General features: G+C 40.1%; 1 protein-coding gene across 1 annotated transcript in view; it reads right to left on the bottom strand.

Moving 5' to 3' along the window:
- Positions 1-143,707: 143,707 nt before the first annotated feature.
- Rad51ap2 (RAD51 associated protein 2) overlaps positions 143,708-144,179 on the bottom strand; it is a 7,238-nt gene continuing 6,766 nt past the window's right edge. Inside the window, exon 4 of the mRNA XM_038317912.1 lies at positions 143,708-143,826. Within this exon, the coding sequence (XP_038173840.1) occupies positions 143,708-143,826 (119 nt within the window). The remainder of the gene's footprint in view (positions 143,827-144,179) is intronic.

Raw genomic sequence — 144,179 nt, 5'->3', positions numbered from 1 at the left:
CTAAATCTTTCCCAGCAAGCCACGACCTCATAGTGAACAAAGATTATTAGAAATGGATTAAATCAAGATGTGAGAGTTAGCCAAGAAGAGGCTAGAAATAATGGGCCAGGCAATATTTAAATGAATACAGTTTCTGTGTGATTATTTCGGGTGTAAGCTAGCTGGGTGGCCGAAACAAATGGGGGGCCCTGCAGGTTTGTGTGTGCTGGATAAGCATTCACCAGCTAAACTGCAGCCCCAGCACTATTATTGTCTGTGAAAACATTATATGTGCTCCAAAGAACACTGACTTGGGACCAGACAGACACAAGTGAGTGAAAACTGACTTGACTGCCTATTGACCATACAGGGTTGCCTGATCTCTTGGGGCATCAGGGTTTTACCCAGATTCTCCTCTATGTATATGAGCCTGATGGTAAGCAGAGGGTACAGTGTTCAGCAACAGTTGCTGGTTGAGTAATAACTCAACATATGTTAGCTGCCTCCTTCTGCCTTCACCTTTGCCATTGAACCTCAACATTTTGGGGTTCAAAGAACCTCACCAAGATTTGGAGTCAAGCCTATTCCCTGAAACAAACAAATAATGAACTGAAACCCCCAGAGTGAAATTCACAGTCATTCAAACACAAAATATGACAGATCTTTTAAAACAGCAGTTGACAGATGGAAACACACACGCTCATAGTTAGTTCTGCAGCATCAAAGGAGGACAAACCAGCCTAGGTAGCTCCTCACCAGGAAAGCTCCAATGTGTCCAAGTCTGCACGTCTGGGAGAAATAGGACACATTTTTAGTCATTCATCTAATACTTCCTGTGCCCCGGTGCTGACTATGTATGTGACCTTGGACAAGGTCTTTATCCTCTCTTGTTCTCAGTGCACTCTTTTCTAAAAAGAAGGCATTAAGAGTACTTCTCAGGGGGTGGTGACAACTGGCAATTATGGTAATATATGTACAGCTCTTTCCGAGAATGCCCAGCACATAAACTTCCATGATTGTAAGCATTATTATTGTAGATCATAATACTGCACTATTATTACCACATAATGATTATCATAATCTCCCATGCTCTGTTATTAGGATTTGCATACATACAGCAGAATATGTCACAGCCTTCTCATCCAAAAGCTCACAACTTGGTCATGTGGTAGAAAGTGCTAGTGATTTTGTCTTAAATAATGCAACTCCTAGTCCTGGTTCTTCTATATATCAGATCTATAATACCAGATAAGACACTTAAGGCCCTTCAACACTGTTCTTCATCTATGAATGAGAAATATTTACATGTACACAATGGTTATAACACATATATGTATATAGAGAGAATTATTTGTATACATATATATGTAGAGAGATACATACATTTATATATACACATATCTACATGTGCATATACATATATGTGTGTGTATATATATAGCACATATATGTATGAGACAGGCTATGGGAATGTTCCTTTCTTTCAACTATATGTGTTTTTCAAGTGCTTAGCCACAAACAGGACATCTATATCATACCCTCCTTCTAAGGAAGGCTTGGAGACTAAGAAGAGGAGGAAGAAAGATTTTGAAGAGAAAAACAGTTTCTTTTGTACATGATAGAACTACATCACTCTTGAGTTCATAGCAGGTGTGGTTACCTGCACAAGATGTGTACAGGAACAAGCCAGTCAGTATCCCAGCATAGAGTTGGGAGAGGCTCAAGAGTCTCCATCCTTAGCTGAGGAACTCTTGACAGTTGATGGTTTCTTGGGAAGGGAGACTTGGTTTTCTGTATGAATGTGGTTCCTGGTTAGTTGACCACATCCAAGTGAATGGTCCCAAAGCCAGAGTAGATGGCCTGCACAAACAGGAATTTATGAGTTATTGGGGGATGGGGCTGAAAGTTGAGATGTGGTAGAGACAGAACTTGGAGGTGCTATAGGAAGGAGTGTGGAATGGATGTGATTGAAATACATTGTATGCATATATGAAATTCTCAAAGAATTAATAAAAACACTATATTAAAATTTTCCAAGCCAAAATGACCACCAGGCTTCCGGGAGGTCTGACTTAAGATGGTTTTCCAGGAGGATGTTTGTTCTCTTACCCTCAGACTTCATCCCTGTTCAAAACAAGTAAGGTCTGTAAGAGCACGGCTTATCTACTTCCCTTCCTTCTCTAGAACTGGCACACAATTCTGGCACCTTCTCTAGCTCACTTCCTTCAGCTTTCTTCTAGTTGTTCTTTGGCCCTCAGATGACAGATACTCAGGGGACACTGTGCTTGGGTTCCATTTAAGGAAAGCCTTCTACCACCTGGATCTGTCCACCAGAGGAGAACTGGTGAGCTCATCCTCCCTGGGGGTCTCAGAAGAGTCTGGAGCCCTGGGGGTCTCAGAAGAGAGTCTGGAGCCCTGGAGGTCTCAGAAGAGAGTCTGGAGCCCTGGAGGTCTCAGAAGAGAGTCTGGAGCCCTGGGGGTCTCAGAAGAGAGTCTGGAGCCCTGCGGGTCTCAGAAGAGAGTGGAGCCTGAGCAGAGTCTTCAGAGCTGGTTACCTCATTTGTGCTGCCCAATTCCAAATGAAAAAATCAGAGTTTCAAATCATTCGGAATTTCAGCAGAACATTAATCTATCTGTGAGTCCTTCTGTGTGCAGTGGTCCGAATGGTCACACATCACACACTCCTGAAGCTGGCCCTGACTGAGTTGTCAATACTAGATAGACGGAACAGCTGATGTCCGGAGCATTTCTCATCTGAGCTTCCAAGGTGAGACTACAAGGCTGTGTCATTGCTGCTTCTACAACCAGGGTGAGAAAAGTGCTGGGAATGACGCTTTGGGAGATGTGGCCAGTTGTATGCCTTTTTGTACCTTGTTATGGGGTTCATTCTACTGTTAGTACGTGAAAGGGTGGTTGAATCGGTGGGAAAACCAGAATTCTGAATTGCAATGAAGAGCTGTGGCTGGAACCTAGCCTCATAAGAATCTGGATTCAATAGCCAGCTCTGAAAAGGCAGGAGATTGAGGCAAATGTAGCACAGGTTACCCATACAGCAATGAAAAAACACAAGCCATTACCTTTAACTACCAGAGACATTCTGGTCTGTACCAAGAGCAAAAGGCACAACATTTGGACATCAGTGATTCCTAGGTTGTCCCTTCTTATCACATCAGTACATAGTTCTGTTCCCAGGCCCAGATGTGTCTTCTGCATTTACATTAACTGGGGGCACCTTCTATGTGCAGAACTTTCCAGAATGTATTTGGGAACCATTTGCTGGATCTTTCAAGGTCCTTTCAGTGTAGAAAATCTGGGGAATCATAAGGATTCTGTCTGTGAATTGCTTTCTGAAACAAAACATTTGGGGGAGGAGGGCTTCAGTAAAGCTTTAGACCATCAGAAGTCAGAAGATCTGATCCCCCTTCCTTATCCCACATGGATTTTCCCACTCTGTGTGATATTGCATCTGAGCAAAGCTGTGCTACAATGCCTTTTTGTGAAGGACTGAAGTCTCCTCAGAGGCAGACTGCACAGATCACCTCAGCCTGGTTTGTTTTCCACAGAGGAACGGACTGAATGATAGAATCTGTGCTGTGACACCTTCATTGCCTGCCACAGCAGCAGGATTCTCTCCCTCCCTCCCTCCCTCTCTCTCTCTCTCTCTCTCTCTCTCTCTCTCTCTCTCTCTCTCTCTCTCTCTCTCTCTCCCCTACTCCTACCATGATATACCTGAGGATGCTTCCCAGCATCCCTAGGAGAGAGCTGTGTGTGTGTTTGTGTGTGTGTGTGTGTGAATGTAGAGAATGTGTATGAGGCAGAGGACTTATATTGTTGTGCATGCCAGAGTCAGGAAACCTCTATTTGTGCACCAAAGATAATCCGCAGGGTAATTCATAGGCATATCAAATCCCATATGATAATTCATAAAGCCTTTTTCCAAAGGGTGAGACTCTGGACCAACCTTTCTGAGGAGAGCCAGCATCACTGGCTTAAGGGACACTTATAACAAGAGGTGTGGGTTTATAGGTATCCCCTTTGTCTTCTCCATATTGGTCAGTGGGACATGGGACCCTTCTTGGGCATAAATAGTGATACACTGATGAGAAGTGGAGAACTGTGACTCAGCACTACGTAAAGAACTTTGATGTAATGAGGAGCTGCGGGCTGCATTCCCGCCGCCCGGCTTTCGGCCTCCTGCTAGCTTATGCCCCAAAATAATTACACAGAAACTGTATTCTTTTGAACACTGCCTGGCCCATTCGTTTCAGCCTCTTACTCACATCTTGACTAACCCATATCTAATAATCTGTGTAACACCATGATCGGTGTCTTACCGGGAAAGATTCAGCATGTCTGACCTGACGGCTGGCTTCATCGCATCTGTCTCCCTGAGGAGAGGCACAGCAGTCTGTGCCAGAGAGGAGAGGCGGGGCAATTGTCTGAGCCATCTATCTCACTTCCTTTTTCCTGTTCTGTCTATTCCACCTATCTAAATCTTGCCCTATCAAAAAGCCAAGGCAGTTTGTTTATTAGCCAATGAGAATCCTCCATCACTTTGAAAGCCCAACATCTAACACAGATGTACTACATAGAGTTCTGCAGTAGAACAGAACTGGGGGGGTGGAGGAAAGAGAGAGAGGAGAGAGTATGTAATGCACCGTGTTATGGTGTGTTATAGCATGTAACACAGTATCACACAACTCACATACGCATACCTGCACACTAGAGAATGAGAAGCTGGTAGGCTTTCAGCCCAGAAAGCTAAATGTCTCAGTGGTACTCGCCTAACTGGAGGGCTGAAGCGGGAGGAGGGGGGGATTCCTGATTTTCTCTCTGACTAGGAAGTCGAGGCTGGAGTCTGACACCGGATAACGGTAACAGCAGTAGCAGCAAGCATTGACACTCTTGCTCAGGAAGAAGAGAAGCAGCCAAGGGAGGTTGATTGTCTTCAGACCCACCAGCAGGCACTGTGCACTCTGAAAGAGAATCTTCTGCTCCCTTCATCAGCACCTTCTGGAAACACCTTCACAGACGTGCCCAGACATGCATCTCCTAATTGATTCCAGAATCCATCAAGTTACCCACTAAAGTTATTCAGCACAAGTGATTGAAAAAAATACTTTATCAAAGTTAGACATTCTGAGGCTATGTCTCAGTAATAGATCTTGCCCAGGCCCTGAGTCTAGACCTCAGCATCATACACATAAAGTCACAGGCAGCTCTGGGCTATTTGCCTGGCTGTGGTGGCAAGCACCCCTGACCATCTCAGCCACAAAGAAGAGCGAAGCTGGAGAATTGTGGTTTTGAGAGTAGCCTAGGCTTTACAGCTAATTCGAGCTTGGCTGGATAACCTGGGCAATAGGGGAAAAGCAAACACAGATGGGAGGGAGATCAAATGAAATGTCTGTCCCTACATTCTTCACTCGGGTTGATTCTGCTCATCTGGGTGGCTAGGTGGCTGCTCTTGCCTCGATCACCATCGTGCATCCTCTTCAAAGCTGTGCATTTGCTTGAAGAGGATCGCTTTCTCTGGACAGACGAGGACCAGTCTTTGGTCAAGGATGCACAAATAGCTGTGTTCTTTTGCTAAAACCTGCAAATTTGCTCTCCAATTCAACAAGCAAAGGGGCCCGTGATGAAGCTCCATAGAAGAGTATTTGCCTAGCATATGCAATCTCAAATACAACATAGGAAAAAGTAGCATGTATAACACCACAGTACCCCATCGCTCTTCTCATCTATTTTAAAATTTTCCATGTGTTTTTTTCCACTGGACTCTCCTTAGCCCTCATTTCTTCACTAGTCGTCAAGGGCTTGAAGAGAACAGGACAGTATCTACTAATTATCAAAAAGCTTCAAGGTTGTTCTGCTGCTCCATTTCTGCCTCTATAGGCAGCCTCACTACAGAGCATCAAACAAACAAAACTGATCAAATAAACCAATGCACACAGGGCACTATCAGTAGTACACTCAGTCTGGCCTCAAAGAGAGAGAATTACCAGCTTCCCAGAGCTCAACTTATTTCTTATTTCCCACATTCCATGGCTGATGAACGCCTTTCCGGGGGGCCAGGTTGAACTGTTTTCCACACTATTATTTAACACTGGTGTTCCCACAAATAATCCCTCCTGGGAAGATTTTTTTTTTCTTTGAGAGTCAAGTTGTTCCCTCTCTAATGTTCCTAGCCTATAAGAACCAGAAGCCTTGATTTTAAGGTGAGAGGCTGAGCAGCTAAGACACTGTGCTGTTCCAGGTCTTCAGAGGCAGCATTCAGCCTTTGCCAAAAGCCTGGTCTCTGACTGCCAGTCTGCTCCATTTCCAGGGCATGCATTGAACTCAAAATCCCTAATTGCATCCTGTGGAAATTATGATTCTCCCTATGAGCTCTTGGGACTGGCTCCATTCAATAGAGCCAGCGGGGCTCAAATGCTGACTCTCTAGGAAAGCACTTTCTGATGAATGAAGGAAAAAGAAAGGTGGAGAAATGTTCTTCACTTGGTGTTCAGGCCCATGGGTCTTAGTCACACTTCTGATGTTAGTATATTCAGAGAAATCTACTTATCCACACCTTCTTTTTCAATTTTAAAAGGAAAAACATGGGTATAATATTACCATCATCTCCTCTAGCCAAACAATTACCAAATTAGCCTAAAGGTCATCTTTCTGTGGCTTCTTGAAATGTCTCAAAGGCTAGAAGTCATCAGCCTCAAGACCGAAGCAAGAGGGAGCAAACACTATGATATAAGCTCAGGCCCAAGGGACACAGAGGCAGAGAGCCCAGACTTATGGGATACCATACCACAAAATGTGTTCCGAACATCACCACTTCCCTGGAAAGTATCTAGGTATTGCCACATTTTAAAAAAAAAATAAGACAATACCTGTAGTCTAATAAATCTAGACATTTGGTCCAGAAAATGTCTCCCTTGGCTGCAGATCTTCTCAGGGTGGTTGACACACCAATCAAAGTCCCAGGATCCCCAGGAGTATGCCAAATATGCCTAACATTCCAAAGAGACATTTTGAAAAACACTGTTTTGGAAATACTCACTTAAGAGAAGGTCTAACCATCAACAGAGCCCTCTGCACATGAAGCAGGCCAAGATATCCCTGGTAATTGCACCCCTTAGACTGGCCTGACAAACAGGCTATGGATTGATGCTACTTTGAAAGCTTGCATATTGCTAAGTAGTTTGGGGAGAGCTTCACAAGTACTTCCTAGATCTTTCAAGATATTTAGGCTTCTGCTAGGAAAATGAAATTGTGTTTATAAGGGAGGGAGGGGTGTTTGGGCAAGTGTGATATGTGCTTGTGGCATGTGTGTGTGTGTGTGTGTGTGTGTGTGTGTGTGTGTGCGTGTGCGTATGCGTGTGCGTGTGCGCGTGGGCACTCATATCTATAGGAAATATAACAAAAGAAATTTTGTCCTGAGTTTCATCATCGAGTTAGTGGATCCTGTAAGGCCAGCCTGTCAGGTTGGCAAGCTGAGATTGGGTCAGCTGGAGAGGGAGCAATCAGAGAGAGCTCTGTGGCTAGAAATCCAATTAGTGTGAAGCAGGTGATAACATGTCACAACTGAACATGTAAGATTTATCTCCATTTACAAGTTGAGAGCTGGTAAATATTTCTCAGCACCGGCAGTGAATAATCGGCGGCAGGGCCATAACATGGAGATTGCTTTTCCCTGCCTCGAGCCTATTGCTGTGTGTGGCCATTTCTCACTTTACTCTTCCATATATAATCCTTCATGCTCTCCTTCTGCTCGACACTATCAATCCTTGTACCTGTCCTCTGGTTTTCATTGATTCATGTAAATTAATTTCCGTGGCAAACTCTGCTTTGTTGCCAGTCTCTGCAGAAGTTGAAGAGAAATGCATGCCTCTCGTCTGTTTCTCCGTTTATTTCCATTGTGGGGTTCCTGGCTACAGTGGCTCCATGATCACAGGCAGGATGTTTAAAAGTATTCACTTCCTTTATGGCTGAGTGAAACCCCTAACAAGAAGGATCATATATATGTGGAAAGGAGCTGCAATAATTAATTATTGATTACAATATTACTCTTTCATATTTTCCCGTGTTTCATGCAAAGAGTTCATGCTCTCCAGGGCCCAGTAAACACTGAGTCAAAATTGATAGCATATGGCTTCAGAAGCTACTGCATGAAGAGCCCTATAACTTCTACACTGGTCTCTTGGTACAGTCTCTCTTGAAATGGTCACATCAGATAAAACCAGCATCCACATAAACCATTTGACAACTCTGAATTGGTCACACTGGAGACTTGAGTCACTTGGAGACATCCTAACAATGGCAGATGAATAAGGAGATATCAGGGAGGACCAAGGGGAAGGAGCTGTCTTGAAAGTGTATCTTGTGCCCTATTCTGATGCTACGTAGGTCCAAAAATCAAATGAGTAGATAAGGTCTTTCCCATAGGACTAGGAACAGATCTCTATATAAAGCCCCAGAAGTTGGGAAAAGGTTGGTTCTACAGCAACACATACCTTTTGCACCTTTTGCTCTGAACCAATCTAGGAGTATAAGTCAGACAGAAAGGACACATGAAGTAAGTGTTGGTGGCTGATATAAGAAAGTACATTGGATTTCTGATGGGCTATCTGATAAGGGTAGTATAGCCCCATTTTCCTAGTTATGCAACTGCCAATTCAAAAGCGAAAGGAAACTAGGGGCCTCTGGATTTCTCTTTACAGGCCAATCTGAAGGAGTGAGAAGAAAGACCATGTATATTGAGCACTGCTGCAGAAATGGTGGCCTGTATTCCCCTGTTCGACCTGCATTGTGAGCCTCTTAGCATGGTTACATACTATTTGCTTTATAGATCAAGAAACGGCAGTAGGTAGAGATGAATAGCCTGCCTGGGTAGCAAAGCTGGAATGATTACGCTTGTTCTTACCGAGGCTGGAAGGCAGCCTTCCCGGCTGCCAGGGACGTGTTACTCTCAGCTCTCCTTCAAGGTCGATTTGGTCAATAGAGTTGGTAATGGAGCTGGCAGCCTGTGGGCAAGGCCAGAACTATTCCTAGAAATTCCTAAGGGAACTGATAGGCCAATCCCAGGCCCTATAATGTCCGGTTTCATCCCCCTCAGCCCACTTTGAAGAAATCCCTTTGCATGTGTAATTATTGAGTAGCCTCTATGCTAAGGTTTCAAAGATGAGCAGTAACAACCTTGTTTTGTTTTGATTAAGATCTCCCTATGTGAATATTAAAAGGTAATGACATAGAATTTTCTTTCTATGTCATTTTCTAAATTGATTCCAATCATCTAAGCTGGCCTCGGACTCATGATCCAGCCTGTCCCCGTGCTCGTGCCCAAACCGTGCCCGTGACTGTGCCTGTGTCCCTTTCCCTGCCTCTGCCTCCTGAAAGCTGACAGAGTTCAATGCCCAATTCAGAGGTCTTACAAGAGCAGATTCAGCTTTCAAGGGCTGGCAGCAATTAGCTATGTTAGGGACAGATGTTGTCCTGCCTCGGGGGAGACTCTCCACATACGGCCTCTCCCACTGTTTCTGGAACCCCTGTGCTGAACTCACAGGAGGTTTAGCTGTTCTTTTCTGTCCACTGAAACTGCCATAAGCGTGTCTGACACCTCATAAATCTAGGATGCTCCCGGGATGCCGGAGTGGGGTGACAACAAGGGGTCGTATATTTCCTGTGGTTTTGAAAAGAAAAAAGACTCAAAAGAAAACATTTCAAATATTGCTTCTTCCCCCCAAAAGGCATGCATCACACTCCACGGAGCTAGTTCATAAGTCCAGCTGAAAGTCTTACGCGGTCTACGGCTTAGCTGGAGGGTCTTATTTACCCCCAGGTGTTTTCACCTCCTGACACAAAGCTGCAATTTCCATCCCTCTTTGGATAAGGCTTCTCTGATTCTGAGCTCACTAAGCCCAACAGTGAAGAACTAAAGAGGACAAAGACACCCACATCCGTGCACCAGCCACCTTCATTCCCCCTCTGCTTGTTGATTTTATGTGCATATCTTTCTCTTTCTTCTCTTTGTCCTCCTTCCGCTCTCTCCTCCTCTGAAAGTGCATTATTTGCCACCAACAGATAATAAATAACTTGCCTCAATCTTTTCCTTGCTCCTCCTTTGAAAAATATATTAAACTGCAATGTTAATATTAAAAAATAATGAGAAAATTGTCTTTCCATATCAGTTTCTGAATTCCAAGCATCTTACTGAAATTCCCCTAACATACATTTTCGTGTGCATAGGCACATGCTTACACAAATGTGTGTCCATGATGTCATGTTCTTTGCAAATTTTTCCATTTGTTTTCTTTATCTTCCCAATGCCTTTGGCTCTACGTCCCTTTCAGGCTTTAATGCCTGCAGATCAGCCTCCCCAGGCTTCTAGCCCAGATAGCCCTTGCTTTCCTTGGAGCACTGACAGCATTTAGTTTTTGCATCGTATATGTTGGCACAAAATTAATGATTGTCTGGAATTGTTCTGTCATAATACTTTTATTCCTAAGAAGACAAGATTGTTCTTCCGAACTAAAATACTTCCTCTGTTGCATGGCATACCGCTCCTTTGCTTAAGAATCTTGACTGGCTCCTTGTAGCAAAGGCAGTCTGTCTTAAGCTCATCTGGTGAGGCACTCAGCAACCAAATAAATTTATGCACAGTCTCTAGGATACTAGGGTGTTGTGTAACTATCCCCTCCTAGAAAAATGCCCTTAATATGTCCTGGTTTTAGTTGAGAAATGCAAGCAAATTTTGAATAGTGATTGATTAATAGATTTAATTCAGAAGGATGAAGCCAATCGCATAAGATACACTAAGGTAGGAAGACCTGAGCTAACTAATGCTTTCTGCACAAGGAGCAGAGGTGGGAGAGGAAGCATGGTCTGTGTGCCCCTTTGTGGTACTAGGTATGACTAGATCAACACCATAAAATATTACTCTCCTATGATTCCCCCTGCCTTTGCAACATGAAGACCAAACTGTCTATCATAGTATTAAGTGACTTTAGGCACCTGGCTTCTGGTCACAGCTCCAGACTCTTCTTCCATAACATTTCTCTGTACTCATGCACAATCTAGTCTAGCCATGAGGTGTGGTATGTGATAGCCCATGCAGACCACAATCCCCTCACTTCTGCACACGGTTCTTTCTCTATTTCATGTCATTCCACCCCAGCTCTCATACACACCTCTTAATCAGGGTGTATGTGCTCAACGAACTCTGATCACTACTGTGCGCATTACTCCACCTCTTACAACAGCTTCTTCTATTGCTTCATCCATTCAATTGCAAAGAAAGAAAGAGAAGGAGGAGGAGGAGGAGGAGGAGGAGGAGAAGAAGAAGAAGGAGGAGAAGAAGAAGAAGAAGAAAAAGAAGAAGAAGAAGAAGAAGAAGAAGAAGAAGAAGAAGAAGAAGAAGAAGAAGAAGAAGAAGAAGAAGAAGAAGAAGACGACGACGAACAGGTAGAGCACAAAGCTGATTTATTCCAGTGATAAGGACTTGTTGATTTTTTAACAAAGGTTGACATAAGAAAAAAACTGTACAGATGAAAAAATCATATTTTCATAGAATGAGATTTTTCCCCCTGAAAATGGGAAGCAGGTAACCATTTGGTGGTCTTTAAAAGAATGCTTGGCTGGGGGCAGGCTTGCGCAGAGGTCTCTGTTGTTTGGTCCTGGAAAGGCAAACCTGCCCTCTTTATGTCAGTTCTCAAAATAATTCCACGGGAGAGTAGATCTTTCCCGGTGTTTTCATGCAGCCTGGACCCTGGCACACAGTCTCTGCCTTCCTTCTCACCTCTCCTCTGATTTGGAGCCAGAGAGGAAGAATACAGAAACCCTCAGCAGCTTTCCATAAGTTAAACAGCTGAGTCATGCACATCAACGTTAAAAGCAGGGCAAGAGGTTCCCAAGGGCTCCATAAAGTACCCGGGAGCTACGGTTTCTCCGGGTAGGAAAGGGTACCGCTTGCAAGAGCAGTTGGGAGATGCTTCCTACAGAAAAGCAGAAGCCTTCAAAAATGGAGTTATTTTTCAAGGTCACTTGTTCAAGGTCACTTTAAGGAATTGTGCATGCTAAAGAGCTCCTATCCTGGTTTTTGGGTCTCGCTAGGTTCCCATTAAATGCCATTACCGTCAATAAGACGACCCTTTAGTGTCCTGAGCCTCAGGCAATGAGATATTCATGAAAACTGTCTTAGTTAGGGTTTTCCATTGCTGTGAAGAGACACCCGGACCACAGCAACTCTTATAAAGAAAACATTTAATTGGAGTGGCTCTCTTACAAGTTTTAGATGTTTAGTCCATTGTCATCATGACAGGAAGCATGGCAGCATGCAGGCAGACATGGAACTGGCTACTGCTTGACTAGAAGGCAGCAGGAAGTTAACTGCCTGTCACACTGAGGGAAGCTTAAAGAAAAGAGATCGCAAAGCCCACCCCCACAGTGATACACTTCCTCCAACAAGGACACAGCTCCTAAGAATGTCACTCCCTTTGGGGGCCATTTTCTTTCAAACCACCACAGGCAGTCACCATCTTTGCTTGTATTCTGAAGGAGGAAGAGACCAGCATTTCTTCAATATCTATCCAGTCTCAGCACACACTTGGCACATGCCAACACAGGAAGAATGAATCTTCCCAGAGGCATGTGGAGTAGATGGGTTTGTGAGGGGGTCCCAGCAGGTATCATATGGGGAAGCAAACCATACAAAGAGATAAGAATGACAACCCATGGTGTCATCTGGGCTCAGGTTGCTGCCAAGGACCATGTCTGGGTATGTGGCCCTACAGCAGCCAGGGTCTGAATTGACATATGTGGCTCTTTTTGCCACCAAGAGCCATGAGGATACCTAGGGTCAAGTCAACCAACTGAATCCAGGTTGGTGTCTGAGGACCATGATGCATGCAGATCTGAGAGGCCTGTGCTGCTACCCAATGCCATGATGACATCAGGGCCAGAGCTGAAGCTAAGAGCCCATGTTGATATCCAAGGGCCACACTGCCACGGGGGCCTGTTCCAATCTGAGTGACCTGCATTGCTACCTGGGTCAATGGTAACATCCAGACCTGGCTGCTGCCAAAGGCCATGTCTGGTTTACGGTCCTAACGCAACTGGGGTCTGTGCTGAAGTCTGAGTCCCGCATTGCCACCAAAGGTTACGTAGAAGCCTAGGGTTGGGGCCGCAATCTGAAGCCCTTGGTGGTGTTCAGGACACCATACTGCCACCAGAACCATCCCAACCTGAGTAGCCAGTGCTTCCATCCGATGCCAGGACGTCATCCAACCCAAGTTGCTACCAAGAGCAATGTCTGGCTCTGCAGTCCAGCAGCAGCTGTGGTATGTGTCTCCTCAGGGGGCCTTAGGAACTATGGGAGATGAAATCAGAGAGCCATGCTGAGCCCTGCCCTTTGCTGGCCCAGGGAAACTGGCCTTGCCTCTCTCTGGATACTGCAGCAAGAGAGCCGACCCCTAAATTCAGAAGGTCCCACCCCTCGCCACAGTCAAGGATGAACCAACTCTGAGGGCATAGGCATAAAGGAGCTGACTCTGCCCTCTCACCTGAGGCGGGTCAACCCAATGATCCTGACTGATCAGCTCACCTACCACCTAGGCTCACAGCGGGCCTTGGGTTGACCCGCCCTAACGTCTGCCCTTTCTAGGACCTGCTGGAGCTTATGAAGAGACTGGCCCAGTGGGACAATATCCGCAGGATCTCCACAACTTGGGTGACCATGGATATCCCAGTGGAGTTCTGGTGTTGATCCAGGGATGATGGTGTACCAGAAACCAGAGGCCTTGAACCAGACCAGTGCTGCTCATTGCAATGAACATTTGCTAGTAAAGCTGATAGGACAAAAGGGTCTACCAAATGACTCACTGAGGCCCCCATTGCCACCAGAATGATAAAAGACGTGATGCTGGAAAAGAAGGGTGGGAAAGAGGAAAAAGCAAAGAGGTTTTTTGTTTGTTTGTTTGTAGGATTTTTGGTTTGGTTTGGTTTTTGTTTGCTTGCTTCCTTTGCTTTGTTTTCTTTGGTGGGGGGTGTTGCAGGAGTGAGAGGAGGATATGGGGGGATGGGAGGTGAGAAGAATTGGAGTGCATGTTGTAAAACACCCAAAGAATCAATAAAGAAGTTAAATTTTAAATAAAAGAATGAAAACCTGATGCAGATTGACTTTGTCAACTTGGATCAGACCTGGTGGAGTGAATGCCAAAAAGCTTGTTTTAAAAGTATTTAAGTCCAGTATAATTTGGAGAAAACAGTTGCCTGGTGTAATACAATCCACCCAACTCCCTAACTCCATGGTCCTACCCCATGCACGAGGAACATAATTCCATTGAAAATCAACTGCCATATGTTTCATTTCTTTCAAGAAGTTGGGTTCTAGAGATGGCCCTCTGTACTAGCTTAAGAGCCTAAGGGTCTAGCTTGGTCTGGTGTAGAATTCATTTTGACTATTAGCTACCTCTGGTCCTGGTTGGGAGAGCTTGGGAGAGCCTCTGCTATAAGGACCACTTGGATTAACAGCCTTGATGCAGCCTGGCCCAACAGATAATACAGATCACCAGACTATAAATCACTTCCAATCTTCAGCTCTCTGGACAGACAAACAGGCTTTTTAATCTTTCCCATTGGAAAGACAATCCTGGGTGCTTAGCATTCCATGTTTCTCTGGAGATCTGTGGACACAAGGACCTTCCTGCTATGCTCCCAACAGTCTTGTACAATTGAAGAGTCTCTGAAAGTGTCAAGGTGGGTAACGTCCCATGGTCATCAAACAGAAGCTGCCCTTATCTTAAGCTGATTCCTTATCTTCAAGTACATTTTTTTCTACACTATGAGGAGCTGTGTGGGGACAACCATTATTCTGTGTTCTGTGTGATGAAGGTTGACCCGTACACAGCTCATTATTACACACTAACCACTATTGAAAATGTTTGGTATGAGAGACACAAATTTCTAAAACTCTCTAAGTCTCAGAAACATCTCTACCAACTTTCTCTAGCTTGTCGATCTCCATAACTGCATCATTTCTGGGGTTTGTAAAGGGTGAAACAGATGTATTGTGCCATCTTTCATGGGGCTTCTAGACTTCATCTTACCCAGAGTTCTGCCTGGGTGTCTACCTTATTTTCCAAACGACAGAAATAAAGCCAACTTGCTTTTTGAAATAAAATGAATCTAAAATTGGCAATAATTGTTAACCAAGTACAAAAGTGTGTCCTTCATTCTATAGTCCCCATGGAGCTTGAATCCAGAGCATTATTGTAGGTATGTGGCATTTCCTAATATGTTTGTAAGCATGACATTATTACTCGGAAAACTTCCCATGGTTCCCCTTGGTCAGTCTATTTAAGAACGCTCCTAATTGGTTCTAATGCCTATATCATGAATTCCAAGTCTAATGTTTGATATATTAGTTGTTTTTCTGTTGCTGAGAAAAAAATATCTCAATAAAAGCAGCTTAAGGAAAAGGGGAGCTATTTTGACTTATGATTCCAGAAACATGGAGTCCCAAGTACGAGGAAGGGCATAGCATCACAAGCAGGAAGCAGAAAGATCACATTTATCCACACACCAGAAGCGGGGAGGGGGGAGGTAGATGGAGTGGCAGGCTGTGTCCCGCCACCCGGCTAGCTTTACTCAAAATAATTACATGGAAACTGTATTCTTTTAAACATTGCCTGGCCCATTAGTTTCAGCCTCTTATTGGTTAATTCTCACATCTTCCTTTAACCCATATTTAGTAATCTGTGTAGCACCACAAGGTGGTCACTTACCAGGAGAGATCTTAACTGTGTCTGTCTTGGAGAGGAGAAGCATGGTGACTGCTTATGGTGACTGCCAGAAGCGTCTGCCTTACTGCCTTCTATCCAGCATTCTGTTCTGTTTACTCCACCTACCTGAAGTTCTACAGCTTTCCCACCAACAGTACCACCAACTAGGGACAAACTGCTCAAACACATGAGTTTATTGGGGGTGTTTCTCGTTGAGATGGCCATAAAGAGACCTCATCAGTATAAGCTGGGCACTTGTCTTAGTTAGAGTTTCTATTGCTGTGAAGAGACCCCATGACCATATAAACTCTTACAAAGAAAAACATTTAAATGGGGCTTGCTTACAGTTCAGAGGTTTAGTCCATTATCATTATGGTGTGACATGGTGGCGTGCAGGCAGATACAGTACTGAAATTCTACATCTTTATCCAAAGGCAATAGGAAGTGAACTGAGACACTGGGTGTGGCTTGAACATATATGAGACCTCAAAGCCCACCTCCACAGTGACACACTTCCTCCAACATGGTCCTACCTACTCCAAAAAGCCACACCTCCTAAGAGTACCACTCCCTATGAGTTTATGGGAACCAATTACATTCAAACTACCATAGGTGCCAAAAAGAAGGTGGGATCAAGATAGGAGTCTAGTTCTTGGATCCCCCCAGTATTGCAGAAAAGAGTTGGGCATATGACAATCTACAGACAGAGACTACAATTCAGATGTATCGTGGAAATGTAAAAGGCACCAGGAAGAACCTAGTCAAGGGAAAGACTAGCAGTGGACAACTGAATTCCAATAATGGAGCCCAACATACAATACCCCATACCTGTAGTAAGGAGGCCACTTGTTCATTTCCCAGCCACCCAGACTCACAAAATAATCATATATAGAAACTTTATTAATTAAATGACTGCTTGGCCTATTAGCTCTAGCTTCTTATTGGCTAGCTCTTACATATTAATTTAACGCATTTCTATTAATTTGTGTATCACCACGTGACAGTGGCTTACTGGTAAAGTTTCAGCATATTTATCTCTGGCAGTGGCTCCATGGCTTCTCTCTATGTATCCTAAATAATTTTACTTTTTATGAAGGATAGGATAAGAGGTGACTATGTAGACTACCCTTCTGGTCTCTCTCTCTCTCTCTCTCTCTCTCTCTCTCTCTCTCTCTCTCTCACACACACACAAACTCACACACACACAAACACACACACACACACACACACACACACACAGAGAGAGAGAGAGAGAGAGAGAGAGACCAAACATAGAATCCACTGGGTGTCAGTAAATTCCATGTTCTTATCTAGACATGGAATAGAGATTGGATTATATAAAGACCAAAAATCTGACACATAATACAGTTTATTCTAGTTCGATTTGACCTTACATGTAACATTCTGTCTTTGATGTCAATCCCCTTAGACATTACAAAATGGCATGCAGTTTATTACTTATGATAGAATGTAGCCAACTTTGCAAAATAAATTGTATAGCACAGGGAAACAAGGTTCCTGTATAGCACAAGGTTTTTTAAACAATAACAACAAAATCCAAGACAGAAAAAATGGAAGCAACTACTGGACATGCCTTCAGCAAAGAAGAAAAAAGCCTTCCTTTCCCATGCTTAGGGAAAAACCAGCTAATCTGTCACCTATTGGATCAGTCATTAGGTGTCTGATGCTTTCTCCCTTCCCCAGTACTTTCATGTCTATACTTCTAGGGAACAAAGGCACCAAGCTGTCACTGTTATTGCTTACTTGGTATCATGTCTAACATGAGAACAGTTTTCAAGACAAGGGAAGTCACACTTGATACTTTGCATGCCTCTCTGTCCCATCCTTGCTTTTGAGCATCAAGGGAAATTTGGGAAATTAATAATGAGCCCCATTTACTGCTGTATAGGAAAGGCTGTGTCTCTATCAGGTCAATATGATAATCAGACTGTGATCTTGAAACAGGAACAAGGCAGAGACATGGCTTGGGTTCCTTCCTTACAGGTATGAGACATCTCAGAGGAAGACCTGGCTATCATACGGCAAACACGTCTCCATTCTATGGTGGTCACATGGAAAGCAGTAACCTCAGTGGTATGGAAACTTGGGGAGTGACATCTTAAAAACAGAAACCAATTTAGATGAAAAAATACAAAAAAGGTCCAGATGGCTTTGCTGTGCTCACCATTGTAAACGAGCATGGCTGTCCACAGCAGCCAGAGTGCATCTGTTCGCTATTTTATTCAATTATATAATTAGAGTAATGTTCTCTCTTTAATTGTCACTGTTTTAATAAAACATAAAATCAAAGTAAAGTTGCTATTGGGTATTTTTGAGTAAGTAGAGTTTGAAACTGCATAAAAGAAAATTTGTATTCATGAATACTTACCCATGCATTCCTTCCCCATGAACTTGCTTCTTACAGAGAAATAAACAAGAGCTGCTCTGAAGGAAGAGAGAAATTCGAAATCAGTCTGATCTCTGATGTTATTCCTCTGCTGGATCTATCAGTGGGATGCTGAGGAGAGAAAGTTGGCCACAAAGAGCATGATTAAACATGCTGTTCTTTCTTTACCTCAACTAAAGCAATCTCTCATGCTGGGTAAGAGCTGTCCACTCCTTGGCAGAGCAGGACAGAAATCAGCAAGCCTTGGGGTGCAAATGCCCTGGTAATATCACAGACATCTAGAAAGACAGCACACTGATTTGGAATTAATGAAACTTTTCAGAATAGTACTCTGCACCTTTATATTTAGATGCATGCCTAAGTGTCTGCTCAGAAATGAGCTGTTTCCTTTAAAAATTAAAAGTTCATTATTTAGCACATAAACAAAGTTGATATGGTGGGAAGAGGCTTCTAAAAATGGTTTCAATTTAAGTAAATCTAACACATCTACCATGACTGGATTACTTTCACATCCTAGTTACCTACAAATTCACGGGACCAAAAGAGATTCCAGTTAACTCATGTTAAAAACCTATCAGGTGTGTCTTAAATTATCCCTTAACAGATCACAGAACACCTAGCCAAGCCTGTCCTTGGTCTCGCAATGCCACCCCACACAGTGAAACCTAAATTTTGAGAAAGAAACTTGATGTGGGAGGGTCTTCTGTTTGAGTTGATTTCATTGGTTAATAAAGAAACTGCCTGGTCCATTTGATTGGCCAGCCCTTAGGTGGGCGGGGTAGACAGAACAGAATGCTGGGAAGGGAAGTTAATAAATCACCATGCCTCTGCTCTCTGAGACAGACGTGATGAAGCTCCGGCCCAAGATGGACGTACGCTAGAATCTTCCCGGTAAGGCACCACTTCCTGGTGCTACACAGATTATTAGATATGGGTTAATCAAGATGTGAGTAAGAGGCTGAAACTAATGGGCCAGACAGTGTTTTAAATGAATACAGTTTGTGTGTTGTTATTTTGGGTAAAGCTAGCTGAGTGGGAGCAGGGCAGGACAAAAAGCAGGCCCACAGCTCCTCACTACAGAAACTGGGTACCATAAACAGTCATGAGATCCTACTGTGCTGAAGAATATTTGCTTACATCCAAATGAGGCAAAAGGGAAGTCAGGGAGAATCCAGATAAGCCAATTGCAAAAGAAAAGCATAGGAGTTGCAGATGGTATAGACGGGCATCTGGAATGTCTCCCTATTAAAACCAAGTGCAAGCTGCACACATTTTAAAGGAACCATGCTGGACTGTTGCAAAGGGAAAAATACCACTGACTATAATTTTCATGTCATTTAGAACTGCATAGAGGGAAGTGGCAACACAAAGACTTTAGACTTTACCATCTCTAAGTCAGAAGTTATTGATAAGAAAGCTTTCTCAAGGTCCCAAAGAACCTAGAAAGTGCTGCAAAGATGGTGCACCATTGAAGTCATCTGCATTTGTGATGTACTAAAGGGAAAAGCAAAACAAAACAAAAGTACTAAAATCTTACCCAAGCGCTGCTGTTAGTGCTCAGAACTGGAAAGATAGAGTCTTATTCCCCAGGATGACAGTGTTGAGAGATGAGTTCTAATCAGAGGTTCCTGTGAAACCTTTGCACTCATAGGAAGAGTGACACCGTTATAAAAAGGGGTTGCAGAAGTGGGTTGGCATTCTCTTGCCTTTCTACTTTCGGCCATCTAATGACAAAGGCTCATGCTGGGACTTGTATCCTGAACATCTCAGCCTACAGAACTATGAACCAACACATTTCTGTCCATTTAAAAGGTACCCAGCTCCAGGTAACCTGTTACAGAGACACAAAACAGACTAAGATGCTAGATCACTTTAACTTCCAACCCTGTGTATTAGTTACTTCACTTGTCACTGTGACTTGACAGAAGCAACTGAAGGGATTACGGGTTCAGGAAACACAATTTATCATGGCAGAGTAGGCGTGGTGGAGGGGTAGTTCAGTGTAGAGCAGAGAGATTAGGTCAAAAACAGAGGTGTGGGAATCACTTTCAAGGCTCATTCCTAAGGACTATCAATAGCCAACAAGTCCACGTATCTAAAGATTCCATAACATCCCAACTAATGTCACACACTAGGGACCAAGTGTTCAGCCACATGAGCATGTGGAAAACATATCAGATGCAAGGCATCATACCTTGATCTTCATGTCAAATTTACTTTGTGGCCATTTGGAACTGGTCGCGCGTTGTATGATTTCAAGATTTTATTTCTTTGAGGGAAAGAACACATGAGCAGGTATTGGTGAAGCTAGAGCAGTATGGTTGGATTGGAGATAGAAAAACAAAGACTGAAATGGGAGGATATGAAAAGACTAAGAGAGAGGGCTCATAAGCACATGAGTCAAAGTGGAGTGGAAGATGATATCAGAAATCAATTTTTTTTATTGGGTCCAGAGAGAAAGTGTCATGGTTGTTAAGTTGGAAGATTTGATTTTTGCCTCTCAGCATTCAATTCAGAAATAACATTTCTCCCTTAGACCAACTGTGAATCCAGCACTTTTTCTGATGAGAATTTACAGTTTTCCTCTCATGGTGCTACTCCCTAGAGACTTTCAAGGAGGAAATACAAATAGACCAAGAAGATCCATGAGTAAGTGGCCTAAAAGGAAGTTCCTTGTCTCAGACACCATGCTGAGCTCTTAGCCCAGACTGAAAACTTTTATCTATGTGGCCCTAAGTATGCTCTACAACAGACCACATGTATAAGAAGTCTATGCAGTGTTATCTCTTATCTCTCAACCCAGCAGCAAGAAGATACTAAGCTGTAGAGAAAGGATACCCCAGTAGGTCTGAGGATTTTGTAGAGATAAGAACTAGTGGCTAGCTGCTCTGCTTCTCTGATCTTTAAGCTTTCATCCCCTAATATCTGACTCTGGGTTTTTATTATTAAGACAAATTAGAATTTGAGCTATACCAAGCTTCATCAGGAAGCATGGGACCTAGAGTGCTTCCCAACCATAGACCTATTCATCCAGTGTCTACAATAGGCCAACCTACACACAGCTGGTGAAAATTCCCTCTCTAAAGCTCTGAGAAAAGTGATAGAAATATGTAAACAGAGACTACACATTCATTTTCCAGCCACCAAGACCTGAATAATCACACAGAAAAACTACGTTAATTACAACATTGTTTGGCCTATGGCTCAGGCATTTTTCTAGCTAGATCTTACATCTTAAATTAACCCATTTCTAGTAATGTATCACCACGAAGTTGTGGCCTACAGGTAAGGTTCCAGCATCTTTCTCCTTCAACAGCTACGTGGCCTCTGCCTCAATAAGTCTTCTTCCTCCATGCATTCAGTTTAGTTTTCCTACCTATCTATTTTCTGCCCTGCCATAGGTCAAAGCAGCTTCTTTATCAACCAATGGTAATAAAACATACTCATAGCATACAGAGGGGAATCACACATCACCTCTCCTTTTCTGTATAAATACAGAAAAAGGGTTTAGCTTTAACATAGTAAAATTACATATAACAAAACAGTATCAAGCAAGAATTACAGTTACTATATTTCTCTGAGTCTAAAATTTCACATCTAACTTATCTTTTATCATAACTAAGAAAAACTATAATTATAACTATCTGCCTTCAACTCCATCAAAGACCCCAGAAGGATATAATATTACATAAGTAAATAGGAAGTGCATTGTAAATAACTTCCAAACTGCTAAAATTGACAAAAACATCTTGCTGCCCAGATACTCACCTGAAGTTCCTCTGCAACACTGGGCATCTATCTTTGACCCACAGGCCTAGAATATTCAACAGACTTTTCTGTGAAGCAGAATATTCTGTTTACTGCTTGTCTAATTAGGATAGCACACTGTCAGCAGTTGAGGCAGGGGCATTTTCTTGCCCAGTGGCTTACTTTTGCTAAAGAAAGGAAACTCTATGTTGAGTTTCTTCGATGTTCATGATCTTGTCTGAAGTAGATTGGTCTCATTATCATTAAAAAGATGAACCTAGGTAGACATGTCTCACTATCATTAAAAAGAGGAACCTAGGTTATTAAAACATCTTAAATGCCATATTCTATAGATCTCTGAAGTGTTTGAAGGTGACCTGTCTATATAAAATATATTTTTGTTTGGCTTTGAAAACATACCTAAGTGACTACAAGTTTGATTATACTACTAACCCTGCTTCATAGAAAAGTCTATTGGATATGCTAGGCCTATAGGCTGAAGATAGATGCCCCAACGTTCCAGAGAAACTTTGGGTGACTCTCCCGGCATCCAGCTATTTCCATCATTACTCACATTTTTTGAAACTCACTTCCTTGTACTTCCTGCTTACTCAGTTAATATTATTTCCTTCTTGGGTCTCTGAAGGTGTTGAAGATTAGATATTTATAGTTATAGTTTACCAGATGAAGAAAGCAAGTCATGACAAAAAGTAAATTTGGTATAAAACTTTGGACTCACCAAGATAAGATAGATATGAAATATTTTCTCTGAATTTGTCAAATGCAAATGGACTAGACATTGTCGATGTATTTATTGCCTGTATATATTGTATATAGTCATTGTACTTATTATGTATAGTTTTCTTATATTAGTTATAGCCTTCTTTTTTATTTTAGACAAAAAGGGGAAATGGAGTGGCATTTCAATTGTATTTTAATAAATCAAGCTTTCCCAACTGGTCAGCCTTACAAACCAGGTAATGGTAACACATATCTTTAATCCCAGTAGTCACACTAGTCACCATAGCAACTTGGTGGTACATGCCTTCAATCATGGTGTGCATGCCTTTAATCCCAGTCCTAGAGAAGATTTTAAAATGGGAAGAGACAACTCTTATACACAATCTCATTCTGAGATTCCTGAAGGCAAGATCATCATTTTGGACTGAGGTAAAGTGGCTGGCTGCTTTGCCTTTCAGATCTTCAGGTTGAACCCCAATTTCTCTCTCTGAGCTTTTATTAAGCATGCACCAGAAACAGAGTTATAAAGAATTAGATTTGAGTTTCTGTTCATTATTTATTAGACAAACAGTCTTGATTCAACATTCAACCTTGAATTTTATTCCCTGATTTATTTTTTAAAAATGCCAGTCATGTCAGGTTAATTTTAAAAGTTAGTGTTCAGATAAACCTCATGTAAAACTGAGATGCACGCAGGCAACAATAGCTGTTGTTTTATGGTTATTATTGGTAATTAATGAAGCATTTTGGCTACACGGTATGCATCAGTAAGTGGGAAGTATTAGAACTGCCTCTATAAATAGACTATAGGTTCTCAAATAATAGCTCCTTCATTTACAACACTTGTTACCCATCTTTTCTCTTTATAGGTAGGGACAAAAAAGAGAGAGTGTTGAAAAGCACTCAGCCAGTATGTAGCTGATGAAAGTAAGAAAAAGACCATTCTAGGAAGGAGGCCATGATGGACTGACTTCTCTGTTTCTTCACTTATGAGGAATTCCCTTCAGCTGTCACTGCCACTCCTTCCTGAGAGCAGAGTGCTTTTATATAGAATTCAATTTCTGATTGAAATAGAATATCCACTTTCAGAAAGATTCCCATTTTACTCTGCTAAAGACTGAGAACAAATCTGAGAAAAGATCACTAGAATAATACAATGAAAATCTGACCCCTCCATTTTTGGAACTTGCCAGATAGTATCCATAACCCTAGCAAAGTACCTGGGCCTGCCTAGCCATCACCTATTGAGAGCGTGGGTGAGAGAGATGTGTGCGCACAAGAGTCTCTCATCCTTTCCTCTACTGTGCTTTATAGGTGCTATAGAGCTCAGAAATAGGACCAGTGATCACAATGGTTTGCAAACATCTTCCAAGAAATGAAGAACCCTGTAGAAAGAGAAGAATAAGCGTTTATGTGTTTATACAAATATAAATAATAAACATGTGTGTGTTGATTCTCTTTTTATGCACACTGTTCTTAGATACTTAGGTTGTTTTTGTAATTCCACGTGTCTGAATCTTGCTCAGACTGTATTTTTGATCATTCACGATAAAGAAAAATAACGTGAGGAACAGAACCAGGTGTATGCCTCACTCACAAAGAGAAAGAAGACCCATGACTAAGTTTCTTAGCAGCTACTCTCACTCCCAACCTCTCCCTGTCTGAGCAGATGGTTTCTCAACTATGACAAGCATAGTTTAAGTCATGCCTAAGCTTTTATATGAGAAGCTGCCTACATATAGCCCCTACTGGGAAAAAAACCCAGGTAGCTTATCTTACAGTGTATAGCCATCCATTTTCTAGTCCAGCTAATTGTACCAAGAGGCATGTTTACAATGTAACCATGGAAACCAAATCCATAGGAAGATGAGTGGCTTTTTGATATGACTTGACATGGGGAAATGGAGCAGGGGCCATTATGTTTTCCTTTCAGAAACTAAACTGCTATATCCTGAGAAATAAGGCCAGAGTGGAGGATAAATTGATATGATGTAATATGACAGTTTCATCCTATCAAAAGAAAAAAGTATAAGTAAGCGGAGTTTAAAAGCAAGCAAGGTCAATGCATGTGAAAAGTGTACCTGAGACAAGAACATGAGTAAGATTCTGAGTAGTGGAGATTTATTTGGACAGATATCCACAAAGTATACAGATAAATTAAAAGCACATCAATATCTCTCTCACCTGGAGCCCTACTCTATTAAGGCCAGAACACTCAGTTTTACAAGTCTGCTGTTCACACAGAGACTCATGAATATCATCGCATGACACGTAATAGCTTGAATTTCTATTTCTTACATCTAAGAAAGAACTGTATTGGTCAGGGTTCTCCAATGCAAAAAGCCAATATCATGGCTAGATAGCTAGGTGATGAATAAGATATTTTTAAAATTCACAGGAAATGAGAGAGAGGAAGGAGAGAGGCATGGGAAGGAGGGAATGGGTTCACATAGGGACTGTGAAACTTCAGGATCCACTGATCTTAAATTGACAACTATAGATGGACTTTTCTTTTCTGCCTGCCAGTTCCCAAGGAACCAACACGGAGATTCAATATTAATCATAAACGCTCAGCAGATAGCTCAGTAGATAGGCTTGTTGCTAGCTAACTCTTACTTTTAAGTTAACCGAATTTCTTATCAGCCCTATACCACCTGGTGATACCTTCTTTCAGCACAGCATGTATATCCCCTGCTTTCTCTGAGTATCTCTTCGGACTTCCAAGACTCCATGCTTCTTCTTCCCAGCATTTTGTTAATCAATGAGAGCAATACATATTTACAGTGTACCAAGGTTGTTCCACAGGAGACAATAATAGATACAATAACACTGATGGCATAGTCCAATGTCCAAGATCAATGCCCAAGTTCATGCAATCATAAGGAAGTTCTCTTTTACTCAGGTTTTTTTTTTTTTTGTGTGTGTGTGTGTGTGTGTGTGTGTGTGTGTGTGTGTGTAAATCTACCACATTTTCTTTATCTTTTGTTTCATTACAGGGCATCTAGGTTGTTTCCAGGTTCTGGCTATTGCAAATAACACTGGGTGAACATAGTCAAACAAGCATCCTTGTGGAATAATTAAGCATCCTTTGGGTATATACCCAAGCCTGGTATAGCTTGGCCTTGAGGTAAATGGATTCCCAGTATTCTGAGAAACTGATATATTGATTCCAAAAGTGGCTATACATTTGCAGTCCTACAAGCAGTGGAGGAGTGTTCCCCTTGCTCCAAGCTCTGTTCAGGTTTTTAGTTGACTAAATGAAATCTACCCACATAAAGGAAGACAACTGGCTTCACTCTGTCTACCCATTCAAACGTTAATTTCATAAAAATCACCCTCAGATATATTGAGAATAATGTTAGACCAAAAACTCTAGGTTTCCAGGGTCTAATCGAGTTGAAATGTCAAACTAATGACCAGTGGGTCTAATTAAATCACTTCACCCACCCAGTGTTTCGGCCACTGGAAGGTGACTCACTTGAACTGTCTCTTGCTTTCGCAGGAGGTAGAGTAAATTTACAGACACGTGACTGGTTCCCAGTAATCTGACTTCCTGAGTAGAAAATGTTCAAATCAGCTCGTGGACTGGAGTGGGAACTCCACAGATCTCTCTCACAAATCCACAAAGAGAAGAAAGAAGCCAAATACATTCTGTTTCCTCTTGGCAATTACTTTTCAGTGTCTGAACTCAGCTTATTTCTTCAGTTGATGTTCTCTTCCAGCAGAGAAATGCGAAGGCGATGAGCAGATACCCACCCTCCAGGGTCCCTTACCATAAGAACTGGTTTAGTTTACATCTTTAGTATGTTCTTTAAAACAATGGCTATTATCAAATTCATCTGGATTATTTCTTAGTTGTCATGGTCTCTAAAAGAGGCATAAACACGTCAGAAACTTTTGTAAGAAATACTAGCAGTTACTACAAGCAAGGGGATTTTCTCTGCGAAACAGAATCTATGTAACATTGACTCAGAAACATGCTCTTAAATCAGAGGACTGAAGGTGCTTGCAGCTCAGTAGGGTGGGCAAAATGACTGCTTGACATGCATGAAGCCCTAGATCTATGACCAGCACTGCATAAGCCAAGCATGGAGGCTCAGGCTTATAATCCCAGCTTTAGAGAGTTGGAAACAAAAGATTCAGAGGTTCAAAGTCATTTTCAACTACAAAGCAACTTTGAAGCCAACCTGGACTACACGACACCATAACACAAAGGGAAAAAAGAAAACAACAACAACAACAACAAACTACTGTGCTTTTAAGAGAGTCCAATAAGTCATCCAATCCTAAAATAGTTTCTAGAACACTCCTGACACACATTCACCTGAGGTTTTGATTGACCATGTTCCTTGACTAGAAGACAGTCCTTACCCATGGGGATTTTCAGTTTCACATCTAGCAAGTGAATGGTGACAAAAGCCTAGAAACTGAGGTTAGAGCCAATTTGCCATAAGTGTTGGTCTCTGAGTCTTGAAGGCATTCTATCTGAAATAGTAACAGTGACTTTAGACTCATGAAGTTGTATATCATCTCTGCTGATATTCTACTTGCAGGCAAAAGGTGCCCCTTCTTGCCCTTTATTGTGTCTCCTGAAAACAACCAAGACTTAAGTAAGAATTGCCATATTCTCACATAGCATTCTTTTGGATCCCAGTTGCCTGAACTTCTGAAAGTTTCCTTTGTGATAAAAGTTGTTTAGCTATGGCTGTTAAAATGAGAAAATATGAAACTGCGTGCTTTCAAAATAGTGTGCTTATTTTTTTTTACCATAGACACAACTGATTATGATTTTTGATTATATTTAGCAGGCACTAAGCCCAATATTCCAGACATGATCTCAATCCCAAGAGAAGTAAAGAGCAGTTTCCCAGTACAGCAATTAACGAAGCTCCCTTTGGGCTCATGTGGTAGCAATCACAGCCTCTGTTGATCTTGTGGATAAAGGAAAGAAAAATCCCTTTCTAGAAGTGCTACCAAACCATGCCTCCCTGAGTCAAGCAGAAAAATATTTAACCTTAAAAGCAGTGCTTTACACTCTACCTTCTAAAGGTCAGACTTGCTGATTTCCTCTCGGGGCTCTGGTGTCTCTTTACGTGATTCCAGCTTGGCAGGCTCGTGTCATCTGCAGCGCTGGTGAGTCTTCATCTCTGTTGCAAGCTTCACCTAAGTACCACTAAAAATGTTGACCAGAAGCTCGTCAGCACTTCCTCAGCACATCTTACCGTGCCAGATGTGTTCATTATCTAATACACAGGGAGAAAGAAAATTGTGTCCCTTTGTCAATATGGCACCCTTCCTGAAGACAAATAGAACTTGCCTTTCAGACACTTCCAAAATGAAGTCAGAGATATTTGGGGGTGGGGGACTCTTCCTTCAATAGAATTGGGAAAGGATACCTAAGATAATACTTCTTTGTATTCCTAGAACTTTCTGTTGTGAATGTCAAATAGAATATGCAGTCATCTGCAGGCCTATCTGAAGGAAGTGAATGACCTTATGCCCACAAATAATTTGTGTGCTCATCCATTCAAATGACAAATCAACGAGAATGTAATCAGTCTGTGTTGTATGCAGAAAATGTAGTAGGTTCTGGATGGATTCAAGACTAAAGAAAAGTATTATCCTGCCATTGGGAGCTAAATCACATAAAGACAATAATAGAAACCCAAATAAATAAAAGGAAGGACTTAAAGACCTTCACCACCATATCTTCAGACCTGAGTAAAGTCACATGGTATTGATACAAAAATATATAGTATGCTTGCCTCAATAGACTTAAATTCATATCTACATGTATGTATAAAAGCAACTAACAAAAGTCACAGCATTCTAGTATTTAAATATCTTAACAGATAGTATAAAATATCTTCAAATAAACAATAACAACATGATATGTCTTATATAATAAAATCACAAATTGTTTATTCACCCAAGAGTCAAACCTGGGTCACAAAGGTCCTCAGACTGTGCACTAAAGCATGACATCATATTTCACCTTCCAGAATGTCAGAGATCAGAATGAATGATTGTTCTTGGTAATTCTGAGGAAATGAGAAAACTCCTGAACTGACAGTATGAATGTAAATTACACAGCATCTTGATACACAAACCACTATCCTTGTGTATCAATATGTAAAATATACTTGCTTTTCTATAAAAGATTAATGCATGCAAAGCCATTTATGTCATGACGATCTTTGCAGCTTTATTTATGATTGAAGACAGATTAAAATCTTGATATGTTCATGTAATGATACACAGAAGTCATCTTGTGCCTTTTAAGACAAGTAAAGTACTGCAGGGTAGAAGAGGAGAGAACCCTGGGTCTGCATGGGGCTAGTGTGGGATGGCCACGGACTAAAATAGACACGTTTTAGTCATCATGGGGATATCCTAACACCACTAGGAGTCATTATACAACAGGAAGTATGTTCAGAAATCTCATCAAATTGCATATATAACCTTCATGTTTTGATTATAAGTTGTCAATAGGAGTTATAGGAGAAATATTATAAGGAATTTTCACCCAAATGTTCTGTTGTATTTTATTACACTACAGTTGTGAGTTCTTTTGTCATCAGAAACAAGGTTCTTAAATAATGTCAACTTTAATCAATAAGTATGGGAGGTGGAAAGATAACTCAGCAGTTAAAAGTATGTATGCTCTCACAGAGGACTGGAGTTGTTACCTTCACCCATGTCAGGTGGCTTACAAGTGGCCGTAACTCCAGCTTTAAGGGGTCCACTGCTTCTGTGTTCCACAGCTACCTGTACTTACATATACATGCCCACATAAATACCACATACATAAACACATAAATAAAAATACCAATAAATATAATCTACCATGTAAATAGACTCAAGGACAGAAATCACATGATAATCTCATTAGATACAGAAAAGGCCTTTGACAAAATGCAACAACCTACTGTGGGATAATGTTCTTCTTACCCTGTAAAGATTTGTCATTTGTATTGGTTTAATAAAATGCTGATAGGCCAGTAGCCAGGCAGGAAGTATATGTGGGGTTACCAGACTAGGAGAATTCTAACAAAAGGAAAGGCTCAGTCTGCAGCTGCCACCCAATGCAGAGGAAGCAAGATGAAAACGCCACTCTGAGAAAATGTACCAAGCCACATGGCTAAACATAGATAAGAATTACAAACCAATTCAAATTGTAAGAGCTAATTAATAATAATCCTGAGCTAATAGACCAAATAGTTTAATATAAGCCTCTGTATGTTTCTTTGGGACTGAACTGCTGTAGGACCAGGCAAGACAGAAACTTCCATCTACAAATGGCACCCAATGTGGGGCAACTACATTCACATGAAGCCTGAGAGAGCTTAGGAAAGAATTTTAGACACAAAGAAATAGAGTTAAGCACAGCTTCTTGGTAGCAGCATTGTCTTGTATGGGATCTATCTAATAGAACCTAGCAGAGGCACAGCTCCTTTAAAAGAGGCTTCCTGGCTCACCCTTAGCAGCAAAAATCATGCAGCTCTTTTAAGAGGCTCTGTGACCAAATACTTAAATGGTGTCTATGAGCAGCCTGGTGGCATGCTTCTTGGTAGTGGCATAAATCTAGAAACCCCACAGAGTTGTGGTAAAAAAAAAAAAATACATGGCTCCTGCCAGTACCTCTACCATGAAGCTAGACTCTCAGGAAGCCAAACAGTAGGATGGATCTAGTCACCAAAACAGCTTTAATCCTAGTCATGTCACTTAGCAAATTAAAGACTCATGTGGTCAGAAAAAGAGTAAAGACAAATTCATATAAAAAACCCTAAATGGTTTATAATGTGTTTAAAAATATACATAGGCTTGGGAGAGAAAAGAAAAAGGATAAAGAAAGTCCTTTTTTAAAAAAAAAAAAAAAGAAAGGGAATAATTGGGTGTGGCAGCACACACCTTTAATCCCAGCACTTGGGAGGCAGAGATAGGTGGATCTCTGTGAGTTCAAGGGTAGCATGGTCTATAGAAAGAGTTCCAGAACAGCTGAAGCTACACAGAGAAATCCTGCATCAAAAAAGGAATAAAAAATACAATAAAAAATAAAATTAAAGCCATGTAAAGATGGAAAATACACAGAGAGTCTGGGTACTGTATGTTATTGTGTTGTCTCTGTATTATTTGACTGCTAAGGAAGGAACAACAGCTGCTAAAAGACATTTGATTACAAATGATGCTTGTTTTATCCAACATATATATTTTGAAATGACTTGACTTCAAAATTTAAATTGAAGGATATGTTATTTTGGAGAAGTTTTGCTTTTATTTTCACTGGAAGTGAAAGGCTGTGAACTCATTCTTGGTTAAGAAAAATCAGGTTTGATCGAGGAAGACCCCCTGGAAAAATCTCCAATGGAAACAGATGGCCTAGATGATTCACTGTGTTAGAGCACCTCTGTTGGAGTTTCTTCTGAGTTCTACATTCAGAACAGCTTCAAGACTACGTACTGAGATGATTCAGGCTCACAGACTATTCCAGCCAGGACCTGACTATAATCCTATAAGATTATTGTCTGCACTCTCATCTTCAGGGCCATAAGATAAGATCCCCCAGCTCAGCCTGTTTGGGCACTGGGACTGGTTAGTGAGTGCATCCAGGCAAGAGGGAGTTCCTTTGTTTCAATAGCCTGCCTGTAGCAAGGTAGGCCTTTTGTCTGCAAGCTTCCTGGCCAGCAAGGAGAACTGATCCTGTAAAAAAGATCAATAGGGGAGCATTCAGAGGAAGAGATGGGCAGGCACCAATGCAAGAATTCCTCCAACAATCTGAAAATCAACATGAAAACACCAGAACCCAGCAAACTTACAACAGAAAGACTTGAACACCCTAATCAAGAAGAAGTAGAAAAAAATGACTTCATGAAAGTGATAGAGTCCCTTAAACAGGAGGTGAAAAACTTCCTTAAAGAAATGGATGAGAAGAATAACAAAAAGTTTGAAGAATTGAGTAAATCCATACATGATATCCTAGGAAACCAAGGAAAAAAATATCAAACAGATAATGGAAACAGTTCAAGACTTGAAAACTGAAATGGAGGCAAGGAAGAAAACACAAACCGAGGGTCAGCTGGACATGGAAAATCTAGGTAAATGAACAGAGACTACAGAAACAAGCATAACCAACAGAATGCAAGAGATAGAAGAAAGAATCTCAGATTCTGAAGACAACATAGAGAAAATAAACACACTGATCAAAGAAAACAGCAAATCCAACAAATTCTCATCACAAAACATTCAGGAAATCTGGGACACAATAAAAAGACCAAACCTAAGAATAATAGGGGTAGAAGAAGGAGAAGAATTACAACTCAATGGTCCAGAAAATATATTTAATGAAATTATAGAAGAGAACTTTCCCAACCTAAAGAAAGATATTCTTATAAAGGTTCAAGAAGCATACAGAACACCGAATAGACTGGATCAAAAAAAAAATCCCCTCGCCATATAATAATCAAAACACAAAACATACAGAATAAAGAAAGAATATTAAGAGCTGCAAAGGAAAAAGGTCAAGTAACTTATAAAGATAAACCTATCAGACTTACACCTGACTTTTCTATGGAAGCCATGAAAGCCAGAAGGTCCTGGATAGGTGTACTGCAGAAACTAAGAGAACATGGATGCAAGCCCAGATTACTATACCCAGCCAAGCTTTTGTTCACTATCAATGGAGAAAACAAAATATTCCAGGATAAAAATAAATTTAAACAATACATAGCCACAAATCCAGCCTTACAGAAAGTAATAGAAGGAAATTCACAAACCAAGGAGTCCAACAATGCCCACAATAACTCAGGCATCTAGCGACCCTTCACCAGCACAACTCAAAGAAGGGTAACACACAAACTCTACTACCAAAAGAAAAAATGACCAGAGTTAACATCCACTGGTCATTAATATCACTGAATATCAATGGATTCAATTCACCTATAAAAAGGCACAGGCTAAGAGATTGGATACGAAAACAGGATCCAACATTCTGCTGTTTACAAGAAATACACCTCAACCACAAAGACAGACATCTACTCAGAGTAAAGGGTTGGGAAAAGGTTTATCAAGCGAATGGACCTAAGAAACAAGCCAGTGTGGCCATACTAATTTCTAACAAAGTTGACTTCAAACTAAAATCAATCAGAAGAGATGGAGAGGGACATTTTATACTCATAACAGGAACAACTCATCAGGATGAAGTCTCAATCCTGAATATCTATGCCCCTAATATAAAAGCACCCACTTACATAAAAGAAACATTACTAGAACTCAAGGCAGCCATCAAACCACACACAATAATAGTAGGAGACTTCAACACTCCTCTCTCACCAATGGACAGGTCAATCAGACAGAAACCTAACAGAGAAATAAGAGAATTGATGAAGGTAATGAATCAAATGGACTTAACAGACATCTATAGAACATTCCACCCAAATAGGAAAGAATATACCTTCTTCTCTGCGGCTCATGGAACCTTCTCAACAATTGACCACATACTCGGTAACAAAGCAAACTTCCACATATACAAAAAAATATTAGTAACCACCTGTGTCTTATCAGATCACCACGAAATAAAGTTAGAATTTAACAATAATTCTACCCCCAGAAAGCCTACAAACTCTTGGAAGCTGAACAGTCAACTACTGAACCACCCCTGGATCAGGAAAGAAATAAAGAAAGAAATTAAAGTCTTCCTTGAATTTAATGAAAATAAAGACACAACATACCCAAACCTATGGGACACTATGAAAGCAGTGCTAAGAGGAAAGTTCATAGCTCTAAGTGCCCACATTTAAAAAACAGAGAAAGCTCAAATTGGAGACTTAAAAGCACAGCTTAAAGTTCTAGAAAAAAAGAAGCAGACTCACTCAGGAGGAGTAGAAGATTGGAAATAATCAAACTGAGGGCTGAAATCAACTAAATAGAAACACAGAAAACAATCCAAAGAATCAATGAAACAAAGAGCTGGTTCTTTGAGAAAGTCAACAAGATTGACAAACCCTATCCAAACTAATCAAAAGGCAGAGAGAGAACATGCAAATTAACACGATCAGAAATGAAAAGGGGGACATAACAACAGACACTGAGGAAATTCAGATAATCATTAGGTCTTCTACAAAAGCTTATATGCTACAAAGTTGGAAAATGTAAAAGAAATCAACTTGTTTTAAGATAAGTACCATTTACTAAAATTAAATCAAGACCAGGTGAACAATTTAAATAGACCTATAAGTCGTGAGGAAATAGAAGCTGTCATACAAAAACCTCCCAACCAAAAGAAGCCCAGGACCTGATGGTTTTAATGCAGAATTTTATCAGAACTTCCAGGAAGAGTTGATACCTATACTCCTTAATGTGTTTCACATAATAGAAACAGAAGAGTCATTGCCAAACTCTTTTTATGAAGCTACAGTCACCCTGATTCCAAAACCACACAAAGACCCAACCAAGAAAGAGAATTACAGACCAATCTCACTCATGAACATCGATGCAAATATTCTCAATAAAATTCTGACAAACAGAATTCAAGAACACGTTAAAAAATTATCCATTATGATCAAGTAGGCTTCATCCCAGAGATGCAGGGCTGGTTCAACATATGAAAATCTATCAATGTAATCCATCATATAAATAAACTGAAAGAAAAAAAAACATATGATCATTTCATTAGATGCAGAAAAAGCATTTGACAAAATTCAACACCCCTTTATGATAAAGGTTTTAGAGAGGTTAGGGACACAAGGATCATACCTAAATATAATAAAAGCAATATATAGCAAGCCAACAGCTAATATCAAATTAAATGGAGAGAAACTCAAAGCCATTCCACTAAATTCAGGAACAAGACAAGGCTGTCCACTCTCACCATATCTCTTCAACATAGTTCTTGATGTTCTAGCAATAGCAATAAGACAACATATGGAGATCAAGGGGATTCAAATCGGAAAGGAAAAAACCAAACTTTTGTTATTTGCAGATGATATGATAGTGTATATTAGTGACCCCTAAACCTCTACCAAAGAACTCCTACAGCTGATAAATAACTTCAGTAAAGTGGCAGGCTACAAGATCAACTCAAAAAAATCAGTAGCCTGACTATACACAAAGGATAGAGAAGCACAGAGAGAATTCAGAGAAACATCACCTTTTACGATAGCCACAAATAGCATAAAGTATCTTGGGGTAACTCTAACCAAGGAAGTGAAAGATCTATTTGACAAGAACTTTAAGGCATTGAAGAAAGAAATTGAAGAGGACACCAGAAAATGGAAAGACCTCCCATGCTCTTGGATGGGTAGGATCAACATAGCAAAAATGGCAATTTTACCAAAGGCAATCTATAAATTCAATGCAATTCCCATTAAAATCCCAACAAAATTCTTCACAGAACTTGAGAGAACAATAATCAACTTTATTTGGAAAAACAAAAAACTCAGGATAGCCAAAACAATCTTATACAATAAAGGAACTTCTGGAGGCATTTCCATCCCTGACTTCCAACTCTATTACAGAGCTACAGTAATGAAAACAGCTTGGTACTGGCATAAAAACAAAGAAGTTGACCAATGGAATTGAATAGAAGACCCAGATATTAACCTACAAATTTATGAACACCTGATTTTTGACAAAGGAGCTAAAAGTATACAATGGAAGAAAGAAGGCATCTTCAACAAATGGTGCTGGCAGAACTGGTTGTCAACATGTAGAGGAATGAAAATAGATTCATATCTATCACCATGCACAAAACTCAAGTCCAAATGGATTAAAGATCTTAATATCAATCTGAATACACTGAACCTGATAGAAGAGAAAGTGGGAAATAGTCTACAACATATGGGCACAGGAGACCACTTCCTACGTTTAACTCCTGTAGCACAGACAATAAGGGCAACATTAAATAAATGGGACCTCCTAAAACTGAGAAGCTTTTGTAAAGCAAAGGACACTGTCATTAAGACAAAAAGGCAACCTACTGATTCGGAGAAGATCTTCACCAACCCCACATCATACAAAGATCTGATCTCCAAAATATATAAAGAACTCAAGAAACTAGACTTTAAAATGCTAATTAACCCAATTTAAAAATGGGGTACTGATCTGAACAGAGAATTCTCAACTGAAGAAGTTCAAATGGCCAAAAGACACAATGTCATGCTCAACCTCCTTAGTGATCAGGGAAATGCAAATCAAAACAACTTTGAGATATCATCTTACACCTGTCAGATTGGCTAAAATAAAAAACACCAACAATAGCCTTTGCTGGAGAGGATGTGGAGTAAGGGGAACACTCATCCATTGCTGGTGGGAATGCAAACTTGTGCAACCACTTTGGAAATCAGTGTGGCGGTTTCTCAGGAAATTCGGGATCAGCCTACCCCAGGATCCATCAATACTACTCCTGGGAATATACCCAAGAGATGTCCTACCATACTACAAAAGCATTGGTTCAACTATGTTCATAGCAGCATTATTTGTAATAGCCAGAACCTGGAAACAACCTAGATGCCCCTCAATGGAAGAATGGATAAAGAAAGTGTGGAATATATATGCATTAGAGTACTACTCGGCGGGGGGAAAAAAAAACAATGACATTTTGAATTTTGCATGCAAATGGATGGAAATAGAGAACACTATCCTGAGTGAGGTAACCCAGACCCAAAAAGATGAATATGGTATGTACTTCCTCATTAGTGGATTCTAGCCATAAATAAAGAACATTGAGCCTATAATTCATGATCCTAGAGAAGCTAAATAGGAAGGTGTACCTCCAAAAAAATGTAGTTATCCTCCTGGATATTGGAGGTATACAAGATTTCCAGGAATAAATTGAGAGCTTGGGGTGGGGTGGGATGGGAGTAAGGGGAGATGGGGAGAGAGAAGTGAGAAGGGGAGGATGGGGAGAGCATGGGGGAATGGGACAGTTGGGATGGAGGAAGAGTGGATATGGGAGCAGGGAAGTATATATCTTAATTAAGGGAGCCATTTGAGGGTTGGCAAGAGATTTGACCTTGGAGGGGTTCCCAGGTGTCCAAGGAGATACCCCTAGCCTATTCCTTGAGCAGCTGAGGAGAGGGCACCTGAACTGGCCCTATACTATAGCCACTCTGATGAATATCTTGCCTATCATCATAGAACCTTCGTCTGGCGATGAATGGAGATAGAGACAGAGACCCACATTGTAGCACTGGACTGAGCTCCCAAGGTCCAAATGAGGAGCAGAAGGAGGGAGAACATGAGGAAGGAAGTCATGGCTGCAAGGGGTGCGCCCATCACTGCAATGGTGAGGCCAATCTAATGGGAACTCATCAGGCCAGCTGGACTGGGTCTGATGGAGCATGTGATCAAATCGGACTCTCTGAATGTGGCTGACACGGAGGGCCGACTGAGAAGCCAAGGACAAAGGCACTGGGTCATGATTCTACTCCATATACTGGCTGTGTGGGAACCTAATCTGTTTGGATCCTCAACCTCCTAGACCGGGATGGAGGGGGGAGGACCTTGGACTTCCCACAGGGCAGGGAACCCTGACTGCTCTTTGGACTGGAGAGGGAGAAGGAACAGGAATGGGGGGAGGGGAAGGGAAATGGGAGGAGGGAGGAGGTGAAAATCTGTAATATAATGATGATGATGATGATGATGAAGATGATGATGATGATAAAAAAAGATAAAGTAGATATAAAAAAGATTATTATCCACACCCTCAATCAGGAGGAAGTAGCCTAGAAAACTGTGCCCATATTCCCCAAAATGGATTATGGATGTTTGTTTTTGTTTAAAGTGTTGGTTACAAATTGTTATTGATAATGGTCAGGAAAAAAAGCTAAACAAAGGAGATTAGATTCAGAGTTCTTGTTTTGAAAAGAAAAAAAGGGGAAGTTCTGGGGACCAAAATGGTGCATGATTAATAAAAACTCAGAGAGATAAATTGTGGTTCAACCTGAAGACCCAAAAAGCAAAGCAGTCAGCCACTGACTCTTATCTCCATCTCAGTCTCAAATGGCAATCCTACCTCCAGGAATCTCAGAATGAACTGTGTTTTGAAAGCTGTTTCCTCCCATTTTATTATCCTGTCTAGGGCTGGAATTAATGGCATGCACCATCATGATTAAAGGCATACACCACCTAGTTTCTATGACAACTAGTGTGGCTTCTGGGATTAAATGTGTGTATTACCATTAACTGATCTGTAAGGCTGACCAGTGGGGCTGTTTTACTCTCAGATCTTCAGAGAAACTTTATTTATTAAAGTACAATTGAAAGACCACCACAACAATCCTTCATGATAAGAGTCCTAGAAAATCTATAAAAACATAGCTCAACATAATAAAGGCAATATTAAGGAATCCTACAGCCAACATCTTCCTAAGCAGAGAAAAATTCAAAGCATTTTCACTATAAATAGGAATAGACAAGGATGTCCATTCTCCCTCTCCTAGTCAGTATTATACTACTTGATGGCTTAGCTATAGCACTAAAGCAGGTGAAAGAGAAAAATGGCATACAACAGGAAAAGAAGAAGTCAAAATATTCTTATTTGCAGATGATATGACACTGTAAATAAAAGACCATAAAGACTCTAGCAGAAAATTCATACAGCTGATAAAAATCCATTAAAATACTAGGATACAAAATTAACATGTGAAATCCAGGAGCCTCTCTATACTTAAAATAAACCTTTAAAACAATAATAAAAACATAATGAGTTATGAAAATTTTTCAAAATTTACTATTTTCCATTTCTAATACTCAAAAGACAATATAACAAAAATTACTTTAGGTTAGTTCAATAAGAAATTCTTGGGGCTGGAGAGATGGTGCAGAGGTTAAGAGCATTGCCTGCTCTTCCAAAGGTCCTGAGTTCAATTCCCAGCAACCACATGGTGGCTCACAACCATCTGAAATGGGGTCTGGTGCCCTCTTCTGGCCTGCAGGCATACACACAGACAGAATATTGTATACATAATAAACAAACAAATAAATAAATAAATAAAACCAGCCTAGTCTGTTTAGATGTGCACCTTCCTGGACCTGGATGGAGGGGGAGGACCTTCGTCTTCCCACAGGGCAGGGAATCCTGACTGCTCTTTGGACTGTAGAGGAAGGGAGAGGGGAGTGGGGGGAGGGGGAGGGGAATGGGGGAAGGGGAAGGAAATGGGAGGTGGGGAGGAGGCGGAAAATTTTTAATAATAAAAAAATTTTAAAAAAACATTTAAAAAAAGAAATTCTTTGGACATGTATAAAGAAAAACCATACAAATATATAGTATAAGAAAGTTGACAGAGAAATATAAAGTACTTATTATTTTCATAGACAATATATTTTTAAGGTATATACAAATCAATCTACTAGTATATGTATAATATCAGTAGATGTGTTAAATTTTTATAAATTTAAAAGAAAACTTCATATTAAAAGAAAATTCTTTAAATTACCCCCAAAATAAGACTTTTCTAAAATTGTAACAAATGAGTAATTACATAGTAATTATAATTCATTGTATAGTCAGCATATTCTAAAGAGTAACATAGGCTTTGAAATATGTAACAGATCATATCAAAATAAAATATCATCCTGAAAAGTATATAAGAATAGCAATTAAGTTATTATAAAAGAAGAATTACATAGTAGTACTCAGTTAACTAGTTTAAAAATAGTTTTCTCCTCAGTCTAATCTCCATGACAAATTCTTTATGGCTTTCAATACTCCAAAATTCTAAAGGCAGAGTCTTTTAGATTCATAAATGCAATCCAGTCATAATATTCCTGTGAATATTATGGGTTTGATTTGATTAATCGAACCAGACATGAAAGCAAAAGGTGCAGCTGAATTTGGTAGATCTAACTTGTAGTCTAAGTACTCAGGAGGTTGAGGCATGAAGAGCCACGAATTCAAGGCTACATTAGGTCAGAAAAACACTATCTGAAAACACACACATACACATACACACAGAGACACACACACACTAAAGCAAAAAGAATTAAAATCAGTGTGTTTAAATATCATTGCTTTTATCTTTTTAAGATTTTATTTTATGTATTTGAGTGTTTTGATCATATATATATGTACATATATATATATATATATATATATATATATATATATATATATATACACATATATGCACCACAAGCATGCCTGGTGCCCTCTGAGGTCAGAAGATGGCAGTGGATCCATTGAAACTGGAGTTACAGGCAGTTGTGAGCCACTGTGTGGGTACTAGGAACCAAACCTGCAAGAGCAGCAGGGATTTTAATTGCCAAGCATTATTCCTGAATTTTCTTTCTGAGAAAGCTAGCCAGCATCGTTGAAGTGACTTCTTACCTCCTGAATGCAAGGTTTCTTTCAAAAAGCTAGTCACTAAGAGTTCCCCCATCTGATCTTCCCAGAAGCCCGAGGAGCAAGCAATATCTTCAGAGTTTCATAAAACTGAAGTGAGAAGAGGTCATGCTGCCAATTTCGAGAGGACTTGGTTTACAGAACAGTGTATTTCAGACCCCTGCAGTGCCCCAGGCCCTCGTTTCCAAAGCAAAGTCTGAGCCACACTGTTTCTATTGCAGCACAGAAGGAAGGACAATTCAAAGCAATAATTACTGCATTATTGCCATTGATTGTTTCAGACAAAGGAGCCTGAAGTTCAAATCAGCCAGTGCCCCATGAAAGACGCCACAAGCTGGATCTCAAGTTCATTTATCTAATGCTGCACTCATTTTTTTTTTTGCAAAAATGATGCCTGCTCATAACTAAACATTGTTTTTAATTAAAATGAAACTAAAAAGTCTCTGCCTGTTTTCCCGTATAGCTGAGCCCTGAGCTCTGCTCTCTGCACTGAGGTGTACGTAGACTTGCCAGGTCTTGAGAAAAAAAAAAAAAACAAATAAATACTTAATCCAAATATTCATAAGTAGCCTTTTAAATATATAAGTGGAGTTATCTTCATGTTTCTGTACTGTTATGCATTGGAGAGATTTCAAGAGTCATGAATGCAGCTCTATCTTAGGTTGTTTAAAGAGACAGTTTAAATTTTAAGAGGAAAATATAGGACTCATTTTTCCCAGAGCTAAAAACTACTATGCTTTCTTCCATGCCAGGTAACACTTTTCCACAAAAGATTCAGGAGCCTGATTCTCATTCAGAAGATGTTGGTTCCCATCGCAACAGGATTTAGCAGAAGAATAAGATTCTATCATGTCCAAGCCTTTCTTTTACAAGTAGAAGGTTTACGTTTGTGTTGCTTATGACACAACGTAAGAGAAATAGAGCAATCCCAGACAGTAATCACCCTCTCTTTCCCACGCACAATGCAAATCAAGAGACTCACCCTGGTTGTAGGCGGTATCAACTCAACACCAGCTTCAGACCACATTTGCTAAGCCCTTGAAGTTTAAGAAAACCATCCTCAAGGTCACACCAATAAACAGGAAACATTTTTTCCAATTTCTTCATTGTAAAAGAATCACACGATGTGATGTTTATAATTCTGAGCAGTAATCACCACAAAGTCAGACCTTAGATGTAGCCAGAGAAGAGCACTAATGCTCTTCTTCTGAACTAGATGAGGGCCTTAACATGAAGCTGTGTTAGATTCAAACAGAAGAGAAAAGTAAAGACAGAGAACAGTAAAGACAGACAGAACCCCAGAATGCCCAGAAACATACAATCTCACAAGTTTGCAAGAAGAAACCTTAATTTAGGTTCAAAGATTAAAACTCCTGTTCAATAGACAGTGGCTTTTCTGGGAGAACAAAATCCTAATTAATCATTTCCCATTAACCAAAGGTATAGTGGCATTTCAAATGTATTTTAATAAATAAAGACTCCATGAAAATATGAGAGTAAAACAGTCCCACTGGTCAGCCTTACAGACCAGATTATGGTAACACATATATTTAATCCCAGAAGCCAAAATGATATGCATCTTTAATCCCAGTAGTGCACACCTTTGATCCCAGTCCTAGAGAGGAATATAAGACAGGGCTAGACAGCTCTCAGATGCAGACTCCTTCTGAGATTCTGGGAGGTAGGATCACCATTTCAGACTAAGGTCGAGGTAAGACCCAGTGGCTAATTGTTTTGCTTTTTGAATCTTCAGGTTGAACCCAAATTTCTGACCCGGAGTTTTTACTAATCATGCTCAAGTAATATTATTTCCCTTCTCATGTTCTCAATGGGATTGAAGACTAGATTGTTGTAGTTACTTTTCTCTGATGACTTAGCCAAGCTATTTCTAATACAAGACTTAGACTCCTTAGGAAAGGATAATTATTGAAACATTTAGCATATGTTTCTTGATTGATATTGTTTATGTTGGTTGTAATTCTAATTTTTATACTTGTTATTTGTTCTTATTGTATATGGCTTTGTATTAGGCTAGAACTCTTTTATTTAGACAAAAGGTGAAGGTGCTGTAGGAACTCTTTCAGCCAGTAGCTTTGAAGATACCAGCCCACTTGGGCATGGCCTCTTATACTAAAAATGCCTTTGTAAAGCACATGCTCACTCGCTCTCTCCTGGCTTCTGGATTCAGTTCCTGTTCTCTGTTTGTGCAGAGGACTGTGATCTGTGAGTCTACCCCTAAATAAATAACCTTTTATTATACTCAATTCTGAGCTAGTGTGGGATTATTTTATAACCTCCATCATCTCAAAGGGGTATATTTGTGCTCAGTGGTCAATGAAGATGGATGGACTGTGCAGAGTGGACTATTTCAAAGCCTTTTCAAAGCCAGCAAGCAGCACTGCCCCACATAGTCTTAGAAAGCAGAGATGAAAGAGAAGCCCACCTTCCAGACTCAGGTCTCTGAAGGCCAACCAAGCTCATTAGCTATTTATCTACCTGCACAGAACCATATTCATTACAAAGCAACATCTATAAACTATTCAAGGAGAGATGAACTGGGAAAAAAATCAGATGCCAGACATTCACACTAGGGGCAGGACTGGAGCCAAAAGGAAAAGCAAGTTATTGATCTAACCCATTCTAGTGGCATCTTTTTGTTTTCTGTGTTCTCTAGGCACCTTCCATCCTAAAGATGAAGGTACAAGAAAATGTAGTCTTGGCTTCTGATTTTCTCCCAAGTGAGGGTGGAAGTCATACCTGTAAGGAATTACCATACAAGATTGCACATTTTATGGTAAAGGGCTGTGAGGCATCAGAATAGAGACCTCTGCCCCTGAATGGCATCTACATGAGTGTGAAGAAACCGCCCTAAGGATCAGTTCATTGCTGTCATTTGTTGGGGGGGGGGTGGGGAAGGATAAACAAGCACTGCCATCAGAGACTTGGTGTCAGTGTGGTGTGTGGGCTTCTGCAACACAGGAAGGGAAGGCACACCCTTTATTTACAACACCTGCTCACAGAGTAACTAACTTAAGATGGTAGTTAAAACTGCACAAAGAAATTAATCATTATTTGATGTAGAAAAGCAATTGATTATCTAACTGTGACATTTTTACAGCCAAGGGAAAAAAACTTATTAACACTGCCAAATAATAACCACATGTTTGAATTTTATAAACATGCTTAAATTCAAAACTCTCCCATTTTACAACAGGTCCTCAAGTTTTATTGTAATCAGTTGGTGATTTGAGGCATTCTTGACCAATGAGGAAACCACTGAGAAATAAGTAGTTCAGCTTTATTTAGCAGCACTGAGGATATTCATAATCTTAGGCTCAGATTTATGTCTCCTTACTCTTAGATTTATGTCTAGATGTTTCTCAGTTTTTAATCCTCTTTGGACACATCTGTAAAGCTATTATAATAGAGAGTGGTGAATCCCATCTCCAGAGTCTATGACTGAATACGTTTAAGACAGAACCCAGGAATTTGCATTTTGAATGAGTGTTATTGATGCTGCTGATGCAAAGGTTATGTAGAATCATTATTTTATAGAAATTTATGCACATGTGCACCATAACATAAACAAGGTTGCTAATGGCAATATTTGTCATAACACCCTAAACTAGAAACAACTCAAATATTATCAGTAGGAAACAGATGTATCCCCATACAAGGAAAATGAGCTGGAGCTGCATGCCAAAGCACTAGTGACAGGAAAAACATAGCGTGAAGAATAAAGATAAAAGAAAGAAGGAACATATTCAGTAGGGCTTCATTTGTTTTGTGTTGCCCAACAGGCAAAGTTGAAGTTCATTATTGACATATGCAAACAATGCACAAATAATGATGCATAAACAAATCAAGGGCATGCATATCACAAGCATTACCATGCAAGACAGTTGCTTGACCTAGTGATTATCCTGATGTTGGCTTGACAGTTGCTCTTGTTTCCTGTCTGTTGCTGTTGGGCAAAACAGTCTACGCAAATGCACATTGGCAAGGAAAGGCTTTATTTGACTTATACTTCCAGGTGGTGGACCATAGCTCGGGGAAGTCAGGGAACTCCAACAAGAACTTGAAGCAGAAATCATGGAGGAGCACCGCTTGCTAGCTTGCTCTTAAAGCCATGCTTAGCTACCTGTCTTAACCAGGTTAGGACCACCTGCCCAAGGATACTGCCATCCACAATGGATTATGTCCTCCGGCATTGATTAGAAACCAACATCATGCCCCAAAGATGCGTCCAAAGAACAATTTGATCTAGTTAATCCTAAATTGAGGCTCTTCTCAGATGACTCTGGGGTGTATCGAGTTGACAAAGCTGACTAAGACAATATCTATTTGTTCAATTGTATGTATATATTTTAACATAGTTTTCTTTAGATATATTTTATTTCATGATAAATGGGGTCAATGTATTCAAAGGTGTGAGATCAGTAAATAGGGGTGAGTTACCAAAAACTTTATAAAGATGCTGAGTTATGAACCCAAGGGAAGCAAGTTCGGATCATTTTAATGAAATACTTTTGGACATCTGACTATTAAAAAAATAAAAATATGTTATCCCGATTGATGTTTTCAAACTGCCTATTTTATAAAATTCCATGAAAACTTTCATGATTTAGTAATCACTTTCATCTCACTGCCATTAGTAATAAAACTTTATAATAACCTAGCTTATAAGGCATTTCAAGGTAAGTCACAGCTGGGCCAATGAATTGACTCAGCAGGGACAGGCACTGTCCAGCAAATCTGACAACCTGAGTTCGATCCCCGGGACCCGCATGGAAGGAGAGAACTGACTCTCACAAGTTGTCCTCTGACCTCCCCCTGTGTGCCCATACACATGAATAAATAAATAATATTTATTTATTACCAGGTAAGTGGGATTCTAGAATTGGGCTCTCTTGTGTGTTAGATGGCGAGCTGCAAATGGAAAAAAACAGTCTTTTCAGCAAATGGTTAAGTGTTAACTAATGCTTTGTGATCCAAAGGTGCTCTCAGAATGGCCTCATCTCCCCGTTTCCTGGGACTCAGACAACAGCTCATCCCTTCCCAGCACAGAAGCATCATGCTTGCCTAAGAGAGGCAGAAAGCTTTCCAACCCATTCAGCTCTTGAGCAGTTTTCAGGCAAATCAAAGTGCACACTTCTGTGCATTTCCATCCCCCTTCCAGCTTTGTTTCTAAGACAGCAACGCAGAATAAGAATTTCCCTGGTGATGTGGGAGTCTATAGAAGGATGCCTTGAGTCGTTCTAATGTTACTAACTGACTCATTCAAAAGGTTGAGGGTGAATCACATGACCCTCCTCCTAACCTTCTGTAATATGTTCCCTCTCCAGGAAAAACTGGAGTGCAACCAGGAGTCTGTCTGTGAAAAAAGAAGAAGAAAAAAAACTTAATGGATAATATTCCTTAAATAACTTCTCACAAACCTCTCTACATTTGGATTAAAGAAAGATGATCTCACACACATGCTCAAAAGTGGGATGCCACTTAAACATATACGCAGAGAAATAATATTTGTGGCTATCAATTACCAGCACATCGAGACACACTGTGGCCTTACCAACCCCCACATTTCTTTCTTTTAGGATTTGGTTCCTCAAAAATACAAAGACTGGAAGTACAGACCTATAATCTCAGATATTGTGGAGGCAGAGGCAAGAGGAGCACAAGTTCACAGCCAGCCCGGGTATCTTAGAGGGATCATGCCTCAAATATATAACCCAGTATTAAAGCATTTGCCTAGCATATATAAAACCCTAGGTTCAAGTCTCAGGACTGAAACCAATAAGTAATAAATAGTAAATCTCTCCTTCTCTCCTTCCCTCCATTACTCCCCTGTGGTGGCTTTTCAACTGCATTTTAACACATAAAGACTGCCCAAAGATCTCAGAGTAAAACAGCCCCATTGGTCAGCTTTACAGACCAGATTATAGTAACACACACCTTTAATCCCAGTAGCCACATTAGTTGCCATAGAAACTGGGTGATACCTTTAATGACAGTGGTGCATGCCTTTAATCCCAGACCTAGAGAGGATTATAAAATGGAAGGAAACAGCTCTCAAAGGACAGTTTCATTCTGAAATCCCTGGAGGCAGGATTGCCATTTTCAGACCGAGGCTGAGGTAAGAGCCAGTGCCTGGCTATTTTGTTTTTCAGATTTTCAGGTTGAACCCCAATTTCTCATTCTGACCTTTCATTTAATCATGCTTCATTCCCACTGCTATGTGTATGTTTATCTCATTTTTAATTCCTTCCTTTATTCAAGCTCCTTCTTCCAAAGTACAGCAATACCAGTCATATCCATTACTGTTTCTCTACCACAGACCTTCTTTTAAACTGGCCCACATCCACTGCTATTGATTCCTCTAAGGACCCTTCCCGACTCAAGTCCCTTTTCTCTATGCAATTCTCTTTTATAATACATTCCACTAATGCAGTAATCACTTGTTTCTGTGTCTATGGCTCCCGCTGCTCCGTAAGTGGTAAACCAACTTAACTTACCTAACACAGTCACTGGTGCTCAATAAAACAGTGTTGAATTGAATTCTCTCTTTAACTTGTCCTTTGTTTTGCTAAAGTCTCCTGACAAAGGTTATTGCTGCCAGTGGACTTACCACGTGTAAGGTACTTACTTCTCTTAGAAGTCTGGACATGCCTTTATTGAGACTTAAAATCAAAATTGTCATTAAATAAATTACATTGCAAAGGAGGAAAAACATTATAAAGGCCCAAAAGCCAGTCTTTGAAACTAACAGACGGTAGAGGGATGTCTTCAAGCAAAGGGTACAACCTGCAGTGGCGTCTTCACCTTCAACATGCCCCTTAATCCTCTAAACATGAATTGATTAGAATTCTTTTTCTTCTATTTTGCAATAACCACCCTCTTTCTGTCTCACTCATCACTTCTGCTAGGACATGAAAAACTATAATGACCCTGTAGCTAATGTCTTTTTATTACTCTACCTTACCGATATATCTCGTGCACTCTTTTGGAAATAATTGCGAAGTAAACTTCTAATCTTATCATCTCCTGTAGCATGGCTTTTAATGACTTTCATTACCCACTAAATTAGTTTCTATTTCCTCAGACCCAACACACATTGCAATGTGAATAAACCCACCAGTTTTAGGCTAAATTTCAGCTATCTCCTACTTTGACCATTCATATTCCCACCCATGATCCACATGATTCTGCTTCGTGTTATTTCTTTCTTTCCTTCTGGTTAGTTACATTTTCCCTGTCCATTCCAGTTTCAGAATCCCAAACTGTTTACACAGATGGCTCAGGTGTCACTTGACGAAGCCTCTACTGGTGACTATTTTTCCTGCAAAACATCAGGATCTCTTGCACCCCCAAAGGCCAATAGCATCATCTTTCATATTGTGTTTTGTTTTCATTCAGTTTTTGAATGCAGACTAATAGAGCTGCCAGGGGGTTCCCCACCAAAAGCCAGACAATGAAATTCCTTCAATAAATCCTAGTGTGTCCAGCACATGGACCAAACCTGAGTATAATCTACTCAAATGCTTAGAATGGATTTTAACTTAGAGAAACATCCTCATGACCAGAAGAAAGGATTCAAAGCTAGTGTAAAATTTCTGTATTTATTATTCAAAAGAAGAATGAGCAGACCTTGCAGTGGAAAAGATTGTGATATATTCCCTTTTATGACCCCTCGCTGCCTTCTGCTGAACTGAACCCAGAAAACATCACTGAAGAAGAGCAACCGGAAGGCATTAAAGATGCACTAGGTTAGTGGGTACTCTTAGAATATCCTGTCAAAGATATCACAGTCAAGATGAAACATTGACCAGAGGCGAAGACACTGAATGGAGAATAGAGAGGCAGGGAAGTCTGAGTCTCACAGCATTTACACTGCTAAAGGCCCTGGTTCAAGAGGGTCTTGCCATGGTCAACCACACTTGCCCAGGCATAGGAAGTCAGAAATGGACTGCATATTGTAGAGGTCCTGACCTCTTTTCAAGTCTATATTCTCTAAATATTTGTTCAATATCCTCCGGGTAGGAAGAAGACAGCAGGCGATTTTATACTAATAAGAATTATATGCTGAAACAGATTTAATTATTTATCCACTGCTAATGTCTGAAGAAGATTCAATTTCAAAAAAAACTATCAAAATGGCTCTCCATTTTCCCATAGTTCATGTCCTTCCAATTTCCGAAACCAGACACGTCCGAGAGCATATTAAAGGTTTGGAATTTCTATCACACCATCAATCATTCATAGTGGTAAACAAAAGCTGGGCCAGAATTATTGAATTTCAAAACTCCCACTGATTTGGCATGTCAAGGATAAATCCATACAGGCTACAGCACCATCATTGGCGTGCCTCTTTCCCAGCTTGCATAGCATGTACGGGGCCCTGGTTTTAACTTTCAAAAGAGTGCAAGCAAATTTCTTCTGAAAAGCACTTTTAATGTCAGTGTGAATGCTGAGAAGGGGTTTGTACTTGGCCAATTTTTTTAATCCACTAACAGTACCCCATCTCTTATTCATTAATGTTTTAGAAAACTGTTTACCTGTTCGCCTTGTTAATGGGAATCCCAAGCAGGTATGTGTTACTTCTCACAAAGTTTTAAGTTTCTCTCTTCACACCTCTTTGCCAATCATTCTAGAAAACTATCACTTTGTTCCTTAATAAAGCAATTGCCTCCCTCAGGTGACTGGCAGGGGTGACGAAGGACCTCTGTAAACTCCTCTGATGTGCAGGGTCAGGATAAGCCTCGTGTTTCTGGTACTTTCTGGTACTCCTTATAAAAATATCTGTATACTCATCTATTTATCTGTGTACATCACTGAACAACTATAATAATGGGGTTTGGATCTTTAGAAATTCATTTATGTAGCACAGGGCTCCGAGTTCAGGCCCCAGCACTGCAATAAAGTAAATTATTGTAAGAAAGAAAGTACAGAAATGACGTGGGAATTTCAGGGATTCTCATTAAAGAAATAAGATTCTAAAGCCACCATCGTAGCTTTTAGAATATTGAGAAAGTATGAGCACAATCTAGAAAAATCAAACTTTGTAGGTTTAAAGAATAGAATTCTAGAAGGAGAAAAACACACTCACCAAGAGATACAATATGTTAATGAAAAAGCAGGAACCAGTGCTGTAAATTTGGTCAAGCAAGACAGATCAGGAGACCACAATCATTGCTTAAATTCAAGTCCTATTCATCTCTCACCCATAGACTCAACACTAAACGGCACTCATCAATTTCTGAGTGACAATAAAAATGGAAATTAATGGTTCTGTGTAAATCTAAGAGCATATATTTTGTATCCTCATAAAAAAAAAATCTTGAAAACACAGAGACACAAGATGACCCTTTGAGATTGAGCTGAGCAGCATTCTGAGACATGAGTAGCTCAACACTGAGAATCTGAATGTGTCCTGAAAATTAATGTGTTGAGCCTCAAACCCAAATGTGAGAGGATTGAGAAAGAGTGTCCTTCACCACCACATGGAGAGCTCCGGGCAATCAATGACCACTGAGTAAAGGCAAGCCAGTCTCTTCCAGGGACAAGCCCTCTGAAAGGCTACCCAATCCAAAAGACTAAGTCCCAAACACATATACATATGAACAATGACACTTAATCACCTCAGGAATATATATGTGTATATGTAGTTCACAAATATACATGTATAGAATACATACATACACATATATGGATATACATGTATATGAGTTAAGGGAAATGGGAAGAGTTGGAGGAAAAAAGAAAGGAGTGGAAATAATGCAAATATGAAAATCATCTATGAAATTATCAAAAACAGTTTAAGATTGGAGCCCTGAAGAGGTAATTAGGTCATGAGGGTTGAGCCTTTTCAAATTGACTAGATACTTCATGAAGGAGCTAGAAGAAATTACCAAGGCCCTTTCGGTTTTTCTTGTTTGCACCAAGTGAAGAGAGTACCAGTCACCATCTCTAAGGCTAAAACACAGACCCCTGATGATTTCAAACCTGATAATGCTTAATGCTTTGACCTTGATCTTACAGCTTCCAGAATGATAAAAAACAATTTTTTTCTTTTTAAAATCTCTCTCTCCCTCCCTCCCTTCCCCCCCCCCGTGTATACATTTGCCATGTGAATGTAGATGTTTACATAGATCAAAAAACCTTTGGATTCATTGGAGCTGGACTTAAAAGTGGTTGTGAGCTGCCCAACATGGGCTCTCAGAACCAAACTCAAGTCCTCCAGAAAAATGACAAATACCCTTTAGCACTGATCCATCTCTCCACCCAATCTCTATCCTTTATAAGTTATCTAGTCTCAAATATTTCATTACAACAGAAGGAAGGAAGGAAGGAAGGAAGGAAGGAAGGAAGGAAGGAAGGAAGGATTGAGGGAGGGAGGGAGGAAGGGAGGAAGGGGGGAAGGGAGGGAGGGAGGGAGGGATGAAAAGATAAATGGTTGGGAGGAGGGATATTAGGTAAATGCTGGAAAAACACCTCAGTTAGATAAACACTGTCAAAATCCTAAAACAAGCTAATAGGAAGTAATCAATTTGCAAATGATACAACCTTATAAAATTTTGAAAATTAGTAGTTTAGGAGCATTTTTGAACAAAGGCCTTTGTGAAAATTTCAGACATATCCATGAATAGCTATTCTAATAGCATGTACTTCTATCACGAGGTTGTTTGTGGGCACTGCTCTTCAGTATGAAGGCGGTGAGCAGATTCATATGTACCAAGGGGAGATGGACTGGAGGCTGTGGACGGATGGTCATCGTAATGAGAGGCAGAGGATGCTGCCAGCAACACAGCATCTGGAGACAAGGGCCTGCAACTTGGTCTCTCTGCTTGCCAGTTCTCAGTTTTGGCATCCCAGCATTCAGCATTTTAGTTTAATTTTCTTATAATGGATCGTTTGCGATGTCTCATCAATAAAAAGCCAGCAACACTCTCTAGGTGTCATATTTTTCTTCAGAAAAAATGTAATAAATGACATTGATTTTTTTTCTGTTTATAACCTTGACCTTATTCTTTGCATTGCTTATATATAGTAGCTTTATTATTAACTTTGGAACAGTATAAAGTTTTGACTTGTTCTCTAGCCAAGTGTTATTTGGGAAAATTGCTTTTGTATTGATGCAGTTATTATTCTTGGAGACCTGAATTTGGGGTAAAGTTTTTGCATTATTTCCAGAGGATTTGCCATGTTCAAGATTCATTTCATTTTTGCCTCTTTAGGGGCTTCAGACATGGAAAATTGTTCTTTATACAATGTGGAAATGAAAAGCCATATTTTCTCTCCTGAATCTTTTGAAACTGTGCTGAACTAGGGAGTGGAAAGCACTGTTCATTATCCACCATGACAGCCAGCAAGACATTTGCTCCAGTTCTGTCACTCTGGGTTGGAACTAGAGGTATGCTAAAACGGAAGAATGGTTCTCCAAAAATAAAATAAAATAGAAACGTATCTGGCAGAAAACCTCTTCAGCAATGAAGAAGATGATTGCATTATGATTCTCTATCATTTATAACATTCAAGCATTCTTGTAAAAGAAAGCCAGTGCTAGGTGTTGCCTCGACTTCAGTATACATTCTTTCCTTCTCTAACTTCTCTATTGGTTTACCCATATTCTCCATAGTATATTGGCTCATAAGTACCCTGCCCTAAGCCTTGCTTTTTCCAAAGAACAATTCCATAGACCATTCAGAAGCATCTTCCATTCACATACGCCTTTTAATCTCAGCAGTGACATGAATGCACAGCTCCTCTGAGATACAAGCAATCTAAGTCATGGTGATATACACAGATGGCTTCTCAGAATACAGTGACTAACAGAAGTTGACTCTAGGAATGAGATGACCTTGGAATGAATTTCAAAATAGCCTTGGCTTTCCAAGGTAGACATTTTACTCTACAAAGCTTTCGGTCATGCTCCTCTTTGAGTTTACCATCAAGAATTTCCAAGATAGCAAAAAAATAAATAAATAAAACCTAAGTCTTGTCATTTGTCATCTGATACAGGAAAAAAATTATTTAAAACCATTCTCCCAAAGGTAAGGAATGTAGTAAGGAACAAGAACTCAAAGCAGGAAAAGACTAGAGTCCTGGGCTCCCAACCGTAGTTCAGTTCAGTTTCTGTTACTCCCTGCAGTTGTGTGAATTTCTTCCTGTGTGCATGCTCTCTCCTCTCCTCATGTTCTCTGGCACCCTTCCAAACTGCTTCCTACATTTTCCTTCCATCTTGCATAGAACATGATCCAAATTCAGGTGATCTAAACAAGGGCTCCGTATTACTGAAAAGATACAGCACAATCTTTGAAGAAATCCAGGTTTCTTCTTAAGTCCATTGGTCATCGCAGGTGAGTTTTCAAGATTCTCCCTATGCAGGCTAAGGTGTTAGCTGGCCAGGCATGCATCCCAAGCCATGGATGTGGCTGAAGTGCTGGATCTGCATTCCTACCACCCCACTGTGACTCATATATATATAGTCTTTTATTTTAAGGGGTTTTAAAGTGCCAAGGATAAAGAGTCAGTTTTTTAATCTTGGGGAATATACAACTTACAGCAAAACTTTTGGCCTTGTGGCTTGAACAGGAATGCTCCCCACCAGCTGATCTATTTGAATACTTGGCCTCTACCAGTTGGTGGAACTGTTTAGGAAGGATTAGGAGTGTGGGTTTTTTTTTTTTTTGCTTTTGTTTTGTTTGTTTGTTTTGTTTTTAATGAGCTATATATTTTTCTTCACTCCCCTCCCACCTCCCCTTCTACCCTCTCCCATGATCCCCATATACATAGTCTTAATGAACGTCCCTGCATTGGCTTACACGTCACACAATGGTCTCAGGTACAGGATTCCCTTTGGTTCTCAGACTCTCCTATCCAGGGAGGAAAATGCATGCTTAATCCCATTTCCCATACAAACAAACTAAATGTCCCTGAGATTAAATGCTTTGTTAAACCTCAGGACAACCAAGGAGAGTAGAATCCAGGTCTGAGTTTGACCTGTTAACTCCAAATCATCTTTCTACCAAGAAGCTCCTGTCCCACTGTCCTCACCCCTACCATGGGACAAAGTGCCTCTTCAGAGTCTTTGGAAACAGGGACAAACCCTTCATGCTTGTACCCTTCCTAACTCTGCAGGAGCTCATGCACAGCCATGCACAGGTCCTTATATTAAGTATAATTACCCTAAATATTGCATTAAATGTTCTGAAAGTTCAATGGGATTTGGTTAGCACTACATTATTTTTGTAATAATCTTTTGTAATATCCTTGAATCACTAGAACTGAGAAATAAATATCCTCCTCCAAGATTGATTTTCTTTGAGAGGAAGCCTCTTCAGTCCTGGGCCTTTGAGTCACATGTATGCCAGACACAGATCCAGCCTCTCCTATCCCTGTGGTCCAACTGCATGCCCACCTTCTCTGGGAACCTGCTTCTCTGAACATGTTCCCTGACTCTGTTCATACAGCCATGCTAAATTCTCAATGCTCAATTTTCATCAGAACCTACTCTACTTTCTCCTCAAATGTACATCCTTTAGGACTAATTTTTATTTCTCTGCCTCCTCTCAGCATTGCTCAGAACAATGTCTTCTGCATAGCAGGTACAAAATTATCACTGACCAGTTGTAGCAATTCATCCTGCATGAGGGTTCTGAGTTCACTCTAGCCAGCTATTGGGATGAGTGTTGCTAGCCATCCCCTAAAATCTCATGCCTCCTTGGTACAAACCAGGATACACACTCTCTACTTGGTTCAATGCACAACCAAACACAAAGGACCAACACTTTACTTCTGAGCTGACGTTTTTACTTTGGGGATGTAAACAAAAGATAATTATCTTCCCTGCCACCCTAAGCAGCCTAGAAAACCCAGCCAGTGCTAACAGACATACTAGTCCAGTTCCCTGTTGGTACAAGAAGAGTCCCTGCTTCCATTGCACCTTGCACATTCCAATCAGCCTTGCATAGACAATCATGTAAACAGTGAGGGATTGTCAGAGCTCTAGATCAGCAAGTGAGTTTGCTGCAATGCAGCATTCAGCCAGCTTCTCTAGGAAAGGATCCTCAGCAGGCAGTGATGCAGAAGGAGTGGCTGAGAAGCTGCAGAAAGAGCCCAGCAAATGGCTGCAGCCCTGCCAGCTTACAATGGCAAAGTATTGACAATGCTAGTCAAAGAGAGATGGGTGTTAAAAAAGGAAAAGTGCCTTTGCTTGTTGAGTTTTCCAGATTTTTCTACAAGGGCTGATGTCTTCTAGAACCATGTTTATTTGGTTTCTCCCTAATTTGAAGAGTTGAAATCACATATCCCTGTGCTGCTGATCTGTGTCTGAGGCTCCTAAAAGAAAGAAACCCTGGGAAATGGGCAGAATTGAACTTAGTTCCAATCAGTCCCTGAAAGCCCAGGCCACCGCTGACCATACTCCACTTCCCAGCAGTCATCTGAGGCCAATTTCTCTGTGTTCCCCCACTTCCCCAGAATAATTAAAATCCATTTTCACAGATGTTGCAATGAGCTACTTGTTCATTCCGGCCACCCAGAACCAAAATAATCACACAGAAACCATATTATTTAAATAACTGCTTGGCCCATTAGCTCTAGTTTCTTATTGGCTAACTCTTACATCTTAATTTAACCCATTTCTATTAATCTGTATATCGTCATGTGGCAGTGGCTTACCAGCAAAAATTCGGCATGTCTGACTTTGGCAGCTCCATGGTCTTTCTGATTCCTCCCGTCTTTATCCCAGCATTCAGTTTAGTCTTTTCCACCTACCTAAGTTCTACCCTATCAGGCTAAGGCAGTTTTCTTTATTCATTAACCGATAAAAGCAACACATAAACAGAAGGACCTCCTATACCACACATAAGGTTGTCTGTAGTGATGAGGCGAGCAGGTCTGCTTTTCATCCTGTCCAGCTCCTGCATAGCTAGCTTAGCCCCGGAAATAACAATACACAAATTGTAATCATTTAAACACTGCTTGGACCATTAGCTCTAGCCTCTTACTGGCTAACTCTCACATCTTGCTTTAACCCATATTTAGTAATCTGTGTAGCACCACAAGGTGGTGGCTTACTGGGAAAGATCTTAACCTGCATCCATCTCAGAGAGGAGAGGCATGGCAACTGCCTCATTGCCTTCTTCCTCCCAGCATTATGTTCTATCTACTCTGCCTATCTAAGTTCTGCCCTATCAGAAAGCCAAGGCAGTTCTTTATTAACCAATGAAATTAACACATAGATAGAAGAACCACCTACATCAGTTGTCCATGTTTGCTAGTCAAGTCCCTTGTGCTGCACACTTTCTTAGCTCTACTCCACACTGTGAGAATGATGCTCATGTCTAAAAACCATTCTTTCTTTTCCTCTTCTCAGTTTTTGGTCATCTGAACTTTTTTTTCCCTTTTTAGCTCTGCAGATTTATTGGACACATATTATAAGGTCAAACTCAGTTTAGCACTTCAGAATGACAGTTCATCCAAAAAAAGACCAAAATGTCAATTTAAGGTGTGCTGAAACCCAGGAGCATGAGAGGACTTCTGCTAAGGCCCTTGGTGAAGTCTCAGAGGTGACAATGATAGCAAGAAGCAGGACTCTGAGCTGTATAATCCCTGGTTTATGTTGCGTGTAGCAGCCAGCACACCTTATTAGTAATTTACAGTTAAATAACCAGATAGAGCTCTTAGATAAAGCAGATAGGAGCCTCAGGGCAAAGTGAGGGCAGCCCCAAGCCAGGCTATGAACCAAAATTCAGCTCACACAGTTCTTACAGGAATGAAGGAGAATGAACTGGGGCAGTCACGGGGGAGGGGTTCTTGTTAGGGATCAGCAAATCCATCTCACATTGACTAGCGCAGAAGTAACAAGTGGAGACGAACCTGCAGACATGATCAGTGTTCACAAGGTGAAAAACCGAGATATACAAAGTAAAATGTTCCAGAGAATGGGCCGAGGATTAAGAATTGTGACTTGCACACCATGGGTTGACTCAAAGGGATCTACCTCCCCGGGCCTTGCCAACTGGGTTGTTAATTTGGTTGGAAACTTTGAACTAGCTCACAGTTGTGAACAACATCAACAACTGGAACTATGTGTCTACAAGATTCTCTCATATATATCCCTGCTCATGTCTATCCTAATCAGAATCCACTCCTAAAGACAGAGACTCTAGCCGTTTTGATGACTGTTACATCCTGATCTCCTCACCCAGGACTTACTGAGTGAATGAGTGAATGGATGGTAAGGTGAGAACAGAGTTTCCAAAGTGCTACAAATAAATAAGTCATTGCTATTTGTTTGCCACTCAGCTAAACTGGGCACTCAGTCACACTGGCAGTCCAAGGAGCCTGTCTTATTTGGAAAAAAAAAAAAAACACTTTGTAGCTTGGATTCCCTCCACACAGCCCCATTTCCCCTTTATTCAGAATGAAAGCAATTGGGAATATTTTTCATTTTTTAATTTTAGATAAAAGACAGCTTTTTCAAAGTACGTAATACATCTCACCAACTTAAAGCAATAACTTCTGACCCTGCTGGGGAAGGCGGGGCCTCAAGGTCAGGCACTAGTCTGAATATGCCTTTATCCTAAAGTCTGAGTGAGTTTCTCAATGCAGGAGAGTCAAGCGATTGGTTGTTCTACGTGTTTTCAGGGTATAGCCAACTGCACAATGGAAGAGAAAAGTCAGGTCCATTCTCAAGACAAGCCTGTGTGAGAATAAATCCACTTGGGATTGTGAGTATCTGGGTCACATCACCTGCTTTGTTTTCCTGAGATCTCTGCTGTACATTCTAAGATAGTCTGTGCTAAAGCCCGGGTCCTTTTCATATGGACCTGGGTACTGAAGACCAAGGGAGTGTTAACTCAACTTCTTCCTCCTCCATGCTCAATGGACAGATACTCCCAACCTCATTCCCAGAGCTGTCTCTAACTACTAACAGCCTCGACACTGCTGCATCTTCCAGGGGTTTAGGAGCAAGACCACACATCTGCTCTGGTGTTTGGATTTCCAATTTGATGTAATAGCTATTCCCAGCAAGAGTAACCATGCTATCAATGACTATGGACGCCTAACTGCCCAAACTTTCTCATGTTGCAGCTGAGAACACTGAGCACAGTAAATCCACCTTTGAATTCACAGTCTTGCTTTTCTAATGGATCCCTCCTCCTCCCCACAGAGACATTTCCTTGATGGATGCTTCTTCCTACCTCAGCTCTGATTTTACCCTCATCCTCTCAAGGAGTCTCTCTCTGTGTGTGTCTCTCTCTCTGTCTCTTTGTGTGTCTCTGTCTCTCTCTGTGTCTCTGTCTCTCTCTGTGTCTCTCTCTGTCTCTCTCTGTTTCTCTCTGTGTGTTTCTCTCTCTCTCTCTCTCTCTCTCATTTGCTTCATCTCAGAGTAAGACAGGGAAGATTAAACTTGTGGCAGTAGACCCAGCTTCTCTTTCTATTTGGAAACAAGCTCTCTACCATATGAGTCCTCTCTTTTCCATCTCAGGAGGTAAGAGAATGCCACAGCATTGCACATGGATCTTTATTCTTGCTTTTGTCACTTAATCTCTCAGTTATTATGTTTTATCTTTCCACTCAAGCACGAATTTGTCAGAGATGAGAATGATGGAGCATAATTTTTATATTCCCTGTAGCACTTGGTTCAAACCTTTGAAAATAGCCAGTACCCCATCCATTTCTATGCAAGAGAATAGTTGTTAGGAAACCTTGATACCTCCTAGCAATCAAGTAATTTTCCTTAAATGTTTTTGTCATGATTCTGCCACACATAAAGATGCGTAACCAAGGAAACATCTTTCTCATTCTAGCTAGAACAGAGCCTTTCAATTTTAAATCTCTCCTAAGTAGTTCCTCACTATATTTCTGATTCTTTTTTTGTTTGTTTGTTTGTTTTTTTGTTTTTCGAGACAGGGTTTCTCTGAAGCTTTTAGATCCTGTCCTGGAGCTAGCTCTTGTAGACCAGGCTAGTCTCGAACTCACAGAGATCCGTCTGCCTCTGCCTCCTGAGTGCTGGGATTAAAGGCATGCGCCGCCACCGCCGGGCTTATATTTCTGATTCTTATTCTTTGTGACTACTAGATTTTTTTTATAATGCACTAATAGCCTTTCACAAGAAGCCATGGTAGCTACAGGCCCTGGCAGTTCAAATGACTCTTCCCTCTGCCTTATCGTTCATAAGAACACAAGCTTGTGTTTAGACCCAGTGACCCCTAAAGCTGGGAGAGCTTGGAGCTAATTTTTTTTATCAGAAAACTCGGCATTTCTATTACAGAGCGTGGCTTCTGTCAAACCCACAGATGCCTAGCAGAAACACTTCTTGTGTGTTCCTGTCACATGCTTCTCTGGCCCATTTTCCTATGATGGAGCCCTGGCTTTCTAACCTCTTTGCACCCTGTTAGTCAAACCTCGGCTCATATAACACATATCTGAGCATTGTCCATCAGATGTGAATTTTCTCGACACCGCCTCTTCCACCACCATCGTAACCCCTTAGTCACATATAACCCAATATCATTTAATTATGCCAAGTTTTGGTGAGCCCATGTAGGATGTCTCAGCAGTCTCTCTAGCACTTTCTTTATAGAGAAGTAAAGTTTTCTACTTCCCCACAGAGCTGAGACATTTCCTCATTTCTATTTCTTCTCTAACCTCAAACAGTCTTATGACATCCAGAGTCTACTGGAACCAGTAGAGGTCTATTACGTGCAATGTCATAAGGTGGAAAGAGGAAAATTAATCTCCAAGATGCTCCAGGCCAACTGAACATCTCCTTCTCGTTTTGTACACAGAAACACCAAGATAGACAGAGGCTAGGAATTTTGCCAAAGTAAACTCAAGACAATCTTGAAATTAAACCTCAAGTCTCCTGTCAACTGACTTGATACAACAGTATTTTTAAAGAAATAGATAAATAATACAACAACAGCTGGTATTGATTTACCATTATTATATAAGATAGAGTTGCCAAAACTGAAACAGATTTTTCACAAACCAATGCCTCTGTTCCAAGGTATATTTGCAAACTGAAGATTGATTTTGGCAGTTCCTATGACATGGATATTAAACTATAACAAACATATAATAAGTCTGAGTGCTGCTATATCTCAGGAGACCATCAGTTCAGTCTTTTAATGGTAGATGGTTGCAATCAGAGAAATTCTAGATGCATCCAATGCCTTGCCTTCCATTACAGATAAAAATAACAGTCGCAGAACTTAAAGCAGAAGAATTTGCCATACTGTTAGAGAGAGAACTTGGCCAAAACATGATTTTGATTTCATAAAAGATATGGTATGACTGTTTGAAAATTTAAATCCCTAAACTGCAATCAGATGCAATTAAATCAAGTCAGATCTTCTCTACCAAGAGAAGTTATTCGCAGTTGAAAGACAAATGCCCTATAATGTTCTGTATTTGCTCTGAACATTATAAGATTCAGAGCTGGGAGATGGCTCATCAAGTAAACCACTTGCCCTACACATTGTGCGTATAAAAGGTTCTGATTCCCACAACCCTAGTAAATGCTGTCGGGGTTAGCATCCCTCCTGTGATTTGAGGCTGAGGCAGGAGATCCCGGAAACAAGCTGATTAGCTAGACTAACAGTTATTAGTCAGCTCTGAGTTCGGGGGAGTCTGTGATACAATGGAGATTAAGCAAGGAAGATGCTAATGCCAACATTAAATCTCCACATGTGTCACAGGTCCACCTGCACATACACATATGCCCGCACACATACAAACACATCCATGAAGGCACAGCACATACACACATACATACAAACACTTACAAAGTTCATACATTTACAAGTTGTAAACATACCATTGCTTTAATGTAAAGCAAAAAAAAAAAGGGTCCTTAAGGTAAAAACCATTTACATTAAGATGATGCCATATGCTCACTGGTACTAACAAACAACAAACTGGTGTTAGTTCAGCTGTTTTCATCAATAGAATCTCTCTCATGGCCCTCATATTTGTCAAAAATTTACTCCACGCATCTCAGTAATCATCTTTCAACTCTTCATAACCATCTTCTCTGAGTTCAAAGAGACCAAGTAGACACAGAGACACATATATCATCCACGAATCTTTACTCTCAGATTCCAGTGAGGCCGTCTGATCCCTGAGAATCACTGGCGACTGCTCTGCACCAGCTCCCTGTCTTCTTGGATAGGTTGCTGGTGGCAGCTCTGGTGTATGGTGATGGGGAGCTGATGCTTTGTCAGCCCTGGAGGAGAGCATGCGTGGCCTGAGTCAAGTGGAAAGTGAGCAGTCATGTGGCAGGTTGGTGCTTGGAGCGGAAAGAGCTTGACTAATGCTGACGGAGGAACTTGGCACACAAGCTACCCTTCCGATCTAAATCAATAAGACATATGTTTTCCTATGTAGTCTGTTCACAGGTGATGGGAGAAGTGGACCAGGTCTCGGTAGAAAGTATCGTGACATTTTACTGCAGAACAATAACTGGAAAGGTGAGACATGAGGTTCACAAGTGCAAGGGCAACCTGAGAAATTTAAGGACTCAAAAGTAAAGAGATGGCTGGGGGTTTAATTCAGTGATAGAACTGTTACCTAGTATATAAACGGCTCTGCTTTCAATCCCCACTAAAATGAAGGGATTAATGAACACATGATATTTTATATTATGACTCTAAATGCTGCTTTCTAGCAGACTGGACCGAACAGGTGAGAATGGTGATAATTCTTGTGACCGGTGCTTCTTAAATTGGTTTCCCAATCCTCACTAACACTTTCCTGCATAGTTTCTGCTATATACAGGGCAAGTGTATGGTTACCCATTCTATTAAGAAAGAGCTCGTGCACGGTTTCTTTTCACTTGGCAGCAACGAAGACAGGGCTTTCCTGCCCTAGGAATGCGACCTCTGAGGTGTAGATCACCTCGCCCTGCATCTTAAAGAAGTATCCACAGTCCTGCCAGATGCTGCGATGTAGATCACCTCGCCCTGCATCTTAAAGAAGTATCCACAGTCCTGCCAGATGCTGCGATGGTTTGTTGACTAAACCCATCACTTTCCAGGATGAGATTCAAAATGTTCAAGAACAAGGTATTTAGTTGGCCTTATTAGACTGAGGAGCAAGATTTCTTTGGTGCATATGTCTCATTCCTCAATTTATCAACTGACTCTAGAAAGGCTGCAGACGGAAAGTAGATTCTCACAGGAGGTGGCTATGACAGAGGCCGCTATGGCAGTGGTTCTCAACCTGTGGGTCACAACTTCTTTGAGGGCCAAATGACTCTTTCAGAGTGGTCACCTAAGATGACCAGAAAACACAGATATTTACATTACAATGTGTAACTAGCAAAATTAAAGTTATGAAGTAGCAACAAAAATAGTTTTATGTTTGGGGCTCATCACTACGGGAATTGCATTCAGGTGTTGCAGCATTAGGAAGGTTGAGAACCACCACCCCATAGCCACTGGAACAGAAGTCCCTTCAGTTTGAAAGCACAGCTACACATCCTTAAATTGAGCAAGCGACCTCTTTGGAGAAATAGATCCTGGCTAACCCCTCCATTTGGAGGACACCAAGCCCCAACCACAAGCACAGTAGGCCTCCTTCCCCCATGTACCAGCACAGCCCTCAGCAAGATGCTAGATTGTCACAGGATACAAAACCAGCACAAACATTGAAAATACCCCCATGCTCACACCTGAGTTACACATTAAACAGGGCCCTCAGTGAAGCAGCTCATTTATTTTCCTAAGCATGTTTTATCCTCAGTCAATTTGTTGCTTAGATCAGAGAATATGAAATTTGCTGCTTAGCATTCTGCTGAGAGCGCAGGATCATCTTTACTCAGGAAATTACAGCTCTCCTGTCTCTAACCTGAGCCTTCTATCTTGAGACTGGCCTGTTCCTGGAGCCACTCTGTACCTTTAAAATCAGCAGAGTCTGCTCTCTCGGGATGAGAACAAATGACATCAAATACTCTTCGGTGGCTTTCCAAAAGCCCACGCTTTCTTCCTGAAATTAAACTAAAAACCAAAACCCCATTTCATATCATTATGACAATTCCTGTGGAGCCCTATTAAATACGACAGTGCAGAGCAGGAGTTAATGGCAATGGCCATTTAATAGCACCAGATTGAGTTTCACCGCAAAGTATGAAAAAAAAAAATCACATCATCCCCTGCATGGGAAAACATTCACACTCACCACCATTTGCAGCTAGAAAATGCAGTGAGAGTAAATTGTTAAGTGGGTAGGCACTGCAGCATCCGCAGGCATGTTAATAATCTTGGTTCCTGTCCATTTGAGTGCTCATTTGTGTTTCAGTACGAAGAGGTTTTGCTTAGATGACACAACACTGAGAAAATATCATAACCCCCCCTAGACTGTGTGTTTTAGCATTGGCATAGCAGGAGCATACAGAACAATCATGAGATGTATATGCCCATGTGGGAAACCTGCTAACTTTCTGGGTGTGCAATGCTAAGAAAGGCACTCAGCTGCCCTGGGTCAGTATATGCTTGAAACAAGATCATGCATTTCAAATATTTGTCAGAGCATCAGATTTGAAACTACGATGCTTTCAACAAACGACACGGGCCATGATTATCATCTGTAGGCACTCTGTTGGTACAGCTGCCTTAAACAATGCCCCAAAACAGTTCGCTGTAAATGAGAACGAAGGAAAAACCTCTGCATAGGGGGAATAATTCATGCTCCCGTCAAGGTGACTGACAGGCGCTTTCTTCTGCTTATCTCCCTGGTGAGATCTCATGGTTCTTTAGCAACTGATGATCAGTCTTCTGTACCAAAAGGACTCAGTCAAGGTGCGGAGGCTGAGAGACCCCCCCCCCACTAAGAAGATGGAGGATTTCTGAGCCTAGGAAACCCAGTTGCTGGGGGAAAAGTTCAGAAAAGCAGAATAATTCACCCTATGGAAAGCACTAACAGGCGCATGTGGCAAAAACAGAGATGAGGAACTAGCCCCTTTACTGGCTCTCCTCACCTGCTTTGACAGAGGTAACCTTTGTCCAGGCAGACTCTGTAAAAAGATATGGGGAATGGACATTCTCCCATGGCTGCATAATGATTTTCTGTCTGAGCCAATGGTCAAAGTGCGAAGTGTCTATACTAGAATCAAGTCTATTTTGAGGGATAAAACTATGTAAAGTCCTCAAAGGTCCAGCTATTTTTCTGGGGAGAAAACAGACTTGGATATATCCTTCTCCAGCTCAGACACAGGCTGAGAAACCCACACTTTGCAATGCAGTGTGTGTAGAGTGATCAATGGGTACAGATTTCTCTCTTTCCAGGTAAAATAACAGTAGCCTCTACAGAGCCTTCGCTTACCAGGCACAAGGCCCCTCAGGAAACTGCAGTTTAAACCTGAGCCAGCATGGTCTTGCTACCTATCAGCTTCCCAGAGCCTCCTCTGGAATTCTACATTCCCATCTACCATCAGAAAATGTGAGTTTCATTCAGGTTCTTCCAAGCCCAGAGAAGGCAGGAAGAAAACTGCAGCTATGCCCCCGCATGGTCTCCAGTGTTTAAACAACTCCATTCCAAACCTCCATCTCCTTCACTGAGCATCCTGTACAGGAGCCTGTAGACATATTTCTGCCCTGCCGCAGTCACGACCTTGATTTTCCACCCTTTGGATAACTGCGGTATTAAAGTCAGCAACTTGGATGCACTGAGACACTCACAAAGGGATTATGTTACCTCAGGGACTCACTTCTCCCCACAATACTGATAACTGACTCAAGTCTGGGTTATGATTGATAACAACTTAGCTGGTGGTTTGACAAGGTACATTTCATCTTCAAATTACAAGATGCCCAACAAAAGGTCCTTCGCATATTCTACTTGTAGGATGGGAAGATCTCTCTTTGCCTAAGTTACATGCTCTGTAAATAGTACTGAAAGGAAAAGGGAAAGAAATTAGGTCCTTGTGGGGCGTGGAGATTAAGTTTCTATTCACAAAGCCCAAGAAAGAAAGAGTATAAAAATAAAACATGTGGAAGCTCATAGGACACATGACAAGAATTCAGCACACTATCTTCCTCTGGTTTCTTCATCAGTTTCAGGCTTCAGAACAGCCATATTAGTGAAGTGGCACTGTGGCTATTTTACTTACTGATGGAGGACACTTCAAAGGCTTGGGAAAGCGGTTACCAATTTCACATTTTGTGATTATGTTTACAAAAGTCAAGAGAATTTGGTCATTCTTGTTTCAGATGATCAGTAACCAGGAGACAGACTTATCCTGTACGTTTGAACTATGTAGATTTTCTCCAGATCTACACAATTACAGACTCGCTGAAACCACAGCAATCTCCAGACTCTCCATCCTTCCAGGTTCTTAGAACCTGTTCAGGGTGCGTTTTGAGTTGGAGAGTGGCCAAAGAGCTCAACTGACAAAGCCTTGAGCCCTTGGGAGAGCTAAGACCCAGGCCTGAGTCAGCCCTGGCCTTCTACAGATGTCCCAAATTTCCCAGGAAGTTACCTCCTGTCAGTGGAATAGAAGTTCCCTCTGACTCAGCTCCCAAAGCTCTCATGCATGCTCTAGCCACAGGCTCAGAAAATGTCAAGGTCTTCCAAAATAATGACTTTGGTCAGAGCAACCTGGAGCGATTTAAAACATTGATGAGGATCAACGAGTAAAACTCTCTGGGCGCACGGTATGAACAAAGCCCTGGGTGACAAGAAAGTAGGAAGGCAGAAGTCCTCATCCTTCGGTACCTCAGGGACTTATCTTAGATAGCAGACATGTACACGATACGAAACTGAAAGCAAGCGTATGCTGCATAACATAACCCGTGGAAGACAAAAGATAAGAGGCATAAAAGTGTTCACAAAATTCTAGATGAAAGAGAAGAAAAATGAAAGTGTCAAAGGCCGAGGAGCTGGAGCAATGCCAGGGTGTTAGGATAGCGTGGTGCCCCCTGGAGGCAGTTGTGGGGTGAGCAGGTAGTTTGCGCTGCAGCAACATAAGTGATATTGAAAGGACAGAAATGGGAAGCCTAGAATGCTACCTCACACTACAGGAACCCCCACATACCCAAGGACTCAATGAGAAGAAAGCTAAGGGTCAGAGAACCTTCTGTTTTAGATAGCAACAGCTCAGGAAACAACACTGTCGTCCATAAACGCTCAACATCCACTGAACAGAACAATAAGCTCTCGTCCCCGGTGCACACGTAAGTAGACATGCACAAACAGAAACATGCAAAGTAAGATGTCAGTTCTCACTAAGTGCTAAGAAGTGAGTCATTTATCACAAAGTTAACTATTCAATTTTGTCAGGAGCACTCACTATCCATAAGACATGAGAACAGCAGAAGAGAGAACTTTCAACAGAGTGGAAGATGACCCCTTTGTCTTGGATTCTCTGATAAAATACTCTTGACGAATGTCATTTAATGAAGAAAATGTTTCTCCCTCCTAGGTTACGGTTCGAGGTAAGGCAGAGTGTGACGGGAAGTTGAGGCAGCAGAAGCTTGAAGCAGCTGCTCACATTGTGTCCATATCAAGAAACACAGCAGGATAAATGTGTGTGTGCTATCGCCTCTCCATTTTGTGAAGTGCGAGGTCGGCTGCTGAGGGAATGGTCCCATCCACGCCCAAGATGGGTCTGTCCACATCAATGAATACATTCAAAATAATTCCCTAGAGAGCTGTATCTCCCAGGTGAGTCTCGAGTCCATCAAGTTGATAATTAACACCGACCACCAGATCCTTCGAAACTAAAGCCATCTGATGTGGGTGATGGAACAAAAGACAAATCAATAAAATAGAATTAAGTAGCCACAACGGGCCCAGTTGCATACTGAAGCTCAGGACTGCTAACAAGCAGCATTTTAATCAGCTAGCGGAAGATTAAAAGGAAACACGCCAAGTAAGTGACACTGCAGACACTGGAAATTCATCACAGAGACTGTAGAATGAGACAACTTTTCACCATGTATGTAAGAAAAATGCCAGCTGTCAAGCTACTCAAATGGAAAGTAAACAGACACAAAATGAAGTCATGTATTAATCCCACCAATCAAACATAAGACCGCTACCACAGTTTAAAGCCAAATTTGAAGCGAGGTCTGATTAAGTACTGGCCAAATGGATGGGCTCTGGCCAGATCCATCTCTGGGTCCCCAGGAAAAATAGTGGACCTGAGTCATGCTTTACAGTGGCGTAAGTGTTTTCCATCGGGTCCAATCAGAGGCAAGCATACTTCCTGATGTATTTCCTGCCTGTGAACCTCCCACCCACATTTGATCAAGCACATCCAATGCAGATGGGTCAAACAAACTTGTTCAAGGGAGCAAAAACACGTGGCTTATTATCTCCCATAAACAATAGCCTCCAGCATTTCAGGAACTATCTGTCCTTGGGCAAGGGGCTTGTGGATCAGAAACATTTTTGATTCATGGATCTCTTCGGCATAGTAATTAAAACATAATACAACTTTGGCTCTTACACATGAGTAAATTCCCTCTAACCATGGAGAATCAGGGAATTAAGTAAAAACCCTATAATACTAATTTCAGTTTGAAATGGCAGTATAAAATCATGGTGTGTCTTTTTTTTTAAAAAAAAAAATGCATTTTCTACTTCTGCCTCCTAAGAAACCCTAAAACGACAATCAGGTCATTACTATTGGCCCTCTAGCTCCCTAGACTGTTTCCACCTCAATGCTGTATTTCCTGACAGAATAAACTATAAGACTGCTCATTTAAGATCAACGACCCCAAATGTTCATTCTTCTGCTCAGAGAATCAAGGAAGTTATTAAAATGAGCTGAAGCTGTCAGAAGAGGACAGTAAGAGATAAAAGCTGCGAGTTTATTTTCAGAATAAAGATAAGTACCTGAGGCAGCTTAGGACCAGTTACAAATGAACAAACACCGCTGTGCTAGCCCCACCAAACTGTATTAGTCAAGCTACCCATTCCCACCCAAACTAGAAATTTAGAGTGGAAAATTACTACCAGCCCAGTTTCCCTAAGGACCTGCAGATGTGGCAAGGCCAGACAGCTGCTAACCTTTAAGATAAGCATGATGTAAAGTATTGAGGTGAATCCGCGCAAGGTCTTTGTTGAAAATGAAGCAAGCAGGGGCAGATGGAGAGATAAGGGAGAGTTGAAGTATAGGGCTGTTCCCCCTGATTACACAGTCAGTGAGGAAAGGGAAGAAGGGGCCAGCATTAGTATTCTAAAAACTGTCCTCTGGCTATCAGCGCACCTGCCATCAACTTCTCAGAGTTCTAAACTAAACTCCCTCGCTTTCACTACTCCATTGCTCTTACTAGGGGTTGGGGGACCGTTCCCTGCTCCTTGCGGGACTCGAAAGCCCATTTGGAGACACACTAACCATATCAAGCCAAGCAAGGGAAGCATCAGAATGAGTGACTGTCTTGGTGAACTAACCGGCAAAATCCAAGCAAAGCCACACCCTCTCGTGATAATAGCAACATTATGTTTACAGAGATAATATAAAAGGAGAATCAAAGGCACCTGTGAGCCGAAACTCAGCCTTGTAAGACTTCCAGGTGAAACCCCGCAGGCCTTACAAGGTTCCAGATTCAATTTGCCACCCAAAAGAGGGAAGATTCGGAAAATGTGCAAACTGTTGGAATGCTTGGTGGTAGCAAAGAATCACTGTAAATGTTAGGTCTTCCTAAGGCACTGTGGATAAATATTTTCAAAAAGAGTTAACCAGATGCCACGTTTATGTATTTAATTCCAACTCCAAAGGCTGAGGCAATAATCACAGTACTGGCCTGAACTATATAGCAAGAATGTTTTGGGTTTTGTTTTTTAAGTAATTATCTGTATGTAACATGAGGGCTGGCTTGTTAGGATTTCTATCCTGCCCAGTTCCCACAGCCATTAAGCCCCAAAGAAATCACACAGAGAGGTCTATATTAATGAGAAACTGATTGGCCCATTAGCTCAGGCTTCGTATTAGCTCTTATAACTTATATAGCCCATTATTTTTATCTATGTTAGCCACATGGCTCAGTACCTTTTTCAGTGGGGTAGGTCACATCTTCCATGATCTGGGCAGGACTGGGAGAAATGGGCTTCCTCCTTCCTAGAATACTCCTGTTCTCATCCCCCACCTCTACTTCCTGTCTGGTTGACCCGCCTATACTTCCTGCCTGGCCAATCAGCATTTATTTCAAATATGATTAATGGAATACAGACAATTCCCCCGCACCACTTATCTTTTTGAGATAAAAACTACAATCTAAAATAGGTAAAATTTAGTGAGTCTGGAATCTAATTGAAGATTATGTGAGAAACTGGTGAAGGGAAAAAAGAAGATGTGAACATGGCTTAGTAGGGTTGACCATGTAGTAAGAGCTACGGAAGGTAGGCGCTAATCCCAGAGACTTTAAAATATTCTCTCTCTCTCTCTCTCTCTCTCTCTCTCTCTCTCTCTCTCTCTCTCTCTCTCTGTCTGTCTGTCTCTCTCTCATACATGCACAAAGAGAGACACATTTCAAATCTCTTTAAGAATGAAAAGCTCAAGCCTTGCCACCAAAGACTCTGACAACTGCTCACCATGAACAAGAGACACACCACAATATACACAGTATAAAAGTCTCACACACCCATTCTTGTCTTGCATTTTCCCGTAGGGTTCAGGGGAGCCCAAAATAACTCTTGGAGCCCTTAAAGCCTGACTTTTTAAAACCCAACGCAAAGAGCTCTCCAGAAAAGAGTGGGTGGCAATATATTTCCCTTATGGCTTTTTAACACAGAGAATGAGAGAAAAACAGCTGTATGCAGGTCAGACACTTATGATTCTCCCATGTTCCAACAGATCAGCGAGATGCTGTTTCCCCAAATAAATTGCTATTGCATAACTCAAAGACAGGAAAGGTTGAGCAAAGTCTGGGGATCTTTTTGGAATGAGTCTTTAAACTACCTGAGTAGAGAAAATGAAAATGGCATATTGCTTTTTCCTCTAAAGGATACAATCTCATGTTTCCCAAATACTCCCGGCAATCCAATACAAACTAGCATGTGCTCTCTGCAAGACTGTCTATGCTATTAGTTTTCTTTAAAAGCAAAAAGGCTTTATCAAAAGCAATCAGATGCAGAGACCCAAAAACAAATACTAGACCAAGCTCAGGGAATCCTGCAGAAGAGAGGGAGGAAGGATTGTAGGAGCCAGAGGTGTCAGGGACATCACAAGAAAACCAACAGAAACAGCTTACCAGGCTCATAGGAACTCACAGTCTAAAAAAACACACAACAACCAGGGAGCCTGCATGGGACCAACCTAAGCCCTCTACATATATATGACAGTTGTATAGCTTGGTCTGTTTGTGAGACTCCTAACAATGAGAGCAGGGGCTGTCCCTAAATGCTTTGACTGGTTCTTGGGAACCTATTCTTCTTACTGGATTGCCTTGCCCAGCCTTAATACAAGGTGAGGTGCTTAGGCTTGTGGTAACTTGATATGCCATGCTATTTTCTACCCATGAGAGACCTGCCCCCATTCTGAGCAGAAACAGAATAGGAGTTGGGTGACTCAGGGGAGGGAATGGGAAAAGAAGGAGGGGAAATGAGGGGGGTCAAGATATAAAATAAATAAATTAAATAAAAAATCTAAAGAGCAATTACTATAAAAACAAAGCCCTATAAGTTCTCAAAATTTATTGGTTCTGAGTTTCCTATGTAGGATCTAAGTCTTGCTTTTAATCAACATAAGGTAGCAAAAGATTCCCAGCTGTCATTACTGTGACTAGGCTATGTTACATGCTAAATGTAATGATTTGCCATCGCCACAAGTTGTTTGTGATGTCCTTGCATGTCTCTGTCTTGCTAAGAAATACTAACGAATCTTTGGACCTTAGAGAAGCAAGTTAAGTTGCTATGGTGGGACTGGAGAAGGAAGGTTGGAATTAGAGGGCCCTCACTCTATCACCATAATGAGCTAAACAAACCCTGGAACTTGGAAGAGAGTTCTTAGCTCCAAAGGGGATGTAGACCACCTGACAATAAAACTACAGTGAGACCCTGAACAGAGGATTCAGATATGTCATGTCTGGAATCTTGGTCCATGGTGTTCAAGAATGGGTGTATTTAAAAAAATAGGTATATTGCCTTGTGGATACAGATTAGGTGGTAATAAAATATAAAACGTTGTGACTGTATTTTGGCATTCTTCATACTGCCTTCAAGTTCTTCTTTCCGACTTGAATGACCCACTTCCAAATGTGACATAACCACTCATCCTTTCCTACCATAAGTCTTTATTCCCTCCTCAGTCTTCATGCGTCTGTAGCTTCCTAAACATACATGTGTTACACTGTAATCATCATCCATCTCAGACACTGAGTATCCTATCTAGCCATTCATTTCCTATTCAACCCATATTTATTTCTTTCAGAATATCCTATGGACTTTACTAAGTAGCAGGGACATAGACATGAAGAACTGTTTTCTCAAAAAAAAAAAAAAGAGACCATGTTTTATTCATCTTCATGTTTTCTGAAATTACACCACTTGGAGTGATATTGTTTCCCCCAAGAGCCAGGGACTATCTAACAAAAACCTTAGTAACAGGAATGAGAAACCTTCTCTTGAGTTATTGGTCAAGAAACTTTGAGGCTCTCAGAATTATATAGGCTATTTTTGCTTGTTTTGCCTCCCAGAAGTTAAAGATAAATCCCTATTGCTAGAGATACCACGTTTTGAATATAGGACTCAGTAGAGTCGACCTGGATCTTCCCTGGGGACTAATTTTTCATAGTATTGGAAGATGCTATGGAAACTACCAAGGGGACAAAGTAATAAATGAACCTACCCAGCTCTGATGACTATGAACTAAAACGGCCAGTACAACAAGTTCTTGCTAAGGGTGCAATAGTGGTACATACATCCTGGTAGCAACCAACAGCTGTCTAGCTGGACTTGAGGCCTGATCACCAAGAGGAATATCATACTTGATACTTTAAACCCAGCCAATTACCCATGGTGAGTAACATCATGGATCTCACAGAAAAATCTACTACTACCTTTTTCCTAACGCCAATTCCTAACTGCAGTGTAAATACTTACCTTTATATCCACAGAGAAGTATAGTTCTCACCCCTCATTAAAGAAGCTTCCTTTTGCAAAAATAGAGACCATTACAAAAATCCATAACTGGTAAAAGTGCAGAGAACAACTGATCACAGGATGCCCATCCCCAGTCGATCTACATATAGAACACAACCCCTACACCTAAGCCTCACAGAGCACCACAGAGAGGGGGCAGAAAAATTGTAAGAGCCAGGAACTCTGCTTTAAGATTGAGATTTCTAGGTATGATAGAGAAGTGACACCCATGAAATATCAACACTCTGACTCCCTAAACAAGACCAGAGCAATAACAACACTGAAGGACATGCCAACATGGCTAGAAGTCTGCCCCTCCACAAAAACAAACTTATAGCCGAGTGGCGGTGGCACACGCCTTTAATCCTAACACTTGAGAGGCAGAGGCAGGCGGATCTCTGTGAGTTCGAGGCCAGCCTGGTCTACAAGAGCTAGTTCCAGGAGGACAGGCCAAAACTACAGAGAAACCCTGTCTCAAAAAAAACAAAAAGAGAGCGAGAGAGAGAGAGGAAGAAGAAGAAGAAGAAGAAGAAGAAGAAGAAGAAGAAGAAGAAGAAGAGGAGGAGGAGGAGGAGGAGGAGGAGGAGGAGGAGGAGGAGGAGGAGGAGGAGGAGGAAGTCATCTATCTCATGGGCACCATCCCTAGATGAAGAGCAATTAATGACTGCTGAGAGAAGGTAAATTAGTCTTCCCCAGCTTCCCCAGGGACGAACTCTGTAATTAGTTATCCAATACCAAAGCGGTCAGCACTAAAACCTACAAATATAAGCAACACTAAATACTCTCACATATTGTGTTTATGTATTTATTCATAGATAGATAGATAGATAGATAGATAGATAGATAGATAGATAGATAGATAGATAGATAGATAAAAAAGGTCATGAATTTGAGAAGTGAAATAGGGCATGGGAGAGACTGGATGGAGAAGTAAGGGGAAAGTCATGTGATCATATTTTAAGTGAAAATGAAATATCTTTAAAAAGTATGGATCCCACGAAAAACAGACCTTTGGGTTAGCAAGACGTAATGGAAAAATGATTTTAGCGAAGCTGAGCAGATTGGTCCCCTGGTGTGCTGACTGTGGTAAATTGTCCAGATGGCAGGCTATTACTCTTATTTACCTGTTTGGCAGAAATAACAAGAGCACTGGTGCCCTTAGGTAAGACAAGCCGGACCTGAGCTACAGCAGCTGCCCCAGCTGGTCAGGAGAAAAATGGGACATAAACTGACATTTGAACTAGACAAAAAATTTAAACAGACAGAAAACTATGGGGAAAATACGATGTCCCTTCTCACCAAAGCAACTCAGTACAAATTTAATTTATTAATAATTATGAACATTTTAAGTTCATTATATTATTAATTTGTTAGCATACTGTACAATAAAAAAATTTCTCCAAGAGATGTAAATATCAGTCTCTTAAAAATGCCTAAGATTCAGACCAAGGGTGTAACTGGAGGGTGAACCTTGTGCTTGGCATATGGAGATCCTCAACTCAATTTCCAGCATCCTCACTAATAAGAAATTAAAAACATTAAAGGCCCAAGATGTTGAATCATAATGATTCTTTAGAATAATTACTCTCCACTCAATTAATTTAAAGGATTTAGAATGAGACACAGTAGATTTTTTTTATTCTTCTTAAACAGCATGCTTACTTTTAAAAAGAAAACAATCTCAAAGACACTCCCTCTTGCATGCAAACACCAACAATAAAAACAGACACATCTGCTCCTTCTGCTTTTGGCCTTGCCCTCATCCTACAGGTGTCTCCTCTGTGATGCTGCTCTTCTTTCTGTTCTCAGCCCTTACTTATCATCAGGTCTCGGGAATGTTGCCAATGAGTTCAGCCTATTTTGATTTTTCTGTAACTTTTTGTTTTCAGGGCTTCCTCACTTTGTGTGTGTTTGTGAATGCTCATGTGTATATTTGCATACTTCCAGCATGCCTGGTGCTCAAGGGGGCCAGAAGGAGGTATCTAATGCCCTGTAAGTGTAGTTCAAGGAAATTGTGAGCGACCACAATAGCGCTGAGAACTGAACTCGGGTCTTCTGCAGAGGCGCTGAGTGCCCATAACCACCCTGCGATTACTGCAGCAGCAACAACAGTTTCTTTGCCTTACTATTGTTGAGCTGTTGCTTGTTGATTTGTGTTTGGTTTTGCAATACAGAAGAGATGGAGGGATGAGAGACTAATTACGTGAAGGCTGTTTGATAAAGTCTCAAATAGCCATATTATTGCACATTCACCCACAATTATACACAATATATGTAAGCCTGGGTGTGTTTGTGTTCATATGTGTGTGTGTATGTGTGTGTGTGTGTGTGTGTGTGTGTGTGTGTGTGTGTGTGTGTGTGTGTGTGTGTGTTAAAGAATACTATGCCACTTGGTCTGACAATGCTTCCCACAACAATCATAGATTAACAAAAAACCCAGTACAAGGCAAAAGAAACCTCTTTTCATATAGTTGGTCAGACTGTCTCAAGTGGCTCCCCAAACAATATAAACTATTGATGTAGCCTTTGAAACTCATTATTTTTAGTGAGTATATGGACACAAATGACTTAGAGACTCACTTGGCCTAGTATTTCTATATAATTATAGAAATTCCTTTAGGGGAATAAATTAAAATTTTTCTAAACATTTTTCATGCCATCTAACTTTTAAATACACTTATTTCTACATATTCTTTCTTTGTGTTGAGCAATCTTATTTTTAATTGTTAATTTCTTATTTGTCCAGAAGAAGACTTTTGGCTTTGATAATTCTCTTTACTATGTGGTCACTTTCGGTCTTGATTCATTGTACTCCACTGCTCATTTAATCCTACTGCATCTTAGATTTTTGCAGCTTTTCCTAAGTTTTGAGCTGGGTACTTAGGACCATTTTTACTGCCTTAGACCTACACAGCTTTGTTTTCTGCTTTTCCTCTGGGATGCATCTTTCTCAGCATGTTTCTGTTATTGGTTTCTAATTTCTAATACAGACTGGTTCATCAAAAATATCATTCTTTACGGTGTATCTTTTGACTAATTCTCCTAAGCATTTCCAATGTACTTGTCAAACTTTTGGCTATACTGTGTAGCATTTCATGTCTGTCCATTAGGTCAAGATGATTTTATATCTTTCTTTACCTGTTATTATTAACCTTTACATCTTTCCATTCCTTTACTTTCTGTTTTCCTTTTTTAGGTACATAGCTTTATCTTTGGTTTATTTTACAATATACAAAATTTTGTCTTTTAAATTACTTATTTTTTAATACATCTGCATTATATGGGGGTATGATTTCTACTTGTCCCTGTATAGTTTCTTCATTCCCCCCGTTTTTATTGTCTTAGACTTAAATATTTTTACCTTGTGTTAGTAGCTCTTTTCAAACATTCAATATGTATGCATTTGACACTGAAAAAAAACTTAATATCTTTTCTTCCAAACAAGGCAAGGACATAGTCACACTACATTTACTACTTGCTCTGATGACTACAAGTTTGTATCTTTGTGTGTCTGACCCCATGGAACAAAAGTGACAGAGGGTACTGCTTCCATAGTCTAAAGCAGCCCAGGTGCACATGGTGTAAGACCCAGCGTGGTGAGAATGTAAAGACAGAGCTCCTCATGGGAAATGCTGGCCTCTTCTGAAGAACAGATTTGCTTTCTGCTGCAAGGGGTCCGTATCAACTATTTTAAAATATTTTCAGAACCTCACCCTGCTGAACTTTCCATCCAAACTTCTCCCTCTTCCTGAGAGTCACAACATCTTTTTCCTACCCTCCCCTAGCTCCTCATTTCTCCCCCATAGATATTTTCCCTGACAAATAACTGTCCTGGAGTCTACTAGGCGGGGATCTCAGACTAGTCAGTGTGATAACAGACATGATGACAGAGGGAGAAAGGCATAAAAGAGATTCAGGACTGACTCACCATGTGAACAAAGTGTACCTTACCCTGGTTTGGAAGATGAAACTATTATCTCCAAGACAAGATTGCCCCATACTGGCCTTCCAACCAATTTCTTGGGCTTCATCAATACACTTGCATTCTTTCTTTCTTATCCTGTGGGCGTTTTTTTTTTTTTTTCCCTCTGTACTTTGCCTTGACAGTCTTCTTTAATTGCTTATTTTCTTTCCTGACACTGAGTACCCCATTTAGCTCTAGAAAGATGTGCTCACCAATCCTGCTGATATAGTTTCCGTTTACTGAGAAGCCTACCTACCATATGCCTGTGCTATGTTGTCTTACTAATCTCTACAACTGTGCCAACACTTATTATTGTCTCATCTAGAAGCAAGACTCAGAAAGAGTCAGTGCATGGAGGGAGGCCAGAACTTTATCTGGGTTCCCATTTGTCTGTGCTCATTTACACAGGAAATAAAGGGGCTTTAGGAGGACAGCTTGAATCCTGGGTATGAAGGATTTGTTCAAGATGAGATCTGCAAATTGGATGGCTGTGTTGATGGACACCATTGCCAAAGAAGATTAGAAAGAAAGAAAATTCACCAGAAAGCAAGACAAAAATGTGACACCGTGCAAATGACAGATGTAAATGCTGCATAAAGGTCACAAGGGAGTGGTAACCCAAGGCAGAACCTGGCTGTTGTGGTCCAGCTCAACCCTGGGAGAGACACCATGCATCCTGCACACTTTTTAAAAGTAACTGCAAGCATCCAGTGAAGGGGCTGTCACAGTAACTGCCAAAGAATTCAAGAACTAATTAATCTCTCTGTGAAAACTCTACCCACTCCATCATCCTCAGCCAAGCAGAGAATAAATAATACAGAGAGACAAGCAGCCTTCACCAGCCTGGAAAAAGAGAGAAGAAAGACATGGATCTACGTAGAAGTAAGGTAGGAGCAACAACAGCATCTTCAGCAGTTGACATCATTGGGCTGACAGAGCAGTGCAGCAACAGAGCTGTATCACTCCCAGTTAAGAGGATGCTTCAGGGCAGAGCTCCCACTACATTGGCACCATACAGCGAAGGATGACCTAGCAACCATCCCCACACCAATTCATTTTCTAAACCAATGCCTTAAAGAAGAGGTGTCATATGCCACCCACTGGGGAGTTGCAAGGTGTTGTAGGCGAGACATTAGACCTCGTGAGGTCACAGAAAGTACAATGGGGAGAGTAGCTAGCTGTGCCACCAAACGAAGTCATAGTCTAGCTGGGGAAAGTCACATTATGAACCTTTTCTTACACAGATTTTCTCCTCTAGATTAGCTACTTTTATGTAGTTTTATCCAAGATGCCTGGAAGTAATAACTCCTGGAAATAATGACTTATTTTGGCTTTATAGTTCCGGAGGGTTCCTTAAAACCACCTTCTCCCAGAGAAACATCAGCATCAACTAACAGTGGAATGGCTCACATCTTGAAAACCTTTCAACGCTCACTGCAAATATATATCCCACACACCCAAGAATAAAGTATTTTTCCCTGTGAGCTTCACAGTGGCGGCAATAAATTCTTAGTTGCTTGGCACCACGTTTTATCGAACATCAGCTGTGCCCTAAAATCTTTACAGGGATCATCTCCTACAGTCCTTATATGACAGCTATTGGAAATAGAATCTGTCCACAGGGCCCACAACTGGCAGCACCCATGGTTACCTGTCAGTGCTGTGAGGCTGAGAGTCCCCCACTGATAAAAAGTCAGTTTAGAAATACTGCCGAGGGGCATTTAGGTTGTTTCCAGGTTCTGGCTATGACAAACAATGCTGCTATGAACATAGTTGAGCACATGCCCTTGTGGCACGATTGAGCATCCTTTGGATATTTACACAATGGAGTACTACACAGCAGAAAAAACCCTACATCTTGAATTTTGCAGAAAAATGGATGGAGCTAGAAAACATTATTTTGAGTGAGGTTACCCAGACACAGAAAGACAATTATCACATGTACTCACTCATAGGTGGTTTTTAAACATAACACAAAGAAAAGCAGCCCACAAACCACAATCCCAGAGAACTTAGACAACAGTGAGGACCCTAAGAGAGACTTACATGGATCTAATCTACATGGGAAGTAGAAAAAACGAGATCTCCTGAGTAAATTGGGAGCATGGGGACCTTGGGGAAGGATTGGAGGGGGAGGGACTAGGCAAGGAAGGGAGCAGAGAAAAAGTAGAACTCAATAAAAATCAATTTTTAAAAAGTAGTGCCGAATGAGGTTTCTTGCTTACAGCCATATAGTCATTTATGATGTGGTTATCACTGAAGGGCCTCACTAATTCTTCAGTACCTGAAATGAACAACTATATAAGTTAGCAAAGGTAAAGAAAGCGTGACAGAGGGTCTTTGCCAAAATGGGAAATTTATAAATAAACTAGCTGAACACTGAAAGAGCTTACTTCTTCAAAAAAGAACTAACATTGGAAACTTAAGGATAGTGCATTTTGAATAACTTAAAGTCTTTTTCTTTTAAAGGATGCATTGGAAGATTCATGTATTTCTTATTTTTCCAATAAAATTATTAAATATAGCTTAATATGGATTTCTATGAAAAGCAGAGAGCTGAGAATTTCATAATTTGGTGTCATTTAAAATGCCTCCAAAACTGCTCCTGTCTTCTCTAGGTATGTGAACTATTGAAATGGACAGAGATTATAGGCAACCTCAAGAAAACATGCTTCAGAGAACATGAAGGTGATAGATCAAAGCATCAAATTTGTCTATAATGCGAAGTCCAAAAGTAAATTTCTAGTTTAAACATTCTAGGTCATTCTAGATTGTACATTTAAAGTAAAGATGATCACAAGGCTGTCTGATGTGGTGGGTGTTGTGAAGTGTTTATATTGCTTCTGATGAACCCAGTATTGGCATATTTCCATGCCACAGGAGTAATATTCAGAGGTGCATAGGTAGGCTTTGAATATGACTTAGAATGAAGGTTACAGCACAGAGCTTAGCAAGGGCTGGCCCGCGATGGCATTTAGTTCTTGGATGTATTTGAAATCACATCACTCTTCCCTTAGGCTATTTAGGGAACTGTTCAAATATCATCCCGATTTTATCCCATGAGCTAAAGGCACAGAGCTTCTAAGCATTTTTATCTCCTCTGACATTTGGTTTGAGGTGGCTTTTTCTAATTCTGGTGTTTTTAAATAGGTCTTTTGTGGGTCGTGCAAGTGTGGAAAGGAAAACACTTATAATGATGTTGAATAGCATTTACTTTCTAAATCCCAAGCTTAGAATGTACACAAGGGCATAAGCATCTTCCTATTGTATGTTCATATATGTGGCTCATACTCTTCTGGAAAATGTCATGGGGTGGTTCTCATCACCTATTCAATTACTATTTCCTAAGAAAACACAAAGCTCTAAATATAGAAAAGTTGAGCTCTGAGCAAAATATATTTTCCTAAAACCTTCAATACACAAAATCCAGTCATCATTGACTTCTTTTCTTCCATCTTCTCAGTATCCACTACATCCCAAAACCCTGAGTCATGTTGGTGCTGTTTCAGAAACTCTTCTCTTCTCTTCTCTTCTCTTCTCTTCTCTTCTCTTCTCTTCTCTTCTCTTCTCTTCTCTTCTCTTCTCTTCTCTTCTCTTCTCTTCTCTTTCCTTCCCTTACCTTCTTTTCTCATTTATTCTCTTTCCTCTTCTCCAACTTCCCCATCCCTTTCTCTTTTCTCTCGCCTTCCATTGGAATTATTTCAACAGCCTCTGACCTAGTCATATAACAACCTGTTTCTCCCACTTGAGTCCATTTTCTCTATAAAATAACAAAACAGTCTTTAAACTATGATTTCTTTTACATCTCCAGTTGAAAGCAGCTCCTAGTTTGACATTGACCATATGATTTTTAAGTATGTAAATTTCTTAGACTAGTTTAACCTTTGAAAAAATTCTAGATGAATACATTTTATTTCTTATTGGGGTCCTTCACAAGGAACAAGATGCTTTAATTACATAAAAGACTATCCTATTGGACAGATTTTAAACAATTCTATCATCTTCTTTCTCTCTGCTTATGTTGTTTACTGTAGATCAGTCAGGTGTCCAGTCTTCTCCCTGCTTCTAATCCCACAAGGCTCTGTATGTCTCCCAGCTAACCTACTCCCAGCTTTTGTAAATTTTAAAATAATCCTCTTAGTTCTCTGGCATTTTGTCTCTCACCAATAAGATAAAATAAATAAAGCCCTTTTATCTTTTAATTCACCTCTATATTTCCATTCACCTTCTTGTCTTGATGGAAATTTGTCTCTTCTTTCAGGGCACTGTTTTTCTGCTGTCACTTCAGATGAATTATTTTACCCACTTGTAGCCCTTGTGTCTCTGGGATTGCATGGAAGAGGGCCATCTTCATTACACACCATTGCTGTGGTCAGGCTACGTATTGTATTTCTTTGGGAAGATCCTCCATCCTAAATTGTATCCACCAATTCATACCATCCTTAACTACCTACCTCAACACTACTTTCATTCTTTAATGATTTTAGTTTTTGATTTATAACTTCTCAGAGACTTATTTGTCTTAAATCTGTATAAACTGGCATGTGATTAAATGTTTTCTCAAGTAAAGCATCTCAGTTTCTTAACATATCTCTGGTCTTCCATATCTTAATTTCTTCTGTCTTATTATCATGACTTAAAGCTTGTTATTATAAGTACAGGCCCTTCATTATCTTACTTTCTCTTTAAACTTTTAAAGAATGTTATCCATGGTTGTAACGCATTTTGATTGCTCTCACCTCCAACCTCTCTTATTGTCCTCCCACTGTGACCAGCATCCCTCCCTCCAAGAAGGTCTCTTCCTTGTGCTCATCTCTTTTTGTTTTGTTTAATGAACCACTGAGTTTAACCAGGGACATCTGAATGAACTTGGGTCTGGAATTATCCATTGAAACTGATGAAGGTTGGTGGGCTCACCCACGGGCACACAACTGAAGACAATGATTTCCCTTCCCCTAGTATTTTTCAGTAGCCATGACTTCAGCATGGAGAGGTGGGGCTCTGTGAGCCCCTCCCACATGGCTGGCTGCTGGCATGTGTGGTATTGTGCAAACCCAGTGCAGATAGTAGGAGCTGCTGTGAGTTCATGATGGCTGAGTCATACCCAGGGGGTGACATTTCACGGCCTTTCTCTTCATCGCCCAACTCTTATATGTTCTTTGTCTTTTCTTGTATGATATTTCTTGAGCTTTCTAGGCTCAAATGCTTTGATCAGAGATAAGCACTCCGTAGTTCCTCATTCCAGAATCTTAGCCCTGAGTCATTATTTTACTATCACTCCCCACCTAATTTCTCTCTACCTCCCTGAAATGTTCTGATGCCCCCACTTTTCACTTTGGATGCTAACAAATGCCTGCCCCCCCCCCCCCCCCCCCGGAAGCCTTCTCTCCTTTTCTTATCCTGCTAAAATATGGAGAATGACCACAGTGTCTTTTGGAACATAAAATCAGCTTCTTTTCCTTTTCATCGTGCCATGCTGTTCTTTGGGCTAAAATGCTCTCCTGCTTCAATATATCCTTTCACTTTGTGTCTCCCACTCCTAGACACTCATGAACTGATGGATGGATCTCACATGTCAAACATATTTCCTTGAGCTTTAAGACATTAGTGAGGACTGGCATCCAAGCTCTGCTTTCCCAGTCCACCAACCTCTCACTCACCTACAGACAGAATTATTTCCTCCTTGTCTCTCACACTTACTTTTAGCTAAGGAATTTGGGTTCAGCTCTACCAAGCTGAGTGAGATTACAACTTCACCAGGTTCCCCATGCTCCCTGTTCTATCAACACCTATAATGTTGGTAAAATGCCTTCCTTCTTATTCTACGAAATAATTACCACCGATTCTATCCAAACCAAAGTTATCCACATTGAGCTCTGTCTGATTCCCATGTATGTGTCCAATATTTACCTAAGAATTCTATTTTCTCCACGGCATCCATTCTGATTTATTTTTTTAATTTTCTATGTGACTGATGCCATCAGCATGAACACATGTCTTTATTTTTAACATCTTACTACAACATCTCACGATATCCCATTACCAAGCTCCTACTGTTTCCCATTTTACTACTGCATTCTTCAACAAACCTCAGACGAAATGCATGCATTCCGAACATTCTCTCTTTCTCTGTGGAGGGGGAGGGGGGCGGAAGCGGCCGGGAGGTTGAATTCTGGGCCTTTATGTATGCTAGGCAAGGACTGCATCACCAGGCTGTATTTTAAGCTCCTTCTATTCTCTCTTGGCCCCATTTCTGTCAGGCTTTTCTCCCTTCATTACTAAGATGCTCTGGCCAATGTCACCAATGCTTTCTGTACCGGCGCAGATACTAACCATTCCTCAGTCTCCATTTGACCAAGCAGCGTCATTTGTCACAGTTGAGTACTCTTTCCACTGCTTATTCTTCCTTTCATTATGTTCTTTTGAATTTCTTCAAAGTTCCATGGCTGCTCCTTTATAAGACCTCTGTCTACCTCGCTTGCTTCTTGACTTTGTGTTCTAGAACTCAAGCTGTTATGCTTTTCTTTTTTTAACTACACTGGGTCCCTTAATTAATATGTCCTTTTAATAGCTTAAAGTTGTGCTTTTGGACAAGAATTCCCACATTTATATCATAATATGTTTATTTTTAATTTATGTGTATGGGTGTTTTGTCCACAAGTATGCCTCCGTACCACTTTGTGTGCCTGGTGCCCACGGTAGCCAGAAGTGGGCATCAGATTCCCTGGAATTGGAGTTAAAAATGGCTGTGAGCACCATGTGGGTGCTATGAATAGAACTCAGGTCCTCTGGAAGAGCAGCTAGAACTTTTAACCACTGAGACATCTCTGCAGCCCCTGCAGCACTATCTTAAGTCACTGTAACAAACTACCATTTCCACAATACACTTTAAAGTTTAACACAAATCTCAAACTCAGCATGTACAAAACAAGATCTTTTCCCAAAAGGTGTCTTATTCGTACTAATCTTCCATCCATTAATTCAACAAATCTTCACATTGATCAACCCAGAAAGCTTGAAAATAGGTTTGATTTGTTCCCTTTTGTTTCTTAATCAATTCCTTCAGGGGAAAAAAAAGGAAATACAGATCCATTGATCTCTCCCATAGACTCAATTGCCACCATCCCAGATTATCAACATTCTCTCCTATCAAAGTCATAGAAACTCTGGACTATGGAAGTTTATTAACCCACATCAATTGAAATAAAAATGTTAATGTCCTTACAATGGTTAACAGATCCTTCCAGTTTGGGCTGTTCTTGCCTGTCCGGTGTTCCTTTTCTTTCCCTGACTTAGTGTGTTTTGGCTTTACTGATATTTCTACTGAACACACTGAAGGACCTTTGGGCTTATTACTCAGTCAGAAACACTACTATCTCCCCAATTACTTCCTGGTTATCACCCAACCTCTTCTGAGTCTTCATGTTATCAGTGAAGTCCATCTGTAACCTCTCTAACCTCTGATCTTTTTTTCTCTAGTTTTTGGTCACAGTTCTTTATCCTTCAACAAGCTCAGTAATTTACTTAGCATATTGTTTATTGTTGATCTGCCCTGTTGAAGAAAATCAACAAAGGAAGACTTTTGTTTTCTGAGTACATATTGTTTATTGTTGATCTGCCCTGTTGAAGAAAATCAACAAAGGAAGACTTTTGTTTTCTGAGTACTCCAACATTTCATAAATAGTCATTAGATGAATGAGTGAGGAAATTAGTCAATCAATAACTAAGGGTTCCCATTCATCAAAACCACTAACAGCTAGGTTTGCAGGTATTTCATACACAGTCATCATGATGGGCAAACATGTCTGTCTTCCTAGTCTTTGGAAGCCTTATGCAGGTGGATCACAAGAAGAAACAAACAAACAAAATGTGGAAATAAAAGGGTTTAAGACAGTGTTGATTCAGATAAGTGGCTGGTTCACGTGGTGTATATTTCTTTTCCACTCTTTCCTTTTTGGTTTTCTTTTCTCAGTATTAAATAAAAATGGACAGAATAAAAAGGAGGCTAAAAAGATGGCTCAAGCACCATGACTGATGACCTAATTATGACCTATGATTGCTTCTGTGATTCCCATGTGCTGGACGGAGAAAAACAGTTTCCACAAGTTTTTCTCTGAGCTCCGTATGCATACTGTTGCATATTCATACCCACAGATATGCACAGACACACAAATGCACACTAAATTTAGATAGACAGATAGATAGATAGATAGATAGATAGATAGATAGATAGATAGATGATAGATAGATAGATGATAGATAGATAGATAGATAGATGATAGATAGATAGATGATAGATAGATGATAGACAGATAGATAGATAGATAGATAGATAGATAGATAGATAGATAGATAGATAGATAGATGATAGATAGATAGATAGATAGATAGATAGATAGATAGATAGATAGATAGATAGAGCAGAAGTTTGTCCAGAGAGGCAATACCCCTTTTGAGTAGCTCTTTAAGAATTATGCTGAACATTGCTTTAATCTCTGTTAATAAGAAAGTTGTATGCTATGAAATATAATAATTAAGATCCAATGACTTAAACAAGAAGAAATCTAGCCGAGGCAAAGGTGTAGAGTGAGATTAAACTGAAGCGTATTTGTCATGAGTTGTAAATATTTTAATGTATTTTAATTATGACCAAAATAGAAGGGCAATTTCCTTGATGACAAATAATTTTAAAGCCAAACCTGTCTACACCCAGTTAGTTTATAATGTTTTAGCCCCAAAGTTTGCATGACCGCCTATAGTTTATATGAAAGTGTTTCGAGAACTGCAAGAGTCATAGGGTGAGTTTAATGCAGAAAGTTCTGTTACTTTGTAAAATATGATAGATTTATTACTTGTCAATTATTTTCTCCTTTTCTGGACCAAAACAAAAAGTGCATAATTCATCTGACTCCTTGCTAAATAAAACTGGCTGTGGCATTTCTCTAATTTAATTCCATTGCAAAGTTTTGGGTTCCAGCTCTGAAGGCCTCCTTTGGTCAGATCTCCTTGGTCAGATAACAAGTGCTTTGATGTGAGAAGCGAGATCGTTGGTCTGGACCTATCATCGTTCCAACCTCATCCCCTGCATCTGTGAGAAGCATCTTTTCCTCGTCCTGTGGTTTTGGTTCTGAACTCTTTTGTCTCTGGAGCCATCCCCATTCACAATCCCCCAGCCATGTCTCTCCACATGATTCTCTTCACCACCCACCCTTCTGTCTTCATCTAGCCATCACTGACTCAACTTTGGTCCATGTTCCTGCCACACTTAGTCTCCACTGTTTCTCAAATCCCACACATAACCAGGATATGCACTCATGGCCCTTCACACTTGAAAAGCTACAATGGTCATATCCATCTTTGAATAACCCATTCAAACTTCTCAGCAAGGCACTCTATTTCCACCCAGCAGGTCAAGTGGATTAGATATCTCAGGACTTTCACTTTCCAATCTTGACTATGTACTGGATTTTTTTTTATTTGCTTTATAATGATATTAGTTAAATTAGCATAGTAGTCAATTTTCTAATCAAAATAAGAGCCCTGGGTAATATTCGATATATATGTGAAGATGGAAGATTACATAATATTTTCTGTATCCACTGACCTTCTACATCAAAATGTCATTGTTTAAGATGAATAAATACAATATAGCCCTAATTTCATCAATACTAAGAGCTAGTAAATGAGATACTTGATGAACTTTTTGAATTCATATTACAAAGCTGTATGGTACATTGTGTCTCCAGAGATCTACATACTTGACAAATCTAGGATTCTTACTGTTGATATTTTAAGGCATATTTTAGTGATTCATTGCTAATAATTTGAAGAACGTAATTTTACTTTAAGATTAGTAAATTGGGTATTGCATTTTTAATAATCACTAAATATGCTACTCTTTCATGAGAACTCTAATATCTAGTGTTCATAAAAGATGCATATCATTTTACAAGAATAGGGTGTTTCTAAAATTTATTGTAACAGAAAAACAAGGTTCTAATAATACCCACATAGGTCAAACAGCTATGCAGACAGGCTTAGCAGGTAAAAAGTGACACAGGCATGTCAAATTTCTATCACTAAGCAGGCAATGTTTTAATTGCTCCCATTATTCTCCAATTATTGTGTTTATGTGCTACAATTTAAGCAAAGACGGATTCTGGAAAAAAAAAAACAAAATGAAATGTGAAGCTCTGAGCTAGAAGAACACAAGAGCAAAAAGTAAACACAAACAAAAGTGTACTCTGAGAAACTTATAAAAAAGAAAAGAAAGAAAGAAGGAAGGAAGGAAGGAAGGAAGAAAGAAAGAAAGAAAGAAAGAAAGAAAGAAAGAAAGAAAGAAAGAAAGAAAAATGGTGTGTTATTTATTATTGAGATAGCTCTCTGGCTTCTGGGGAAAGTAGACCTGCAATGGAACCCTAAATGAGACAGATGTTTTATAACTACAGGTGTTTTGTAAAGGTTGGGCATATTGCTCTGGAATCCCTGTCACTCCCCAAATAGGATCAAACCTCGACACTTTCAAGTTAAGTTAGTAAAACCAAGTTTTTATAAGGAACCCCAGAAAGTAATTGTGTTAAAGATTGAATATATCGTTTAACTACAACATCTCTGTATGTGTGTATAATGCAAATTCTCTTAATCTAAAATTTTCTGAGTATGGGAAAATAGCTCAGTGATAAAAATGCTTGCTGGGTAGATGCAAGGCTCTAGGTTCAATTCCCAGTACCACAATAGCTAAATAAATTAAAATGCATAATAAGAAAAGAAAGCCATTAGCTCTGAGGAAAAATATGTCTTGGGTTGTGATTTTTCATGTTAATAAGTAACTTTCTAAATGTCACTGTCCCTTCTGCACACATGATCCCAGATGCAGAACCACACTCTGCCCAAACACATCTCAGTGCACACACTCTATTCATATTCACTCTGGCCCCACTGTCACTGGTGATATCTCAAGCCTGTGAGCAACTGGAGAGACAATGAGGTCCGATCACTCCGGTGGCAGTGAAGTATCTTATGATTACTATGTGGCTTTCCTCTCGGGGTCGCATAATGTTGAGAGGTCTTGATGTACAAGCTTCATTGGCTGTAGAGAAAATCTTTGCTTCCACTTGGCTCCTTGGAGCAATGACGTAACTAGAGCTGGGGAAACTTTTCAATTGCAGGAACCTTTCCACCTATCTAGCAACTGACAATTCTACTTTCTTTTTTTTAATTTAACATTTTTAAAATAATTATTTTTACATATATGAGTGTTTTGCTTGCAAATGTCTATATACCACATACAGAGATCACAGAGACCAGAAGAGTCCATGATCTGTGGTCTGGAAGAGTAGCCATTGCTTCCAAACACTGAACCATCATCTCTCCAGACCTTAAATTCTTTTTTGAATTTTTTTTATTTTCTTCTTTTGTTTTTCCGCCTCCTCCCCACCTCCCATTTACCTCCCCCTCCCCCTTCCACTCCCCCTCCCACTCCTGTCTGAAGAGCAGTCAGGGTTCCCTGCCCTGTGGGAAGTCCAAGCTCCTCCCGCCTCCATCCAGGTCTAGGAAGGTGAGCATCCAAACAGACTAGCCCCCCCCCCAAAGCCAGTATGTATAGTAGGATCCAAATCTAGTGCCATTGTCCTTGGCTTCTCAGCAGCCCTCATTGTCCTCCATGTTCAGGGAGTCCAGTTTTATTCCATGCTTTTTCAGTCCCAGTCCAGCTGGCCTTGGTGAGCTCCGATTAGATCAGCCCCATCACCTCGGTGGGTGGGAGCACCCCTCGCAGTCCTGACTTCTTTGCTCAAGTTCTCCCTCCTTCTGCTCCTCATTTGGATCTTGGGAGCTCAGTCCCGTGCACCAATGTGTGGCTCTGTCTCTATCTCCACCCATCGCCAGATGAAGGTTCTACGGTGATATGCAAGATATTCATCAGTATAACTATAGGATCTGGCCTTTTCCGGCTCCCTCTCCTCAGCTGCCCAAGGAAGTCGCTGGGGGCATCTCCCTGGATACCTGGGAACCCCTCTAGAGTCAAGTCTTTTGCCAATCCTAAAATGGCTCCCTTAATTAAGATATATACTTCCCTGCTCCCATATCCACCCTTCCTATATCCCAACCATTCCATCTACTTTCTTGAATAATGGTGCATGTTTCCTTTATGAGTCATGGAAAAGATAGCAAGAGAAAGGGGGAGGAGGGGAGAAAGAATAGGCTATATTTAGATAAATGTTAGATGAATAAACAGACTAGAAGATAAAAAGCCATGATAGATAACTGAGAAGCAGATAGAAGATAGATAGGTAGATGGATAGATGATAGATAGGTAGATAGATAGATAGATAGATAGATAGATAGATAGATAGATAGATAGATAGATAGAGAGATAGATAGATAGATGATAGATAGATAGATGATAGATAGATAGATAGATAGATAGATAGATAGATAGATAGATAGATAGATGATGATAGATAGATAGATAGATGATAGGTAGATAGATAGATAGATAGATAGATAGATAGATAGATAGATAGATAGATAGATAGATAGATAGTTGATAGATAGATGATAGATATATAGATTGAAGAGCATTGTTTCTTAAGTGAGCAGTGTTCGGTATACTTTACAAATATGTTATCTTTGACAATTATCGGTTTGCCACTTGGTAGCACAAAATAAGTCGCTCCTTCATTTTTCTTGTACAATACATATGGCAGGCACAAAAAAATACTAAAGTGTTTATCTTGGTTAAATGCATCAAATGTAATCAGCATTGTTCAACATTATAATACAACCTGCTTTCTCTTTCAGGTCTTCCCTGTGAGAGAGAACTATCAGCAAAGAAAGCAATCACAACCTTCTCTTGAGGACTGTTAATTTATTAATGTTTTCAAATGCTTGTGTGTGTGTTATGTACATGTGAAAGCATTAAACTTAGTCCCACTAATATTTATAATTAATGTGTCGATAAAAATATGAAAATTAAACAACTTAAAAGAAAAATATAAAATGCTCGTAGTTCTGTGGTCATAGTCTCATTTTCAGAATACAAATATTAAAAATTATTAGAAAAATACCTTTAGTGACCATGCCCCATAAGAGTGTTATTACAAAGAGTTGTCAGAGTGGGTGTATGGTTTAGCAAGAGGAACACAAAGGGGGTGTCCCAATACTAGCAGATGCTCTAAGACACCTCATGTGACAACTCAAAGGAAAAAGCGAGCAACACTTTGCAATTGCAAAACTTGAAAAAAAAGACACACTCGTGTTCTACACTCAAGCACAAGGAGCTTTGCCATCACCCTGTACCACCAGTTCTTTGACATCCAGAGATGCATAGCATGCAAGGAGATGGAGATTGGAATCTGCCTGGATGTTCTGCACACACTGTCATCATTCCCACTCAAACCAGAGGAAGGCTTTGCCGTCTCTCTGAGCTTCAACCCTGGGGAGAAGACTCTTCCATTTTCCATGAATCTAACGCTAGTGTCTTTGACATAGTCATTCCCATGTCTACAGGTGACAGTCACTCAGAGCTTCACTGATTCAGGGTCTCCTGTACTTCTTACATGGAACTCATGCCTGGTATTGCTGAGAACCCATGGCTATGGGGGCAGACTAGTTCTCCTATTTTGTTGAACGAACATACTACCAAACTGTCTGCTAAACACCTACCCTTACACTCACAGATTAATGCATCTCTCAACTTGTACCAGAGATGCTTCCTTTTGCATATATAGTGGTTAACACCCAGACTCAGCATTTGTCTAAGTATAGAGAATAAGTGACTCTGGGGTCCACATTCCTAAATAGGACATCTAAATAACACTATTCCCCACAAGGATCTGGTACCATTGTAGAAGAGAAAGTTTATAAGAGCCAGAGGCTGGAGAAGACTGCTGTAAGACAATGTTCTCTAGTTATGCAAAAGGCATTGCGTACATGAGTTCACTGCATCGGCGGTTGACTACATAAAAACTGTGTAAGGTCAAGTCAGCAAAATTCCAAATGGATCAGGAAAGAAGTCATGATGCTCTCTCCTAGCCACGGAGCTATCAGCAGTTGATGTCTTCTAGGAGAAGGAGAGTCCGTTTTCTTTAGGGATGTGCCCTGGTACAGTGCCTGTGCCCAAGTGGATGTGCCAGAAGTACCAGTTAGACGTTAGACTTGGTTAGAAAATGCCGGCAAGCAGTTAGGATGGAGATGATGTTGAGTAGGGGGTCAGGGGAAAGTTGGAAGAGTGTGGGGGATGTGTCTCATCAAAATACATTATATACATGCATGAAATTCTCAAATCATAAATTAAAAATCTATTTTAAAGCACCATCCTGGTAGAAAAAAAGAATCCAGCCAATAAATACAAGATGAATATGCGAAGTTTCACTTCATCTTTCAAAGCTAGGATGTGTCTACATCCTCGGGAGGTCCCTCTATCTATATCAAGATGCACCCATGGTGTACAAAGCCCCACAAAGTAGAAACTCAGAGAATTATGGACTTTGGAAGAGGAGTCTATTTGTGTGGCTGGAGAGATGGGCTCAGTGGTTAAGAGTACTTGCTGAGCAGCCATGAGAACCTGAGTTTGGATCCAGCATCTGGGTAAGAACCCAGTCGTGGCTCTATACCTGTAGCTGCAGTGCTGTAGGAAATGGAGACCAGGGGATAGATATCTGGACTCCCAGTCTTCCAGATCACATATGCATATCATATATGTTATACATACATTACACGCATTCATCACACAGGCATACATGAAAAATAATGATAATTGTCTTTATTTTTAAAAGCTTTAAAACACTACTAAGATTGATATTATGGGTATCAGTGCTTGCCTGAATGCACATGTGTGTGCCACATGAGTGCCTGGTTTCCACAAAGGTCAGAAGAGGGCCCTGAACCCTCTGAAACTGGATTACAGATGATCGTGAATCACCATTTAGGTGCTGGGAACCAAATCTGAATCTTCTACAAGAGCAGCACATGCTTTTAAGCACTGAGCCATCTCTCCAGCCCCAGTTTTTTTTAATGTTTCTAGTATCTACACCAGCGGGTAGCATTAAATAAAATTAAAAACTAGAAAATAAATGAACAAAATGTTCGTTGAAATACAATACAATTCTCCCTTAACCAAAGCTTCATTTTCCACAGTTTGAGTTACTTGTGGTGGAAAGTGGCCCAAAACTCTTAAATGGAAAATTCCCCACATAAACAATTCATAAGTCTTACGTTGCACACTGTTCAGAGTGGCATTAGGAAATCTGAAGGAATTCAGCCCCATTCTCTCTGGAACATGAATCATCTTGTTCAGCACATCCATTACTGATCTCTGTTAAGCAGACTGTTGTCTTGGTACTGTGGGGCTTGTGTTTTAAAGAACCCCTGCTTTACATTGCAATGGCCCTAAAGTATAAGCACAGACATCAAAGCAGAAAACACGGTCAGAGCAATCCGGGTACTATATGGAAACAATGCAAAGTGTATGGGGGTTGGGAAATCACACCATTTATATCGAGTTTATAATCCAGGGTTTCCAGCGTCCACACTGGGGTCTTGAAACAGATCCTTAGGAGTCAGGGCAACTGTTGTAGAAGAGTGTTCATGAGCTCCTACAAGCAACAAAACCCTTTCCTTAAAGCATCACAAATGTTCTTCCTCAGATGCTAAATATGAAACACACAACAGTGGTATATTTAAGGGATCTCACAGAGATCCAAATTTAAGATGAAGTGTTGATGAAGTGATAGCAGAATTGTAAGTGTATAACATCACATGTTGGGCCACTCATTTTTTAAAAATTCGGTTTTTCCCTTGTTTTTCTTTTCTTAGGCCACCCCCTGCATCCTGTTCTTGGTGCTAATATAATGGTTCTAAGGTTTGATAGCACATGCACTCCTAAATGGTGATGAAAATAATCTCAAACTGGAACAGGAATGAAATGTTTTGCTCCCTTAAGCCTGCAGAGAAATAAATTTATCTACCTCATAAAGCTAACTATGATTAGGGGTCAATTGAAATAATCGTACGGCTATTCTGCTAAGAAATAAATGTGGAAATATGCAAACGTGTGTGTGTTGAGTTATGGAAAGTGTATCATAAAGATTACTGAAGAACAAGAGAAACGTACCACATTAGACCTCTAAGTTTGCAGTTCTAATTGCCAATGCTTTAATCATGATTTCATTTTCAAAATATTCAAATTAACATCCTTGCCCCCTGAAAGGCATAAATTCTACAGAAGTTTCTTTCTCGGGACAGAAAAAGTATGTTGGGAACGCTATCTCCCACCTTGTGCATGTAATGATAACACCGTGAATATAATGACAAAAGGTTCACGATGTTTGTCTCATTTAAACCAAATATAGTATGTCCCTGGGCATTCTGAAATACTGTAAGAAACACAAGATGCATGACATTGTGGGCCTCTTAGGATATAGAAGAAAGATAGCCGTTTTTAGCTGATGACATATTAGAGAGTCATAACTGGATCTTTCTTGAGGCCTGGAATTTGGTTTAAAGTGAAGATAAATTATTACTCAAACTTTTCTCTCACTTTTAGCTCGAATGTCTAATATCTATTTTTAAAAAACACATTCAAATGTCACCGGCCAAGCACTGCTCTGCCCATCTCAGGAGTCTCCGTATTTTCAGATGAGCACATTAGAAAGCAGTGGTGGTAAGAATATGGGAGTTGCACATCAAAGGAGGAAAAGGGTAACATATTGAGCTGCAAAGTCCTAATTTCTGACAGTGTGACCCAACCGCTGCTTCCTATGAACACCACGCGATCTGAGGTCTTACCAAGTTATTATCCTACCATTAGAAATGCATGTAAAATGTCACAGGAACAGATGTGGACAAATCAGAGAGGTCCTTGCTATATTAATCACAATTCTCTTTCAAGAGGACTTCGTGGTTATTATTTCATTTTGCTTTTCTTATTTGAAATACTTTACAGAGCTATCATTTATCATTGGCAGATTCAAAGACAAAAGTTGGAAAATTAATGGATTTCCTTTCATGCCCATCTCTTTTCTTGACATCTGATTTTCTGCTGTACAAAATTCAAACTCATCATACGCTTCCCTGCCCTTATACGATGTCTTAGTTTTAACTAAGCACATCTTTGCAAACAATTTGCCTTCACATAGATTCTGCTATTCAGCTAGCATCTTTTATCCTTCTACAAAATGGCATTTTAGAGCACAAAGTAGGGGAACATAATAAGGTAGGATAAAGTATTCCAGCACTCAGCCAGAAGTGGGCTTGTAAAAAATGGATAAATGACTGTTACTCCAATTTCCTCTTTCTACTGGTTACAATGAGAAAGGCTACCCCAGATCCATTCAAGTAACCACAGAAAGGAAGGACAGAAGATAGTTTATCACCCACGCGTTAGGAGATGTGAAACCACCTATTACTATTAATTTGAGTGTATTGAGACAAATCATCCATTCAACAGAATTAGGACACACGGCAGAAATAAGACCTTGTGGCGTATGCCTTGCAGAGAGACAAGTATATCATAGACAGAAATCATGATGGCCCAACATGCAGTGGCTGGGTGTCATGCTATAACTAAAGAAAACACTGGGCAGCCTAGGCGAGAAAATAATTTCTTCCTGATGGGCAGGGTGAACTGGAAGCTGCTATAGCTTAGATGTAAAGTGTGTACCATAAACCTCATGAGTTGAAGACTATATTACCAGTGGCTGGATCCAATCATTGAGAGGTCATTGGATCCTGGGGCTCTGTTTATTCTTTGTTGTTTCTCTATGGAAGGCTGAGTCTGTTGATCCACTCATTTATATACAAACAGAATCTGTGATTACTTCCATCTATACACTTGGTCAATTGTAACACTGTGACACTTTTAAGCCTCAAGGAAGAATCCTAGCTTCCATGTCCTGCTCTGGCATCTGTGGTCTAGATGAGATGGGCCAAAAATGTTGATAATTTATTACATGAAAGATCCTCATACACAGTTAAATTGAAAGACAGAGAGTGATCAGCGGTTTCCCGGTGGGGAAAAAGAGATTGAGGGGTTAAAGGCAAACAGCATAATCCTTCAGATTTTCTCAGTGTGTTTGTGTGCCCTTGCCAGCTGCTTCTCACAGTAAAAATAAAAGCCTTCTGCGTGAATGCACAAGAGAAATATCTTCCCCGGGAACACAGAACCTGTACTGCCAAGCAGGATCCTGTTGGAACACTGGTCATCGCTTACTTGAATTGACTGGAGATTACTGGGGTGTCTTGGTCAGAATATTCTGTCCTCTTGTGTCAGGACTTAGCCTGTACCTGGCCTTTAGCATTTGTTCATTCAGATTACACAGCATCAATGCATGAATGATGTCTATTTGCCTAGAAAATAAAAACAGAACTTCTCACCAGAGATTTCTTTTCACACTACTGTAGCAGTAAACATGACAAAGAAATATGGTCAGTATGTCTTAAAGTAAATACCCATATGATGCAGAATTTCAAAGAGCAGTACCTATTGTAATAAAATGAAAAAATTTGATGACTATGAGCATGTATGTATGTTCATATTCACAACCAGTGGCAAATTTTGTCTTCCTGACATCTACTGACTGCAAGAAAAGCTCCAAATTCTTTCATTGGCATTCAGCTTCCACTTTGCCTCTTTTGACTCCTACTTTCTAAATTAATTCATTATAAAATCTAGAAAACCATTTCATCATTTCTTTACCATTCATATACAAATATTCACTAAAAAGACCAAACCACTTAACAGGTATAATTTTTTTTTGCACTGGAGCACACAAGTAAAACAGAGAAAAATATTGCTTTCACAGAACTTAAACTCTTGTGAAATCAAGAGGAGACAAATATTGAGGAACACATTTGACAAATATTCAAATGATGTCATAGAACCTAAGGATTGTGGAAAAGCCAGACTGCAGCACTGAGGTGAAGTAGGGGTAGCTGTTTGCAATAGCTTCAGCTTAAGATTTGGGCTATCAGTAAAACCCATTATAGTTGACCCATCCTGCAGAGATCGCTGCAGCCCATGAGCCTCTGGACCACCACCTTGCATTCCAGATCATCCAATCAGCGTTACTTCACCTTTGTTTGATACTGGAGAATAAATACTAAACAGAAAGGTTGGGAGGAGAAGGGCAGGAAGCTGGGCTTTCTCTCTTTTACATAATTTTGGGGTGGTTTTATCATTTTTTAAAAAGGGTTTTACTCAGTTCTAACATTCACATTTTTAAAGGTAAAATACCAAGAGGTTTTATATGCATGTTCTTTTCCACATATAATTTTTCCATAAATATACCTTTCACTTGTATTTTTTCTTCCCCAACTAATCACACATCAATATATAATAAGTTCTAATTTAGATTAGTTGATTTAGTGGTAAAAGTATCTTCAACCTTATCACTAAAATGCTTTTCAACAACACGTAAGCTTTTTCAGACAGAAGCCAGCCTTCCCTCAGTCATAAATATTTCATGCCCCCAGATAAACCTCCCCAGTCTCAGAGGAAAGAGAGGATTCTAAACTAATGTAAAATCAAATGCTCATAATTCTCCAATCCTATCAAGAACATGAAGGAAACAAATGTTTTGTCTAGAAAGCATCGATTGTCTCTGCTAGTTTTCTCCAGGAAAGCCTGCCTCAGTAAGGCTTCTATGTCATCTGCAGGTCCTATCAGCAGAAAATCATACCCAGTCATTGGTCCCTCAAAAGTCTGAAAAGGGAAAGACTGAAAATAAGACTTGAGTGAACCAGTGATTCTCGTTAATGTGCGTGGGACTCACTTGGGCAGCTTCTGTTTTAGAAAAGGAGAGAGGGACTGGTTGGATCTGAAAGTTCCATATGCTCCTGGGTGAAGCCAGTTCTGTTTGTTTGCAGGCCACTCCAAGCAGAGACCAGAAGAAACTCACTGTGCTATGGATTGTGTGGAAATAGGATGGAAATATGACAGATGACTCTTGTCAACTTTGTACTGCTAAATTATTGATTGCCGTCATTTTTCTCCCCAAGTAAAATGTTTTCCTTCAGTCTTTCTTATCATGGGAATTTCTATGGACATAACCACTATATATTATAATTAATCTGTTAAAAGCCAGAGTTAAGTAAAAGACTTTCTTATATTGTAAGATTAATCCTAGCAGTAACTCTGAATTGGCACATACTATCCTTGTCTAGGGCCATTTTTAAAGACGAAGTTTCATTGATTTAAACAACAGGAGAGCTGTTAGGACTAGGGAAGGAAGATGTATTGTTTCTGAAGACCTTCTAAGTCTTATCAAATTTCTTCTGTAATTTAACACATGTATCATTTCCAAGAGGCTGCTATAAAAATGGTACCTGCGTGCAGGGCCCTGGCCTCCATGCTATGTGCAGACGAGACAAGGCAGGAGAGTTCAATAAATCAGGCAGACTGGGGTGAGCAATGGACCTGTCTCTCACACCGGGATGAATGTGTCCAAACAAAACAATAAATACCCAATGCTGTCGAAGAGAGAGTGTCACCGTTGAGCACAAAGCAAAAGCTGTCAGCACAGCACAGAGTCAAGAAACTCTGAAGTCCAAACATCAAGATACACAACTAAATAAACATTAAAATTAAGTATGTTGAAAATAGAAAGTCAAGGCTTACAGGAGCGAAATGGTTATAGAGTGCATCTGTTTTGGAGCAAGCTGGCATCACCCCAGGCTTTCATTGCTCCTGTGAGGAGAACCTGATTTATTACACAGATGAGACTGACAGCAGATTGGGGAATTATTGATCGCACATGAACCCGTATTTCAAAAACTCAGCCTTGCCTGTCCAACTCATATAATCTAAGAGCGTAGATTCATAGATGAGGCAGGTTGGCCAAGATGAGGCTGATGGCCCTGCTCAGCAGTTCGTACTCCCAGTCACCACTGATGGCGAAGGCCCTGAATGACCAGCTGTCACCCCACCGCTGCCAGCACAGCTGAGCTTCCAAACTATGGAAAATAAAACAAAATAAGACTGACTTCCTGTGTACTGAAAGGGGAAAAAACCCAGTCCACGAAGATAAAATCTTTAACAAAATGAAACTGGACCTTAATGTTTGGCAAGCCCTTTGCCTAACACACACACACAACACTGTTTAATTTTGTGTGTCGCTATAACAAAGAGAAACATCTAAGATGATAAAGGGACTGATGTTAATTCTAGATTCTACTTTAAGTAATCTAAATGCTCATTAATTAGCAGGAAGAGTTTTTTAATTCAGACTTCAGTATATATTGCATCTAAATGATTTCTTCTATCCTAGTCACCTATCTCTTTGGAAAGGTTGGGGAAAATAAATCATTTTGAAGGCAAATCATGAGGCTCCAATCCCAGTTGTTCCTAGTGTCATCTGATAGGTTTTCCTGAGAAGACATGTGCGAAGTCGGCTGGGCAGCGTCAGCCTCGGGCTCTTGGACAACCCAGATCTCCTTCAACACAATGGGCTCTCTGCCATATTGTCCACTCTTTCTCTCCAAGCCTCGTTTGTTTGCAAGGCTCCTTCTCCTTCCACCCTCCAGTCTCCAAAGAACCTGTGGTAGATAAAGAGCCCCCAAAACTCCCATGATTCTCTTTCTCTCTTCGCTGATTTTTTTCCCTATATTTTATCTTCTCTCTTTGCTTTGAAAATAAAATGACAGCAAAATGTTTTCTTGGTTGTTTTTCCCCCCAATAAACTCCAGTACTGGGGGAGATTTAACTCGTCTACAACACAGTGTGAAGCATAAAGCTGTTTCTATTCAACCTCACCCAACCTCAGATGAAGAGAGTTCATTGAATTGATCTACCAATGCCCTGTGAAATAGAAATGAAGTCCATGATTTGCCCTAACCTGATGCATTCCCTTGGGATGCTGCAAAAGTGAGTAGACTAGTATATGAAAACATAAGCAAAACAATGCAGCAAAACCAAGCAATGATGCCTCAGCTAAGAATAGACATGATAGCTATTCTTCATAACTGGTTTCAAAACCAGATGCCTAGTCTTTATTAAAAGTTTTCATTGCAGCATTCAGGAGGCTGATGTAAGAGATTAAAACTCTCAGCCGGGCGGTGGTGGCGCACGCCTTTAATCCCAGCACTCGGGAGGCAGAGGCAGGCGGATCTCTGTGAGTTCGAGGCCAGCCTGGTCTACAAGAGCTAGTTCCAGGACAGGCTCTAAAAAAACTGCAGAGAAACCCTGTCTCGAAAAACTAAAAAAAGAAAAAAGAAAAAAAAAGAGATTAAAACTCTCAAGGTCATCCTGGAATACATAGAGAATTACAGGTCAGCCTGAGATAGAGTGAGACCCTGTCCTAGTTAAGGTTGCTATTTCTATGATGAATTGCCATGACCAAAAGCAAATTAGAGGGAAAGGGTTTATTTGGCTTATACTTCCACATCATAGTCCATTACTGAAGGAAGTCAGGACAGGAACTCAAGCAGAGCAGGAACCTGGAGGCAGGATCTGATGCAGAAACTATTGAGAGGTGCAGCTTACTGGCTTGCTCTCATGGCTTGCTCAGCCTGCTTTCTTATAGAACCCAGGACCACTAGCCCAAGGATGGCACCAACCCACAATGGGTGGGCTGTCCTCCATCAATCACTAATTAAGAAAATACCCTAAACATGGATCTGATGAGGACAATTTTTACTTAAGATTTTCTCTTTACAGTTAACTCTAGCCTATGATAAATGACATAAAACTAGGCAGAGCAAAAAATAATTAGCATCTCAAAAAATAATTCTTAAAAGCAATAATAATGATCATTAATAAGCAAATGTTCACATGTACTATGGTTAAATGTCAAAATTAGAATATTTTCTACTTGTTACCTACTTGACTCATGAAGAATTAATATTTAAAAGAGGCATTTCGTTACTCACAAAAAACATTTAATATGTCAAATTAAAGTTCTACCTCAAAAGTGGATTATTTTCACCAAACTTGAATTTTCAGTATTAAATATTAACTCCTATGAATGAATGTTTATCTGAGAAGAGTGAACATATGGACACAGTCCTTAGATTCAAACACTGTATATCAAGTATCAGCTTTAGTACCTGGAAACTATCCAAACACGTTCCTATTATCTCCTCTAGCAGCAATAATTGGTAAAACATTCAACAAAGACACCACAGATAAAAGACCTTGGCGTTAATAACTAACAGGCATTCCAAAGGAGAAAAATGAAAGGTAAAAAATTGTCTTGGGAGGTTACTTATTTATAGCAAGATAAACTCCAAACAATGGAATAAGTTCTAATGGTGAAGAGTAAAGCTATCCAATGCTATATCTATTTTATAATTTAGGTATAGGAAAATGCCCTTCAAAACACTGACTTAGACTCCAGAATTAGTAAAGGAAATGCAGGGGTCCAAGAAAATGTGAAGAAAGACCCAAGACTCAAAGAATATACAAGAACAAAGAGTGTTTATTTATCAACATATACCAACATATATCATTCACCTGTACAAAATGGTGATGACCCTGAGAGGAACGTGCAGGCTCCTTTTATGCATAGCTAAGGGAATTTCAGGAACAGTTAGGTTATCTCAAACATAATTGGCCAAGCAAGCAGCAGTTACATTAGTATATTTTTGATTGGATGAGGTTTTAGTTATTCCATTTTTGGACATACTGGAGCAAGTCTGGGCTTGTTGCAAGGGGTTACAAAAACTGTCTTTTTAACAAAAGGAGCTCAACAGGATTCAAATTGGAAAGGAAGAAATCAAACAGATAATATGATAGTATATATAAGGAGTTCCTCTACCAGGGAACTCCTACAGCTGATAAATACTTTCAGTAATGTGGCAGGATACAAGATTAAAAAAAAAATCAGTAGACCTCCTATACACAAATGATAAAGAAGCTGAGAAAAAAAAATCAGAGAAACATCACCTTTCACAATAGCCACAAATAACCTAAAATATCTTGGGGTAACACTAACCAAAAGAGTGAAAGACCTATTCAATAAGAACTTTAAGTCTTTGAAAAAAGAAATTGAAGAAGATACCAGAAAATGGAAAGATCTCCCATGCTCTTGGATAGGTAAGATTAACATAATAAACATGACAATCCTACCAAAAGCAATTTAGATATTCAATGCAATCCCCACCAAAATCCCAAAACAATTATTCACAGACCTTGAAAAAACAATAATCAATTTCATATGGAAAAACAAAAAAACCAGGATAGCCAAACAATCCTCTACAATAAAGGAACTTCCAGAGGCATCACCATCCCTGACATCAAGCTCTATTACAGAGTTACAGTAATGAAAACAGATTGGTATTGGCATAAAAACAGAGGAGTTGACCATGGAATCAAATTGAAGACCTGGATATTAATCCACACACCTATGAACACCTGATTTTTGACAAGGAATATAAAATTATACAATGGAAAAAAGAAAGTATCTTTAACAAATGGTGCTATCACATCATATATAATGGATGTCCACATGTAGAAGAATGAAAATAGAACCATATTTATCCCCATGCACAAAACTCAAGTCCAAATGGATTAATGACCTCAGTATAAATCTGACCACACTGAACCTGATAGAAGAGAAAATGGGAAGTAGCTTTCAATGCATGGGCATATTTATATGCCCACTTCCTAATATATAACCACTTCCTAAATATAACCCCAGTAGCACAGACACTGAGAGCAACAATAAATAAGTGGGACCTCCTGAAACTGGGAAGCTTCCGTAAATCAAAGGACACAGTCAATAAGACAAAAAGGCAGCCTACTGAATGGGAAAAGGTCTTCACCAACCCCACATCAGACAGAGGGTTCATCTCCAAAATATATAAAGAATTCAAAAAATTAGACATCAAAATTCTAAATAACCCAATTTAAAAATGGTATACAGAACTAAATAGAAAATTCTCAACAGAAGAGTCTCAAATGGCCGAAAGACACTTAAGGAAATGTTCAACATCCTTAGCCATCAGGGAAATGCAAATCAAATCAACTCTGAGATACCATCAGAATGACTAAGGTCAAAAACACCAATGATAGCTTATGCTGGAGAGGATGTAGAGTAAGGGGAACACTTATCCATTGCTGGTGGGAATGCAAATTTGTACAACAGCTTTGGAAATCAGTTCAGCAGTTTTTCAGAAAATTGGGAACCAACCTAACTCAGGATTCAGCAATACCACTTTTGGGCATATACCCAAAATATATTTAATCATACTACAAAGATATTTGTTCAACTATGTTCATAGCAACATTATTTGTAATAGCCAGAACCTGAAAACAACCTAGATGCCCCTCAACCAAAGAATAGAAAAAGAAAATGTGGCACATTTACACATTAGAGTACTACTCAGTAGAAAAGAAAAAAACAATGACATCTTGAAATTTGCATGCAAATGGGTGAACCTAGAAAACACTATCCTGAATGAAGTAGCCCAGACCCCCCCCAAAAAAATGAATATGGTATGTACTCACTCATAAGTGGATACTAGTTATAAATAAAGGATATTGAGCCTATAGTTCATGATCCTTGAGAAGCTAAGTAACAAGGTGAACCCTAAGAAAAACACATAGACCCACCTGGAAAGTTGAAATAGACAAGATCCCCTGACTAAATTGGGAGCACAGGGGTGGGGAGAAATGGGAGGGTAGAAGGGGATGAGAAGGGGAGAAGGGGGGGTGAGGAGAACTTGAGGGAATGGGATGGTTGAGGTGGAGGAAGGACAGAGATGAGAGCAAGGAAAGAGATATCTTGATTGAGGGAGCCATTGTGGGGTTAGCAAGAAACCTGGCTCTAGAGAAATTCCCAGGAATTCACAAAGATGACCCCAGCTAAGAACCTAAGCAATAGAGGACAGGGTGCCCAAACTGACCTGGCTCTGTAGTCAGACTGATTGATATCTTAAATGTTACCATAGAGTCTTCATCCAGCAACTGATTCAAGCAGAGGCAGAGACCTGCAGTGAAGCACTGGACTGAGCTCCCAAAGTCCAGTTAAAGATTGGGAGGAGTGAGAATATGAGCAAAGAGGTCAAGACCATGATGGGGACACCCACTGAAATAGTCTACTTGAGCTAATGGGAGCTCACCAACACCATCCGGACTGGGAAGGAAACAGCATAGGTCCAAACTAGTCCCTTTGATTGTGGTTGGCAGCTGCATGGATGGACAGACTGAGGGGCCACTGACAGTGGCACCAGGATTTATCCCTACTTCTTGTACTGGCTTTTTGGGAACCTGTTCTCTTTGGATGGATACCATGCTCAGCCTAGATATAGTAGGGAGGGCCTTGGACCTCCCCCAAAGCAATGTGCCTTACCCTCTCTGAGGAGTGGATGGGGGTGTGTGTGGAGGGAATGAGAGGAGGGGAGGAAGTGGGAACTTGGATCAATATGTATAACGAAAAAAGACACTTTGTTTTCTTTTGTAAAAAAAATAAAAGGAAAAAGAAACTGTCTTTTTTGGTCGCTATCTTATGATACTGTGGGGACTGGCTCAGGCCTTGTATGTGCTACACTCCTCATCTCTGTTGTGAAGGTGTTGACTAAAGGCCCTTTGTTAAGAAAAAATAAACTTGTTTGCTCTTAAAAGCCTGAAACTTAGATCTGGTTGTAAAATGGGGGAAGTTTAGACCTCTCAGAAATAACATTTTATCATTTTAGACATACACATAATTTTGAAGGTTAAACTTACTTGTGTAGATAAGAATACCCTTAAGCAAATGCAAATGACAGAAGCCAAGGCAGGAACTTGAGCAGGAACCTGAAGGCAGGAAGTGAAGCTGAGACCTCAGAGGAATGCTGCTCACTGGCTTTCTTCCTCTTGCCCACTCAGGCGCCCTTCCTATATAGCCCAGGTTTACCTGCCCAGAGAAGCACACCCCACAGTGGACTGGGATCTCCCACCCCAATCATCAACCAAGGGCCAGTCTGGTGGAGGTACTTCCATCAGAGAGAGAGGTGGGGAGGGAGAGACAGAGGTGGGAGGGAGAGGAAGAGAGAGATAAATACATTCATTCATTAATTAATTAAAAATAGAAATCCTCTTACAGGTGGTGCCCTGTTGGGCAGAGAAAGGTCCAACCGGGAGCATAGCACTGTGCTGAGAGATTCACAGGTTCCCAGTCAGAGAAAACACAACCTGAGATGGGCCGGAACGAACTCCACTGGTTACATCAACACACACAAATCCCATTCTCATTTGAGAAGATTTTAACTTTACAGTTCCCTTAAAAATACTTTCACTACTACAGCAACATACAATTCTGGGTTGCTAGTATTCTCATTTATCATTTTAAGGGTATTTTTCTCTTTGTTTCCATGGTTTTTGATGAGAAGTCCACAGTTATTCAAATCATCCTTTTAGTGTGTGATGTCATTTTTGCAGCTGCTTCAAACTACTTTCATTATTCCTAACTTAAATGGCATTTAAGTACAGATTTCTACAAGTTTGTCTTACTTGATAGTCTCTGAGATTCTTGATTCAACTTTGAGAAGTTTTTATCCATCGTATTTTTTTTAACTTTTCTTTTCGTGACGTCAGAGACATAGATGCTTGGCCAAGATGAATAGACTACTTAAGACTGAGTGCTTATCTGTTAAATAAATTTAGTTCATAGTTCAAAAGTATCTTCTTAAAAAAAATCAGCTTCATGTGACTTGAGTAAACTCTATCAAATGTTTGAGAACTAACCAATAATAATCCCACATGAACTATTGCAGAACATGGAGGAAGAAGACCAACCAATTTCCTAGCCCTAGAATAAAATACATCACAGGAAATGAAAACAATAGACCAAGATCTTTCTTGAAACCAAGCTATAAACATGTTAAATCCAGAAAAACAGCGCAGCATTTGTAACATGTTCAAGCTTTAACCAAGAATGCAAAGTCAGTTTCAAACTATAAAATAATAGTAGTGATCGGGGATAGAGAACCGGTACAGTGGGTAAGGATGCTTGATGTGAAAGCAAGAGAAGCGGAGGTCAAGTCTCAAGCACCCGCACAGGAACTGGGCATACATCTTCAGTTTATTCCAGCAATACCAAGTTGGGATTTTATTTGACAACCACTGGAATAAAAGGCATGTGTCACCACTGCCTGGCAATTTTTCTTAAGGTCTTGCAAAAATATAAAAAGAAATTTACTTCATTTGAAAAGAGTAGCTAAGAAAATAGATAAATAATAACCTTCAGGAAAGATTTACTGTTTTCGATTCAATTCAAATCCCTTAAACTTCAAAACACAACTTTGAAACCTTTCCCTCTGTTGGTGGAAGGAGAACAGACTATCTGCACTTTTCTCAAAAACTGTATTAAAAATCGTGGCCAATCAATGAGAAGAAGAAAGAGAAGGACAAGAAGGTGAAAGAGGGGGGGAGAGAAGGAGGGAAATGTAAAAGGAGAGGCTGAGGACCCGGTGGATAGACACAAGGATTGGGGAAGAACAAACCTGCAAAAGTCATGGACAAATCTAGAAACCCTGAAAGAATAGATAGCCACTATTTAATTATTCTTCATTGTTTGCTTTTGTGGTGAGTGCCAGGGCTGCACACACACACACACACACACACACACACACACACACACACTGCGCATGTGTTCTGCCTGCAAGCTGCACTCTCGGATTCAAAGGCCTGGAGATTTATGCTGCTGTTTTATGATTCCAAGGCTGGGAATTGAGCCCTGAGCCTCTCACCTCCTCAGCAGCACTCCACCACCATTTGCATTCATGTTTCCTCCTGCTTTCTTCTTTTTTTGGTAATTTTTCTGGCCTGGTTGTTTTAAAAACACTGTATGCCCTGGGTGTGGATCCTTTGTTGCAGAACCCTCCAGCTTTGTGTCTTTGGGCTCTTCTTTTCTGTGAGCAGATCGTTTAAGAAGCACAGAGATTTGATGCAGTTGGGCAGTCTAGGTCCTGGGGTTTGCCTCATGAGGAACTTTCATAGTATTTTCTGGTCTGTTATAGCTTGATTTAGGCCCATACTCCTACTGCAACTGATCTCTGACTATGACATGATGTTAAATAAAGGCAAAGCTTATTTTTCCTCAACTGCAAAAGAATGTTGGCCAACCAATTAAATGAAGAATGTGCTTTCCTTTCCTGGCTCTGTAACTCCACTTATGCTGCCAATCAAGGATGCCTGTCAATCAAGGATCCCTGTTCATCTAGCTCTGTCTCACACTGCTTTGCACATCTGGCCCAACTGTCTTTGTTTCCCCGAATACACTATGAGCATTATTAGTGTGGTGTGGGCTTTGTAATAAGTCTTCATATCCACCTGAATAAGATGCCCAACTCTTTGTTCACGATTCTACCAGCTCCCTTCCTCAGAGCTATCTTAGCTCTTCTCGGTGGTTAGTCCTTTAAATATATTTGGAAGCAGTTTGTGAGTTTCCTTACAAAATACTAGCAAAGACTGGATAGGACTGGATTTCATCTAGGGAGCAATTTGGCAGATGGGTAATAACCTCATAATTTGTCTTTCCAGTCTCTGAAGATCTATCATTCCTTATTAAACCTTTCTTAATTCGTCACTGCAGAGCCACTTCCCTCAGCCATAAACTTTCTCTCTTTCTTTCACTGCCCTTGTCTTAGCTCACGGTGACATTTTTATTTGCTGTTTAATATCATTCTAAGAAAGACTGAGTTCTGACACCTTAGCAAGAATTTCCTGGCGCATCTTATATTAAGCAATGGCAGGAAATGTAAACAAGAAAACAGGGAAGAAGAAAAGAGAGTGGGGAGAGATAAAGGAGGTAAGGAAATAAGCACGGAGGGAGGGAAGAAGGGGGAGGAGCTATCATGGGAAGCAGCAATTATCCTAACTTTTAAAATTAGTCATTTAAAAAAAGTGTGAAGCATTTTCCCTGCTTTTTAAAATGAACCATAATCTACCGCCAGTTGATTATTGAAACTTGTTTTTAGTAGAAGAATGCACAAGAAGTATAGACAAAATGATCGATCTCTAAGGTAGTTTTTAAAACTACCTCAAGCGAGGGTCATCGGTGGATACTAAACCTATCTGACAACAGGCTAGAACCAGCTGTTCATGATTCTTCAGCCAACGGCACAAAGCAACACTTAACCTTTCAATGCTGAGAGCCCACCATTGTCTCCCTGCACGAGCGACTGATGTGTCCACGAGCACGGGGCTTTATCCACTGACGGGAAGTAGCAGCTTGCAAAATTTTGGCAGAAATGACTAATTGGCCTAACTGAGCCTTTAGATCTGAGCTACACTTTACAGAAAATGCAGGGGGTAACGAGACAAATGAAAGGATGTCACACTAAGCCAAAAGATAAATTTAAGACGTAGTCCCCAGGCATAGCCACCAGTCTGATCTCTCTAGTAATTCAATGTCACGAGCAATAAGATAGTATAAGAGCTATTCTAGACCAATCAGATATAACCTAATAGCAGTGTTCAAAATATTTGCGAATATTAACAGATATTGAGAACTGTGAGCGTTATATTGCAGCAGTAGAATACTGCCTAAGAGAAAGCCCTTTTTAATTTTTTTTATTCTATAGCAGATGTTCCAAACTGTATAGGGGGTAGATTTTAGATAAGATTCTAAAAATTGGCTAAAATGTTAACCACTATTTAATTTAGCCGATATTAGCTACTTTCTTATTGAAGGTAACATATTAATCACTATTTAATTTAGCCAGTAGTAACTACCTTCTCATTGAAGTTATATGGCTGTCAATTTCCAAATCTGGAAAAGGTTTTTACCAAAGGTCAAAGTCATACACTTAAACCAGTTTAAGGTTTTAACCTCCACTTTCTGTGTAGAGGTTAAAATCTTTCTTCAAACAAAGCCTTCTGAAGAAGCACAAGAAATCAAACGGACAACAGTTCAACTGTTTAGGCTGAAGTGTAGTGAGCCAGGGCTGTGAGCATTACAGCAAACTCCCAGCCCCACGGTGGAGAAGCCCTGGAGCCTTCAGAAGTGCCCAATTGGACACCAGTCCCATCCAAGGGCTTTCTGGGACACCTGAGTAAATGTTCACTGGTAGCACATGCAAAAAGAAGCCTGGCTTAGCAAGGAGGCCTGCAGGCGCCAGGTGGCATCATTAAATCAGGGCATTCACCTTGCAGCACTGAGCCAAAGTGACTGTCCACTCTAAGCATCCCATAACCAGGAGCAGAGGGAGTCTGAGAGCTTCCAGAAGCCTTTAGAGAGAAACGCGATGGCTTTGAAATCCCGTTGACCCACACATTATAAAAAAGCTCTGAGTCGGTGAAGTGTCTTGGGTAAAACAATGCAAATTAGACAAGCTTTTTTTTTTAATTTACTTACCATTTGAAACACATTACACAGTAAGAAAATAGCCTACTAAATGTATGCATGTTTTAATTATGTGCTGTTTACGGCATAATTAGATAGTATGCGTTTTAATTAGGTACTGTGCTTTTATTTTCTTTCTCTTGTATACTGTTGGGTATGTGAGGGTGTTTATGATTTGAAAGACCTGACTTTTCCTTAATTAGTTTCCACCCATTCTGATCTTTCTCTGAAATAATAAGCTGCACTGTGTATTGTGTTCATGGAAATATGTGCAATTTTCCAAAAGACAGAAATTTTTCTTAGAAAATCATTTTGTGAACCTAATGAAATAGTGGTTTTCCTCCATGTTTTTACCTATGGGATAAATGCTTGGGTGAAGGTTCCACCAATACTTAACATCCTTATGAGTGGGAAAATAATATTTGAATTTTCAAAGAGAGCCAGTCAAAATTCTTGAGAGCATATCAGAGAATTCAGTTTTCTTGATATTTAATAATAAACATTCCTTAAAGAATTGCATTTCCAGGGCTGGAAAGACAACAACTCGGGGGAAGGAATATTGCGGACCCAACTAAGGTTCCCAGAACCCATAATAAGCCTCTTACAACAACCTGTAACTCCAGGAGATTGGATGCTCTCTTCTCCATGGATGCGCAAACACACACACACACACACACACACACACACACACACACACTAAAATAAATCTTGCGTTCTTTCCAGAATGCCAATCATCATTTAAGATGGAAAATAAAGGCTGTACCACATCTAGAAGCAACTGCTTGCTTGGGTGCATCTAATACGAAGCAAACAATTTTTATTGGTGGGTAAAAAATTTAATGAGACAAGTTGAAGCATGAAACCAGATGTTTTCTGTCTATCTTAAATATTGAAGAGACTAGACACTGGGAAGCCACAGGATATCACCTAATTCTCTCAAAATGTAAGGGAAGCATCAATGGGGATTATCCTCTCATGGCTCTCCTCCAGGGTGGCTATTCCATAGAAATGAACTGGACTTAGGTCAGGCAAAACTCATAAGTCATCTCCTAATATAAGCAAGTTTCCTTGAGAGGTATGCCTGGTCTTAGACCTCACACTTAGGCATCAAGCCATCTGCTAGATAACGAAGTCTCCCATGAAGGACAAGCAGCAAACTTCCACAGCCATCCTCCAAAGAGCAGGATAAAAGCTAGGTTAGACTTTCTGGCTGCCATCCAGAGACCTTGATGCTAGATTAGAGGGAAAGTCACAACAAACCAAGCTTGTAGACAAATGTAGGATGGCTGTTTTGATTCCTGGTATGCTGTAGGCTCTTGTCATGGGCAGCCCAAAAGATACATTATGTGTTCTGGGAATCTGTAAAGTTGCCTTACATGGAAAAGGAAGAAGCTCTTTGCAGATTTAAGTTAAAGATCTTGAGGTAAAGACGCACAATCGTGGGTGATTTGGTTAGGCCATAAATCTAGTGTTACCTTTCCTTATAGGAATTACTGATAAGAAAATATGCAATTGAAGTAAGTCTTCTAAATGGAAAAGCAATAACCAGCTAATATTGAAATCCATTGCCAATGCTAATCAGCAGAATAGAATCTCTTTCCATGATATTTTGTGTGGTATCAGACAAGAAGCATATCAAATTGTTCCTACCTAATGTGGTGTCTAATATAGAATAGTATGTTTGTGAAATAAATAAATGAAATATTATTTTACAATGGATCTTTTTACCACATAAACCAAGAAAAAAATTAAAAACCTATGTAGAAAAAGTCTCTAAATTAATTATAAAAGGTAAATTGAGATTTCGTCAACTAGCAGGTATAGACCCATCAGAAATTATAGTGCCTTTCACTACTGATGAAATAAAAAAGTTATGGGAAGACAATGAACCATGGCAAAGAGCTTGTGCTAATTTTTTGGGAGAAATTAATAGCAACTATTCCCAAAAGCGATAGACATAACCTTATAAAGAGGACTTCTTGGATTCTTCCTCGAATCGTATGTGATGCTCCAATAACTAGAGCCCATATATTTTATACTGATGCTAACAAGTCATGGAAGGCTGGTTACAAATTAGACAAATTGAGTAAGGTGGAACAAAACCATTATAATTCTGTCCAGAAGGCAGAATTATTTGTCATTCTTATGGTGATAAGGGATTTTAAAGAACCTCTTAATATAGTTATTGATTCACAATATGCAGAAAGAGTTATCTTGTGTATTGAAACTGCTAAATTTATACCAGCTAATACAAAATTGACTTCATTCTTTATCCAGATGCAGGACATGACCAGGAATAGGCTTTGTCCTATGTACAAACATATATCCAATCCCATACAGGTCTGCCAGGTTCTCTAGCACAAGGTAATGCAGAAATTGATCAATTGTTGATTGGAAGCATGTAGCAGGCCTCAGAATTTCATAAAAAAACATCACGTCAATAGCAAAGGTTTAAAGAAAGAGTTTTCTATTACATGGCAACAAGCTAAGGAGATTATAAAGAGATGCCCTACTTGCCCTTTATATAACCAAACACCACTACCTGCAGGGACTAACCCAAAGGGTACTCAAAGGAATGAAATTTGGCAGATGGATGTGTTCCACTTCATAGAATTTGGAAAATTAAAATATGTACATCATACCATTGACACTTATTCAGGCTTTCAGTGGGCAACTGCTTTAAGCTCAGAAAAAGCTGATTCAGTAATCACACATTTATTAGAAGTTATGGCCATCATGGGTATACCTGCACAAATAATGACAGACAATGGTCCAGCTTATGTCTCTAGGAAAATAAAATGGTTTTTTGCTTATTATGATATTAAGCATGTTTCAGGTATACCACACAATCCTACAGGTCAAGCAGCTATAGAAAGATCAAATCAAACTATGAAGGATATGTTAAACAAACAGAAAGGGGTGGAAAATGCCCCCAGAAATAGATTACATAACGCCTTATTAACCTTGAATTTTCTTAACGCTAATGAGAAAGGGACAACAGCAGCAGAAAGACATTGGATAATGGAAAAGTCTGCTGAACTAAATCAACTAGTTTATTTCAAGAATGTGCTGACCTCACAATGGAAGCCAGGAGATGTGCTTCGTTAGGGAAAGGGTTTTGCTCTTGTTTCCACAGGAGAAGAAAAATTGTGGATACCATCAAAATTAATAAAGGCTCTATTTGAAGAGGAGAAACCTCTTGGAAAAGGAAAAATGACAGCTTATCCACAATGCTGATAATCATACAGGTGGTAAGAAAAACATATAGGATGGGGGCAGGATCCTGTCCTTATCCCCACAGGAAAACACTCGTCTTCAAAAATTTCAAGAGACCCTGGATGTTTGAATACTGACATATGGAAAAAATTACTACCCAATATGGATCAGCAAGAAAATTGAATAGATTCTGTAAGTAACAATGTGTGTGTGTGTGTTTATTTATATTCACAAGTATATAGAACTGGTTTTGGAGTTGGACTCTGGCTCAGTCCCTCTCTAATTCCAAGCAGGTTGTTAAGAGAAAAACCCAGAATTTCTGTCTCATGTCAAGAGCCATGATATGGGACAGAAGAAAAAGAAAAGAATTTTAAAAACTTCTTTGCTTTTCTTCATATCTATCATACCTGTCATTGAATATATACATCTGTATATGTCTATATAATTAATGTTTAAGTTTTCCACAATGAACAATAAATTTTCCTGCAGTAATCTTTGAAGTTTCCAGGAAGAAGATGGGGCCCCACAACAACAACTCCACCTGGTTGATATGATGTCATGATACTGATAGCGCTACTACAAGACCTGTTTTGGGTACCAGTTGCACAAGATGGTTCCAACTTGGTTAGCTGAAATGGTGCACCTCTTTTACAACATTCTGGCAGACCTCCACAAAATACTCAGAGACTATTTACAATTTTATCAGACATTGATCTTGGAATTTAACCATCATTTACTTTCACAGGATCCCCTAGAAAGAATGTCACCGCCATGACAGCTGCAAGCAATTTTAGAGGACTACGTCCCCTCTCCCAGCAAACTTTGCTCTCAGGCTTAGGGACATCATTTAGGGGTTACTTATAATTGGTATATGGTTGAGGGGTTGGGGGAGGAATTTTATAAGCTCAGGGATCTTTTGAAAAGAAAAAAGAGGGAAAATTGGATGATGGGATAATAAATTGGTATTTGCGAGTTATTGTTTATGGAAAATTACATTGATATAAATTCTTGTATGTTGATACAAAGTTAAATTATATTAAGTATTGTATGCAGGTATGCTTCTACCTCTGTTTAAAACATTGTTTATGTATTGATATATATATATATAGATATAGATATAGATATACATTTACCATATTGCAGTATACATTTCTACCTCTGATCAAGATACTTATACATTGTTTACATTTGGAGGTCATTGTTCTCATTTATCAGTTGTTTATTGTCTTAGTCTTTAAATTAGATAGGTATTAAAAATCATAGATCAATAGTCATCTATTTGTCATATTTATAGTTAGACTAATCAGGTTCTTTAGATACATAGAAATTATATTCTATATTGACAGATAATCTTCAACCTCTTCAAAGAGCTGTAGAAAATGGCATTTAATCTAACTTAGAGTTCTGTGGTAGTGAGACACTGTCCTGGCAACACCGATCTACTCCCAAGAGAATGTTGAGCACCAGAGACCTTGTCTTCTTCTTGGCAGAACTGGCCTTTGGGCAAAGAAATGCCCGTACCTGAACCACTACATAGTATCCATAAATGGATAAAACAGGACTGTAGAATCCTGCCAAGACAGGGTAAGATAGTTTTTGAAAAGTTTCTTGCCTTTAAAAATGGTATGTCGGTTACGTTAGGCCTTAGCCAAAGTTGGTTGCTTCAACATTGCAAATGAGACTTTGGGTGATTGCCCAGGTAGCCAGTTGTCTCTGTCATTTTGTTGCACATTTTGGAAGTTTCTCGATTGCACTTCCTGTTTACTCAAGTAATATTGTTCCCCTTCTCAGATCTTTGATTGGGTTAAAGATTAGATAGTTGTAGTTACCTTCTTCATGATTTAGCCAAGCTTAATTTCAATGTAAGATTTAAACTCCTTAAAATAGAATGTTTGGTAAAACTTTTGTTATGCATTCCTTGCTTCATATTGTTTATTATTTGTAGGTTTATGTTTGGTATCTGTTCCTATTGTATATAGTTGTATTGGGTTTGGATTAATCTTGTTTAAACAAAAGGGGAGGTGATTCGCTCTGTTAACCAATCACACCCAGTTAAGGCGTGGCTACCTGGAACCAAGGGAAAAAAAACTGAGAGGGACCAGGTGCGCACTCTCTCTGCGCATTTCCCGCTGGACACAGAGGAAGTCAGACTCCCCATTCTTGTGACGTGAGTTTCCCATTATAACCATTAAAAATATAATTGTTATTCTAAAATTGGCCTGGTTATTTCCCATATCGAACTGGTTTGCAACAAATAACAGTGAGAAAAAAGGTGCAATAAAAATTGTATCATTCTTTTGTTATGGTAAGTGCATTTGGTAACTTCAATAATCAGAACAAACTCTTTGGTGCAAAGAGAAAAATCTTTGTCCCTCCTTGGAATTCTTTCACACCATTAGATTCTTCCTTACAGCTTTTAAACCATCTAGCAGACACATGTAGGAAAAAAATCTGTTTGAAAATGACAAGTAAAAGATGTTTTATAAACTCCAGATGGAATTTGGTCTTTACTCCTATCAAATATGTAAAGACACCCAGGCACCACAGTGGATATCTAGCAAGGCAATTCTGACTTTGTGGGGTGAGACCAACTGCATTTCCTTCACTGGGTTTCACTGGGAAAGTACGGTGTTTCTGTTACTAAGGGAAAGCAAGGGAGGGAAGATGGGTGGTTAGCGTTCTTTATGAAGAACAAGATGGTAGTGCTGTGGAATCTTGCTATGAATTCCACTTAGCTCCACAGTTCTTGTGATCACTGCCAAGGTATTTAGACAAGACCCACAGAAGGCAACCTAGAAAATAGGTGGAATCTATGGCGAAAAACTATAAGGCATCCTCCACAGTGGGCATGCGCATTAGCCACAGGGACCTGACTAGGTGACTTTTCTCTTGTTAGGACATACCCTAACCAAAGCATCTTCAGTATGGACAGGTTTGTTTGAGTTCACCATCCGAGGGAATAGTCTGTCTGGTAGCAGATGCTTGAGGCAGCCAGGCACACCAAGTCTGGTCAGGAAGGAGAAGGATGTGAGTGTGTGTGTTCAGCTCCCTTCTTGGTTTTCATACAAACCAGGATCCCAGACTAGGGAATCATACCACCCACATTGGCCAGATCTTCTTATCTTAACTAACTCAATCAAGATGATTTCCCATAAGCACGATCAGAGGGCCATCTGCCAGATGCTTCTAGCTTTTGCCAAGATGACAGTTGACACTGATTTTTCACAGGATCCGGGGAGAAGAACATCTCAGAGTGAGAACGAACAATGGCCAAAGGGACTAATACACCAACCTAAATATTTACACCGACTTCATGCTACTTCTCAACATTTCTAGACTAGACAGCTATCCTAGGTTTACCTGTTCAGGTTACTGACAGGCCCATTTTAATTATCTGTGAAGGAAAGGGCATTGGTATGTCTTTATTTATAACAGAAAGCTTCCTGTGAGAGCCATCTTCTAATCTCTCTTGATGTGCAGAAAGTCATGTTTCCGCCCAGGGCCAGAGGTACCCCTCAAACCCCATTATCTTCATGAGTAATGAAGTCCCGCAGTTTTCACTTCCAGTCTCATGATCCTGGTCTATCCCCACCAAAAACAATTGCAGTGAACCACACTTGGCCAGCCGCCTTTCTCTGATTGTGCTCCAGATTGCCCTGCTTATGGGATACTATTTATTCCTTTCTCCTTACCCAGAAGAACATCTTAGATTTCACTTTACAGTAAAGACTGAGAAGATGGCTCGGTAATCAAAGGGTTTGCTGTGCTAGCTTGAGGATCCGAGCTTGGATCCCCAGCACCCATTGGGTAGCCATCTGTAACCCTAGAGCTCAAAAGTCAGAGACAGAAGATTCTCGGGGCGAGCTAGACAGTTAGACTGGCTGAATCAGTGAGTTTTAGGTTCAAGTGAGAAACCCTGACTCCATGAAGAAAGATACCCAAAGTCAATCTTTGACCTCTATATGCAGAGGCACACATAAAACAACAACAAAAAAACAGCATAAAGTTGATTGCACCTCCAGGGTGGCCTCCTTCAGGAGATCTTATGGATGGTCTTACTCTAAGGAGGTATCATCTTCCTTCCAATTCTTGAGACACTGAACTTCCCAGGCACTTTTCAAATTATTTGCTTTGTTTAATTACACAGAGATTCAGAAATTCACATAAACAAACATCCGTCCTCATGGATTATATTAACGTGAACACCAGTCAGGTTACAAGAAGATCTCTTCCAATTTTCCTATCCTTATAACCTTTCTCCTGCTGCAAGTTAACTTTTTTTCTGCCTGGGTCGCTTTCCCCGTCCTCTTTCCCATTGCTGGTTTGAGTACCTGTGTGTGCCTCCCTTACTAAGAGCAGAAGGACTTCAAAGTCTTCCCCCAGTGCTGTGTGGCACTGCAGCACTAAGACGTTTTATTATTCTGCAATGTGCTACAAAGAAAATAAATAACCGGACCTGACAGAGAGTAGCTGCCTGGGAGGCATGTGGGAAATGACTTGGTTACTTTAAGAGAGTATTCCTGCAAGATTTCCTAAGGATATTATATTTTGTCTAAATTATGAAAGAGCAAAAGAAGGAGGAGGAGGAGGAAAGGTCAGAGGAAGAATGTCACAAGTCACACAAAACAAGACATTGTCACTAACATGTAAACTCACCCATTTATTTATCTGTAGTAGTTCCTGTCTGCCTTGGATGTGACTGAAACAGTCAAGTACGGTGTGAAGGAAGGAGGCGACGCCCTCCAGGCTGCTCCCTACCCAGCACCTGCTGTACAATTTCACTCTAAGCTCTTCATAGTCACATTTGAGGTTCTTATCTCCTTGAAGAATCCAGGTGTGATAAAAATCCGTTTGAAAGGAGAAAAGGCTGAATGTTGACTGTCCTCACTGAATAGTTGGATAATAATAATATAATAATAGCTTTGGTCTATTCAAACTCTGTGTCGTTAAATGCATGAGAAAAGTCACCTATTGGAAGAGCAACCAGCTTTTGACCATCAAAGGAAATACATTCGACGAACGGTTTGCTTTGTAGGATCTTTTATTTCTGATGTCATCTGTGTTTTACATCAACAGCATTTTTAAAAACTTTCTTTTTATTTATTGTTTATGTCTCTCACATCCCAATCTCATCCATCTCCCATTCCCTTCCACCCACCTCTGCCCCTGCAACCTCCCTCCTCCCAAATAAAACAAAATAAAATTTAAGAGAAAAAAGGAGGAGGGAAAAATCCCTTCACGGAAGCTGCAGTATGACACAGTGAGTCGCGCAGTAAACCCTTTATCCGTGCATCTTTACGTCCAGACGTTCATCACAAAGAATCACTGATTTGGTTTGCGGCCCCTGGTCTCTGCTACACTGTCAGTTCTGGGCCCTCACTGGGACTCTTCTTGGGCATCCTGTTGCTGCCCCACTCACTGCCCTGCGCTACAACAGATCACAGATGGAGTGGATGTTGGGGTGAGCCAACACTTAACCCTGGTTCTGGGCCTGGGTAGTTGCAGGGTTGGTCAGCCCGCCAGCTCTCCCCTGTCTTCACTACTAGGGTGAGCTCTCCTGCATCGCCCTTGCCAGTTCACCCCTTGAAGTGAAGAGCAAGGGGCAAGGCCAGTTCTCCTGCTTTCACATCCTCAGGGGCAGCTTTCTCACACCTTATACCCTCGGGGACAGCTCTACTGTGTTGCCCTGGTGAGGCTTAGGGACCACTCTCGTGAGTGCTGCATCTAATGAGAGGAAGGAACAGCTCTCCTGTTCTTCTGATCTCAGGGCCAGTTTTCCCACCTGCCCCAGGTGTTAATGGGCAGGGAGGATGGGTTGGGGGAGGGCATCTCTCTCCCACCCATGCCACCACGTGACAGATGAGTCATGGGGACAGATCTCCCATGCTCACAACTTTGGAGCTGGCTCAGCCACACCTCCACCAACAGGGTTGGCTCTATAGTGTTACCTGGGTGAGGTGCAGGGCCTGCTCTCCCAACACCAATAGCCTTTTTAAAGAGGAAAAGCAATCTCGTTTTCTGATACTTTATTTCTCTTCATAACACTTAACTTTAATGATGTTAATTGTCTTCAAGTATTTTCTTGTGTGTGCACATGTGTCCATGTATGGCTGCATGCATATGTATGTTGCTGAGGATTGAACCTATGGCATCACACATGTTCTAGAAATAGAACATAGATAGACAAATGTTCTACCAATGAGCTGTCTTCCCAGTCTCTTTTTACTTTGAGACAGTTTCACTATGTTACCAAGGGTGACCTTGAACTCACTCTGTAGTCTAAGCAGGCATTAAATTTGTGATCCTCCTGCCTCATCTGCCTGAGATTACAGGTCCATAACACCAGACCCTTCAGTTTTCAAGAATTTGTCATTATTGCCTAAAAGAACCTCCCAAAGTAAGGAAATTCAATAGAAAACAATGCAATGGAAAAATACAATTAAAATATTTAGAATTAACATTATTTTCAATATTTTTTTAGAATTTCATATATGACTTTATTACATTTACCTCTTCTTCTTCTAACTCATCCCTCCTGAAGTCACACCTTTTTGGATTCATGACCTCTTCTTCTATAGTTATTATTTTGCCACATAATATTTATGATATTATATATAAAATAGTATATCATTATGCAGGCACATATACACATATATGTATGCATATATATATATGCTATTGGTGTTGCTCATATGTACCTGTGATCCAGCTGGTGATGCTCATCTGTACACCTGCTTAGGATGACCACTTGTGATTAGATAACTTATCAGAAACTTCCTCCCTGCAGAAAACTGATTCTTGTTCTTTCAGCAGCCATTGACTGTAGTTTTTTGTTCTATGTTATTTGTGGAGTCAATTCCTCATCTTTATAGTTTCTCACATAACTGTAAATGGGAGCGGCGGGCTGCTTCCCACCACCCAGCTAGCTTTACCCAAAATAATTACACGGAAACTGTATTCATTTAAACATTGCCTGGCCCATTAGTTTCAGCCTCTTATTGGCTAATTCTCATATCTTGCTTTAACCCATATTTAGTAATCTGTGTAGCACCATGAGATGATGTCTTACTGGGAAGGATCTTAGCCTGTGTCCATCTCGGAGAGGAGAGCTATGGCGTCTGACCTCACTGTCTTCTTCCTCCCAGCATTCAGTTCTGTCTACTCTGCCTACCTAATTTCCTGTCCTATTAAAGGGCCAAAGCAGTTTCTTTATTAACCAATGAAAGTAACACATAGACAGATGACCATCCCCATCACTTAACCTGGAGAATACATAGAATACATAGAAAGGGGACAAGGAGCTTAGTGCCATTCCTTTAGTGAATGAAGAGAAATTAGTAAAAAGGTCTAAAGAGGAAAGAATGATTGGGAGGTAGAAAAGATGAGAGCAAATACATGCAGTTCCTCGGTTGGTTTATGGAGAATGGACCTGGGGACAATTTGCCCAGACTTCTGGGTTAGTGGATAATAGCTTAATACACCTGCATCTCCTCCAATAATCAAGCAGCTGGTTTTAGCACAATGTGTACATGGTATAATCCATGCTCAAAAGGGTTGCCTTCCCCAAGAACTCAAAACCTGTGTTCCCCTTTGTCCTCCCAAAATGCAAAATCAGAACATGGTGCCCATGGCAAATTCTTGGCAGATTTAAAATATTAAAATCTCATAAAAAAAAAACAAATTGAGTCCTGTTATGAGGAACACTGAAAGAGAATTATTAAAAAAGAAAAAAAGCTCCTTGAAGCAGTTCTGTGCATGAATACACGAGACATTTTCATGAGGCGTGTTGACTGGGGGCATCCCTGTCTCTTTTCAGCACTTCTATCAAGAATATTGGAGCTTGAAGTCAAACTCTATTGTCCATGACTTCTTGTAAACAGCTTTATTGGGTTATATATCTGCATAATTCCAGCATTTACTCACTCTGAATTTAAAATCCAATGGATCCCAACAACCAACTGAGTTAAAAATGCAATGAATCTTGATAATAAACCGTAACCACAGGTCAATTATAGATATTTTCACCCCTCTAATCAGATCTGTTTGTTTGAAGTTATAGTCTATCCTCTCCTATCTCATGCAATTCCTAAGCTACTTTCTGTTTCTATAAATGGAATCATATAATAAATACGGACTCTTACATCTGGAGGCTTTCTCTTTGCTTGTCGTGTGCACGCATGAGTGTGTGTGTGCATACATGAGTGTGCATGTGTATGTGTGTGTGTGTGTGTGCCTGTGGTGTATATGTCTAATATATGCTCACATGTGTGTACACGTGCTCACAGCTACATATGCAGACAAAAAGGCCAGAAGATGATGTTGGGCCCTGCTCTATAATTTTCTGCCTTATCCTCAAGACAAGGTCTCTCTGAATTTGGAGACAGGTTGGTGAAAGCTCATGATTCTCCTGTCTTCACCTCTCCCAGCACTGGGTTTCTAAGCATACTCAGTCAAACCAAGTTGGTTTTTGTTGTTGTTTTGTTTTGTTTTTGAAATTGCCAGGATCCAAACTCAGTTTCTTATGCTGGCACAACAAGAGGTCTCACCAAGTGAGCCTCCTCTTCCGTCCCTCATGTTGTTTGCTTTGGAAAGTCAGACATGAAGTGGCCTGTGGGCAATTCATTCCTTTTCGTTGCTGTATATTATTCTACTGTATGATACCCCATTTTTGCCTACCCATATAAACTGGTGGCTGTTTAGGTTGTTTGGTTTCTGACTTCGGGACTGTTGCTGGTATGAACATTCATTCACTCACAAGACTGAAGGTCAGGTGTTCTCATTCTTCTCACATCAACACATAAAGTCAAGTGTGGGGTCCGTGTGCTCGTCATGTTTTACTTTTTGGGGAACTGCCAAACCCTTTTCTAAGGAGACTGCACCAGTTTTTGTTCCCCAAGCACATTTTCCACATCTTACAAAACACTCGTTCTTCTCTGTCTAGTTTGCCAGGAACATTCCAATGAGTGTGAAATGAGAACTCATTATGGTTTGCATTTGTGTCTCCCTGGTAACTAATGATGTCAGGAAGCTCTCGCTGTTCTTTAGTTTCAACCCCTTCCTTACAGACTGGAAGAGAAACAGCTAAGGAGTGATCTGAGCATTCTAAACATCTAAGAAGATAGCTTTTTTAAAAAGTGATCTACGGTAATTCTTAAATTTAATCACAGACATAGACTGTGTCCTTTGGGTCCTTAGACAAATACTTCTATTTCTGTGGGAAGCAAAATGTTTCAAGGTTATATATCCCTCCCCAATATATTAAGCCTCCTGTAAGTGGAAAACAACATGTGTTTCTGTCACTACATTCTGAAATTTTTCATTTACAATTCGTATTAGATATTGTGAATAAGTGAAGGAATAAATAAAAGAATGGATGAATAAATTAATGTTGATTAATGTTAAAAGCATAATATGTATCTAAGGCAAATGCAACAGGACTGTGAAGATCTTCCACAAAATAGCATGGAGAATTTTATTAAATCTCTTCCACCAACAGGCAAAATGAGTCATTTCCTCCTGTTCTGAAACTGAATGAATGCCCACTCATGTTTCCAAGGTGAAATCTTTATTGTGCACCTTTCTGTCTCATCAACACTGTCTTCCCTGCCTCCAGTTCCCTCTCACTCGTGCTCATGGGTGAAGACCTGCAATCATCCCCTGCTTTACAACCTCCTCTGCCCTGTTCTCTTTTTTTTCTTATTTTCCTTAGCTTTAATAATTTCTAAGATGTACTATATTCTTTATTGTTTTATTGTTTTTATTTTTTTCTTAGCCCCCTCCCTTCCTCTCTCCTCCCCTTCTACCCTCTCCCATGGTCTCCAGGCTCCTAATTTAATCAGGATATCTTGTCTTTTTAGACATACCATGTTGTTTAGATCCATGTATTTCTCTCTTAGGATACTCTTTGTTGTCTAGGTTCTCTGGGATTGTGAATTGTAGGCTGGTTTTTCTTTGTTTTATCTCTAAAAGCCACTTATGAGTGAGTACATATGATATTTGTCTTTCTGGGCCTGGGTTACCTCACTCAATATGATGTTTTCTAGCTCCATTCATTTGCCTGCAAATTTCAAGATGTCATTATTGTTTTCTGTTGTGTAATAAGTACTCAATTGTGTAAATGTACCACATTTTCCTTATCCATTCTTTGGTCGAAGGGCATTTAGGTTGTTTCCAGGTTCTGGTTATGACAAATAATGCTGCTATGAGCACAGCTGAGCACATGTCCTTGTGGTACAAGTGAGCGTCCTTTGTGTATATACCCAAAAGTGGTATTACTGGATCTTGAGGAAGGTTATTTCCTAATTTTCTGAGAAATCGCCACACTGATATCCAAAGGGGCTGTACCAGCTTGCACTCCTACCAGCAATGCAGAAGTGTTCCCTTTACCCCATATCCTCTCCAGCATAAGTTGTCATCAGTGTTTTTGATCTTGGCCATTCAGACAGGTGTGAGATGGAATCTCAGAGTTGTTTTGATTTGCATTTCTCTGATCTGCCCTATATTCTTAAGACACAGTCCATGCTACTTTGCCTGCCTTGGACTCTATCACATATTAACTGTATCTTTTGAAGCAGATAAGGATGTACAGAATGATAGGTTATCCAGCCCCAGAGGAAAGGCTTCCTTCTGGGCTCAAATCAGCAATGTGTTTGGTTAATTAGCTTCAGACTTCATACATGTGATCCTGGCCTTGCCAGGCCTTTGTCAGTCTAGGGCGGGGTGCAGAAAGTAGTTCAAGAGCAACCACATATGCAGTTAATTGCCCCTTGCTTGAGCAGAAAATGTGACACTTTCTAGCATGTTCCTGCCCTCAGAATCACTCACGCTACTGAGGATCTCCCATATCTTCCCCGTTTTGAGTTTTAGTTTCTCTGTAGAGCCACTACTTGGATGAAAAGTAAACTAAGAACCCTTGACACAGAGAGAAGTCCAGTGTTTTCCGTGGTTGGTAAACTGAGGCTCAAATGATGCGGGAACCCTGCCAATCCCTGGAGATTGTGCTGTTCTTGAACAAGGCAATCTGGACTCGAGGATGACTCATGCAGCCTGTTCACAGGCGCTCTCACAAATACTCACACGGATTAATGCATCACCTCCCACTTGGCATGCGTTTACAATTTGTCAAGAGCAGTTGCAAATTAGATTGTGGCAGCAGATCTGTCTGTGTGGAATACCATGCACTCCCCAACTTCTGGAGAGTGTAATGCTTGAGACAGGCCAGTGTAAATATTGCATAGAGTCAGTATGCTTCTGGCTTATTCTAACTCGATGGATGTATTGTAAGTAGTTTAAGAACAACCTCTAAGTCCTTTTGAAGCATGCCTAATAGGTTTTGAATGTCATCAGGGATAATTTCATACTGGCCATAGTCAGTGACCATTTTTCACCTTAAAATGGCCTATGGATTCTGGGAAATTTCAGGAGACATAAACTTGGTGGAAATTCCACTACCTCTTGTTATGTAATGCTTGGAGTCGTACAATTCTATACATAGGCATATTTAAGTACCATGCAAACTTGAGGTACCATATTTTTGTAGATATTCCAGATGGCAGAAAGTCTTTAAATAATCTTTTAACCATGCCATAAACAATTTTTGCCGGTCTTCCAGTAACCCACGTGTTTTATTAGCATATGCCTCCCTGTCATATTTTAACAGCCCCTAATAATAACCGAAACATATCGCACATAAATAGCATTGATAAGCTGAGCCAAAGAATAATGTGGAGAGAAGTTGTGGGGTGGCTGTGACGACATGAGCAATGAGAGCACACTTTCTGTGTGCGCCTGACAAATCCCCTCCTCTCTCTGAGCCACTATTCCCAACCTGCCAACAGAGCTATCATGTGAAGGGTTTTCTCAAAACAGATGTAGGGTAAAAGGCCCATATGCAAATGGTTTATTGAAAAAAATGGTCTCAGTCAGGTGGTGGTGGTGCAAGCCTTTAATCCCAACATGTGGGAAGCAGAGGCTGATGGATCTCTAAGTTCAAGGCCAGCCTGGCCTGCAGAGTGAGTTACAGGACAGCCAGAGCTATAACAGAGAAACTTTATCTCAAAAAAAGAAAATAAGATAAAAAAGAAAAAGCACGACAATGTTGTCCTAGAGAACAGAAGTGAAGGGCATGGGAACCATACATAAAGGAGAAGAAGCTGCTAGAAGGATGTGGATGTTAGTGAACTTGCTTTGGTTAACTGACGCTCAGCATCTTCTATGAATCCCCATGAAATGCCTCAGAGCAGGTCCACCCAGGGGACAAGAGAAGGGAGCACTAATGACCTTCAGAGTTAAGCATAGCCCCAGGGGTGCCAAAGCTCCCACAGTTAGGTTTGCAATATCATGAGGACATGCAGGTCCACCAGCATCTTCTCTAAGTGACATGCGAAGCCCTGGCTCAAGAAGGATGGAGAGAAATCAGAGGCGCAATACTCCTGGTCTTCCTGAAAGAAGGCAGGGCAAAATCTGCACTGCGTGGGGGGAGGGGTGGAGGGCAGCAGTGAAAAGAACAAAAGTCCAATGAATTTGAACTGGTTCCTAGCAGGATCAGGATATAAGATGGTGGACCAGCATGCTCCCATAACTTGCCCTCTTAATATTGTTCAGTGATGCCCCTGACTGCCATCCAATTACTTTCTCTTGTATGAGTCTACATGCTGATAACTGTGATACACTGTAGCCTTCTAAGTCCTAATTGTTCCCTCCATTCCAGAGATGAAGAAAGGGAGGATAGAAATGTTAAACAGTTTTCCTGAAGTAGGGTTGGCCAGCCTTCATAGGTTTGACATTGGGGCGGGGGTGCATAACTCCTGGTCAGGAATGTGGAAAATCGTCTATCAGTTTCCTGGGCCTCTTCCCACTAGATGCCAACAGCCCCTCTCCAATTCAGATTTATCAACCAAATGTCCCCTAAGATCACCCTCCAATTAAGAATCACGGACCTAAAGCCATGATTATAACAACTAGACTAATGCAATCTGAATACAGAGATAACTAACTGCAAAGCTCATCTCAAGTCCACAGGAGTCTCCTGCTCTCAGATGAAGTCAGCCGTCTGTTTCCTAGGAATCTCAGCTCCGTAGAAGTTAAGCAATGTTCTAAAAATCAGCTCCCAAGGGGTGTGCTGGAGGGAATAAAGAGGGCTGACCTCAGGGAACTCAGGTAAGGCACAGGCATTCCAGCACAGTCGAGAGGCTAGAAAATGTGTGCAGTCTAGCACCACACAGAGTATTCAGAGTAGTTCAGAACGCTCACAGGAGACTTAGCAACCAACTGTTATCAAACCCTTAGTGACAGAAGTGGACACCAGTCAGCCCTACATGCACAAGTATGCACTAAGTCAACTACTATACAGTACACGTCTGTATCGATATCTGCACACTCCATCCTCCATAAGGAAAGCCATGTGCCCTGAAGTGCAGTCCCTAGTTCTTCACCTCTGGCAGAAAGTAGAGATATTTGCTTCAGTCCCTTTTAGAGAAGAGAGACAGAGAGAGAGAGAGAGAGAGAGAGAGAGAGAGAGAGAGAGAGGTAACAAGTGGTTTTAAGAGGAAGAAAAAAAGTCAGATCAAGGAGATGAAGGAAAGAAACAGGACCAGGTGATTTTCCCAAATTTAATGCTCACCTCCTCAGAAGAAACATCATAACTGAGGGGGTTCACTGAGAAGCTTTCTGCCTCTGAGAAAAGCAAAGGCCAGGGTCTCTGAATGAGCTTACAGTCAAAGCTTGGCATTCCATGGCAATTAAGGTGGGAAGAGATGGAGAACGTAGCTCTGAGATGCTTTTAATCCAATCAAAAAGCAGTAAGTTGGCATGACAAACTTTGTGCCCTGTAATTAGCAGACAAGAATAGTCACACTTAAACTGCATATACAAAATGTGTTAATATCACATATTTCTTTTTTAATATCACATATTTCTTAATAATTACTTGATTATTGTTATAATGTCTTATTTAAATGATTTTTCCATTCCTTGTCAAATTTCTGAACTAGTGGCCTATCAGGTCTATCTTGCCATGGTAAACAATACTTTGTGACCATAAGAGGCAAAGTGTGATGTGCAATCCTTTATCTGAATGATACTATCGTGATGCTGAGCATTCCCAATCCCAGCTTTCAAAACAATCTTGAGCTTAATTTAATAAGCCAATTCACAAAGCATCCATATTCATTCATATACAAAGAGGACCTACTGTGTGCCAGGTATAGTGTAGAAGCTAGTCCTTGTGGATAAGAACTCACTGCTCTTGTGAACAAAAAGTGACAGACGGACTGGTACCAACCAACAGGTAATCACATAAATATGCAGCTGCGCAATTCTAAAGCAAAGACTCAGAGAGATGTGAGACTGGAAATAGAGCTATTTCACTTGTTCTAACGCCAGTAAATTGATATCTGCTTAAAACCCCAAGAAGCAATCTGATGGGAAGGAAGAATTAAAGCAGGAAGACGGGATGAAGTGAAGCAGTCTCCCAGGGAGGAGCAGGTGTCCGTCTTAAAGCTAAGAAGATGGCAACAGAGTAGGCAAAGATGGAGTGGGTAAAGAAAGGTAAAACGCCAGCCTTCCGCAAGAGGTTCCTATTGCTGCACTTGGCTTTCTACACAGGCACTAAGGGTCACACTCAGGCCCTCGTGTTTAAAAGGTAAACACTTTCCACTGGGTCATCTTCCTACCCCAAACAGCAGTTTCCAGGACCAGTGTCAGAACTCTGAGATTTTTGTTAAATATACATGCACAAGCAAATCACTAGTTTCTTCCCAACCTTTGCTACTAGAGTCTCTGACTATTCAACACTCCCTGACGATTCTCATATGTGTACCGGAACTTAAAAATGACTTCTCTGCTGATTTCCAAGGGGCGGGCTGCTGCTCAAGCCTATTTAAAGCTACCACTACTCACAGAACACTGATTCCTTCTATCCAACCAAAAACAGTTCTTTTCCCCACTAAATAAAAAGAGACTATTTAAATGCAAATGTCCTGGTCCCTTTCTCCACTGTTGCCTTCTTAAGTCCAAAGAATAATATAATAATTTCACTGGCAGCTGGAATAATCTAGGCAATCAGTGTTTTACAAATGGATTTGATTATTGCCTACAAAGCACGGTGGGATATGATTTAACTTTAAAATATCAACTTCCCATGTTACTATAACATTGTTTAAACTATAACTAGACTCCTGTGTTGGCGTCTCCACCAGCAGGGCCAATAGGCAGGTTAAAACCATCCATACCAACAAAGTGATGAGTGTGGTTGTAGGGGATGGGGCTTTACACATAAGCGAGAATGAGTTCTGAGTTAGTACAACCCAATAAGACGAAACACAAAAAGGCTAAAAACTGAGTAAAAACCAACAGGGGAGCCTTGGGGGTGGCTCAGCAGGTAAAATGCTTGCTGCTGAAGCATGAGGAACTGAATGTGAATCCCAGCACTCACATAAAAAGCTGGGTTTGCAGCCCATACCTGAATCCAAGTGCTGGGGAGACAGAGACATATAGTCCCCTGGAGTTCACTGGTCAGTGCAGTAGAATCAGTAAGCCCTGGGTTCAGTGAGTAATATTGTCTCAAAGAATAAGATGGAGAGCAGTTGAGACAGATAGGACATCAACCCCCAGTCTCTGCATGCCCTGACACACACACACACACACACACACACACACACACACACGAACATGTCAGCTATTTATTTTTTAAAAGCAGGCACTACTGAAATTTATAAGTAAGAGACTTAAGCATTATGCAATAATCTTTCTACTACATTCAACAATAACCAGGCACTCAAATACTGGATTAAATTTGAAGTCATAAAATGCAAAAACATGTGTCAAACTTAAGATGGACTTAGGAAGCAGGGCCTGAATGTCTACATCAACAATACTTGTTTTTAAACCTTCCTACTGAGTGGAAAGGAATCTGAATCCATTTCATAAATCATCACATAGAGGTAAACAAGGAAAAAAATCTGTTAGGTGTGATATTGATGTGTGTTGCCCTCTAAGGCACCACATCTGGATTACTGTTACTATAATAAATTCAGTAATAATTTGTAAAATGTTCACTTAACTCAGATATTTACAAAAACACAAACTAAGGGTTTAGAGTAAATTAAAAGAGTGGAGTAAGAATTAACCTTGACACAGACTATTTATGATGTAGAAGAAGGATGTGACAGACTAAAGAAAACTAAAATCCATTAGTGTGTGGCATAGTACTGAGGAAGAAATGGTACCAGCATTCCAAAGCCCACCCCACAAATGAGTAAGCAATTTCCACACAGAATTAACTCAAGTGTTCTATTCTGTATCTCCCAGTGTTAGAACAGACAGAATGGTTTCCTCCTAAAAAAAAATGTTGAGCCCATTAATATAGAAGTATCATGCGCCATAAATCTGCTCTCACTGGATATCCAAGGCCTGATTTTCCAAAGCATTCATCAGCACTTGCTTCCTTACATGTGAGCGTTTCTTAGACTTGATGGTCTCACGATTACAGCAGACACAAATCTCTGCCCTTCTAGAGTGCGCATTCAAATGAGGGAAGCTAGGTACCTAAGATGATGAGTAAGTGAAATACTTTGAGTAAAGTAAGTCCTTGGAAAGGCACAAAGAGTCATGAGGTACCTAGCCTAGTTTGCTTTTTGTTCCTGTGATAAAGACCATGACCAAAGGCAACTTGGGAAGAAAGCTTTATTTGGCTTACAGGTTACGGTCCATCACAGAGGGAAGTCAAGGCCAGAACTGAGCTAGAGACCATGGGAGAATACAGCTGACTGGCTTGCTTCACTTCATTGCTCATCTCTTTCTCATACAACCAAGGCCCATCTATCCAGGGGTGGCCCTGCCCACAGTGGGCTAGGCCGTCCCACATCAATCATTAACCAAGAAAATGATCCCACAGAACCGTCTGATGGAGGAATCCTCTCATTGAGATTCTCTTTCCAGGTGTGTCTAGGTTTGTGACAAGGTGACAGAAACTATGGACAGTGCCACCGCAGGAATCCAGGGCGAAGACACTGGCAGTGGAGGGAGTGAGGCTTGGGAAGGCATGTTTGGAAGGTGGAATATGAACATAGACCAAGATAATGGCAACTCCTAGGATTCAGTATGGTCTCCGCAGGAGGAATCTCCTGGGAGAGGATGAGTTCCTCTGTTTCCAGGGCTGTCAAACGGCACCTTGTCAAGAGCCATGTTCAGAAGAGTACATATTCCCTCCTAATTCAAGATTCACTTACTTTCATTTTGAATAGCTCTCCTTTGGCCCGGTTTTGTACATTGGAATTGATTTTCTGATCTACTGATTTTAGCATGTGTTACCCAGAGAGTCGCTAATTTGCTGCGGTTTTGCTAAAGGCTGAGTTAGGCCAAACCGCGATGGACTGAGGCAATGTACGTAATGAAGAGGTTGTGAAGGTGCGCATTGTGCCAGGTTGCCTTCCGGGCGGGGGGGGGGGGGGGGGGGGGGGGCAGCTGCCAAACAGTAGAGGAGAGGGTCAAAGGACAGGCAGGACGAAAGCCTCTGTGTGAGCAGGCACTGCTCCCTGGGACCTCTGCAAATTTCCACAATCCAAAGTTCAGTGCTTGAGAAAGTCACAGTGTTGTTAGGTTGTTTGTTTGTTTGTTTTGCTCTTTGGGGGCCCACCACCCAGCTCCCAAATAAATACACTGAAACTTACTCTTACTTAAGCCCAGCATTAGCGTGGCTTGTTTCTAGCCAGATAGTCTAACTTAACTAGTTATCCCGTTTCCCTTTAACTGTGTTTTGTGGGAACCTAGTCTGTTTGGTTGCTCACCTTCCTAGACCTGGATGGAGGGGGGAGGACCTTGGACTTCCCACGGGGCAGGGAACCCTGACTGCTCTTAGGACTGGAGAGGGAGGGGGAGGAGGGAAGGAAACGGGAGGTGGGGAGGAGGTGGAAATTTTTAGTAAATAAATAAATAAATATAAAAAAGAAAGTAGTTTTATCATTCTTTTATAATTTATAAATTGTAAATTATAAAATTTATAATAACGTCATAATTACATGTCACTAGAAATCAAAGGCCTGAAATGGTTGGTAAATTTATTTAGCATCATAGTATTTTGAGAGTCTATTTCTGGAAAAAAGAGGCAATTTTTTTTTAAAGAAAACAAACTATCTTTTTTCATTATATATACCAATCCAAGTTCCCACTCCCTCCTCTCTTTCCATTCCATCCACTTGCCCCCCCCATCCACTTCTCAGAAAGGGCAAGGCACATTCAGAGGGCCTAGTTTGGTCCTATGCTGGCTCCTTCCCTGTCCAACTGGAGTTGGTGAGCTCCCATTAGCTCAGGTAAACTGTTTCAGTGGGTGTCCCCATCATGGTCTTGACCTCTTTGCTCATATTCTCACTCCTCCCACTCTTCAACTGTACTTTGGGAGCTCAGTCCAGTGCTCCCAAGCAGGTCTCGAGGCAAACCTAATTTTAGAGATAAAATAACTTCTAGTTTTTAAAAGAAATAGCCTTGGTAGAATTGAAGGCCGTATGTGTATGTAAAGGCTGTATGTATATGGATGTGTGTGCATATGTAAATGATGTGTGTATATCTTATAAATTGTGTATACATATATGCATATATATATCCTAAAATTTGTGTGTGTGTATATACACACATATATCTATGAGAACAATTTCAGCATTAGAACTCTATGAATAAATTTAGAAGTAAAACCACTTTACACATGAAGTAAATGTGGATCACCCTGCTCACAAGCATCTTCCCTGACCCTCTTAGGGCTGTTAATAAAACTTCCAGTTATGTACACACTACACACAGTACTGAAGACAACACCAAAAGCATCTTCCAGACTTCTTCAAGATGATCATCTTTAACCATTGTGTGAATCAAGTATTTATTCAAACTTTTATAATAGGCCAGGACGTTGTGAGAAAAATTTATTTATTGTCGATGACAAACTCTCTATTTCTGGTTTACACCAAAGGGAACCAAGTCGCAGCAAGTCTAAGGAACAGAAATGGGCACACAATTGGAGTCGTAATTCAAACACAGGCTACACAGCTGTACTTTTTAATCTTTTTCTTTCTTATTGAGAATTTCATATATATGCACAATTAAATATTATCTTATTTACACTCCAATCACACTCTGAGGGTGTCCTTTGAGCTCCTCCTATCAATCCCAAGTTCACACAGGAAGTGATATTTAAAAATAACTAAGCAAAAGAGAAACATACAATCCTAGATTAAAGGAGAAAAGAGCTGTGTTATCAGAGCAAACTGACTCATTTATTATTATTGATTTTCATGTATTATTATTTATTATTACTTTATAAATGCAGGATATGTCTCAGAATCTGAGAACAAATCAGCCTTCACATTCATATACCAAACTATGTCCAAGAGGGTAATAAAGAAATATCAGAGTAAGAGCAATTCTGTATTCAATTACAACAATCACCCTCTACTGTTAGGCAGGGGTCCCTATGCGGTTCCTCTCAGTTCAGCACATGAGCTCTCAGTTCCTAACTCTGCAATTCAGCTAGAAACAGAGGACAATAAGGACATGTGAAAGCCAAGGAATTGTAATGAGAATGTAGAGATTATGAGATGTTGTGAGCAGACAGGGTGGAGGGTGCTCTCCTGGACTTCTGAAGGCACGGTCTAGTGGTTAAGATACACACTGATCTCATTGCCAGTCCCAAAGTGCTCCATAGGTTGCACTGATGCTCCTGCCGTCTTTTACCTTCCCAGTGTCTTGGCATTGCTGACAAAACCCTTGTGTTTTGATCAGCATTTTCCATAGATATGCTTCAGGATAAAGTTCTCAGCACATTTCTTCCTACAGATAAACCTGTCATTTATGCATTTATAAATTATTATTACGGTGTGTGAAGGCAACATCTTATCACAGGAATTCTGAAATAACTATGTGATGAAGAGAAAACTTTATAGATGAGTCCTTTTGTTCTAGTGCTCAGACCATAGAAGTTTGTTCAAAAGAGATACACCATGTGCAAGAACACGTCAAGTCTGCCATGGCTGGCAGCAAACACCTACAGAGGGTGGCTGTGTTTGCAAAGCTTACACCTAAGTTTTCTATGTATGGCTTTTGTGTAAGTCCATGGATCCCAGGCTCATGAAAGCTGAGATATATTATATTATATTATATTATATTATATATTCATTGTATATCTGGATGTTAACTCAATGTGATGCACAGATCAATGCTCATTATAAAAAGAAGATAGAAAGGAAAGAAGAAATGTATGAAGCTAATGACAGAGTTCCTCCTTTCCATTCAACAAGTATTTACTCCATGCCAGCTAGTGATTAGGATTTAGAATATTACAAATTACTTACTTGACAAAATCACATAACAAGAAAATTATTTTCATTATCTGAAAGTGAGAATAATAAAAGATTGATGGAAAGATCTAATGACGTAAGATACTGAATTTGCCATAAAACTTTTTACAAAACTATAGAAATGTCCAGTAGGGTGGATAATAAATAGGCAGTAAGTTTGAAAGCAAACATAAGGACATTAGAAATAACTTAAGAAATAAAGTTAGGGTTGGCCACGTTCTCAGCAGGTAAAGGCAAGTTTCCTTAAACCTGAAGATGCAAGTTTGATCTCCACAGAAGCAACTAGTCTCCTGACCTCAGCACACACACAAGGGCACACACATGCGCAGTAAACAGACATGTAATTTTAAAATATTCTTAAATTAAAATGACTAAATTTGCCTAGTTTTTGTAAGGCAAGAAGGTAGAAAATAAGAGCTTAAAAAGAAATTATTGAAATGCGCATTTATCTTGCATTTGTTAAATAGTTATTCAGTGCTGAAAGAGGGAGATAATGCTGAACCAAAAACCTAAAATGCTTTTCATGCAAGACCTCAGAGCTGTGTGTGGGGAATGGGACTGCAAAATGCCCAATGTGGATTGAGAGTATTAAATCTCACAGTACTGTGAAGCTACATAACACAATGTCTCAGGACTAAGACTCCACATTTCCATGTGTAAACGCCTGCAATCAGGAACATTATGAAGACTCAGTAAGGAAGCATATAATAGCTGTACAAAAGAGAGAGGGGGAAGGAGACTGAAAAGCAAAAATAAAAGTTTTTAAGGGCATGAACAAAGTTGCAAAGAAAAGAAGAGATACATGGAAGGAACAAGGATTTTAGAAAAGTGAGGGCTGGTATGCTAAGTAAAGGAATTTATGTCCATGTTTCAACACATTCCCAACCAGTTTGCTAAGATATATAGGAATGTGTCAGCCATAGCTAAGAAACTCATCATAAAACAAGCTTGAAACAAGAAAAGAGAGGAGAGAAAGAGGAAAAGAAGGGGGGAAATGAGTATCAAGCCTTATTTTTTAATTGCTTTTATTGGGCTATACAATTTTGTCCACTCCCTTCACCCTTTCCCTTCCTCCTCTGTCCCCTTCTGTTCTCTCCTGTGACCCCCCCCAGTCCCAATTTTCTCAGGAGTTGCTGTCTTTTTCAGGAGTATGTAGTTCCATGTATGCCTCTCTTGGGGTCCTCTTTGTTATCTAGGTTCTCTGGGGTTGTAAATTGTAGGCTTTTTTGCTTATGTCTAAAAGCCACTTATAAGTGAGTTTATGCTATATTTGTCTTTCTGGGTCTGAGTTACTTCACTCAGAATGGTTTTTTTCTAGACCCATCCATTTGCCTGCAAATTTCAAGATGTCATTATGTTTTACCACTGTGTAGTACTCCATTGTGTAAATGTACCACATTTTCTTTATTTATTCTTCAGTTGAGGGCATCCAGGTTGTTTCCAGGTTCTGGCTATTATGAATAAAGTTGCTATGAACATAGTTGAGCACATTTCCTGTGGTATGATTGGGCATCCTTTGGGTGTATACCCAAAATTGGTATTGTTGGGTCTTGAGGTAGATTGTTTCCTAATTTTCTGAGAAATTGTCATACTGATATTCAAAGCAGCTATACAAGTTTGTACTTCCACCAGCAATGCAGGAGTGTTCCCATTACTCCACAACCTCTCCAGCATAAGCTGTCATCAGTGTTTTTTATCTCAACCATTATGATAGGATGGAATCACAGAGTTGTTTTGATTTGCATTTCTCTGATGGTTAAGTATTTTAAGCATTTCCTTAAGTGTCTTTCAGCCCTTTGAGATTCCTCTGTTGAGAATTCTCTGATTAGGTCTCTACACCATTTTTATTGGATTATTGAGTCTTTTGATGTCAAGGCACAGGAGACCACTTCTTAAATATAACCCCAATAGCACAGACACTGAGAGCAACAATTAGTAAATGGAGCCCCTGCAACTGAGAAGCTTCTGTAAAGCAAAGGACACTGTCAATAAGACAAACCAACCACCTACAGAAAGGGAAAAGATCTTCACCAACCCCACACCAGACAGAGGACTGATCTCCAGAATATACAAAGAACTCAAGAAACTTGCTTTATTTTTTAAGGTAAACTGTTTTATCCATTGAGAGTTTCATACATATATATAAGATATTTTGCTCCTATCACCCTCCCATATCATACCATCCTCTTCAGTCCTGCCCAGACCCCACTACCACCTCCCTCTCCTATTCCACAGCCTTTTCCAATAAACTAAGTCCAATCAGTACTCTCCTTATGTTCATGGGTACAGAGCAAGCCACTAGAACATGAGCCATTTCTCTGGAAAAAAAACTGGCTCTCCTTACCCCAACAGCTGTCAGTTGTGAAACTCCTTGGGTAGAGGTGGTACTTTATGAGCCCCTCCCACACCTGGGTTTGGATTGACTTGATCTTGTCCAGATCTTGTTTGTGTCTTGTGCAGGCAAGCACGGCCATTGTGAGCTAATGAATCCGATGACCCTGACATGTCCAGATTACAGTTTCCCAGCCCTCCTCCTTTATCTCTGGCTCTCACAACCCTGCCTCCTCTTGTGAACCACATAAGGAGAGACTGTGATGCTGCTGTCCCATGGAGGGCCAAGCAATCCACATTTACCCACCCTCTGCCCTCCCACCAACTGTGGTCTCTGTAAAAATTGTCATACACTGCAAAAAGTCCTCTGAGAAGGACTGAGGGCTGTGCTAATTTGTGGGTATATGATATTTACAAGGTGGTTTTATAGTCTGTCCACTTAGTACAATAATAGTAGCTGTTTCTCCTCTATGTTCTATGACCTACCTATCAAATCTTCTTGGTCAGGTTTCATAGCTGGCATGAGTTCCTTCTGTGGATAGGCCTTAAATCCAATCAAAGTAATTGGCTAACTCCATCACTTGTGTGTTGCTGCTTCACAATGAGCATATCTCAGCAGGACAGTTGTTAGTGAGGCTCCCAGTGTTCACAGCTGGGAAAGAATTAATGACGTTTCTCCTTCAAGGGCCTGTATAACACCTTTTAGCACTATGAAAGCTAAGCAGGAGAGAGGATGTTTCCAGATCAGCTCTGTATTGATATCTCTATGCCCTCTGTCTCTCGTGCAATGTTTTTTCAAAGTAAAAACATTACGCTAAGTAAGCCCTTGGCGTCTAGTTCTGGTGAGTAACCAAGAGCAGTGCCTTGCTCTTATTGTATGTGTCAGAGTCTAAGGCTCAGAGAAAGAATTTCTCAAAAGTCTCACAAATGACCATAAAATAAGAGCATCCATTGTTCTTCACCAACTTTGTGATGTGTGCAATACCAAAAACTAACTTGTTCTGCGGTCTGATATTTCAGTGTACATCTTCCTTCCCCAGAAATTTAATTTGCTTTAGATTGTCTGGCCAACTGAAATAAATTGAATTCCCAAGATTAAAAAGTACATCAAAAAGTCAAATAAGGAATTTTTGCCGTAAGAGAAAGTTCATGAATAAATTCAGTGACCTAGAATTCTTCATAGTTTTGTGTAAAAAAGGATGAATTTTGTCCCATTAACAATTTTATAAACTTCCAGTTAAACCAAACTAAATAGAATTCTCTGCTATCTTACCCTGATCTATAAACTTAGAGCAGCTTTTCAAATGTAACTATCATCTATTTGATATAAATCCCCCTCCCAATAAGAGTAATTCTTTGCCCCTTTCCAGTAATTCTTTGCACCCTGCTTGTTCTAGTCTCCATCACATGTTAATGTGATCTACTCTTTGGTTAGATTGAAACTCCACATCTTATCTACCTTTGTGACCTCATGGTACTTAGAACAATCCCTCACATACACCAAATCTGAAAGGAGCATTGAGACAGTCTCACTGAATGTGACAGCCACCATTTCACCTGTTTCTGTCCCTGATCCTCCAGAACTGGGGTTACAGAGTGGTGCCACCACACTCTTATATGGGTATTAGGAACTGAGCTCAGGTCCTCATGGTTGAGCCAGTACTTTATCCACTGAGTAATACTCCATCCTCCTGTCTTGTGTATTCTACCAACAGACCATACTTTCAAATTTGCCAATATGCAATTTATTTATTGCTTAAATAGTTTTTGAAAATTGATTTGTACTTCAAACACAGTCTTATTTTCATTTTTCAATAGCCATTTAAAACTTTCCTTAATCTATTGTATGAGAGAAAAAACTATTAAGCACCAGAACTTTGCATCAAGTTCAAACACATTGCTCTGCGGTGCCCAAAGACACTTGGGAATGCATTGGCTGCAGCTAAGAAATCCTCCATAAACTCAGCTTTAGTCAAAAACTAGAACAAATTGCAAAATTGGGAGTTTTTACCATTCTGTTTGAGTTACGTTGTCATTCGTGATTAAAAGAATGCAAAAAGAAAATCTGTGTAAGATACACTTTCTAAATAAAGAAGATCTCAAAGTTCTACACATAATAATGCGATTATGATTAATGCCTGGCTGTAAACAACATGTTAAGTGCTTCAAGTGGAAAGGCCTGCATGTTTTATCACTATGAAAAATTAAATATCATTTTAATAATTAATTTGCTTGTAGTCAAAGGTCCTGCATGAGACTACACACAGTCCATGACACTTGTCGAAATAATCTGACCCAAACATGTGAATGTTTGAAGCCTACATTAATAAAGTAGGTATTCTGAGAAATAAATATTTAAACCATGTGATGGATACTTCTGAGATAAAGGTAAATATTTTCATTCCCATACTCCGGAGATGGGATTTTTTTTAACTCACGAAACTTAATGCAATTTTTTTCATTTATAACATGCAAGAGATATGAAAATCCTTTTCTAAAATGTGGACAATGCTAATTACTGGGAAGTGCTGTGTCAGGAGCTGTGCTGGACACTTCACGTATACACTCTCTTAGTACTGATTCTGTGAAAATCAACCTTCACACCACATGTCTCCCATCATGACAAGTATCAGAGGGGCTAAAAAAGTGGGTCACGCCTAAGATTTTCTTCCCGGTGTACTTGAAAAAGAACGAGCAGCTATCCATTACAGTTTGTCTTATGTTATCAATATAGACTAGCAATCAGGTTAAGAACAAACCTTTTATCAGTTCAACAGATCTGAACAATCGCATGGATAGAATCCTTTAAATGTTATTTTATAGAGGTTTGATCAATATACTATTAGAGTTTTATATATGAGAGAATTTAGAAATCAAATCTTTTATTCTGTTCCATATTAACACTACACTCTAAATAAATGTTTGCTGAAGCCATAAATACAGGAGTTAAGAAAGAGAAGGTATTTTCTGTTTAAAAGACATGAAGGACAAGTTATAAGGGCTAGCCTAATCTCTATTCTTTTTCATTTTTAACATCTTTTAGTAGTATTGTGAACTTGCAGAAATAACTAACAATACAATATGTTCTTTATTGTTTATACTTCAAGTTTTTGTTTATATTGTTTCTTTTATTTCCCCCCTTAAAAGCCCACATGACATTTGATTGGCTGAGTGGATAAGCAGAGGTTGTTTTAGTGACTATGGTAACAGGCCAAATGAGGAAACTTCTGGAAGCCACTGAGGCAACAAGACGCATGAAGAGAGTCGAAGGGACGCCGAAGCCTCATAACTATCTGCTTACTTTTTTAATTAAAGCAGATTATGTCTTAAATCTTTGTCAACTTAAGTTGCATACTCTCTAAGAACCAAGAGACAAACTACAGGGCATGCTGGTTTAAATTTTTGGCAGTCAATATTAGCATCCCTGCAGTCGCAGATTTCAAGGACAGCGTTCCAGGTCCCTATGGCAGGCACATCATGGTGTCTGTGACACAGACATCACTGAAGCGGGCGTGGTCGGCCGGCAATGGGAAATAACCAAACTAGCCTTATATGAAATACTCAGCTTTAATAAAAAGAGAAAATGGGAGAAACTTACAGAGCCAGAGTTCCAGCGAAGAGCAGGGAACCAAGAGGGCAAACAACCAAAACAGGGATCTTTTAAAGGTATTTTATGCCCCGGAGGGGTCACTCCCCTCCGACAAGGGATTGGTCAGCTACCCCATCACATCACGAGAGCAACAGACTGCAGTATTTCTTTTTGCTGCTTAGCATTTTGGGTTTTTACTTACTAGAATTTCTTTTCAATCCTAGTATAGATGTTTATTTCAACATCTTAAAGCCAACTATTTCAGTCCGTGTCACATTTCCACTCCTAAGCGTAATTCCTGCTAACAAAATAAAGAAAAAACTCTGTTCTAAGACCATTTTTCAAGGCTTAATGTGTTTGGAAACACCTCTGTTCACAGGGAAGCTTCTGTCAGTGTTGACCTGTGATTTCCTTAAAACACAGACTCCCTATACAGAAAATCCATAAGGAAACCATTCAGGGAACACAGCCATAATTTAAAGTGTACAATTGTTTTTTTTTTCTTTAAAAAGACATTTCTAAAATGGTCTCAGTGTAAGTCTACATGAAGAAAAGATCCATTGCCTGAAAATCCACTGCTGTGGAAGCCTTAAGTGCCTACCAGGAAGTAAAAGGATGCAATCTTGGAAGGGTACAACTTACAGGATGCTTCCAGCTCTTTGATGCTCTGGGAAGGCCAGAATGTAGTGGTAACAAAAAAGACCAATGGTTACCAGGAGTTTTAGAGGGTTGAGTATGAAGAAATAAACAAACGGGATAGAGGAAAATTACAAGCAAGAAAAAGTATTTTGTTTGATACTATAATGGTGGATATACGGAAGCGTGTGCTCAGGAAACCCTATGGAACTATACAAAACCAAAGGTGAAGCCTACAATAAATAAATCAAAGACTTCAGTTAGCAATAATATATGATTACTAGTTCATTATGTAGCTTGAGTAGACCTATGCAAGATGTTAATAATAAAGAAACAGAAAGCCATATGCAGAAAATCTTTACTTTTGTTCTATTTTTCTGTAAACCTGAAACTAGCCTAATAAATAAAGCCCATTAACTTCTTTAAAAGTTACAATTATAAAAATGTTAATGGCCTATAAAAACTGTGCTCTCGTTTCTTAACAAGAGTTTTGATCTACCAAGCATTTATAGCTCTTAGACAAATTCATCTGTGGTCTATACAACTTTACTATCCTGTCTATTTAAGAATTACTGGTGTTGTAATATTTTATTTCTTTGTAATCACTTTCAAAGTTCTTTGCATGCAGTACCCAAAGTATTCTGGATTCAATTTCACGCTATGATATTTTATTAAATTAAATAAACTTTACTGTTAAAAATAATTTTAATATTAAAGTTTGAGCTACGGAGATGGCTTAATGGTTAACAGCATGTACTTCCTCTCCAGAGGACCTGAGTTCAATTCCCACCCACAACATTAAGTGGTTTACAACTACCTGTAACTCTAGCTCCAAGCCAGGGCCTCTATGGGTACCTATATTCACGTGAACATGCTCATACTTAATTAAAAATGTAATAACAATATTTTTTAAGTATGTGTGAATCAAATTAGCATTGGGAGAAGTTAATCACTATATACCTCAAATTGGGCTATCTTATATACTTTAATGTTATAAACAAATTAAAATTTTGCACCAATAAGTTTGTGGTTTGTCTTTCTCTACCACCAGCCACAAAAAAGGAGGGGAAATAAGAGATGGACAGAGATATTTTATATGAGAATGTATATTAAAATATTGGTATAACTTGCTACTAAGATGATTTAAAAAAAAAGGTAAGTACCAACTGGAAAACTGATCTTCCTAGCTAACAGTGAAAGTATCAATTGGCTCCACACTTGGTTCTTACAAAAAAGCAGCCTCCAAATGTGTATTATTGATGCCAGTGCTGTGAAGCATCTTGCAACTTCTCCTGCTCATGAAAGCTGGCTGAGGGTGGTGATGACAGCGACAACGAAGGGGTCATTCTCTACATCACGAACAACGGCCGCAGATGTGTGAGACAGTGTTTCGTAGCATAAACTCTAAACAATGTGGAGAGAAACAACTTTTCACAGTATTCATTTTTTCCTATCAATGAAAATATACAAGTGTTTTCAAAAAGTTTGCTGAAAACCAATAAAAGAAAATAAGTGCCTCATGCAATCTAAGCAGGTTTTAGTCATATGAAAGGACAGTTTTACAACACACCAGAGAAAAGGAAAGTTTTACTTCAATGCTGGCCAAAATAATAAAAGAATACAGAATCTGGGGAAAAAAGACTTAAGATGGGTATAGAGGTCCGTGCTTGTAATCTGAGCATTTGGAAGGCAGAGGTAGGAGGGTCAGGGGTTAGATTTCAGCCTGGCAATATGAGACGCCCAGAAGAGAGGGAAGGAAGGGATAAAGGAGGGGAGGAGGGAATCATGGAGGGAGGGAGGGATAGAAGAGGGGAAGGGAAAGAAAAAGAGAGAAAGTGACAACAAGCATTCCACCGGTGACATCATTTGAATTTACTTGTCTTTTCTTCTGAAGAGAAATGTTATAAACTCCTAGACTTATAAATATAAACTCAAAGATAAGAATATGAAGTAAATGTTAAGTGATATAATAAGTATTATATTTATGGGCATAAAATCAGTAAATATTGTCATTACAATGCACTGGTTGAGTGCTTTGGAGACTACCAAAATGTTTCTAAGACAGTCCCCATGCACAAGCTCAGATAAAGGAAGAGGCAGCAGGAGTGAAGTCAATGCCTGGTGAATGAAATGTGGTAAGTATTCTAGTCATTCAGTGGATGCAGCAGGAAATGGTCAGGAACTTGGAGGCAGTGGGTGGGATAAGAACAGGAAAAGATTTAAACAGGTAACCGAGAAGAGTACCCAGGAGAGTAACGACTGTGGGCAAATGAGAAAACACTAGCTGGGAGAAAGTAGAACATTAGTAAGCTAGTTTAGTTGTAAAGTGTTGAGGTATAGTCAGTCTCAAAAGGCCCCATTATAAAACTCCAGAATATAAAAGAAGGTATATTTTAAAAAATACAGTAGGAGGAAGAGTCCATCAACTTCCCAGTCTGCATTGCATGTCAAGAAATAGGGCTGCATGAAAAACGATGCGATTCTAGGCAACCTGAACTCAAGCTAACAACCTATAGTCCCAGAACCCATGTAAAAGAAAAAGTCAGAAGTATGTGCCTGCAATCCCAGCCTCCCCATTCTTCAAGATTCTCCTGAATCCTCAGAAGCTCACTGCTGAGCTAGCCTGGCATGTGCAGGAACAAAAGAGACCTTGTCGCAAACAAGAAAGAAGATAAGAATCACAAACCACAGCTGAGATTGTTGCCTGGCCCCTACACATGCACACATGCCCCCAGAAACATGTATGCTTATGCAAACACACACAGATATACACACACATATACACAAAAATAAGTATGAAATATTTTTTAGAAAAACTTTACAGCTGAAAGTTTTGAGCCTCAGGCAGACTTCCGGTCGCTACAGTTTCATACTTTATAATCATAAGTCATCTAATTCACATTCAAAATGGAGAAAGCAATCATGCCTAACAAGGTTACTTAAAGAATAAATGGTCCAATATAGGTAAAGACAGTAGTGAAAAATGCATATCTAATTTTAAAAGGTGTTTTCAAAATTATTGAGCTATTGAAATTAGAATTTGGGAAGTTTTGCTGTCAAAATTATAGAGTTGAGAGCTGATGGAAATGGTAAAGATGCGTGCCTGACAGCCTGAGCTCAGTTCCCAGGGACCAACATGACGGAAGGAGAGAGCAACTGACTTCCGAAAGCTGTCCTTTGACGTCCACGCATGTGCAGCATGCACACAGAATCACTCATGAAGAACTTTCAAAAGGGAGACAGATGGACCATATGGTCCCATTCACTGAAATATGAATATTTTGTTAAAAATCATAATAAAGAATGGTTGTCTAAACTTTGTATGTATAAAAATCAGATCACTTAATCTTTAAAGAACCTCATTGTGAGACACAATTACTATCTCCATTGTGAGTTAAATGACTTAGGGTCATAAATAATAAATTTTTGAAAAAGTAAAAACTCAGAATTGTTGCTTTAAGAATTAGTACATTTCGGCTTGGAATATAGCTTAGTGGTCAAATGTTTTGTCTAGCATGTGTGAGGCCCTGGGTTCAGTCCCTAGCACCGCAAAAGCAAATTAGCTAACTAAATAAAGATGAATGTGATTTTAGTTAAAATGTCAGACTAGCTAAACTTTTTCCTAACCTTTCAAAAGTGTTTCTTTAACAGTGAAAACTACATAACACTCCTAAATTGGCCATAAACTGAGACTAGATAAATCACAGGCCTGGGGGAACCTACACTATTACTCTCCTACAGGAAAATAGCAATAAAACAACTCCTAATGATGTATTGCTATGCTGACAGCCTACAGCATCACTCAGCCACCATCAGAGAAACTACTTCTTGCACAAGATGGTAATTAACAAAAGAATCCACAATTGGACAATGTGTAGGAAGTGATTTTGGATCATTTAGTCTTTTTTTTAACATAACAATCCCAGTTCTTCCTCTCTCTTCTCCTCTCCTCCTGCTCCCTGTCCCCCTCTTCCCCACCCCACACCCTACACCTTTTCCCCACCCACCCCCATCCACTCCTCAGTGAGAGTAAGGCCTCCCCTGGGAAGTCAACTAAATCTGTGTCCCCTCATCTCCTTGAGGCAGAACCAAGGTTAAGCAAGGTATCTCTCCATAGAGAACGGGATCCACAAGGTCAGCTCATGCTTTAGAGGTAGTTTCTGGTCACACTGCCATTGGCCCCATATACTGCCCAAGCCACATCATTGACACCTGTATTCAGGGGGCCTAGTTTCCTTCTATGCAGGTTTCCCAGATGTTAGCTCACAGTCACTTAGTGTTAAATGGAACCTCTTCCGCAAACCCTTCTCCTCAAGAGTCTGGTGTCTCTGCAGAAGAAAAGGCAGAAAAATTCTGAACGCCAGCAGTGATAAATGATTCTGAGGGAAAATAGTTGGTCAACACAAAACGAACTCCATGGGGTTTGTGTGTGAGTGTTTTTGTTTGTGTGGGTATCTTTTGTCTTACTGGTTTTCTTTTGGGGTTTTTTTGTATATTTTGATTTTCTGCTCTTTGTTGTTTTGGTTTCCTGGTTTTGGAGAGAAAGAACAAGAAGTTGAAAAAGGAGAGATATGGGAGATTAGAGTTAGGGGAAGGGAAAGAATATGGACAAAATACATTGCATGAAATAAAGATTTTTACGTGAAAAAGATTTTCTTTCTATTCTTAAATTTTTTAAATACTGAAATGCATGAATTGTTGAATTAAATATACTATAATAACCAACTCTATTATAAAACGAGACATATTGAAGAAAAAGGTAAGACTGAGAATGCAGTGACAAATATGTATATTTTAAGTGCAGTATTCCTAAAGTACCCTATGTGCTTTATAACAAGATTGCCACTCATAGAAATATGTAGCGGCCAGAAGCCATTAAATGAAGCAGTTATCAAGTCCTCAGGAGGGGAAGAATAAGGTAGAGTACTAGCTTAGCAAGCATTCCAGAAAAAGTGGGCAAGTGCAAAGGTTGCCTGCAGAAAGCAGAGCAAGGCTAGTGTCTTCAGTGGAACAGGCAAGGGGATAATATAGTAAGGTGGCGCTTAGGAATGCGGTAGTGTACTTAGGCACCAAATTAAGAGTTTGGCTCTTAATCAAAATAAAATAAGGACTAGAAGATTACATTGTGCTGAGCTAGGCTATAACATGCTAATTTATATTACAAAGGTTCTTTTTGGATACTATGTTCAGAAAAGACAGAGGTGAGGGCTGAGGCAAAAAACTCCAAAGATAGGAACTCAATTCTACTGCAGTTAGTCAAGCAAGGGAGGCCAAAGTGGCAGGTCAGTTAGAGGATGGGAGTGGGGAGATGTCAATGATGACGCCAAGGCTCCTGCCTTGAGCAACTTATCGGAGTTCCTCCTTACTGAAATGAGAACTTTATGAAGGGGAACTTTATGTATACTGTTTGCATACAATATACAAAAATGTGGTGATACTTCTTTTGTGTTTTAACAAATAAGGCTTACCTGAAGATCAGAGTGTGGAGTTAGCCACACTAGTTAGCCACAGAGGCCAGGAAGTGATGTCACACACCTTTAATCCCAGCACTAGGGAGACGGAAGCAGGCAGATCTCTGTGAGTTCAAGGCCACTCTAGACTACATGAAATTGAATCAGTCTAAAAGGGAAACAGAGCCTAGCGGTGGTGGCTCACACCTTTAATCTCAACACAGGGAGGTAGAGATGGGAAGTGATACAGCTGGACGGAGAGAGGAATATAAAGCGGGAGAAGACAAGAGCTCAGAATTCAGTCTGATGACTTGTAGAGACAGGATGCCCCATTTAGTCTCAGGATTTTGTAGAGATAAGAAATAGTGGCTGACTGTTCTGCTTCTCTGATCTTTCAGCTTTCATCCCCTAATATTTGGCTCTGGGTTTTTATTATTAAGACCAAATAGAATTCGCACTACAAGGACTTTTAGGTAAAACAACAGGAACTTCTCTTGGACTGTGACATGTATGGGGTTCCTGTTAGATGCCAGAGTAATAAGGAAGGAAACCATGGAGCCTGGAGTTCAGAAACCCATAGAACTTTGTTTATAATTCTCGTAAATCAGAGAGCCAAAAGCATGAAGCACAGACTGCGAGTTTATTCTTTAGCCCTGAGGTTGGACAGGTGGAACAGCTCAGTGAGTGTTTTTTTGAAATGCTCTCCTACAGCACTTGCTATGCATTGTACAAGAACTAAAGTCTATGTAGAAAAGATAACTTCAAATGATGGCGTTACCCAACACAGTGGGTATAGCATCATTTAGTGATATATATATATATATATATATATATATATATATATATTTATACTCAAAAATAATGATTTTTAAAGAAAGCAAATAAAAAAAAGCTTTCACTTAAAGCAGCGAGTGGGTGGAGGGATTTCAAGCTGGATGTTGGAGTTGGAAAGTGTTCAGTGGAGGAAGGAATAGAGCCAAAGTTGAGGTTGAATTTTGTGGGTCTGAGAGCATTTACTGGTGATCATCTAATCCAGCCACATTTGTATTGTGAACTGATGCGGATGTATTTGCAAAATATACTGAGTGAAGTAACCCTGGCCTTGTTTTCTGTTCTTGCATTTTCTTGATACTTCTTTCTTTCCTTACCGTTTTTCTAAATATGTCAATGTTATTTACTTGTCTAGCATTTTTAAATTTTGCTTTATTCTATTGATAGTTACTTTGAAAATATGTGTATTCTTTATTTCTCTACAAATTTCAAGGACAGGAAGGAAGCTACAACTCAGGGCAGTACTCTGAAGGCAAGAGAGTCAAGAGTTCAAGGTCAGCAGAAGCAGCTGCAGCTGCAGAGGATGTTTGATACCAACCTGAATTACAAGATATCCTATCTGAAAGAAGAGAAGAAAGGGAGGGAGGAGGAAGGGAGGGGAGGGAGGGAGGGAGGGAGGAAGGGAGGGAGGGAATATCCTATACACCTGACAAAATGTAGAGTAGGTTAGAACACTGGTTCATTACCTTTTTATAAGCCACAGATCCTTCCAAAAAGTAGAAGTTATAGATTTTTCCTTTTAAAATTTATGAAAATTAAGATGCTGAAATGGTTTATAAGATCATGAAAATACGTTAATGTGTATATTGATCATGAGACAGGAAAATATCATTGAAAGTTTTCTTTTAATGCTAATAAAATAATCTACACACAAAAGAACCTCTCTACATTTTATAAAGAAAGCACAAAATCTGAAAGCTGAAGAAAACACTTCTACAAAGCAAGAAATAAAACATTCCTAGACATGCTGAGCTGTTAAAGCCCAGGAGTTTCTTCTTAGTCCTTAACAACCCTTTCATTTCAGATAAGGATGGAGCTGTTTCAGCCTAGCTCTTCTTGACAAGCCGACTCTAATTGGACGGCTGCACGTCTTAAGAGGCTGTACTCTGGAAATGCCATGTGACAAATGACTGCCTGCAAAGATAACAACATAATTTACTAATAGAAAGCAAAAATTACCAATATGTTTAAAAGTCCTTATTCTAATCATGATACTAGCCACATTTACTAGGGATTTACACACCATTCACTATGTATTATTGCACTTAATCTTATTATATCCACTTCTATAACATGGGAAGGTAAGTACAGGAAAACTAAGAAACATATATATATATATATATATATATATATATATATATATATATATCTTACCTAAGATCAGTATTCCAGTCAGAAACTCTGACACAAGAACAATAAGCTCAAAAACTAATTAAGATTTTAGCCAACTTGATAGTGTGCTTTATGTGTGTTATTTTTCAATTAGA

Source organism: Arvicola amphibius, chromosome 2 (genome assembly GCF_903992535.2).
Source record: "Arvicola amphibius chromosome 2, mArvAmp1.2, whole genome shotgun sequence".
NCBI classification, from domain to species: domain Eukaryota; kingdom Metazoa; phylum Chordata; class Mammalia; order Rodentia; family Cricetidae; genus Arvicola; species Arvicola amphibius.
The sequence above is the reverse complement of the archived record's forward strand: the minus strand, read 5'-3'. Positions and strand labels throughout refer to the sequence as shown.